General features: G+C 45.9%; 31 non-coding genes and 2 gene segments (V, D, J or C); 16 read left to right on the plus strand and 17 right to left on the minus strand.

The window, feature by feature from the left end:
• Window positions 1-25,702: 25,702 nt before the first annotated feature.
• On the plus strand, window positions 25,703-26,110 carry LOC119959640. The segment is given in 1 exon segment: window positions 25,703-26,110. A coding segment is annotated over 1 exon segment (408 nt).
• Window positions 26,111-26,881: 771 nt separating this feature from the next.
• On the plus strand, window positions 26,882-27,455 carry LOC119959641. The segment is given in 2 exon segments: window positions 26,882-26,990; window positions 27,076-27,455. Coding segments are annotated over 2 exon segments (426 nt in total).
• Window positions 27,456-36,296: 8,841 nt separating this feature from the next.
• On the plus strand, window positions 36,297-36,370 carry trnan-guu. The gene has a single exon. It is a non-coding gene; the product is annotated as a tRNA-Asn (tRNA).
• Window positions 36,371-44,031: 7,661 nt separating this feature from the next.
• On the plus strand, window positions 44,032-44,104 carry trnar-acg. The gene has a single exon. It is a non-coding gene; the product is annotated as a tRNA-Arg (tRNA).
• A 329-nt stretch (window positions 44,105-44,433) lies between these two features.
• trnav-aac lies at window positions 44,434-44,506 on the plus strand. The gene has a single exon. It is a non-coding gene; the product is annotated as a tRNA-Val (tRNA).
• A 2,284-nt stretch (window positions 44,507-46,790) lies between these two features.
• On the plus strand, window positions 46,791-46,863 carry trnar-acg. Its single transcript has one exon. It is a non-coding gene; the product is annotated as a tRNA-Arg (tRNA).
• A 329-nt stretch (window positions 46,864-47,192) lies between these two features.
• Window positions 47,193-47,265, plus strand: trnav-aac. The gene has a single exon. It is a non-coding gene; the product is annotated as a tRNA-Val (tRNA).
• Window positions 47,266-48,162: 897 nt separating this feature from the next.
• trnav-cac lies at window positions 48,163-48,235 on the minus strand. The gene has a single exon. It is a non-coding gene; the product is annotated as a tRNA-Val (tRNA).
• A 2,194-nt stretch (window positions 48,236-50,429) lies between these two features.
• On the minus strand, window positions 50,430-50,502 carry trnav-uac. Its single transcript has one exon. It is a non-coding gene; the product is annotated as a tRNA-Val (tRNA).
• Window positions 50,503-51,494: 992 nt separating this feature from the next.
• Window positions 51,495-51,567, minus strand: trnav-aac. Its single transcript has one exon. It is a non-coding gene; the product is annotated as a tRNA-Val (tRNA).
• A 495-nt stretch (window positions 51,568-52,062) lies between these two features.
• trnav-uac lies at window positions 52,063-52,136 on the minus strand. The gene has a single exon. It is a non-coding gene; the product is annotated as a tRNA-Val (tRNA).
• A 10,868-nt stretch (window positions 52,137-63,004) lies between these two features.
• trnav-cac lies at window positions 63,005-63,077 on the minus strand. The gene has a single exon. It is a non-coding gene; the product is annotated as a tRNA-Val (tRNA).
• A 1,244-nt stretch (window positions 63,078-64,321) lies between these two features.
• On the plus strand, window positions 64,322-64,411 carry trnap-agg. Its single transcript is given in 2 exon segments — window positions 64,322-64,357; window positions 64,376-64,411. It is a non-coding gene; the product is annotated as a tRNA-Pro (tRNA).
• Window positions 64,412-65,468: 1,057 nt separating this feature from the next.
• Window positions 65,469-65,541, minus strand: trnav-cac. Its single transcript has one exon. It is a non-coding gene; the product is annotated as a tRNA-Val (tRNA).
• A 2,398-nt stretch (window positions 65,542-67,939) lies between these two features.
• Window positions 67,940-68,012, minus strand: trnav-cac. The gene has a single exon. It is a non-coding gene; the product is annotated as a tRNA-Val (tRNA).
• A 6,200-nt stretch (window positions 68,013-74,212) lies between these two features.
• On the minus strand, window positions 74,213-74,286 carry trnan-guu. The gene has a single exon. It is a non-coding gene; the product is annotated as a tRNA-Asn (tRNA).
• A 1,089-nt stretch (window positions 74,287-75,375) lies between these two features.
• Window positions 75,376-75,465, plus strand: trnap-ugg. Its single transcript is given in 2 exon segments — window positions 75,376-75,411; window positions 75,430-75,465. It is a non-coding gene; the product is annotated as a tRNA-Pro (tRNA).
• Window positions 75,466-78,834: 3,369 nt separating this feature from the next.
• On the plus strand, window positions 78,835-78,907 carry trnav-uac. Its single transcript has one exon. It is a non-coding gene; the product is annotated as a tRNA-Val (tRNA).
• Window positions 78,908-79,401: 494 nt separating this feature from the next.
• Window positions 79,402-79,474, plus strand: trnav-aac. The gene has a single exon. It is a non-coding gene; the product is annotated as a tRNA-Val (tRNA).
• A 1,618-nt stretch (window positions 79,475-81,092) lies between these two features.
• On the plus strand, window positions 81,093-81,164 carry trnav-gac. The gene has a single exon. It is a non-coding gene; the product is annotated as a tRNA-Val (tRNA).
• Window positions 81,165-81,258: 94 nt separating this feature from the next.
• trnar-acg lies at window positions 81,259-81,331 on the plus strand. The gene has a single exon. It is a non-coding gene; the product is annotated as a tRNA-Arg (tRNA).
• Window positions 81,332-81,660: 329 nt separating this feature from the next.
• trnav-aac lies at window positions 81,661-81,733 on the plus strand. The gene has a single exon. It is a non-coding gene; the product is annotated as a tRNA-Val (tRNA).
• A 16,940-nt stretch (window positions 81,734-98,673) lies between these two features.
• On the minus strand, window positions 98,674-98,746 carry trnav-uac. The gene has a single exon. It is a non-coding gene; the product is annotated as a tRNA-Val (tRNA).
• Window positions 98,747-101,105: 2,359 nt separating this feature from the next.
• trnav-cac lies at window positions 101,106-101,178 on the minus strand. Its single transcript has one exon. It is a non-coding gene; the product is annotated as a tRNA-Val (tRNA).
• Window positions 101,179-102,362: 1,184 nt separating this feature from the next.
• On the plus strand, window positions 102,363-102,452 carry trnap-ugg. Its single transcript is given in 2 exon segments — window positions 102,363-102,398; window positions 102,417-102,452. It is a non-coding gene; the product is annotated as a tRNA-Pro (tRNA).
• A 5,444-nt stretch (window positions 102,453-107,896) lies between these two features.
• Window positions 107,897-107,986, minus strand: trnap-cgg. Its single transcript is given in 2 exon segments — window positions 107,897-107,932; window positions 107,951-107,986. It is a non-coding gene; the product is annotated as a tRNA-Pro (tRNA).
• Window positions 107,987-117,313: 9,327 nt separating this feature from the next.
• On the minus strand, window positions 117,314-117,386 carry trnav-aac. Its single transcript has one exon. It is a non-coding gene; the product is annotated as a tRNA-Val (tRNA).
• A 1,780-nt stretch (window positions 117,387-119,166) lies between these two features.
• On the minus strand, window positions 119,167-119,239 carry trnai-aau. Its single transcript has one exon. It is a non-coding gene; the product is annotated as a tRNA-Ile (tRNA).
• A 482-nt stretch (window positions 119,240-119,721) lies between these two features.
• trnav-uac lies at window positions 119,722-119,794 on the minus strand. The gene has a single exon. It is a non-coding gene; the product is annotated as a tRNA-Val (tRNA).
• Window positions 119,795-120,083: 289 nt separating this feature from the next.
• On the minus strand, window positions 120,084-120,156 carry trnav-aac. The gene has a single exon. It is a non-coding gene; the product is annotated as a tRNA-Val (tRNA).
• Window positions 120,157-121,807: 1,651 nt separating this feature from the next.
• On the minus strand, window positions 121,808-121,880 carry trnar-acg. Its single transcript has one exon. It is a non-coding gene; the product is annotated as a tRNA-Arg (tRNA).
• A 94-nt stretch (window positions 121,881-121,974) lies between these two features.
• On the minus strand, window positions 121,975-122,047 carry trnav-uac. Its single transcript has one exon. It is a non-coding gene; the product is annotated as a tRNA-Val (tRNA).
• A 19,588-nt stretch (window positions 122,048-141,635) lies between these two features.
• trnan-guu lies at window positions 141,636-141,709 on the plus strand. The gene has a single exon. It is a non-coding gene; the product is annotated as a tRNA-Asn (tRNA).
• The last annotated feature ends 2,024 nt before the right edge of the window (window positions 141,710-143,733 follow it).

The raw sequence follows: 143,733 nt of genomic DNA on the forward strand, positions 1-143,733 counted from the left end.
CATTGCTTTAGACCCTGTCATAGAGTCATGGAGTCTGAGAGTTTCACAGTATAGAAAGATGCCTTTCCACCCACCATATCTGTGATGGCAATCAAGCCGTCCATAGATGGTCTTCCTACCATCAAATCATAAGACATAGGAGCGGAAACCAGCCTTTCAGTCCATTGAGTCTGCTCCGCATTCAATCGTGACTTATGTTTCTAATCCCCATTCTCCTGCCTTCTCTCCACAATCCCTGATCCCCTTATTAATCAAGAACCTATCTATCTATATCTTAAAGACACTCAGTGATTTGGCATCCACAACCTTCTGCGGGAATGAGTTCCACAGATTCAAGACCCTCTCGCTGAATAAATTGCTCCTCTTCTCAGTTTTGAAGGATCGTCCCTTAAATCTGAGGCTGTGCCCTCGGGTTCTAGTTTCACCTACTAGGCCTCTCGCTGTTCTGTAAGTTTCAATGTGACCCCCCCCCCCCCCCCCCGCCAATCCCACACTCCGCGTCCCCTCCCCCCACAGCACTTCATCCTTCTAAACACTATCCAGCACAGATACAGAGTCCTCAACCGCTCCTTTTATGAAACGTTTGTCATTCCGAGGGTCAGTCTTGTGAATCTTCTCTGGAGCTTCTCCAAGGCCTTCTTTAGAAAAGGGGACCAAAACTGCTCACAATATTTCAAATGGAGTCTGACCAGAGCCTTATGGAGCCTCAACAGTTGCATCCCTGTTCCTGTAATCTAACCCTCGCAACATGAATGCTAAAATTGCATTTGCCTACCTTGCTGCCAACCGATCCTGCAAGTTAACCTTAAAATAATCCTCAACTAGAATTCCTAAATCCATTTGAGCTTCTGATTTCCTCAGCCCTACTCCAATTAGAAAATACTCTATGTTTCCTCCAAAGTGCGGAACCTCAAACATTTCTACATTGTATTCTATCTGCTACTTCTTTGCCCACTCTCTTGGCCTGACCAGGTCTTTCTACAGCCTCTCTGCTTCCTCAGCACAACCTATTCCTCTACGTATCTTTGCATCGTCTGAAAATGTAGAAGCAGTACCCCCAGTTCAAAAGTAATAATAAAAATCTCTATTAGCTTTTACATTACAGCAGCTTTTAAAGGCTTCCGTATGCTCTGGCATCCCATTAATATTCGCCACATTGTCTGCTTATTCCTTTGCTTTTATGTTGTCCTTGACTTCCCTTGTCAACCATGGATGCCCTGTTCTCCCCTTAGCATGGTTCCTCCTCCTTGGGATTAATTTGTGTAGTGCCTCGCGAATAATCCCCAAAACGTCCTGCCACTGCTGTCCCACTATCTTCCCTGCTTCCCATCAACTCTGGCCAGCTCCTCCTTTATCTTTGTAGTTACCTTTATTCAATTGTAATACCGTTACATTTGACTCCAGATTCTACGTCCAAATTGCAGGATGAATTCTATCATATTGTGGTCACTGCCCCGTGAGGGTTCCTTCACCTTAAGTTCCCTATTCATGTCTAGCTCATTACACATCAGCAAATGCAGAATTGCCTGTTCTCGACTGACCTCGATCACAAGCTGCTCCAAAAAACTTCTCATCGAAATTCCACAAATTCAATTTCTTGGAATCTACTACCAACCTGACGTTTTCTGCCCTCCTGAATATTGAAGTCCCCCATGATTATTGTAATATTGCCTCTCTTATATGCGTTTTTATATCTCCTGATTTATTTTGTGCCCCACATTCTCACTACGGCTAGGGGGCTGTACGTAACTCTCATCAGCGTCTTTTTTCCTTTGCGATTCGTCAACTCTGCCCACAGGGATTCTACGCCTTCTGACCTTAAACTGCTTCTTGCTGTCGAGTTAATTTCATTAACACACAATGCAACCCCGCCCTCTTTTCCCATCTGCCTGTCCTTTCGATAGGGCACATATCCTTAGATATTTAGATTCCAGCCCTGATCCCCTCGCAGCCACGTCTCTGTGATGTCCACAACACCGTACCGGCCAATTACAACGCGCGCAATGAGTTCATTTACCTTGTTCCGTATTCTGCGCACATTCAGGTACAACACCCGCAGCTCTGCGTTGACCACCCCTTCTCATCGTTCTCCACTTTTCTGCTGTGCCTGAAGTTGTATACCTGCCACTTTTCATACTCCCTACTCTAGTACGTGTTCTGTAAACTTTACCAACCTCCCCTGAGCTCTCGGCCCGTTTTACTCGGTCAATATCCTGATAATTAACCTGCACTCTCGCCTTATCTTTTAACATTGGTTTTCTAATTTTTGATACAAACGACCCCCCCCCCCCTCAAAAATTTAGTTTTAATGCATCACTTCTCAGCATTGAATTTTATCTGCCACCTATCTGCCTGTGTACATGAAGCAGTCAGCGATTGTTCTCGCTGGAGTTCAGAAGAATGAGCGGGGATCTAATAGAGACTTATAAAATTCTAACAGGACTAGACAGTGTAGATGCAGGGAAGATGTTACAGATGATGGGTGTGTCCAGAACCAGGCCATAGTCTGAGGATTCAGTATTCATTTCGGACAGAGATGAGGAGTTATTTGTTCACCCAAAGAGTGGTGAGCCTGTGGAATTTATTAGCATAGGAAATAGTTAATCCTAAAACATTGAATATGTTCAAGAGGCGGCTAGATATAGTACGTGGGGAGAATGGGATCAAAGGCTGTGGGAAGAAAGCAGGATTAGGCTATTGAGTTGGATGATCAGCCATGATCGTGATAAATGGCGGAGCAGGCTCGAAGGGCCAAAACGCCTCCTCCTGCTCCTAACTTCTATGTATCTATGTATGTAATCCTCTTCCCTGCTCACCACATTGTCAATTTGGGAGACAAATGCAACTTTTCAATTCATATCCTGTGAACCCGAGTCCCGAGTCCTGTCTATTAATATATAACAGAAAAAGCAGTGCTGCTAATATTACCCACTGGAGAATAACACTCTGCATCCCAACCAATCTCAAACAATTGTTAACATCTACACTGTATTCTGTCCATTAGTCACTGTTGTACACATTCTGCTACTGCCCCTTTAATCACCTGAGCATCAATTTCCCCCAGTTTTCAAATATGACACAGACATTAAGATATTTGTCCCAGGCCTTTCCATTCCTCGTGTCCCATCAGAATTCCAAGGACAGCTTTAGTAACGCTCTGCTTGTCTAAACTATTCCGTCAAATGCTCACAGGTCAGATACAGCACGGGGTTGCAGACAGAGCAAAGCTTCCTGCACTCTGAACCAGCAAACACTCTCAGGCCAAATACATCACAGGTGTCGATAAAGAATAAAACTTCCGAAAACCTGTCCCATTATACACTCCCAGGGCCCCAACAGTAAACATTTAGTTACTGAATAAACTTCGTTTTACAATCTCCCCTCAAATACTCGAAGGACAGGTACAGTACAGAGAAAAGCCCCCTCCACAACATCCGCCATCTAACATGTGCAGGACAGGTAAAGCAGTTGTGAGGAACAGAGTAAAGCTTCCTTTTTGGCGGACCATCAGATACTTGCAGAGCAGGAAAAACGCAGGGTATGCGGAGAGTAAAGTTCCCCATACTCCGTCCCATTAATTGGTGTATAAAACAAAGGAATTATTTGTGCAGGAGTTTGGTGTGAAAATGTCCACACACACACTAACACTCAGAAAAAAACGCACATGTGTCTTAATGTATATAATCTCAAACGTGTAACAGTGAACACCACACTCGGCCCGACATTGATTAACATTAATCTTGGGCCGACCCTGCAATCGAATCTGTCTCGTTTTGTACGAATGTATACCCTGAGTCAGTAATCACTGCATTAGACCTTATCTCAGTGTTCGTTAATCTAGACCCTGCATCAATAATTACGGCACTAGAATCTGTTTTACTTTATATTAATCTCGACGCTCTGTCAGCAATTAGTGCACGAGAACCCTGTCTAAATTCACATTACTGAAGACCCCCCCCCCCCCCGCCCATCAGAAATCACTGCACTCGACCTTGTGTCGGTTTATATTAATCTAGACCCTAGAACATAGAACGATACAGCGCAGTACAGACCCTTCGGCCCTCGATGTTGCACCGACATGGAAAAAAAATCTAAAGGCCATCTAACCTACACTATGCCCTTATCATCCATATGCTTATCCAATAAATTTTTAAATGCCCTCAATGTTGGCGAGTTGCAGGTAGGGCATTCCACGGCCTCACCACTCTTTGCGTAAAAAACTCACCTCTGACCTCTGTCCTATATCTATTACCCCTCAATTTAAGGCTATGTCCCCTCGTGCTAGCCACCTCCATCCGCGGGAGAAGGCTCTCGCTGTCCACCCTATCTAACCCTCTGATCATTTTGTATGCCTCTATTAAGTCACCTCTTAACCTTCTTCTCTCTAACGAAAACAACCTCAAGTCCATCAGCCTTTCCTCATAAGATTTTCCCTCCATACCAGGCAACATCCTGGTAAATCTCCTCTGCACCCGTTCCAAAGCTTCCACGTCCTTCCTATAATGAGGCGACCAGAACTGTACGCAATACTCCAAATGCGGCCGTACTAGAGTTTTGTACAACTGCAACATGACCTCATGGCTCCGGAACTCAATCCCTCTACCAATAAAGGCCAACACACCATAGGCCTTCTTCACAACCCTATCAACCTGGGTGGCAACTTTCAGGGATCTATGTACATGGACACCGAGATCCCTCTGCTCATCCACACTGCCAAGAATTTTACCATTAGCCAAATATTCCACATTTCTGTTATTCTTTCCAAAGTGAATCACCTCACACTTCTCCACATTAAACTCCATTTGACACCTCTCAGCCCAGATCTGCAGCTTATCTATGTCCCTCTGTAACCTGCAACATCCTTCCGCACTGTCTACAACTCCACCGACTTTAGTGTCGTCTGCAAATTTACTCACCCATCCTTCTGCGCCCTCCTCTAGGTCATTTATAAAAATGACAAACAGCAACGGCCCCAGAACAGATCCTTGTGGTACGCCACTCGTAACTGAACTCCATTCTGAACATTTCCCATCAACTACCACTCTCTGTCTTCTTTCAACTAGCCAATTTCTGATCCACATCTCTAAATCACCCTCAATCCCCAGCCTTCGTATTTTTTGCAATAGCCGACCGTGGGGAACCTTATCAAACGCTTTACTGAAATCCATATACACCACATCAACTGCTCTACCCTCGTCTACCTGTTCAGTCACCTTCTCAAAGAACTCGATAAGGTTTGTGAGGCATGACCTACCCTTCACAAAACCATGCTGACTGTCCCTAATCATATTATTCCTATCTAGATGATTATAAATCGTATCTTTTATAATCCTCTCCAAGACTTTACCCACCACAGACGTGAGGCTCACCGGCCTATAGTTACCGGGGTTATCTCTACTCCCCTTCTTGAACAAAGGGACCACATTTGCTATCCTCCAGTCCTCTGGGACTATTCCTGTAGCCAATGATGACCTAAAAATCAAAGCCAAAGGCTCAGCAATCTCTTCCCTGGCTTCCCAGAGAATCCTAGGATAAATCCCATCTGGCCCCGGGGACTTATCTATTTTCACCTTGTCCAGAATTGCCAACACTTCTTCCCTACGCACCTCAATGCCATCTATTCTAATAGCCTGGGTCTCAGCATTCTCCTCCACAATATTATCTTTTTCTTGAGTGAATACTGACGAAAAGTATTCATTTAGTATCTCGCTTATCTCCTCAGCCTCCACACACAACTTCCCACCACTGTCCTTGACTGGCCCTACTCTTACCCTAGTCATTCTTTTATTCCTGACATACCTATAGAAAGCTTTTGGGTTTTCCTTGATCCTACCTGCCAAAGACTTCTCATGTCCCCTCCTTGCTCGTCTCAGCTCTCTCTTTAGATCCTTCCTCGCTTCCTTGTAACTATCAAGCGCCCCAACTGAAACTTCATGCCTCATCTTCACATAGGCCTCCTTCTTCCTCTTAACAAGAGATTCCACTTCTTTGGTAAACCACGGTTCCCTCGCTCGACCCCTTCCTCTCTGCCTGACTGGTACGTACTTATCAAGAACATGCAATAGCTGTTCCTTGAACAAGCTCCACATATCCAGTGTGCCCAACCCTTGCAGCCTACTTCTCCAACCAACACATCCTAAGTCATGTCTAATGGCATCATAATTGCCCTTCCCCCAGCTATAACTCTTGCCCTGCGGGGTATACTTATCCCTTTCCATCACTAACGTAAAGGTCACTGAATTGTGGTCACTGTTTCCAAAGTGCTCACCTACCTCCAGATCTAACACCTGGCCTGGTTCATTACCCAAAACCAAATCCAATGTGGCCTCGCCTCTTGTTGGCCTGTCAACATATTGTGTCAGGAAACCCTCCTGCACACATTGTACAAAGAATGACCCATCTAATGTACTCGAACTATATCTTTTCCAGTCAATATTTGGAAAGTTAAAGTCTCCCATAACAACTACCCTGTTACTTTCGCTCTTTTCCAGAATCATCTTCGCCATCCTTTCCTCTACATCCCTAGAACTATTAGGTGGCCTATAGAAAACTCCCAACAGGGTGACCTCTCCTTTCCTGTTTCTAACCTCAGCCCATACTACCTCGGAAGAAGAGTCCCCATCTAGCATCCTTTCCGCCACCGTAATACTGTCCTTGACTAGCAGCGCCACACCTCCCCCTCTTTTGCCCCCTTCTCTGAGCTTACTAAAACACCTAAACCCCTGTATCAGGAATTACTGTACTAGACCCTGTTTCGGATTATATTTAATTTAGGCTTTTTTACATCGAACAATAGAAGTGTAGACGCATAGACAATATGTGAAGGAATAGGCCGTTCGGCCCCTTGAACTTGCACTTCCATTCATTCTGATCGTGGCTGATCATCCAACTCAGTAAACTGTTCTCGCTTTCCCTCCATATCCTATGATCCCTAAAGCCACAAGAGCTATATATAATTCCTTCCAGTAAACATACAATGCTTTGGCCCCAACTGTGTTGTGTGGTAGAGAATTCCACAGGCTCACCACTCTAGGTCGATAAATTTCTCCTCATCTATATCCTTAGACTGTGTCCCTGATTCTGGACTCCCCTCCATTAATCATTGCTGCACACCCTGTCTCAGTTATTATGAATATTTACCCTGTAACAGTAACCCCTGCATTAGAACCCTGCCCCAGTTATTGTGAATCCTGGTCTTTTCAAAGAATCATAGAATCCTGACAGTGCACAAGGAGGCCAGTCGGCCCATCGAGTCTGCACCGGCCCTCCAAAACGCCACCCCACTGAGAACCCCTCCTCCATCCTATCTCCATAACCCCACCTAACCTTTGCACACTCAGGGAAAATCTTTTAGAATCGCCAATCCACCTAACCTTGATTTGATTCATTTTGGAACGAATGACAGGAAGACAGAGTGCTGGGCGAATGGTAAGATTCTTGGCAGTGAGGACGAGAGAGAGATCTCGGTGTCCATGTCCATAGATCCCTGAACGCTGCCACCCAGGTTGAGATGGTTGTTTAGAAGGCGTACGGTGTGTTAGCTTTTTTTGGTAGAGGAATTGAGTATCGGAGCCATGAGGTCATGTTGCAGTTGTACAAAACTCTGGTGCGGCCGCCTTTGGAGTATTGCATGCAGTCCTGGTCGCCACATTAGAGGAAGGATGTGGAAGCATTGGAAATGGTACAGAGGAGATTTACAAGGATGTTTCCTGGTATGGAGGGAAGATCTTACAAGGAAAGGCTGAAGGACTTGAGGCTGTTTTCGCTAGAGAGAACAAGGTTAAGAGGTGACTAAATTGAGGCATACAAGATGATCAGAGGATTAGATAGGGTGGACATTGAGGTCCCTTTTCCTCGGATGGTGATTTCCAGCACGAGGGGACATAGATTTAAATTGAGGGGAGATAGATATAGGACAGATGTCAGAGGTAGATTCTTTACTCAGAGATGAATAAGGGCGTGGAATGTCCTGCCTGCAACAGTAGTGGACTCGCCAACACTAAACGCATTCAAATGGTCATTGGATAGGCAGATGAACGATAAGGGAATAGTGTAGATGGGCTTTAGAGTGCTTTTACAGGTCGGCGCAACATCGAGGGTCGAAGGGCCTGTACTTCACTGTAATGTTCTATGTCCTATGTAACCTGCGCATCTTTTGACTGTGTGAGGAAATTCGCGGTTTCTACTGCACTGCACTGTCTCCACTTGTATCCTTGTTTTAGTAATTCTGGTACACCGCCGGCTCTGTTTATTTAATGCCAGTTTCTGTACCTATAAATGATGCGCTTCTCTCTGTTTTAATTATTACTGTGTGAGACAATACCAATATTAATCGTGATGTGGAGATGCCGGCGTTGGACTGGGGTGAGCACAGTAAGAAATCTTACAACACAAGATTGAAGTCCAACAGGTTTGCTTCAAACACTAGCGTTCGGAGCACTGCTCCTTCCTCAGGTGAATGAAGAGGTATGTTCCAGAAACATATATATCGACAAAGTCAAAGATGCCAGACAATGCTTCGAATGCGGGCATTTGCAGGTAATTAAGTCTTTACAGATACAGATATAGGGGTAACCCCAGGTTAAAGAGGTGTGAATTGTCTCACGCCAGGACAGTTTTTAGGATTTTGCAAACCCAGGCCAGATGGTGGGGGATGAATGTAATGTGACATGAATCCCAGGCCCTGGTTGAGGCCGCACTCATGTAGGCGGAACTTGGCTATAAGTTTCTGCTCAGCGATTCTGCGTTGTTGCGGGTCACCTCACAATGTTCCACTTCTCCACTTCCACCCTAAATATACTAAAGAATCCATCCCCTATGGACAAGCCCTCCGTATACACAGGATCTGCGCAGACGAGGGGGAGCGTAACAGACATCTACAGATGCTGAGTGATGACCTCGCACGAACGAGATATGGTGCTTGACTCATCGATCGACAGTTCCAACACGCCACAGCAAGAAAACGCACCAACCTCCTCAGAAGACAAACACGGGACACAACCGACAGAGTACCCTTCATCGTCCAGTACTTTCCCAGAGCGGGGAAACTACGATATCTTCTTTGCAGCATTCAACACATCATCGATGAAGATGAACATATTGCCAAGGTCATCCCCACACCCCCACTACTTGCCTTCAAACAACCACGCAACCTCAAACAAACCATTGTTGGCAGCAAACTACCCAACCTTCAGAACAGCGACCACGACACCACACAACTTTGCCATGGCAATCGCTGCAAGATGTGCCAGATCATCGACATGGATACCACCATTACACGTGAGAACACCACCCACTAGGTACATACTAGTGCAGCTCGGCCAATGTTGTCTACCTCATACGCTGCAGGAAAGGATGTCCCGAAGTGTGGTACATTGGCGAGACCATGCAGACGCTGCAACAATGAATGAACGGACATCGCGCGATAATCACCAGGCAGGAATAGTCCCTTCCAGTCGGGGAACACTTCAGCAGTCGAGGGCATTCAGCCTCTGATCTCCGGGTAAGTGTTCTCCAAGGCGGCCTACAGGACACGCGATACTGCAGAATTGCCGAGCAGAAATTTATAGCCAAGTTCCGCACACATGAGTGTGGCCTCAATCGGGACCTGGGATTCATGTTGCATTACATTCATCCCCCCACCATCTGGCTGGGCTTGCAAAATCCTACCAACTGTCCTGGCTTGAGACAATTCACACCTCTTTAACCTGGGGTTACCCCTATCTCTAGATCTGTAAAAATTTAATTACCTGCAAATACTCGCATTCTAAGCATTGTCTTGCATCTTTGAATTGTCTACATATATGTTTCTGGAACATACCTCTTCGTTCACCTGAGGAAGGAGCAGTGCTTCGAAAGTTAGGGTTTGAAAAAAAACTGTTGGACTTTAACCTGGTGTTGTAAGACGTTTTATAATATTAATCGTGCAATGGGTTACATCTCATTTATTACCGCACCCCTCCATACCCCTGTTTAAAATAAAATAGGTCCTTTCTCAGTTCTCTCTAAATTTGACCCTCTCAGTGTTTTTATCTTTCGGTATTATTCTAGTTATTAATACATCAGATCATGCTTTTGTGGCCTGAATAATTTACACTAGTTGAGTTTTTACTTGTAGTTAGACCATGTATTTATTTATATTTTACTGCACATTGTGTTTCATAGTATTACATTCATCCCGGCTTCAGTTATCACTGTACTTAACCCTGTACCAAGTTTTATTATACTTGGTCTTGTCTCTGGAATGATTGTACAGGACCATGTTTCGTTTTACCTTTCCCCCAGCATTGTATCTGTGTATATAATTCTATCTACAGATAAACATTTGAATAAGAAGGACCATGTTTCTGTACATACTACAATTCACCCATTCTCAGTTATGACTGCACGAGACTGTGTTTACTGTTTTAACAAATAGGTGCAGTCACATTCAGAAATGCACTGAGCAACACCTCTCTCTACTGCAATTGACTCTTTTTTAATCATTGCATTAGACCTTATATCTGTTAATATTACATTATGTGCGGATTAATTAATTGATGCATGAATCCGTGCTGCTATATATGTAAGAAGGCACCATTTCGGAGCAGTTGTTCAACTGCAGCAAGTCTCCATTTATATTATGTTGAGCCTACTCTCTGATATTATTTTGGTAGACTCGATTTCATTCACGGCTGAAGTCTTGCCCCACAGAATAATGCGCCAGATTTATTTTCATTGATTACCGCACAATCAACATCCTGGGGGTTGTCATTGACCGGAAACTGAACTGGACAAGCCAGACGAATGCGGTGGCTGCCAGAGCAGTTCAAAGGGTAGAAACCCTGTGGCGAGTAACTCACATCCCGATTGCCCAAAGCCTGACCATCACCTGCTAGGCAAAAGTCTGAAGTGTAATGGAATACAAGCTCCACTTCTCTGGAGTGCAGCTCCAACAAATCTCAAGAAGCTTTCCACAATCATGGACATCGGTAAAGCATTTGATAAAGTTTCCCATGGCAGGTTGATGGAAAAAGTGAAGTCGTATGGGGTTCAGGGTGTACGAGCTCGATGGGTAAAGAACTGGCTGGGCAACAGGAGACAGAGTGCAGTGGTGGAAGGGAGTGTCTCAAAATGGAGAAAGGTGACTAGTGGTGTTCCACAGGGATCCGTGCTCGGACCACTGTTGTTTGTGATATATATAAATGATCTGGACGAAGGTATAAGTGGTCTGATGAGCAAGTTTGCAGATGATACTGAGATTGATGCAGTTGCAGATAGCAAGGCGGCCTGTCAGAGAATACAGTAAAATACAGATAGATTGGAGTGTTGGGCAGAGAAATAGCAGATGGAGTTCAATCCAGGCAAATGCGAGGTGATGCATTTTGGAAGATTTAACTCAGGAGCAGACTGTATGGTCAATAGAAGAGTCCTGGGGAAAATTGATGTCCAGAGAGATCTGGGAGTCCAGGTCCATTGTACCCTGAAGGTGGCAACGCAGGTTGATAGAGTGGTCAAGGAGGCATACAGCATGCTTGCCTTCATCGGATTGGGTATTGAGTACAAGAGTCAGCAGGTCATGTTACAGTTGTATCGGACTTTGGTTAGGCCACATTTGGAATACTGTGTGCAGTTCTGGTCGCCACGTTACCAGAAGGATGTGGATGCCTTGGAGAGGGTGCAGAGAAGGTTCACCAGGATGTTACCTGGTATGGAGGGTGCTAGCTATGAAGAAAGGTTGAGTAGATTAGGATTGTTTTCGTTGGAAAGATGGAGGTTGAGGAGAGACCTGAATGAGGTCTACAAAATTATGAGAGGTATGGACAGGGTGGATAGCAACAAGCTTTTTCCAAGAGTGGGGGTGTCAGTTACAAGGGGTCACGATTTCAAGGTGAGAGGTGAAAAGTTTAAGGGAGATGTGCATGGAAAGTTTTTTACGCAGAGGGTGGTGGGTGCCTGGAATGCTTTGCCAGCAGAGGTGGTAGAGGCGGGTACGATAGCATCATTTAAAATGCATCTGGGCAGATATATGTACAGGTGGGGAACAGAGAGAAGTAGACCTTGGTAAATAGGCAACAGGTTTAGATAAAGGATCTGGATCGGCGGAGGCTGGGAGGGCCGTAGGGCCTGTTCCTGTGCTGTAATTTTCTTTAACTTTGTACCATCCAGGAAAAATCAGTCGCTTGATTGTTGCCATCCACAAGATTTACTGTTGGAACTAATGATGGTTTCATATTCAGCACCTACCAGACCCACGGCTACAACCATCAACAAGGACCAGAACAGCAGATACTTTGGAACACCAACACCTGGAGATTCCTCTCCAAGTCACTCAACACTTTGACTTGGAAATATATCGCCGTTCCTTCACTGTGGCTGGGTGAAAATACTGGATTTCTCTCACTAATACAGTATGGGTGTAACTGCATATCAGGGACGGCAGCGATTCAAGGCGGCAGCTCACCACCACCTTCTGAATGCCAACTTGGAATGGGCCATAATTGCTGACCAATCAGTGGCGCCATATCGCGCAAATGAATGAAAAAAAAGAAAGGTTGTCTAAAAGATAGACAGATAGATAGATAGATAGGTAGATAGATAGATAGATAGATAGATAGATAGATAGATAGATAGATAGATAGATAGATAGATAGATAGACAGACAGACAGACAGATAGATAGATAGATAGATAGATAGATAGATAGATAGATAGATAGATAGATAGATAGATAGATAGATAGACAGACAGATAGATAGATAGACAGATAGATAGATAGATAGATAGATAGACAGATAGATAGATAGATAGATAGACAGATAGATAGATAGATAGATAGATAGATAGATAGATAGATAGATAGATAGATAGATAGATAGATAGATAGACAGATAGATAGATAGATAGACAGATAGATAGATAGATAGACAGATAGATAGACAGACAGATAGATAGATAGATAGATAGATAGATAGATAGATAGATAGATAGATAGATAGATAGATAGATAGATAGATAGACAGATAGATAGATAGATAGACAGATAGATAGATAGATAGATAGATAGATAGATAGATAGATAGATAGATAGACAGATAGATAGATAGATAGATAGACAGATAGATAGATAGATAGATAGACAGATAGATAGATAGATAGATAGATAGACAGATAGATAGATAGATAGATAGATAGATAGATAGATAGATAGATAGATAGATAGATAGATAGATAGATAGATAGATAGATAGACAGATAGATAGATAGATAGATAGATAGATAGATAGATAGATAGATAGATAGATAGATAGATAGATAGATAGATAGACAGACAGATAGATAGATAGATAGATAGATAGATAGATAGATAGATAGACAGATAGATAGATAGATAGATAGATAGATAGATAGATAGATAGACAGACAGATAGATAGATAGATAGATAGATAGATAGATAGATAGATAGATAGATAGATAGATAGATAGACAGATAGATAGATAGATAGATAGAATGATAGATAGATAGATAGATAGATAGATAGATAGATAGATAGATAGATAGATAGATAGATAGATAGATAGATAGATAGACAGATAGATAGATAGATAGACAGATAGATAGATAGATAGACAGATAGATAGATTGATAGATAGATAGATGAAAGAAAGAAAGAAAGAAAGAAAGAAAGAAAGAAAGAAAGAAAGAAAGAAAGAAAGAAAGAAAGAAAGAAAGAAAGAAAGAAAGAAAGAAAGAAAGAAAGAAAGTAAGATGGAATTTTATTTTCAAGATACTAAATACTTTTTATTCGTTCATGGGATGTGGATGTCGCTGGCTGATCGTACCCATCCCTGAGGGCATTTCAGAGTCAATGACATTGCTGTGGGGTCATTTGGAGTCATACGTAGGTCAGACTAGTTACGAAGGACATCAGTGAACAGATGGGTTTTGATTACACACGACAATGGTTTCATGCTTATCATTAGACTTTTAATTGCTACCGTGGGCAGCACGGTAGCATTGTGGATAGCACAATCGCTTCGCAGCTCCAGGGTCCCAGGTTCGATTCCGGCTTGGGTCACTGTCTGTGCGGAGTCTACACGTCCTCTCCGTGTGTGCGTGGGTTTCCTCCTGGTGCTCTGGTTTCCTCCCACAGTCCACAGACATGCAAGTTAGGTGGATTGGACATGATAAATTGCCCTTAGTGTCCAAAATTGCCTTAGTGTTGGGTGAGGTTACTGGGTTATGGGGATAGGGTGGAAGTGTTAACCTTGGGTAGGGTGCTCTTTCCAGGAGCCGGTGCAGACTCGATGGGCTGAATGGCCTCCTTCTGCACTGTAAATTCTATGATCTATGAATTCCAGATCTTTCTTGATTCAAATGTCACCACCTGCCGTGGTGGGAGCCCGGGTCCCCAGAGCTTGACTCTGGATCTCTGGATTACTAGTCCAGCGACAATACCGGAGCACCACTGACTTGTGTGTGGAAAGGGGAACTCACTTGTGTTTAGAACATAGAACAGTACAGCACAGAACAGGCCCTTCGGCCCTCGATGTTGTGCCGAGCCATGATCACCCTACTCAAACCCACGTATCCACCCTATACCCGTAACCCAACAACCCCTCGCTTAACCTTACTTTTTAGGACACTACAGGCAATTTAGCATGGCCAATCCACCTAACCCGCGCATCTTTGGACTGTGGGAGGAAACCGGAGCACCCGGAGGAAACCCACGCACACACGGGGAGGACGTGCAGACTCCGCACAGACAGTGACCCAGCCGGGAATCGAACCTGGGACCCTGGAGCTGTGAAGCATTTATGCTAACCACCATGCTACCATGCTGTTTGGAATAATACATTTTGTCGTGTCAATAAATATTAGCTGTTATGGGTGTTGTTTGCAAAGGCAAATACAACTTTCAAACACCTGCCGATCTGTTCTCATCTCTTTGTTTCAGACTGCACCTAGATTAATTAATGTCTCTGTTCTCTCTCAGCCTTAATTCACTTACAAAAGCATAATGAATAACTATTTGGTGTTGTGTGATTGGTCTGGTAATGGATGTGTAATATTTTGCTGCAAGGTCGGAGCGAATCTTGTGACATTCACTTCATCACAAGGCTGAGGAATAGAAACACATGGGCCATATTGAACGTCACATTGCACAGCACAGTCATAAACTGTTAGATATGACTAATTCAGACTTGTGTTCATCTGTGGCAATTACCCACTGTTTCCATTCATGGTCCGAATTGTCCTTCACCCTTTTTGCTGAATGGATTTCTGTTTGCTTTTGGTGTGGCCGGTGATTGTGAGAGACAGAGTCTGAAACTGTCTATGTGTGTGTGTATGTATGTGTGTGTGTGTGTGTGTGTGTGGATATGTATGCGCCTGGATGTCTATGTGGGCCGGTTAGTCTGGAACACATCATTATTAATTGTTTGCAAAATGGCGTGGCCAATAATTGCAATTATTTTTCAGCACATGACGACATTTTATTGAGATTACCTTCCACATCCTACGCAACACCCAATATGTAATGTATTGTCTTGAGTGATCTAGACAGTAATATCATGCTGTCCATTCCATTGAAAAGGCAAATGTATCTTTCAAATTACTTACATATCGGTTCACCTCGATTTCTCTGTCTGAGACTGCATCTAAATCAGTTGAACCCTCTTCTCTCTCTCAGACTTAACTCACTTTCACAGGCACACAGCAGCCGAGTCTGGAACCTAGTGTTTAAATGGTACCTAGTGTTTGAATCGTTTTTGCTGAAGGCACTTCTGAAAATAATTAATCACCAAAACGTCATCAGAGGAAAATTCTGTGCCAGAAAGGCACCAGCTCATTCACTTAACCGCTCTCCCCCCCCCCCCACCTTCTCTCTCCCCCCCCCCTCTCTCTCGTTCTCAGACACCAAGTGACTTCAAACTTTCTACATTAGTATAACCTCTGTTAACAGATTGTTGCTTTAATTTCCCTTCATATCTCCAGATTATTATTTGTATTATGACCAGTGAAGATCATCTGTGCATCTCCCGATCGGTTACTGTGTTTTTAAACAAATAATATAACTTTTTCAAGGGAATGGGAAGTGAGGTGAATGTAATGCTGAGGCCGGCAGCAATCTGTGTGGGTGTTCTTGATGCTGTCAGAGTGAGTTCACCCTCACAGGCAGGAAGACTGTTCACGGTGATAACATGAAACTGACGCCTGCTGTTTCATTCTCAGGTAACACAACTTCCTGTTTCTCTGCTGCCGGTTCCAAACCGCACATCTCACTTCTGAGCAGAAAATAAATCCCGGGACCACAATCTGGCGAGACCATCTGTTAATGCGGCTTATCGCTGCCCACAGAGTCAGGGCAGAGTCACACAGATCATATTGCGGTGACATTTACAAATGAACCTGTTGTGATCTGTTCAATGCTTCCATTCCAGGACATAACTGGATGGTCAGTGGATCAGTCACTGAGTTTCCCCGGTTCTCTGAAGCCAGGAAATGATATCTTGCTCCATTTCACTATTTTATCATTCTCCCTCTCTGTGTGTAATTTGTTTTTACTGTTTCTCAGTTTTTATCTCAACACAGCGTCTCTCTTTCTCAATTTTTCGCTTAGTTTCTCTCTCTGTGTGTATCTTTCTCCATCTTTATGTGTGTCTATTTGATTGAACTGCGAAAACAAAACCATCAAGGTTTGAATAGAGTAATTAGAGAGACTATTACAACTGGCAGGAGGGTCTATAACCAGGGGGCACAGATTTACTGTATTGAACAGGAGGATTGTGTTTACACAGCCAGTTGTTATAAACTGGAACACACATGGGGAAATTACGATGGAATCAGATTTATCAGCAATTTTGGAAAATGATGGATAAATATTTGAAGGTATTAAGATCTGAAGAATGAGAGGGAATGGGACCAGTTGGATGGTTCATCACTAATCATTGATCCAGCCCTTTTCTGTACCTACCTCTGTCCTTCATTGAGGACGAATAAAATACAATCATTACACAGGTTTGCTCTTGTGCTAGTCCTGTCTTTAGGAAGAACCTGGGTGTATGCAGATAATTGCCACGAATCTTTCAGAGGTTCGTTGCTGTTTACAATCCACTACTTTGGACAAAGTAACAGTGAATAGCACTTGTTTCGAAAAAGAACAATTATCGTTAACATTTGTGGCACTAATTCTTCCTGTGATGAGACGTTGGCTTTTAGTCATTCTGTCCCAATCTGATGGTTTAAACATAAGTGTCCATAAACTGGGACAGCAGTGGTTAGCACTGCTGCCTACGCTTCTGAGGATCCGAGTTCGATTCCGGTCCTGGGTCACTGTCCGTGTGGAGGTTGCCCATTCTCCCCGTGACTGCGTGGGCTTCACTCCCACAACCCAAAGCTGTGAAGGGTAGGTGCATTGGCCATGCTAAATTGTCCCGTAATTGAAAATATAAATAAATGGATACTCTAAGTTTACAAAATAAATATAGTGTTCATATGCTGCCGGAACCGGCTCTCGCGTGTCTGTGTAAATAGAGAACTGTTCGTAAGAATGAGAAGAAACAGATGTTTTTGTTTCCCCCGCCAGATGCACCATAGTAGAGTCTGCCATGATTCTTCTCCCATTGGGTATAAAAGATCCTAGATGGAGTCAATCACACGTACTTCACGCAATTAAGTTTCCAATCCGCTTTTCCCACACACATCCCTGTCACTCAGCATGATAATGAAGCCTGGGCTAGGGCCCGCAGCATCATTGCTTTCTGATAGTTTCAATTCCTTTTAAGATCAGCTGTCCATGAGATCCCCTGCCTCCCTTCACCGAAGATTATCACCAGTCTCTGTTACTGATACACTGGAGCCGGTCTCTGTGATTATTATTATACCAGACGCCAGTCTGGCCCCGGGCCCGGCAGACTCTGTTACTGATACACTGGAGCCGGTCTCTGTGATTATTATTATATCTGGCCCGCCCAGCAGTTGGAAATCCCTTGACAAATCCAATGAGATTGAAGTTGTTTGTTTTTTTCGATGTTGGCAGGAACGTAAACTTTAATGATGTTCCAGGAGAGCGTCAGGGTGGTGCGGTGCTTAGCACTACTGCCTCACCGCGCTGAGGACCCGGGTTCGATCCCGTCCCCGGGTCATGTCTGTGTGGAGTTTGCACATTCAGCCCGAGTCTCATTCCACAACCTAAAGACACGAAGGATGGTGGATTGGCCTGGCCAAATGCCCCTCAATTGGAAAGAGAAATATTGTTATTTTAAAGTAATTAAAGAATGATGTCCCAGGAACCCGTCTTTCGCTGGATGGAGAGATTGTTCAGAGTTGTTCTGTCCTTCACCCAGTAGATTCTGAGGCGGGTAGACGGGGTACATCGAGGGAGGATGTTTCCACTCATGGGATAGTGTAGGACCAGAGGGCAGGGACACAGAATAAGCCGGATTTGAGGAAGGTTTTGTTCTCTGAAAGAGTGGTGAATCTTGTGAATTCGTTACCCCAGGAAGCTGTGGAGACCGAGTCCTTGACCATTTGCAAGGCTGAGATCGAAAGGTTTTAACCAGTAAGGAATAAAGGTTCATGGACTTTATGCTGGAATGCGGATTTAGTGAGTGTGCGATTCGCCATGAATGTGGATCTATTAAATGGTGAAGCGGGCTCGAAGGGCTGAATGGCCGACTTTTGTGCCTATTTCTTCTGGTCTTCTTGTCCCCTCAATGCAGTTGAGTCGACGAAAATAATGGATACAAGTAAACAGAAGGATTTTGATCCAAACTATCACCGTGAGAATTGAGAGTCAGGGGTGAGAGTATCACTAACGATTAATGGCAACAAAACCTGTTTGCATTTCCCATTACATTAGTACAAAGGTAACACACCACACATACGAGAAATCTAAAATGAACACATAAAGTGCTGGAAAGTCTCAACCGGTCAGAAAGCGGATGGAAATCCGTTTGTTTTTCATACATTCATATTATTTCCGCTCTCACAATAAGGTGTAGAGAGGGTGAAGGATTTTGGAGGCTGATTAATAACCCGTTTCAGTTGCACGAACACTCCTTCCATGGTCACCAAACACTGGAGAGGAATTTGAACCCACGTCAAACAGCTCAGAAACAGAAGTTCGACCAAATGTGCTACGCTGGCGGGTCGTATTTTCGGAGAGAAATACAGTGAGTTTCAGGTGGATGAACCTGGTGCTGATATTCTGTCAGTGACATGGAACATGAACTCTGTTTCTCTCCTCAGATTCCGCCTGACATGCAGAGAAATTCCAGCAATTCCAGGTGTTTTTTTTACCATTACACTAACTTCATCCAGTCCATATTGAAATGGTGCTTGATTCTGTAATTAAGCATTTGGGGAAAAATCTGATATATCAATAGGCGCTGAAACATTGGCGACAATGCAATGGGCGCTGTCTGTCTCTCTCTCACACATACACATGGTTATTTTATACCTAACTTTGATTGGCTGTACTTCACCATCAGACCGGGGCCAGTGATGTATTCAATAATGCACTGCAGGTTGCAAATTTTAAAATTGCATCAATCTCTGTATTGTTTGCATTTAAAGCAAGTATGCAATAAGGGTGGACACAAATACACTATCTATGTGATGGTTAAACTAATAGCCTATCTGCCATTCAGGTTTTAATGCTTTGATTCTCTATCATTAGTCCCATTATTATTAACGTCCCCGAAGACGTGTTTGTTAGGTGAATTGGACATTCTGAATTCTCTCTCAGTGTGCCCGAACAGGCGCCATTGTGTTGCGACTAGGGGATTTTCACAGTAACTTAACTGCATTGTTAATTTAAGCCTGCCTTTGACAATAATACAGGGTATTATTATTCTTATTATCATTTCTGTGATCTCTGTCCCTGTCGGTTCTAAGAGGCTGTTTCCTGTATTACTATTTTGACCTATTCCAATTATTATTGTACAAAGTATTTTTACGATTATGGCCACACAAATACACGCTTATTCCAATGCTAGATCAGGTGCCATCTTTCTTATACCTACCTAATCCGTATATCAATAATGTTTATTACTCTCACGACAAGTTCATGTGATCACTACTTTAGCATATATATCTGCCTATAGTGGACCAGATCCTGTATCTGCACTCTATTGTTTAATTCATTGATGGGAGCGTAGCTGGTTAGGTCATCATTGCTTTTCGATCTCTAGTTGCCATTCAGAAGGTGGTGGTGAGTAGCCTCTTAAATCATCGCTGCAGTTCCTAACGTATAGGTACAGCCACAGAACTGTTAGGGAGGGAATTCCAGCCTATTGACCCAGCGAAAGTGACGTAACGGCGGTATATTTCCAAGTCAGGATGGTGAGTGGCTTGAAGGTGATCCCAGGTATCTGCTGCCTTTGTCCTTCCAGGTGGTAGTGGTCATGGGTTTGGAAGGTGCTGCCGAAGGAACCTTGTTGAGTTGCTCTAGTGCATATTTTAGGTGGGACAGAAAGCTGCCATTATTCGTCGGTTGGAGGGATATAACGTTTTTGGAAGGGTAACAATCAAGCGGGCTATTTCCTCCCGGATGGTGTCTTGCTTCTCGAATGTTTTTGGAGCTGCACTCATCCAGACAAGTGGAGGTATTCCATTACACTCCTGACTTGCGCCCTGATGATGTTGGACAGGCTTTGGGGACAGGAAGTGAGTTACTCGCGGCAGGATTCCTCGCCTCTAACCTGTTCAGATGGCAACAGTATTTATATGGCGAGTCCAGTTCAGTTTCCAGGCAACAGCAGCCCCCTGGAGGCTGATAATGGGGATTCTGTGATGGTAATGCCATTGAAGGTCAAGGGGAGATGGTTAGATCTTCTCGTGTTAGAGCGGGACATTGCCGCACTTGCCACTTGCCAAGCCTGAATATAGTCCAGACCGTGTTGCATTCTGACATGGATTGCATCTAATGAATCGCAAAAGGTGTTGAACATTGTGCAGTCATCTGGAAACACGCTCACTTTTGTCCTTGTGATGGACGATAGGCCATTCATGAAGCAGCTGGATATGGTTGGGGCCAGACCACTACCCTGAGGAACGTGGCAGCTTCCGGTAAAGCAATAACTGAACCAATGCCTCAGGTAATACAAAGAGAAACATGTTCTGGTTTAGTATCCGTGGAGATTGAATCTAGTGAAGTAACAATTGAGACATAGACTATGACACTGGTTAGCACTATTCCTTCACAGCGTCAGGGCCCCATGTTCGATTCCTGGCTGGGGTCAATGACTGCCTGGAGTCTGCGTGTTCTCCCCATATCTGCGTGGGTTTCCTCCGGGTGCTCCGGTTTCCTCGCACAGGTCCTGAAAGACGTGCTGTGACATGAATTGGGCATTCTGAATTCTCTCTGTGTGCACTCGAACAGCTGCCAGAGTGTTGCGACTAGGGGCTTTTCACAGTAACTTAATTGTAGTGTTAATGTAAGCCTACTTATGACAATAATGATTATAATTTTAACAATAATTAAGATCATGCTATACTAACTTCCTAAGTATTTAGTGCAATATAAAGTGGCCCTTGGTTCAGCATACTAACAGCTGGGATTGAGTCGAGTACAGTAACAACTGAGACCTGCTGTCATAAAATCAGAAAGCTGACCTAACGTAATAGAATCAGACGGTGTCTGGTTCGATATGAATAGGGAGAGGGTCCTTGGCAGTAACAATGGAGACAATCTGTGCTTCATGTAATGTCAGCAATCACGCTGTTACTGCCATCAACAGGGGGGGGGGGGGGGGGTTGTTGGGTATAGGGTGGATACGTGGGTTTGAGTAGGGTGATCATGGCTCGGCACAACATTGAGGGCCGAAGGGCCTGTTCTGTGCTGTTTATGTTCTATAAACAGGCCCCTCGGGTAAAAGCAAATTACTGCGAATGCTGGAATCTGAAACCAAAAGAGAAAATGCTGGAAAATATCAGCAGGTCTGGCAGCATCTGTAAGGAGAGAAAATAGCTGAACGTTTTGAGTCCAGATGACCCTTTGTAAAAGCTCCCTCTGATCCTACATTGCCTTTTGAATTATTCCCTTTATTTACTTTTGTCTTTTTGCGGTCTGCAAGACATATGAATTATTTCAACCTTTACTGCACTAACTTTAATCTGCCAATTTCCCACCCATTCCACCAACCTGTGTTTGTTGTTTTGAAGTTGTACATTATCCTACCGATTGTTCGAAACATCGTCATATTGTGTATCATTAGCAGATGTTAAAACTCTCCCCATCAAACAAGGTCCAGGTCATTAATGTGTCATATATAAGGCCGCAATATAGATCCCTGGAAACTTCATCACAACGTCCCTTCACTCCGAGAAACAGCTGATCCCTACAGCTAGTTGTTTCCTGGAAATTTCGTGTCCACCTTGCTGCTGTCCATTTTACCTCAGGAGCTCCTTGATTGCTCACAAGGTGGCGCTGCAGCACGTTATCAAATGGCATTTGGAAGTTCATCAACAGCAATACTCAGATCAACCATCTTTGCTATTCAGCAGAAAATTCAAGCAACTTAATTAAACATGATTTTCCCTTAATAAATCCTCGCACGGCTTAATTTATTAACAAAGCCCTGATGTACCAGCTCATAGCCTTCGCTGGTGGTCCCAAAATTTAAATTGTAGATTAATATGAGTTAAGGTCAGCGAAATTGCAAAGTGCCTCAATTGCTGTTAATTTATTTTTTTGATTATCTTATTTGAAAGGAGGAATGTGATGCCATGGGAACCACACGTTGCAATGTGATGATTTGTGCAAGTGAGTGGACCTAACAATCTAAACCTGACGTGAGATTAATCAAACTTACAATGCTGATTAATTATTCCGCTTGCTGAAAAGGAAACAAACATTTACTGCTCTGCAACGTGTTTCACATTCATTTCCGATCCACAATATCCAATCTTAACGCTTTAGCTTCATTTCGTCCCAACGCCATCCAGCCTCATAGAATCATAGCATCTTTATAACGCAGAAGGCCATTCAGTCCATCGAATCATCACCAACCCTCTGATGGAGCAGTAAAAAAGATCCCTGGGTGACATCTGGTGCAGGAATAATAGAGAAGTTGCTGAACATAAAATAAAACGTGTGGTGTTCCTGCGTAATATAAGAAAACCAGAATCTTAGAAATATATAAAGTATGAGCAGGAATCGGATATTCGGTCCTTCGAGCCTGCTTCGCCATTGAATAGTGTATCGGGTGATTCTCTATCTCGATACCAGACTCCAGCTCTGTCCCATACCCCTTGTCGGCTTTAGAGACGAGAACTTCATTCATTTCCTTCAGAAATATATTCGGTAATTTGCCCTCTGCAGCCACCTGTCGTAGGTAATTCTGCATGTTCAAAACCTTTGAGTGAAACCTTTCTCCTCATCTCTGTCCTAAATGGCTCACCCTGAGACCGTGACCTCTTGTTGGCCACTCCCAGAGGAAACGTCTTCCCTGCATCCGGTCTGTACAACCCTGTCAAAATGTTATACTTCAACGAGATCGCCTCTCATTCTTCTAAACTCCAGGGAAATCAGGCCTGGTTCATCCAATCTGTCCTCACACGATAATGGTGCCATTCCAGGCATTATCCTGATGAACAGTCGCTGCACTGCCTCCATGGAAAGCATTTCCGTTCTGAGGTAAGGAGTCGAAATCTGCTCCCTATATTCCAGGTGACGCCCACCAATACCCTACATATCTGCTGTAAGACAGCCTCGCCCCTGTTCGCAGGTCCTCTTGCAATTAAGGGCAACATACCACTTGCCCGCCAAACTGTTTGAAGCACCTGCATTATTGTTTTCAGTGATAGATTCCGCCAAAGATCAAGTTAATTTAAAACATTCTGCAACTTTTGTTTGCAGAATTGCTCATAACAGTGAGCTAAGTTTCTGAACGAAGAAGCTGTGAGACGACGTTCATTGTTACGTCTGAATTGTACCAGTTGTTACTTTGAGAACGCGTCAGTCAGTATTGGTTCCTGCAACGTGACAGGCGGTGGGATGCGCCACCTGGTGGTAGGTTTGAACGAATCTCTCTTCAAATTACGTCACAGACAGGGTGATGGTCCCAGCACGGTAGCATGGTGGTTAGCATAAATGCTTCACAGCTCCAGGGTCCCAGGTCCGATTCCCGGCTGGGTCACTGTCTGTGTGGAGTCTACACGTTCTCCCCGTGTCTGCGTGGGTTTCCTCCGGGTGCTCCGGTTTCCTCCCACAGTCCAAAGATGTGCGGGTTAGGTGGATTGGCCATGCTAAATTGCCCGTAGTGTCCTAATAGTAAGGTTAAGGGGGGGGGGGGGGTTGTTAGGTTACGGGTATAGGGTGGATATGTGGGTTTGAGTAGGGTGATCATTGCTCGGCACAACATCGAGGGCCGAAGGGCCTGTTCTGTGCTGTACTGTTCTATCTATGAATGTTAACCTCTTTCGTTCCATAGAAATGTATATGAAGTACGAACGTGGAAGCATTGTTCTGGGTCTGACAATAAAAGTAGAACAGAAAAGTTCACATTTGGAGGTTGAACAGATACAATATAAACTCAGCGGATTGAGCTTCTGTTACTCACTGCCCGATCTCCAGGAACCACTCCTATTTGTGGTTAACCCACGCAGCAGAATGAAGAATTAATAGAAAGTTGATGGTTGCGTCGATATATTAGATTGATATATCAATCGATTGCTCGATAGATAGATACATAGATAGGCAGACAGATGGAATGAATATTAAAGCTGATAGCATTTTATCATTTTCAAGAACCCATCGGACGGGTGGACTAATGGAGAGACAGGGTGAACCAACTTAATACAACTTATAACGTAATACAAAGGATAGTCGCTTTTATAAATCGATCCTCACGGTTAATGGGAAACAAGTTCCGGGTTGTTCATACTGCTAACATGTGCACTTTGATCGCTATGAATATCCAAAATGATATTACCGCACTGACACAAACTCAGGGATTTCAATCCCAGAAAGCTCGCTCGGACAAGTCCAAGGTTTTTGAAAGTGTCTCTGACGGAATTTCTCTTTTGTGTTTCTATGGCTGTGTTAATCTGGCTGCTTATTTACTTTAATGGTTGTCTGTGTGTCTGTTTGAGAGATCAATTTGTGGGTCGATCACTGTGTTTACCTGTCTCCGTGTCCATGTTTGTGCTGATTCTGTGCTGCAAACGAGGCTGCTGGGAGATGGACATATTCACTTACTTTCATCATTAGCAACTCAGACTAATGTGCACTCAAAATCATGTCAACGAATGTTGGACTTTATTGCAGTGTCTGTGCATGTCTGGATGGATATTTACGTACATGTTGTTGCACGTGGCCGTGTGTGTTTCCAATAGGCGGTTGCGCTGTCCACAGGAGGGCGCTCTCTGATCACGTATCAAACATCACCGACCCGTTCCAGAGAGAGCGACTGCTTTAAGACGTGAAGGTGGGCGGAGCGAAGAAATCGGATTCGAACTCATAACATCTCGCTAATTGTTTCATCTCCGCCAATTACAGGGCTGGTCCAGTCAGTGATACCTGTCTCTGTATCTGGAGTTCAGATTCGAACCATGGGGCTGATACTCTGCCTGTCTCTGGTTATTGTCCTGATGACAGGTTGGTTAAATTGAACCTCTGTACTGAATCCTCCAATTCCCAAATGTGTTCTTATTTCCATCTTCGGGTTCTCATCCTCCTCACGTTTCTCCTTCTAACCAGCTTTTTTATTTTCAGGGATGAGTAAGGGAGACTCAGTGTCTCAGGAAGAACAACGAATCGATGCAGAAGAGGATGAAGATTCAGCCATACCCTGCAGTTACTCGGTATCGAGTTCAGCTACATTATATTATCTGTTTTGGTACCGCCAGTATCGACACCGAGCTCCGCAGTATCTTCTCAGAGCCGATAGTTATGGGTATAACGAGACGGCTCGTGGCTTTGAACACTTCAGCGGGAAACTGAATCCGACACAAAGCACTTTTCACTTGTCCATGAAAGACTTGAAGATGACAGACAGCGCCGTGTATTATTGCGCGCTGAGACCCACAGTGAATGAGGGCCCGGCGGGGCTCATACACAAACTGGCTCAATGTCCGTATCAAGAAAGCACAAGGAGTTGCGTTGCACAGCAAACGTACAGATAATAAACGGGACAATCCAGCTCCATCTGAATGGTTTTCCCTCAATGAGGTCAATGGTTCTCACTGTTGGGCCATTTGACATTTGACGGTCATTATACCCCAGAATCAAATTCCATCATTTCCCGATCTCATTTACATAAACCTGTCGATCCCGGAGAATCATTTCATCAATCTGTATTTGTGAAACTTCTTGATCAGGTGGTAATCTACCATGCAGCACTTTTTAAAAGTGATCAAATTCAGAGTTGTCACTGTTTAAATTTCCTGGGGTACAAGTGATGACTGACTGAAATCAGTACTTTACCGGTACAAGAGACCCCAGTTGAAGCGCATCTTGGTGTAGAGTTGGATGACTATTTATCCCGGGTACCTTTAAAACAGTAATTATTAATTATGTTCGTGCACTGAATGGCCTCGTTAACATCTGTGTGTAAGGCTGATTTTAAAATATTTATTTTATCTTTCACATTTTTGGGGAGAAATATCTACCTCAGGAAAGATGTGAAAGTTGAGGTCGAAGGAAAACGATTTCAACCAAGAAAGTGACAGAATGACGGCAATGTGAGGAAGGGAGCGAGAAAGACAAACACACAGCCAGATATGGAATGTGATTGGAGAGAACCCGCATTAATAAACGCTCACCTGACAGTGATTGGCCCTCAGCTGACGTCAGAGCTGAGAGACCAGCCAATCGTAGTACTGACAAACGCCCCTCAGTTTCCCAAGAATTGATCTGCGTTTACTCTTTGCCACTGATCTGGGTTTGCACTTTGATATGAGACTAGAAGCAACAACATATTTGAAACAGTGTCGCTGTTTACTGTCCAATCAGGAACCATGTGCTCCCTGTGTGCTTTACTGATAATAATGGTCTTGCTGCCCGGTGAGTCTGAACTCAAATCCTCAGTCTGTGTTTCATGGGTTATATTTACTCACAGATTTCTGACACATTCTATATGTTGTTGCAGGAACCAGTGGCCAAGATTCGGTTTCCCAGGATCCGCCTGAATTAACGGTTCAGGAAGGACAGACAGCAATATTGAACTGCAGTTACAAAGCAAAATATACTGGCGAGACTCTCTTCTGGTACATCCAGTATCCAGGGGAAGCTCCGAGATATCTACTGAAGAAATATAGCGCGGGGAAGGGAGAAAGGTCTTCAGATTTCCCTGACCGGTTTTCTGCTGATTTAGACAAGGATAAGAAAACGATTCCTTTAAATATCACCGGGGTTCGTGTCTCTGACTCTGCCGTGTATCTCTGTGCTCTGAGCCCCACACTGTTACAGATGGACTCTCAACCCGTACAAAAACCGGCAAAGCACTCGCACCTCGATTCACTGAATTAGATCTTTCACCTGGATTGTGAACTATTTATGTAAACAAAGCAATATTATAAAGAGCAGCTAGCCCTAATTATTTCTTTCTGTAGTGCTGAACGTGTATCATTGTCTGTTAAATCCCTTTTTATAGTAGTTTCTGTGTTTTGCGAGCAGCTTTCCAAATGCCATCGTCATGGCAACACTAAATAGGATCCATCTGTGCCCTGTCTCAAAGATACTTCAGTAACAGGACCAACGCCCTTTCTGTGTCACAGAGAGCGACGGTTGTTCGTCGTTTAGTTGTTTCGAGACATATGTTGGATTTGGGGATATGCGGGGAAATAAGGGACATGAAGGTGGTGCAGGAAATTAGATTCCAGGTCGAACAACTATGATCTGTACAATTGCAGAGCACCCCCATGTGAAGGGGCAAATCGTCCACTGCAGACCCTGCTCCTCATCATCTGATGTTCTTGTGTTCAGTTCATTGTTCTGAAAACGGGTGCAAGTGGTTCCGGGCTCCTCGCTCTGACGTAACAAAGAAACGGATCTAATTGGATGAAATGTAGGACACAGGAGCTTTGAGCTGATTGGGTGTCTCCTGCTGACTCTGTCGAGAATGAACCAATCGGTAGTGAGGCCGGATATCACATCTTCTGAACTCTGGACTGCAACAATTCAGCTGCAACTCACAGTTCAAATCCACTACCATCTCTGAACATGTTGAGATGCCTGTTACATTTTCATCAGAGCTGCAACTCACTTAACTGGTAAGTTCCCAAGGGGCACAATTTCCAGACAGCTCGCGGTACTTACATTGTGATCCACCCTTAACTGTAATATATACAATTCCATGATTGCATGATTTCTAACAAAGTAATACAAAGTTTAAGCTCGGATTTCTATTTTTTGCAGGTATTATCGGTGCAGATATGGTTTCACAGGAACCTGTTACAGCGACAAAGTTTGAAGGAGAATTGATTACTATTGATTTCAGCTATTCGACCACAGCTGGTACATATTATTTGCAATTGTACCGTCAGGACCGGGACGAAGCCCCCATATTCTTGATGTACATTCCTAATTACGGAGATGTTTCCAGAGCAGTGGGCGTGGGGAGTCGATTTTCTGCATCTTTGGACAGTTCGAGGAGTGAGGGTAATTTCAACATCCGGGAACTGTTGCTGTCTGACAGCGCGGTGTAGTACTGCGGACTGAGAGACAGTGACCGCAACCAGAGGGAGTCTGGTACAAAATCACTGTCGCAGTGTGACACTGTGAATGGAACTGGGTACAGATTGGGAGATAAACCTGCAGATTGGTGTAATTTGAAAATATTGAAATAAGTATGACGCCGAAAGTAATAGTGCTGCATTGGGAAAGTTCTGTTCCATTCCATTCACATTAAATACATTCTAGACAGAATGAAAAGAAATGTTTGGAGCATTTGTATCATTTTGTAATTGAACAATGTCGCGAAAGAAGTGTTGAAAACAATACTTAACGATGTGATGTAGCGGTTACAGGAAGTAACACAACAAGTAAATGCAGCCGCAATAGCAGGCATACAAGCTGGATTCAAAATAGCTTCTTCCCCGCTATTACCAGACTTCTGAATGACCCTCTTATGAACTGAACTGTGCTTGTGTGGCGACATGGGGATTTTCACAGTAACTCCATTGCATTGTTAATGTAAGCCTACTTGTGACACTAATAAAGATTATTAATATTATTATTATACTACACTGCGTATGCTCACCCGATGTCTGTGCCTATAGATTTATATTGTGTATCTATCGTATATCCTGTTTTTCATTAATGCAACGATCTGACTGGACTGTACGCAAAACAATATTTTTCATTCTACCTCGGCACTTGTGACACTAAAATCCAAATCCAAAGCTGCAGAACATGCAGTGAAGAAAATGTGCTGGTTATTCTTCCATTAGCTCGTTTTTCCGACCATTCGGTGACCATTCCGCTACCGAAAACGCACAACGCCTGACCTCACAGTTTACTATATTATTTTCATTGGCTTCTAATCATGTCCTGAAAATATCCATTTATAACTGTTCATGTGACTGTTCATTCTTAGTTTTAATATTCGTTAGTGTATTTAACATTGAGAGGAATTTTATCGGCCTATTCTATTGATTAGTAGTCTCCTCACCATGCTGGATTCGGTTTACATTACAGCCTGATGTCACAAACAGAAAGGTCTTTGCTCTCACTCGGAGCTTTTTTTCCTCATCAGAGGTGCACGGATGTAAATAGTTCCAGACCCACGGGTGGCAGTACTCGCAATGGTAGTGGCGAGTTCTCCGAGACTCGAAATGAACTGCAGCAAGTTCCTTCTTCTCACAGTTAATGCAACAATCAGACTGAATCAGTATTCAATGCGAACCATTTTAGGCGGTGTTGCTATGGATTGTGCTGTAGTTTATGTGCACGAGAATCTATTAACTTGTCAGTAGCCGATCTGCTGTTTAAAAACTCTTCAACAGACAGCAGCTGTGACCCAGAAACTTGCGGCAGTTTTTGCTCGAGACTTTCACTCGCTCCCATCACTGCGACACTCTGTGCACAGTAACAGACCGCGGAGTCAGACAGCCGCAGCTCCGAGATGGGCAATGGGTATAACTTGTCCGACTGTTGCACTAAATCGAAAAATAATTTCGGCGCGAAATCCGCCTTAAGTGAATCCCTGCCGTTCTCGTGCCTCCTGGCAGCAACCCCAGGCTGTCTGTCAGGGAACTGACGGTGACGGAATAAGTAAAATGCATCGTCGGTATAAGTGCAGGTTAAAGTGACATCTTCCCCTGTGTCTGTGCGAGTTAGGATTCCCGCTGAGTCACAGAATCTCCATTGCTAAGAGCTGGAGCACACGGTTATAGAAAGCGGAAATCATTGCTTAAAAATTCAACTGAACTGACAGTAAAAACTCGCAGACTGTTCTATAAAATGAAATGGAATTTATACTCCTGAAAAGAACATCTGACTCAGTACCGAGATGCTCACACTTTCTACCAATATCCTCTAACCAGCTTCATCCAACTCGAAGATAGCCTTCCAAACCCTCCTGCCTCCTTGGCCCCTTAAATGCATCAATTCGCCTCTGTCACTACCTGTAATGGACATTTCCATATTCTAACCTCTACTAGGTGAAGACATTTCTCGGGAATTTCCGGATCTGCAATTCATCCGAGAGGCAGTTTGATTTCTAATTGAGTGTCTCAGAGTTCCGGTGAGTATATTTTGTCTGATGCTTCTGCTCCCTCCTTCCTGGAACACGTGGTTTGGTGAAGTTGTTGACATGGCAGACTGGGAGAAAATGAATGGTCCACACTCTGCACTTCCCTTTGTTTTAATAAATTTAAAGTATACAATTCATTTTGATTTCAATCCAGGGGTAGTTTAGCGTGGCCAATCCACCTACCCTGCACATCTGTGTTCGTGGGGGTGAGATCCACACAGACACGGGGAGAACGCTCAAACTCCACAGTGACCCGAGACCGAGGATCAAACCCGGCTCCCCAGCACCATGAGGTAGCAGTGCTAACCACTGCGCCACCGTGTCGCCCCCATTCTGCGCTTTCCTGACACAGGGTAGAAGGAGAGAGAGGTTCCGAGATACAGAGGAAAGAGATTGGCACACAGACATACTTAACGATTGAAAGAGCCAGACAAACATCGAGAAGAACAAAGGACGCAGAAAAAGACACAGTGCGATCTAGAGAAAGAGTTAGTCACTGAGCTGACACTAAGACTGAGTGTTAGCCAATTGCTGACAGGGAGCACATGTGTTCACTTGCGTGATCAGCAGCAATGAGAAGCCAGCCAATCCTACCATTGGGCCACGCCCCTTAGTTACCCAATAAATGAAATCTGCCTTTGAATTTCCTTTTTCATGTCAGACTATAAGAGTTAACATGTTTTAACAATTCTGTGACTTCTGTGAAATTCTAAAGCAGCAACCATGTTGTCTCGATGTTCTTTTCTAATACTGTTGGTCTTGCTGCCCGGTGAGTCTATGTTCAAATGGTCACTGTCTGTTCCCAGCGTTCGCTCCCAGGTATTTAATAGATTCTGTAATTTGTTGCAGGAACAAATGGCAAAGATGAAGTGTTCCAGGATCCCCCTGAATTAACAGTTCTGGAAGGACGGGCAATAACACTGGGCTGCAGCTACTCGACAACTGGTACTCTAACTCTGTTCTGGTACATCCAGTCTCCCGGGAAAGCTCCGAAATATTTATTCAAGATATATAGCTCAGGAGCTACGTCTCAAGATTTGCCAACCAGGTTCTCGGCTATTTTAAACAAAGAAAACAAAACGGTTCCTTTAAATATCGCCGCGACGCTTCTCTCCGACACCGCCGTGTATTTCTGTGCCTTGGAGCCCACACTGATGCAGAGAAATAGTGGAGCCTGTACAAAAACCCCAGCCTGAGAGTTCCAGTTATTGTCAGCAGAGGGCGCGCTCGCACTGAAAACATAAACAATAACTGAGCCTGTGAGGGTCATGATTAAGATATGAGAACAAAACACAACACCCAACAATAACGTAAGCAGCAGCTGAGGAATGTTATTTGTTAGTTTTTTTAACTTGCAGCTATACTGTAAATTAATTTCAAAAATTAATTTGTGGTGCGTTCACCCACTTTCTGCCTTTTTGTGATCTTGTCCTGTCTTTCGGAATCAATGTGAAATCCTTTCCCCATTCACGCTCTCAGTTTCTGGGTCTCTTCGACCACAGCCGGCACATAGTGTCTATTTGGCTCGACTAATTTGCTGGTAACAAGCCAAAAGCTCAGAATTACCTCAATGTTTATTTACAAATGTTTATTTGAATGTTTTCTGACACAATTCACAGCCTAATTCTTCCGCCTGACAATAACCAGATGACCGGGGCCATTCCTACCCCGTGCCTAACAGTGAAACCTGTATTCTTATAAGGATACTGACTAGATCTCTGTTCGGGTTGTTTAGATTCACTGACAGCCAGTTCCCCAAGTCCAGATGCTAAAGCACCATTGGGCTGCGGTGGAACAGCGGTTAGATCTGCAAAAAGCAGCTGAGACGGACCTACAGTTTGTAACACTGTCGCTGGAAAACGTTCCTTGGTCGCCAGATAAATTAAATCTGTTTCTGATCTGCGTTTAATAACAAGGATTCTTTTTCCGCTGAAGTCTACATTAGACACCGTTTTCTCTCCAGGGCCGTTTCTGATAATGGCGGTGCTGCTTGGGAAGACTATGTTCAAAGGGACATTGTTTGTCCCATGTGTTAGTATCCATCCCAGACTCTGACACAGCCTGTGTTCTTTTGCCGCAACAAGTAACACAGACTCACTACTCCTGGGTCGCCTCTGTTGGAACATCAATATTCAGGGTAGGCTCCGAAATAATTGCTGTGGTGATATAACTCGGATCATGGAGATAAGTCTCAGGGTTTCCTAGACCGGCTTTCTGTTCAGGTGGACAAGGATAAAGACATCAATGCAAATGTGTCTTACATAAACATGTCAGTTTTGTTCACTGCGAGCACGGAAATAGACTTTCGCAGTTAGAGGCATCAAAAACCCTCAGCCGAGAAGAAAGGAGGTCTTTGTACGACTTCTTGTGTTGTATCAGACACTGTGCCTCACTGAACAGTAATAAACCGCTCCGTCTCCACATTCAGGGCGCTTATCTTCAGGTAACCAGACTTTGTAGACTAATCATCAGTCGCCAGATATCGTCCTGAGATTTTATCTTTCTTCAGTATTGCTACTTTGTAAATTATGCAAATTGGAGGATGTGCCTGTTTCTGCCGATACCACTGCATGGTGTTTATACCCTGATCTGTATACTCGCAAATTAACTGCGCCGAACGCTCTTCTAACACAGTTAATGTCACTGGAGACTGAGTCAATGCACATAATCCGCCTGAGAAAGTCGATGAACAAAAGAGCCCGAGATTAAATAGAGTCAAGCGAAACGTGTGTCTATCGAGACGTAAGTGTGTAAACTCTCATTTGCCAAGCTACACATAACATGTATATATCTTATCGTTAACGATATTAATGTTGAGTGCAAACTATTTGCAATCAATATGCTAAACTGTCACGATGAACCTAATCGTATACTGACCGTCCCAGAGCGTCGCCAGTATTATTAGAAACATGTCTCATTAAATTTCTCAGTGAATGGGAATGAAATGAGTCAGAGAATGAGAAAGAGAGAGGGATCCCAGGCTCTGTTCAACTCATTGTTCCAGCCACACACCGCAGGGGGCCAGGCCTATTGTGACATCACTCAGGATACCATCATGATTGGACTTTAACCAGGTTGTTGTCAGACTTCTTACTGCTCGCCCAGTCCGACGCCAGCATCTCACGTCACTATTGGCTTTGGCATTGATCTCACGTGACTTTCTAATTAGCATACTGCTGCCTGCCTCCCTCTGCTGACGGATTCTCTTCAATCCAATGTATAACTACTGAGTGGGTTTATTGAAATACACATCAAAACACAAATGTCAAATATTGTCGAGAAACCTAAATAAAAGGTAACTAAAAGCAATCTTCATTTTACTGCACAAAGAATCAGCTGTCCCACCCACTGTGTTAAAGCGCACACCAAAACTCTGAATTCCGAGCCAGCCAGAAGTGGAACCTGGAATTCGTAGTCAGACGCGTTATCCTTTGCGACACTGGGCCACAGCGGTGCACGTCATTGGTTATTCCTCGTTGATGGAGACCAGTTACGAGATTGAGGTAATATTCAGCAAAATACAAAATTGGAAGCACGAGATGTTTCTGCCTGGTTTTCAAAAGGGGATCTTTCGCGTGTGAGGCGAATGTGATAACCACGACGCTACAGAAACCGCTGGCAATCAATGGACTTGTACAATGTACAACGTCACTGTGTTGCTGCAGATTGTAATAGTGAGGCTGAGAGGCCACGTCACTTATTCCAAGGCGACAGCTGTTTCTTTAAAAAACAGATGTTTCAACATATAAAACCATGAGTTGCAGAAATTATATCGAATTTAACATGAGTTATATTTTACTGAAGCTCCGTCTGAAACTTGTGTTCTTTGGTCCCGAGGTGTGGTTCTCGTTTAGGGATTTTCAATCAATGCCCAAGGGAGCGGTCCTGGGTTAAATCCGGGGCAAGCCCTTTACTCCAGGTCAGACATTATGAATTGTTTGCGATGCTGACGGCGGGGTTGATTTACATTGGCCCACTCTGAAAAAGATTTCTCAGCACTCGCGATGTTTACGTCGTTTCTCTCCCCACAGCTGATGCTCGAGAGAGACAGTGTCTGAGCTGGAGTGAGTTTGGATAAAATTGATGCTCCAGATCTGTGTTAACCACAGGGACGTGACCCATCTAATCCACAGAGCCAAAGTGGAGAATTGAACTGACTGGGGAGCTGGATCTTAACGCTGACCTCCCGGACCTCGGCGTCGTGAAATGTTCCAAAGAAGCTCAACAGACACTCGAGGAACAGCAGCGCATCTTTCCACTGGGCTCAATACAGCTTTCACACTCAGTGTGTGTTCAGTAGTTTCACACTGTAAATGCTGCACCCATTTTGTGTGTCCTTCCATCGCAGATTTGGGTTTCAATCTTGTTTCCACTTGTTCTTTGTGTCCGGGCGGTAGTTGTTGATCTGCCATCGATAGCTGGAGTGCGTTTGGTAAAACTGCATTTGGTGCAGCAGGGTAGCATGGTGGTTAGCATAAATGCTTCACAGCTCCAGGGTCCCAGGTTCGATTCCCGGCTGGATCACTGTCTGTGTAGAGTCTGCACGTCCATACTGTCATTGCCATCGAAAATCAATCTAATATCTGCGGAGAACGCCAAAAGTACTGCAACATTTCAGGTAGTCAGGCGGCATTTGTCGACAGGACAACAAAGTTCGTCTTTCACCATCACCTTTCATTAAAACCGGGACAGGTTAAAAATCAGAAGGGGGTTCAGTGCAGTTAGATTGCGAATATACAGACCGGACCATGTACCACATGCTATGGTATCAGCAAAAGCCGGCACAGCCGCCGAGATTGGTCATCATTAACATATTGACGATGAAGAAAGAGGAGATCTCAGGACGATATCGGCCAACAAGTCCAAAAAGAATGGTTACCTCAATATAAACGCGCTCAGTGTGGAGGATGGAGCGGTCTATTACTGTGCAATGAGCACAGTCTCACAAAGCAGCTACAACCACGTACGAAAGCCTCAGAGAGTATTTTCAATTCCAGTAAATTTGCGTTCCTGCCCTTGTACCGGAGGATGGTTTCATCTGGATTCAGAAAAATATTCAGGTCTATTTCTCCACAATTGCATTGCCGTCTCTGTCCTTGTATAGGTCAATAGAGGAGCCGTTTCGGATTCGTGAGATTAATCAGCATGTCGCGATGCACAGTAAATTTAAGCTTGGAATATCCACTTCCGAGCAGCAGTAATGAAAGTTCTCAGATGTGGGGATAATAAAATCTTCCAGGACCGTTAACTTAGGTCGACCTTATGCCAACGAGTCTGAGCCCCTAGTAGTCTTCAGTAGAACATCGACTTTCCGATCGAAAATACATCAAATCTATGTTGACACTTCCTGCTTTCTGTTATGGAGGTTCCCAGATAAGGGACGTGTTTCAAAGAAAGTGTGGTGCTGTCCAAGTGAGTTCTGTAAAATCCACGGGCCTGTGATGATTCCACGTCTCACAAATGTCCATGCCCGCGGGACCATGTGTACGCTCCTTCCAGATATTTTCCGCACTGCCTCAGGGGACCAATATTGCCAGCATTCTCATTCGGTCCCTGGCAATCAGTGGATTGGCCGTCACTGTTGAAATGCACAGAGTTGTGATCCTGTTGTTGTCGTCTCTGTGGCGCAATCGGTTAGCGCGTTCGGCTGTTAACCGAAAGGTTGGTGGTTCGATCCCACCCAGAGACGGATTGTTGTTCCACTCCTGGATGATATGTTTTTAGGGGCTGTTTTGGACAGGGCTAAATCGCTGGCTTTGAAAGCAGACCAAGCAGGCCAGCAGCACGGTTCGATTCCCGTAACAGCCTCCCCGAGAAGGCGCCGGAATGTGACGACTCGGGGATTTTCAGAGTAACTGAATTTGAAGCCGACTCGTGACAATAAGCGATTTTCCTGTTCTGATAACAGTTACCGTGCACCGGCTGCGGCATGGAGTTGCCTCTATCGCTGTAATATCCTTCATGGCGCCGAGCTGGGGAATAGCTCAACGATGCTGTGTCTCCCTCGATAACTCAGGAGATTGTGACACCTCGTCACAGACCTGCTAACAGACGAATGTTGAGCAGGAGTTGGCTATTCATTCCCTTGAGCCTTCTCCAACATTCAATAAGTTTGTGACAGATGCGAACGTGACCTCAGATTCACATTTCACCTACACCGGATAACCTTTGATTACCTTTTCAGTTGAGAATCCAACCACATCTGTCTTAAAATCTTCAATGGGCCTATCTCAGCGGTCTCTGGAGAAGAATCCCTCAGAAAAGAAGCCCAAAGATCTACATTACCGGGCCGGGTCGAGCAGTATCTCTGGCCATGATGTGGAGATGCCGGCGCTGGACTTGGGTGAGCACAGTAAGAGGTCTTACAACACCAGGTTAAATGATTCTGTTTTGTGATTCACCTGAGGAAGGAGCTGTGCTCCGAAAGCTCGTGTTTGAAACAAACCTGTTGGACTTTAACCTGGTGTTGTAAGACGTCTTACTGTATCTCTGGCAGCAGCGCATCCCTTCCCGATGAACTTAATGCATTCTATGCTCGGTTTGAGCAGGTAACAAACAATCCGTTGTCGAGTGCCCCAGCGGCCCTTTATTCACCCATACCCACCATCACAGTTTCCGAAGTCAGATCGGCCTTCCTGAAAGTGAACCCACGGAAGGCGACGGCCCGGATGGGATCCCTGGTCGTGCACTCAGAGCCTGCGCATACCAGCTGGCAGAGGTATTCACAGACATCTTTAACCTATCCCTACTCCACTCCGAGGTCCCCACCTGCTTCAAGAAGACCACCATCATACCGGTACCAAAGAAGAACGAGGCAACATGCCTCAATGACTACCCTCCGGCGGCCTTGACATCAGTTGTAATGAAGTGCTTCCAGAGGCTGATCATGAAGCGCATCACCTCCATACTCCTAGAGCGCCTTGACCCACTTCAATTCGCATACCGTCACAACCGGTCAACATCAGACGGCATTTCCCTGGCCCTACACTCATCCCTAGAGCATCTCGAAAACAAGGACACCTACATCAGACTCCTATTTATTGACTACAGCTCCGCCTTCAACACCATAATCCCAAAAATCGCGGGTTCGGATCCCGCCCGTGCCTCGGTGCTGATCCATTCAAAGTCCTCTGTAACGTTTCATTGTCTCGCAAACACTTGCAGCATTAAATATCATTCACCTATTTTCTTCATAGGACATTTCACCTTCAGCTAATGAAAATAATTCCAGACAATTTGGTCTCTGAAAAAAGCGATGTTCAGAGCAGTTCCCCTTTTGTACCTTCTTCGTCAGAACCAAAATAAAGAAAACTAGTCTGTTGAGCCCTGCTATTATTCTGAGTTCGAACCTCCGCATGTCCACCAAAGTCTTGGCATTCTTTCGACTTCGTCCTAAGGTGTGAACCGAGAACTCCAGGGATGATTTGCACAGATTAAGCATAGTTTTTTGATTAGAAACACCTATAGTGACAAAGATAGTGTATAAACAGTTGAAATTTAGATTTCTGTCTAGGTTTCCCGCCCTGATATGCATTGCAGTCAACACTGAATCCACTCAACAGCCGAATTCTAACACGGAGTAAACCGAATCCGGCAGCAGAGGGCGCCAAATTCAAGCACGGGCGTCAGAAACTCACCTGATGGTGTCAGCCAAGCCGATAGGATGGGAGGCGAGTGATGTCACAATAGACCCTCTCCCTGCACTGCACTAAGTTCCCTCTCTCCTACACAATCCCTGACTCAGTCCAGTCCAGTTCACTGAGAGAGATTCAGTCAGACATGGTTGTGATAATACTGGCGGCGCTTTGGCACAGTAAGTAGTTATAGTGTTAATTAAACAAGATTAGCATATTAATACACATAGGCTAGAGTATAATTCACGATCGGGAATGTCTATGAAGTGCCTGCATCAGAGGTCCCAGAAAATGCCGCAGATACAAGCAAATTTGTATCAACTCTGTTTAAACTCAGGGCGGCACGGTGGCGCAATGGTTGGCACTGCTGCCTCATTGCACTGAGGACACGGGTTCGATCCCGGTCCCAGATCACTGTCCGTGTGGTGTTTGAACATTCTCACTCCCACAACCTAGATGTACAGGCTCAGTGGAGTGGCCACGCTAAAAAGCACCTCTTAATTGAACAAACTCTAACTTTGTAAAGGAACAACAATCTGTTAATTTCAGTCCTTCGCTTTCGCAGGCCGGCAATGTTCAATCCAGTAGCTCAGTCACCAGTGACAATAACAGTCTCAGAAGGGGCTTCGGTGAAGTTAAATTGCCAATATAAAGGCCCCAACATGTACAAAATGCAATGATATCAGGAGAAACAGGCACAGCCACCGAGATGGATTATCACCAACAACTCAGCAATGAAGAAAGATGTGGGTTCAGGACGATATCTGGCGTTTGCTGACAAATCTAAACAGAACGGTTACCTCAGTATAAGCGCATTCGATGTGGAGGATGGGGAGGTCTATTACTGCGCACTGTGAAACAGCGTTCGAGAAAACCTAAAGCCCCGTACACAACGCTGAGTGAGTGTTTACAGCATCACTGAGGTTCCTTTCCGAGAAGGAATTGATCCCAGGCTCAGGCAAGCAATCATGTCTATTTACCGGACATGTCTCTGTCCTTGTGTAGATCAAGAGAGGAATAGTTTTGGGAAATCTTGAGAGCTATGGTTGAAAATATCAGCCATGATCGAATGGCAGAGCGGACTCGATGGGCCAAGTGACCTAATTCTGCTCCTATGTCTAATAGTCTTATGGTCTTATTATGGTCTATCATACCGCAAATTGTATTGTAACTTTAAAACCAGAATATCTACCTACCGGCAGAGGGTGGCACTCAACTGAGGAGATGGACGAAAATCATGGCCTGCTCTTGCAGAAAGTCCAAGGACAAAGACTCCTCGTTACCTGTTCTTTTAACGCAAAGCAGAATGGATCAATACGTGCTGCGGTACAAAATGTACAAGGTACTTAATGGGCGGCACTGTGGTTCAGTGGGTTGCACTGCTGCTTCATGCTCCTAGGACCCGCGTTCGATTCCCGGCATGGTTCTCTATCCGTGCGGAGTCTGCACGTCCTCCCCGTGTCTGCGTGGGTTTCCTCCGGGTGCTCCGGTTTCCTCCCACAAGTACCGAAAAGACGTGCTGTTAGGTGAATTGGACATTCTGAATTCTCCCTCTGTGTACCTGAACAGGGGTCGGAGTGTGGTGACTCGGGAATTTTCACAGTAACTTCATTGCAGTGTTAATGAATGCCTACTTATGACACTAGTGAAGATTATTATTACGACAATGTCCGCTTAATGTATAATAACCGCCGAGCAACATGAGAATTACTATCAGTTGGGACATGGGAAGCACATGGTGCCAGGTTTAGACTTTAATAGAAATCAATTTTTCGATCGAAAATACCTGAAATTTCTGTTGACACGACATGTCTTTTGTTCGATTCCCACGCAGATCAGGGACATACTTCGCCCATTTATGTTATGAAGAGACGTTGCATAGTTTTGGGTGTACAACATTATGAGGGGCATGGCAGGGTGGATAGGGAGCAGTTGTTCCCCTTAGTTGAAGGGTCAGTTACGGGGGGACACAAGTTCAAGGTGAGGGGCAGGAGGTTATGGTGAATTTGAGGAAAATCTTATTTAGCCAGAGGATGGTGACTGTTTGGAGTAAACTAGGTGGGAGGGTGGTAGAGGCAGTGTGCTTCACATCCATTAAATAGTACCTGGCTGAACACATGGCACGTCTTCACATTCAAGGCTATGGAACACGTGTTGACAAATGAGGTCCTGTAGTTCGTCCTGTATCTTTCACATGTTGGTGCTGACTCGATTGACCGGAAGGCCACATCTGAATTGCTTGGTTCTGTGCATCTGTGATTCTGAGTGCTATAACATTCCTGGCACTATATTAATTCCGCGAGTGACAAACTTCCAGTATTTCTACGTACATATTTATGTCCAGGTATTGGCTGCCCAATTTTACTGGCCTTGTCTTTCACTGGCGTGTCACTGGCAATCAGAGGAATGCATTTCTCTGCTGCAATAAAGCAAGATGTGATAATGTTGTGATAACAAGTACCGTGAGCCGGCTGCAGTATTGGGATCGCTGCACCATTGAAGGACCTCTCGCAAATTCCGACAGCGAGACACCCAAAGCGAGAATCATACCCCGAGACCAACGCCCTTCTAATCCACAGAGCTCAAGTGGAGAATTGAACTGACTGGAGAACTGGATCTCAACGCTGACCTCCCGGACCTCGGACTTTGAATTGTTCCAAAGAAGCTCAACAGACATTTGTTGCTTCCATTGATCTGACAGAGAGCTGGCACAGACACGGCGGGCGGAATGGCCTCAATCTGTGGTGTAATCATTCTCTGATTTGATGCGAACCTCCCCTTGTGGCCAGGAACCCAAAGCCTCTTCTCATTTAATCTTAACCGGGATTTCACTTGGTTAAGACGCCCTACATTTCTAACCTGTCCCGGTTTTAATGAAAGGTGATGGTGAAAGACGAGCTTTATTGTCCTTTCGCCAAATGCCGCCTGACTCCCTGAGTTGTTCCAATATTTTCCGCTTTCTCCGCAGATGCTAGAGTCACAGACAGACTCTCGGCGGTTGTGGCAAGGACTAAACAACATTACGGGCTACAAAGCGAAGCCGAGCAGTATCTCTGGCAGCAGAGCACCCCTCCCCGATGAACTTAATGCATTATATGCTCGGTTTGAGCAGGTAACCAACAATCCGCGGTCGAGTGCCCCAGCAGCCCATAATTCACCCATACCCACCATCAAGTTTCCGAAGTCAGATCGGCCTTCCTGAAAGTGAACCCATGGAAGGCAATGGGCCCGGACAGGATTCCTGGTCGTGCACTCAGAGCCTGCGCATAGCAGGTGGCAGAGGTAGTCACAGACATCTTTAACCTATCCCTACTCCACTCCGAGGTCCCCACCTGCTTCAAGAAGACCACCAACATACCGGTACCAAAGATGAATCAGGCAACATGCCTCATTGACTACCGCCCTGACGTCAGTTGTAATGAAGTGCTTCGAGAGGCTGATCATGAAGCGCATCACCTCCATACTCCCGGAACACCTTGACCCACTTCAATTCGCATACCGTCGCAACCAGTCCACGTCAGACGCCATTTCTCTGGCCCCACACTCATCCCTATAGCATCTCGAAAACAAGTACTCCTACATCAGACTCCTATTTATTGACTACAGCTCCGCCTTCAACACCATAATCCCAGCCAAGCTCATATCAAGCTCCAAAACCTAGGACTTGGCTCTCCACTCTGCAACTGGATCCTTGACTTTCTGACCAACAGACCACAGTCAGTAAGAATGAACACCAACACCTCCTCCACAATAGTCCTCAATACCGGTGCCCCCCAAGGCTGCTTGCTTAGCCCCCTACTCTACTCCCTGTACACACACGACTGCGTGGCAAAACTTGGTTCCAACTCCATCTCCATGTTTGCTGACGATACGACCATAGGGGGCCGGATCTCGAATAACAACGAGTCCGAATACAGGAGGGAGATAGAGAACCTAGTGGAGTGGTGTAACGACAACAATCTCTCCCTCAATGCCAGCAAAACTAAAGAGCTTGTCATCAACTTCAGGAAGCAAAGTACTGTACAATCCCCAGTCAGCATCAACGGAGCCGAGGTGGAGATGGTGAGCAGTTTCAAATTCCTAGGGGTGCACATCACCAAAAATCTATCCTGGTCCACTCACGTCGACGCTATCACCAAGAAAGCACAACAGCGCCTATACTTCCTCAGGAAACTAAGGAAATTCGGCATGCCCACATTAACCCTTACCAACTTTTACAGATGCACTATGGAGAGCATCCTATCAGGCTGCATCACAGCCTGGTATGGCAACTGCTCGGCCCAGGACCGCAAGGAACTTCAGAGAGTCGTGAATACCGCCCAGCCCATCACAGGAACCTGCCTCCCATCCATTGATTTCATCTACACCTCCCACTGCTGGGGGAAAGCGGGCAGCATAATCAAGGATCCCTCCCACCCAGCTTACTCACTTTTCCAACTTCTTCCATCGGGCAGGAGATTCAGAAGTCTGAGAACACGCACGAACAGACTCAAAAACAGCTTCTTCCCCACTGTCACCAGACTCCAAAATCACCCTCTTATTGACTGACCTCATTAACACTACACCCTGTATGCTTCAACCGATGCCAATGCTCATGTAGTTACATTGTATATCTTGTGTTGCCCTATTATGTATTCTCATGTATTTTCTTGAATTCTGTTTAATTCCCTTTTCTTCCATGTACTGAATGATCTGTTGAGCTGCTTGCAGAAAAATAATTTTCACTGTACCTCGGTACATGTGACAATAAACAAATCCAATCCAATCCAGATGTTAGATCGAATTTCGATGCCAATGACAATATGCTTCCATACTTTTCGCGCGGTTCGTTGGTTTAGACTCTAGTTTTGGCGCCCCCTTTAGTTCGATGGAGCGAAGGTGTTTTGCAAAGTGGTCACTCAGTCGGCATTTCGTCTCTCCAATGCAGAGTAGATGGCATAGGGATCAGCAAATGCAACAGGCCAGATTGAAGGATGTCTTATAGTAACGTGTACTCAAAAGGACAGACACAAACGATACTGTAACTGACTTCGAGGAAATGCCAGAGACTTAACTGAACTACCTTTGGGAAAGAAAAAACGGTCTTCCTGATGGAGAAACAGGAAAAGCCAGTGTGGGAATCCAGGCTCAAAGTTGATTTACAATTACCCCTCCTTTCTTCTACATGAACGGTATTTAGGCTGCAGCATTTTACACACCAAAACACAAAGGGGTCAAATATAAGAAACACATAATTGTCAATTCTTAAACTCAACTCAAGCATTGAATAACGAAACAAATATTGTGTAAAGTCGGTTGCTTATTTCTGTAAGATTTAAGAATGCTGCATTAATAATAGAAGAGAGCATTCCGCCGTTAGAGATTCGCTGAACAAATGCTTCAGTTCAATGTAGGTTCTTCTTCTGGCTTGTAAGTTTAGACATCTATTTTAAGGAAACAGACGTGCTCTTGTAAGAAATGACGTGGCCTCTCAGCCGAACCATGCGAAGCTGCAACAAGGCAGTTGAGTTGGAGGTGACACAGGTCCGTTGGCATCTGCTTTGCCAGCTGTTTCTGTAGTGTAGTGGGTATCACATTCGCTTTGTACGCGAAAAGTGGCCGGTTCGAAAACGGGCAGAAACATCTGTTTTTTCCAGTTTAGTCTGTTGCTAAATATTACCTCAACCTCGTAACTGGTCTTCATCATCGAGGAATAACAAAAGCTTGTAACTTCTGTGGGCCAGTGGCTCAATGGATAACGCGTCTGACTACGAATCAGGAGATTCCAGGTTCGACTCCTGGCTGGCTCGGAGTTCCTAGTTTTGGCGTCCCCTTTAGTTCAGTGGGTTGGACAGCTGGTTCCCGATTCAGAGCCAAGTGAGCAGTGCATCATCAATTCTCGTTTCAGCTGTGGTTACTTATGAAAACGCTGCCCTCACAATTGAACTTCAAGCAAAACATAACTTATCTCCAGTTCAGCAAAGTTCAATATCTGATCCTTTGAAAAGTTGAGACATCAGTTTTAAAGAAACGGCTTCTTCCAATAAGTTACATGGCCTCTCAGCGGAACCATGAGAAGCTGCAACAATACATTGAGGTTCAACATTGCACAGGGCCACTGATTGTGACGCTCCCAGCAGTTTCTGTAGTGTAGTGGTTATCACATTCGCCTAACACGCGAAAGGTCCCCGGTTCGAAACCGGGCAGAAACATCGCGTGCTTCTGATTTGGCGTGACGAATGTTTGCACAAAATACGTTTCTTCCTCAATCTCGCACGTTCGAGGAACATGAGATTTGGTCTCGCATGAGATATTAAAATTCCTGCAACAAAGTCAGAAATACTGAATTTTCAAGACGCCGGGGGAAGAAAACCGTTTACTATTTTGCCACAATTCGGATATCAGCAGTTTGTTCATCCACCACAGAATCTATTGGGTTTACGGATGCAGATGAACATATTTAATCACCATTTCAAACATCTCTAAATGTACGAGAAAAGCAACTTACTGCGAATGCGTCAATGGGAAAGAAAAACAGAAAACACAGGACAGTCTCAGCAGGTCTGACAGCCTCTGTGGAGAGAGATGGCAACTGTCGTTTCGAGTCTGGGTGACTCTGTCGAAGCTGGACAACTGGATCTTTGGTCAGGTGTAGACTGGCGGAGTGTGTGGGGGAAGTGGGGGGTGGGTGGGTGGTGGGAGAGGGGAGAGTGAAGCATTGGGCCTCGACAGACGGCCAGCCATGGGTGGAGAATAACAAAAATGTGTTGGGTCGAAAGAAAAAGGGAATGTAAATGTTTCTAATCAGTGTTAAGAACTGTGCTGACAGAGGCGATTAGAAGATTAGAATGTGCTAATGGCAGAGGACAATGAGGAACAAGGGGTGAATTTCCCAAGAGGGATGCGATTGGCTTGGTGAATGGGGAGGGGGAGACAATGGGAGAGGAAGACATATCAATGGAAGCAATGAAAATAAGTTGATAGAAATAAACATGTGGCGAAGTGGGAAGAGTGATTTCACGGTACAAAGTTGTTGAGCGTACTGTGAAACCCGCAAGGCTGTACCGTGCCTATTCGGAGGTTGGGGGCTGTTCCTCGGCGTTGTGCTGAGCTACATGGGAACATTGCAGCAGGCCAAGATCGGACATGTGGACATGAGAGCAGGACAGTGAGTTCAAATAGCAAGCGACAGGAGAGTCTGCCGCCAGGTTGTCGATGGAGCGAAGGTGTTTTGCAAAGTGGTCACCCAGTCGGCATTTAGTCTCTCCAATGCAGAGTAGATGGCGTTGGGATCAGCAAATGCAACAGGCCAGATTGAAGGATGTCTTATAGTAATGTGTACTCAAAAGGACAGACACAAACGATACTGTAACTGACTTAGAGGAAATGCCAGAGACTTAACTGCACCAGCTTTGAGAAAGAAAAGACGGTCTTCCTGATGGAGAAACAGGAAAAGCCAGTGTGGGAATCCAGGCTCAAAGTTGATTTGCAATTACCCCTCCTTTCTTGTACATGAACGGTATTTAGGCTGCAGCATGTTACACACCAAAACACAAAGAGGTCAAATATTTTTAAAAAACATAATTGTCAATTCTTGAACTCTACTCAAGCATTGAATAACGAAACAAATATTGAATAAAGTCGGTTGCTTTTTTCTGTAGGATTTAAGAATGCTGCATTAATAATGGTCTTCAGGACACGCGACAACGAAGAATTGCCGAGCAAAAACTTATATCTAAGTTCCGCACGCATGAGTGTGGCCTAAACAGGGATCTTGGATTCATGTCGCATTACATCCATCACCCCACCATCAGGCCTGGACTTGCAAAATCCTAACAACTGTTCGGGCTTGAGACAATTTACATCTCTTTAACCTGTGATTATCCCTCTCTCTGGATCTGTAATTACCTGCAAATGCCTGCATTCCAAGCATTGTCCAGCATCTCTGACTTTGTCTATATAAATGTTTCTGGAACATACCTCACCATTCACCTGAGGAAGGAGCAGTGCTCCGAAAGCTCGTGTTTGAATCAAACCTGTTGGACTTTAACCTGGTGTTGTAAGACTTCTTACTGTGCTCACCCCAGTCCAACGCCGGCATCTCCACATCATGGCATTAATAATAGAAGAGAGCATTCCGCCGTTAGAGATTTGCTGAACAAATGCTTCAGTTCAATATAGGTTCTTCTTCTGGCTTGCAAGTTTAGACATCTAGTTTAAAGAAACAGACGTGTTCTTGTAAGAAGTGACATGGCCTCTCAGCCGAATCATGCGAAGCTGCAACAAGGCAGTTGAGTTGAAGGTGACACAGGTCCGTTGGCGTTTGCGTTGCCAGCTCTTTCTGTAGTGTAGTGGTTATCACATTCGCTTTACACGCGGTTCGAAACCGGGCAGAAACATTGCTGAGAGATTCCAGTTTAGTCTGTTTCTAAATATTACCTCGATCTCGCAACTGGTCTTCATCATCGAGGAATAGCAAAAGCCTATAACTTCTATGGGCCAGTGGCGCAATGGATAACGTGCCTGACTACGAATCAAGAGAGTCCAGGTTCGACTCCTGGCTGGCTCGCAGTTCCTAGTTTTGGCGTCCCCTTTAGTTCAGTGGGTTGGACAGCTGGTTCCCGATGCAGAGCAAAGTGAGCAGGGCATCATCAATTCTCGTTTCAGCTGTGGTTACTTATGAAAGCCCCGCCCTCACAATTGAACTTCAAGCAAAACATAACTTATCTCCAGTTCAGCAAAGTTCAATATCTGATCCTTTGATAAGTTGAGACATCAGTTTTAAAGAAACGGCTTCTTCCAATAAGTGACATGGCCTCTCAGCGGAACCGTTAGAAGCTGCAACAGTACATTGAGGTTCAACATTGCACAGGGCCACTGATTGTGATGCTCCCAGCACTTTCTGTAGTATAGTGGTTATCACATTCGCCTAACACGCGAAAAGTCCCCGGTTCAAAACCGGGCAGAAACATTTTGCGTCTCATTTTGTGAGACGAATGTTTGCACAAAATACGTTTCTTCCTCAATCTTTCATTTTATCAGTTCAACAACTTCAGACTGTGAACTCTCAGTTCCCCCTCCACCACATGTTTTTTTCCATGAACTTATTATTCCTTCCATTGATATGTTTTACCCTCAGCATTGCCCCCCCCCCCCAGCCCATACCATCCTTCTTGATCAATCAATGTTTGTAATTGTTATCTGACACACTGCTTACCTTTGTTCTGCCATTAACACATTCTGACCACTTGATGCGCCACCAGCACCTTTCTTAGCCTTGATTGGCCTCATTTACATTCCCTTTTTCTTTCTGTCCGAGACATTTTCGACATTTCCCACCTATTGCTAGCCCTCTATCGAGGCCCAATACAGCACGCCACCACCCCCACCCCCCACCCACAATCGTCTGAATCTCCAGTTCCAGTTCTCCAGCTTTGACAAAGAGTCCACTTGACTGGAAACGACAGCTGCCATTTCGCTCCCCAGAGGCTGTCAGACCTGCTGAGATTATCCAGTATTTTCTGTTTTTGTTTCCGTTTGAAGCATCCGCAGTAAGTTGCATTTGTCATACATTTAGACATGTTTGAGATGGTGATTAAATATGTTCATTTGTAAATCGCTGAAATTCTGTTGTGGATGAACTAGCTGCTCATATCCGAGCTGTGCCAAGGTATGAAAATTCTTCACCTCTCATTGCCTGCCGAAAATTCAGTGCTTGGGCCTTAATGTTCAATTCAGTTTAGTGGCTCATGTTCGACGAAATTTCATAGTCCTCGAACACACGAGATTCCGGCAACATTCAGGAACAGAATTATTTTGTGACCAATAATTGTGCAAACTTTTCTCACACAAAATGCTAAATGTTCGATGTTTCTGCCCGGTTTCGAACCGGGGACCTTTCGCGTGTGAGACGAATGTGATAACCACTACACTACATAAACCGCTGGCAATCAATGGACGTGCGGAATGTACAACCTCACTGTGTTGCTGCAGATTCTGATGGTCTATTTGAAAGGCCAGGCCCATTGTTACAGAGGACAGCTGTTTCTTAAATTAATAGATGTCTCAACATATAAAGCCGTGAGATGTGGAAATTATATCGAAATTAACATAAGTTATATTTTGCTTAATGTCGGTCTTAAATTTGTGCTCTTTGGTTTCCAGGTATGGTTCTCGTTTAGGCATTTTCAATCAATGTTTCTGGGAGTGGTCGTGGGTTTAAATCCAGGACAAGTCCTTTACTCCAGGTCAGAGATTATGAATTGTTTGCGACGCTGACGGTGCGGTTGATTTACATTGGCCCACTCTGAAAAAGATTTTCTCTTTAAAATTGATGCTCCAGATCTGTGTTAACCACAGGGACGTGACCCATCTGATCCACAGAGCCAAAGTGGAGAATTGAACTGACTGGAGAGCTGGATCTTAACGCTGCCCTCCAGCACCTCGGCGTCGTGAAATGTTCCAAAGAAGCTCAACAGACACTCGAGGAACAGCAGCGCATCTTTCCACTGGGCTCAATACAGCTTTCACACTCAGTGTGTGCTCAGCAGTTTCACACTGTAAATGCTGCACCCATTTTGTGTGTCCTCATATCGCAGATTTGGGTTTGAATCTTGTTTCCACTTGTTCTTTGTGACTGGGCGGTAGTTGTTTATCAATCTGCCTTCGATAGCTCCTCCAGACATATCTTTTGTTTCTTTGTTTCTTCCATTGCGCTAACAGAGAGCTGGCACAGACACGGCGGCCGGAATGGCCTCATACTGTGGTGTCTTTATTCTCTGATTTGATGCTAAACTAACTCTGTTGCCAGGGACCCAAGGTCTCTTCTCATTTAATCTCTCCTGACTTTCCCCCTATTAGAGCCCTTTCCTGTTGTTCTGTTATCTCCCTCCGGGAGTTCACTTGGTTAAGACGTACTACATTTCTAACCTGTCCCGGTTTTAATGAAAGGTGACGGTGAAAGACGAACTTTGTTGACCTGTCGACAAATGCCGCCTGAGGTGTTGCAGTACCTGAGATGTTGCAGTACTTTTGGCGTTCTCCGCAGATGTTAGATTGATTTTCGATGGCAATGACAGTCTGCTTTGACTCTTTTCGTTGGGCTCGTTGGTCTAGGGGTATGATTCTCGCTTTGGGTGTTTTGCTGTTGGAATTTGCGAGAAGTCCCGAATTCAAATCCTGGATGAGGTCTTCTGTTGGTTAAGCAACAAGATTTCTTTGCGGCGCAAAGCAATCTTCTGTTTTTGTTTGCCATTGACGCATCCGCAGTAAGTTGCTTTTTTCGTACATTTCTACATGTTTGAAATGGTGATTAAATATGTTCATCTGCATCTGTAAACCCAATAGATTCTGTGGTGGTGGAACAAACTGCTAATATCCGAATTGTGGCAAAATAGGGAAGGCTTTTCTTCCCCCCGAGTCTTGAAAATTCAGTATTTCTGACTTTGTTGCAGGAATTTTAATACCTTATGCGAGACCACATTTCATGTTTCTCGAACGTGCGAGATTGAGAAACAAACGTATTTCGTCCAAACATTCGTCACACAAAATGAGAAGCACGCGATTTTCCTGCTCGGTTTCGAACCGGGGACCTTTCACATGTTAGGCGAGTGTGATAACCACTACACTACAGAAACTGCTGGGAGCGCCGCGAACTGTTGACGTGTGTAATGTTCAACCTCAATGTGTTGCTGCAGCTTCTCGTGGTTCAGCTGAGTGGCCATGGAACTTATTGCGGTAAGCCGTTTCTTTAAAACTGATATCTCAACTTATCGAAGAATCAGATATTGAACTTTGCTGAACTGAAGATAAGTTATGTTTTGCTTGGTAAGTTAAATTGAGAGGGCAGGGCTTTCAAAAGTAGCCACAGCTGAAACGAGAATTGATGATGCCCTGCCCACTTTGCTCTGCATCGGGAACCAGCTGTCCAACCCACTGAACTAAAGGGGACGCCAAAACTCGGAAATGCGAACCATTCAGGAGTCGAACCTGGAATCTCCTAGATTTGTAGACAGACGCGTTATCCATTGCGCCACTGGCCCACAGCAGTACCAAGCTTTTACTATTCCTCGATGATGAAGACCAGTTACGAGATTGAGGTAACATTTAACAACAGACTAAACTGGAAGCACCACATGTTTCTGCCCGGTTTCGAACCGGGGACCATTCGCGTGTAAAGCGAATGTGATAACCACTACACTACAGAAACTGCTGGTAACGCAGACTCCAACGGACCTGTGTCACCTTCAAGTCAGCTACCATTTCAATTCACTGTCCTGCTCTCATGTCCACATGTCCGATCTTGGCCTGCTGCAATGTTCCCATGTATCTCAGCACAACGCCGAGGAACATCCCCCATCCTCCGAATAGGCACGGTACAGCCTTGCGGATTTTACAGTCGACTCAACAACTTCGTACCGTGAAATCACTCTTCCCACTTCACCACATGTTTATTTCCATCAACGTATTTTCACTGCTTCCATTGATATGTCTTCCTCTCCCATTGTCTCCCCCTCCCCATTCGACTAGCCAATCCCATCCCTCTTGGGAAATCCGCCCCTTGTTCTTCATTTTCCTCTGCCATTAACACATTCTAATCTTCTAATCGCCTCTGTCAGCACCGTTCTTAACTTTGATTAGAAGCATTTACATTCCCTTTTTCTTTCGGCCCAACACATTTTTGTTATTCTCCACCCATCGCTGGCCGTCTGTCGAGGCCCAATGCTTCACGCTCCCCTCTCCCCCCCACCCACCCTCCACTTCCCCCACACACTCCGCCAGTCTACACCTGACCAAAGATCCAGTTGTCCAGCTTCGACAAAGAGTCACCCAGACTCGAATCGACACTTGCCATCTCTCTCCACAGAGGCTGTCAGACCTGCTGAGACTGTCCTGTGTTTTCTGTTTTTGTTTCCCATTGACGCATCCGCAGTAAGTTGCTTTTATTTAGACATTTTTGAAATGGTGATTAAATATGTTCATCTGCATTTGTAATCCCAATAGATTCTGTGGTGGATGATCAAAATGCTAATATCCGAATTGTGGCAAAATAGAAAAGGCTTTTCTTCCCCTGCCGTCTAGAAAATTCAGCATTTCTGACTTTGTTGCAGGAATTGTAATACCTTAAGCGAGACCTGTGCGAGATTGAGGAAGAAAGGTATTTTGTGTAAACATTCGTCACACGAAATGAGAAGCACGGGACGTTTCTGCCCGGTTTCATACCGGGGACTTTTCGCGTGTTAGGCGAATGTGATAACCACTACACTACAGAAACTGCTGAAAACTTTACATTAGTGGACGTGTGTAATGTTCAACCTCAATGTGGTGTTGCAGCTTCTAACGGTTCCGCTGAGAGGCCATGTAACTTATTGCAAGAAGCCGTTTCTTTAAAACTGATGTCTCAACCTATGAAAGCATCAGATATTGAACTTTGCTGAACTGGAGATAAGTTATGTTTTGCTTGAAGTTACAAAGAGAGGGCAGGGATTTTATAAGTAACCACAGCTGATACGAGAATTGATGATGGCCTGCTGAATTTGCTCTGCATGAAGAACTAGCTGTCCAACCCACTGAACTAAAGAGGACGCCAAAACTCGGAACTCCGAATCAGCCAGGAGTCGAACCTTAAATCTTCTGATTCGTAGTCAGACGCGTTATCCATTGCGCCACTGGTCGACAGCAGTTTCAAGCGTTTGCTATTCGTCGATGATGAAGACCAGTTACGATATTGAGGTAACATTTAGCAACAGACTAAACTGGAAGCACCAGATGTTTCTGCCAGGTTTCGAACCTGGGAACCATTCGCGTGTAAAGCGAATGCGATAACCACTACACTACAGAAACCGCTGGCAACGCAGATTCCAAAGGACCTGTGTCATCTTTAAGTCAGCTGCCTTGTTGCAGCTTCGCATAGTTCGGCTGAGAGGCCATGTCGCTTCTTATAAGAATACGTCTGTTTCTTCAAACCAGATGTCTAAACTTACAAGCCAGAACCTTAAAAGAAGAACCTATATTGAACTGAAGCATTTGTTCAGCAAATCTCTAACGGCGAATTGCTCTCTTCTATTATTAATGCAGCATTCTTAAATCCTACAGAAAAAAGCAACCGACTTTAAACAATATTTGTTTCCTTATTCAATGCTTGAGTTGAGAACATGAGGAATTGCTCTGGTTATTGTCGGAGCCGCAACATCTAAAATATTCTAATGAAGATTCCTATAGAACAGTACAGCACAGAACAGGCCCTTCGGCCCTCGATGTTGTGCCGAACAATGATCACCCTACTTAAACCCACGTAACCCGTATCCCAACAATCCCCCCATTAACCTTACACTACGGGCAATTTAGCATGGCCAATCCACCTAACCCGCACATCTTTGGACTGTGGGAGGAAACCGGAGCACCCGGAGGAAACCCACGCACACACGGGGAGGACGTGCAGACTCCACACAGACAGTGACCCAGCCGGGAATCGAACCTGGGACCCTGGAGCTGTGAAGCATTGATGCTAACCACCATGCTACCGTGCTCCGTGATTCACGGGAAATGTAACGTCCTCATATTTCGGAGCAGTCTAATCGCAAAGAACGTGTTTAAGTTCATTATAGAAGGGACCTGGAAAAAAATCATCGTCGAATAATTGATGATTTAGTGCACACAGTGGAGTAGGAAATTAGGAACCGGGTATGTAGCATTGGTATTTTACCGTCGAGATACTTTGCTGTCTTCCTTGCGCAAAGAAATAAAGTGTAATCACAAATAAGGGCTACAATTGACCAGAGAGTGAATATGTCGGTTTTGTTTCCGGTTCGATGCCTCCAGAAATCTCGTTTTAACTTTTCTTCTGAGCTCACTCTATGGAATACTGCATCAAAAGAAATATGCTCTATAGGTCAATCTCATATTTTGTCAGTTTGCGAAGTCGAGCTGCCCATCCTCTGTCCATCCCGGGAGGGAATGTATTCCTTCAACATCTGCGCAATCAGATGGATAATTGCCAGTCTGAATCTAATAATTAGCTGAAATCTGCTATGCTGAAATGAATCATAATTAGAAGTAAATCGTGGTTATTGCTGGACAAGAGATATTTTATTGAAGTTTTCGTCTTGCGCTGATCAGGATGTTTACAAAATATAATTTAAGTGATATCCAAAAATCAATGGGACATGATATGAGCGTTCTGATTGGCAGGCAAATGGACTCTGATTTTCCCACCGCTATTGCCATCTTTTATCAACACGAATAGACCTGTATTGGAATTATCATTTCTCGAGCTAAAGAAATATCAGAAAAGTAGGAAGAGGGAAACTCAAACTTGCCACTGATCACAAACTTCCCTTAATGCTTTGATGTGACGCTCGATGCTGTGGCAGTTCCGCTCCAGGTTAAAATGCGGCATTCGTCTTTTCATCTTTATTGTATTCAAACTCCTCAAGAGCCACTGGCCCCTGGATGCGGAGAGTTTCATAGTGTACCTCTTTTAATTAGGGGTCCCGGTTCCGAAACTCAAACAACAGCCATGTTTTCCGCCTGACAGAATGAACCTGGCAACATTGTAGTTCTTTAAAATGTGGGATATTCAATTTTTTTCCAATTAAAGGGCAATTTAGTGTAGCCGATCGTACACATCTTTTGACTTGCGTGACCCACGCAGACACGGGGAGAACGTGCAAACTGCACAAAGCCGGGATCGAACCTGGGGCCTCAACGCCGTCAGGTAGCAGCACTAATCAGTAGTCACTGTGCCGCCCAAACGTTGTGCTTGAACACTGTCCTGCTCCCCATCTGCATTGATTAGAAATATAGCGAACTGTGAGCTGATTGGTTGAATTGAAAACAAAGACAGTTTAAGCTGATTGGATGCCATCTGATGATGCTGCCAACAATGACTCAATCAGCAGCGACCCGGATGTTACTTTACCCCTCTTCAAAACAATTTCAGCTTCAGCCACTCTGCTAATATCCACCGCCAGCTCTCTGCAAACATGACATCTGCTACTTCGTTTTTATTCCTCACAGCTGCGGCTCTTTTAACAGGTAGGTTCATAAATTACGAAACTCTGTGTTTCACATCTTCTGCGGGCATTACAGTTAATCAAATAGTTCACTCAACACAACTAAGGAATAAATGGATTCACAATTAGTAATGTCATCATTATTCACGGTATCCCAAAACTCTACGCTGGGAGTAGGCGGGATTCCCCGAGTTACGCTGGGACTCTAGACTCCACTGGTGCCCATGAGGCACTTTGACAGATACAAGAGTTCGAACGAAACGCATCGACCGTTTCCAGTTTCCCCTTCAAATTACAAGAGATGGAGGAGCGAAACTGATCTCCACAGAAGGTGCCGAATATTCAGGAAATAAACGTAGATCTCATTGGTCTAAAAACCTTCCCACTGCAGCCCCTATGCTGTTGGAAATGCATTCATATTTAACTGTGCCGATATATTTCTCAGAATCATGTTTACGATTTAGGGTATTAACATAGTGAAGTGACAGCCTTCCATTCAATGTTGCTTTGGGTTCTTACAGGATATTGTCGAGGAGATTCAGTGTCACAGACACCGGCTGCAATAACAGTGATTGAAGGAGAGAATGTTCAGTTGCTCTGTAATTAAACCACTGCAAGCAACAATATTCCTTATCTGCACTGGTATCATCAGTATCTCGGCAGATCTCTGGAGTTTCCAATGAAGATAAGCAGATACTCCGATAAGACAGATAAACTTCCAGGGGCCCGTTTTTCAGTGAATCTGGATGAATCAATCCACACCGTCTCGCTGGATGTGTCTAAAACAGAGCTGACAGAGTCCGCGGTGTATTTCTGCGCGCTGAGCCCCACAGAGACACAGAGCTGGGCTGAACCAGTACAATAACTATCAAAGTGTCACTCCGCATAACAGCGTTAGGCACACACTGAGATCAGCGGTGTGTCTAAATTGGTTCCTGAAATCGTACCGATATCCATGCTTCTAATTCGAACATATAACTTTGCTCCTAAAACATTTCAATGTAGATAGTTTAGTGAGCGGAAATGTAATATTTAGATGGCGCTTTTCTTTACGTCCCAAGATGCAACACCGTCACTGTGACAAAGAAATTCAGAAAACTCATCAGCCGATTATGGCCGAGTAGATTATTTCAAACAGTGGGGTTTAGTGAGCTGCCTTTTTCAGGGACGTGATTGACCTGGACAACGTTCCTGCTCTTCATGGAAAATATTGCCTTGTGATCCACCACGTTCATCTTAGAGGAAAGCCATGAGGTGGAGATGCCGGCGTTGGACTGGGGTGAGCACAGTAAGAAGTCTTACAACACCAGGTTACCGTGTCGCGTCTTTTCGTCCGACGTCACTTCGTCCAACGACACTTCGTCCACGTCTTTTGGTCCAACGTCTTTTTGTCCGCCCGTCTTTTGGTCCAACGTCACTTCGTCCAATTATCCAATTACAAATTAACTCCGTATAAAACCATTTAATTGATAAAATGCAAGTACAATACAGCAAGTGAATTTAATTGCTAAAATGCAAGTAATTGATAAAATGCAAGTAAAATGCAAGTTGAAAAATGCAGTTAAAAAATTTAAAAATGCAGTGAAAAAATCTAAAAGTTTACAAATTACTTAAAATTCCCGAAATTACTTAAAATTGACGTAAATTGTAAGCAACATTCCTCAAGAAATCAATTTTTGTTGTAGAATCATATTCAACGACCAATCTTTTGAGGCGTTCAGTTATTTTCTTATATCGCGTACATGAAGTCGACTGATCTCCCCGAAGAATTTGAGCCTTTTTGCCTATTATGAACCCTTCCTCGTCCTTCAGAGTTTTGATTAACCTCCAGATATTCAAATGAGCTCCACCCACCGAACGCTTTATCGCAGAACTTCGCGGGACTTCCCTCAGATTGGCCCATGATTATTCTTGACAAAGTGTTGCAGTAGTTTCCATTGCCTCTTGCAGCATGGCTGACCAGGAAACTCTCCAGCTCTTACCACCTATCATTAGCCATATTGGAAGAACTTGAAAGCTGATAATCATCGTGTGTGGCCAGGCAAGGAGCACACCTTCTGCAGCCATAAAGCCCTGGAGTGGTATTGAAACGCAGAACTTCCGGCCCAGAAGACGTGCTTCAGTGCCTGAGAATCCGTAATTCACATTTTTATTCTTGCCCGAAACGTGGTTGTGGTGAAGCGTCACAGATATTTCCTGTAATCCCAGCTGCCACCTGTAACAGCGGTGAACTAATTGGCAGCTCTACAGGCTTAAAACAAAGAGAAGATCTCGGAACGTTAACTAGCGGAATTCTGTCTGTGAAACAACGATTCTCAATGTATTCCCAAATATTGCTGCAGTATATTGGTGGATTATTATCATAGAAGTGTTACTACTGCTTCGGTGTTATAGTTGCTGCATCTGATGCCTCTTTTGTTGTTTTTCTTTTGCTACATTTTTTATTTAATATTGACCCAGATCAGTTGTCTCAGTTTTCTGACGTGCCTTCCTTATTGCCAAAGCCCGTGTTCATTTGCATAAATAGATGAACTGAAAAAACTCATAAAACAACTGATAAGTTTGGACGTTCGTTTGGAAAGAATGGAAGTCTTGAAAGCTCGCTAAACATTAAACAAAATGTAAAATAATGTAAATAAACCACGTATCGAAAAGTGATTGCTATTGTTCTGTGGGTTAATCTGTTAGTTATATCATTGGAAATAACACATTTTTAATTCCAATAAATCACACGGATGAAAAACATTTGTTTCTACATTTTGTTTGGCTCACTCTCATTTCCACTGCACACGGGCTGGTTGGCTCCACAGCCCTCATGTTGAGTACAGGCTCCTCATCTCTTTGTTTCACAGCGCCACACTGTCCTGTAATACACTGCAGCGTCTGACAGCTCAACCGTGTTAACACTGAGAGCGATGCAACCTCTCTCACTGTCCACAGATACTTTAAACCTTCCCTCAAATCTTTCATCTCAGAATGTGGAGACCAGATTCTGGGGAGCCTGATTGGAGAACTGCCGGTACCAGAATACATAGTCATTTGTAGTAAGAGTAACATTGTGATGAAGCGAGATGGTCTGTCTTTGTGTTCCCCCATACATCCATATCTGAAATATCCCCAAGTGACATGGAACAGCTGTTAAAACAAGAATAACATTAACGTTATGACACATACAGGGTCAATTAACTAAAGTGTTTGAGTACATAGGCAGAATAAACTAATCTATCTGTGTATCTACATATATATCCGCCTGCCCGCCTGTCTGTCCGTCCATCTATCCACCTACTGACAATCTGTCTCGCTACATATTTGTTTATCTAACTTTCTCTCCCATATCTGTCTACCTGGCATCTGAGAAAGTTCATTGTTCCGCCTGCCTCTGTGGAACCAACAAAACAAATAAAATGTTACGACATTCTGCATCTGTAATAAAGCTGATGGATATTGTAACTCTATCCAGGTGGAGGTTTAAATATGGGAAAGTAATCATTCTGATAATCATCGGCATTTCTAAAAGTTCTGGTTTGTGCAAATGTAAACGGGGCAACGGAAACCCGGCAGTGAACAAGATATTGTACAGCCGGATCCGCTCTGTGTCTCACTGTGTCTGCTTCGCACAGAGATACATTCCGGAGTCCTGGACCGCGCTGACATCGATACAGATGGTATTTGCCTTCTTTTTTCTGTCAAATGACAGGGTGTAGCGTCCTTTGGTCTCATTCCCCTGGTAAATGGAGGCGATAAATGTGGGAGCCCCTGTCAGTGTCTGTCTGTACCAGGCTACGGTATCGCCTGTACCAATGGAGATCCGACAGTTCAGTTCAGCCCGATCCCCTTCCCGAGCCACCACCTGCTCAGGGTGGGAGCTCTGATCCTCACACTGAACAGCTGGGAACAAAAGAAAATCATCATAACCACACGGTACTATGAGTTTGTTTTTAAAAAATGCATCAGATAAGAAAATAAACTCACCCAATATCAGCAGCATCAGCGCTCCAGCTGGAAACAGCTCTTTCCCACGGTTTCTGGTCATGTTGATGAAAGTGGACAAAAGGCGGATCAATCCGGGTCTGATTTCCAGACTGGGACTTGCTGCCGAGTCCGGGACTCAATGTTGTGCGGCTGAGGAGAGGAGAGAGCTTTACGTTCTCCCCCTGAGTGTGAGACTGATCCTCACCGATTGGACTATTATTGGGTGTCTTTATTTGACGTTACACACGGTGCCATTGAGCGATTGGTTGTTTCTCAATTCATAGAGTGCGTGAACCGTCACTGATCCCCAACCTCTCTGCTTCCTGTGTGTAACAGCAGGTTGGCATGATTCATATAGTCAGCGCTCTGTTGTGTATCCAACTGAACAGAACCATTTATTATCTAAAAATCATAGTGCTTCACAGTCCAAAGAGAGGGAATTCGGCACATTACTTCCGTACTGTCTCGCTGAAAAAAATATCCACTCTTTGTTTCCATACATTTCATTATTTAAAAGTTCCTATTTACTGGTCATATGTTTATCCACTTCTTCCTTAAGCTGACTGATGGATTTCTTGCATCCCTGCTTCATCTTTCCCAATCCCTCCCATACTCTGTCTGTGAAGTTAACAACAAATGAAATAAGAGGCACGGAACCAATCCATGTGTTTGAACAGCATTCCCAACAGTGATATGTACATATTTATACGTGTCTGTATCTGTTCTAATATCTGCATCGCTTTTGATAGAACCCGGAACCTTTAACTCTTTAACGTCATCAGCAACGTGTTGCCAAATTTCTGCATTTAAACCCTGAATACTTTCTTCTCTTTGAATCATTCAAATTATATTTAGCTTCTTCCTCATTCCATCTACTTTATGTGTTTATATGATTTTAAAAAAGCAGACACAACATTTTTGGTTGTACTTTAGATCAGCAGCGTTTTTGCTTCGTGGTTATTCAATGCAGGAAACGATCTGCTGACGCAGACATACAGATTCCTGCACCACTGCATTGTTTATAGAACCAGTGATAGGAAGGGGCCAGAGGCAGCGATGTCTCCACCAGCACAATCAGTTCAGATCGAAGGCAGCAAACGGAAGCTGTGGCCGGGGACACCACAGAGTCTAAACTGATCAAACTGTGCGTCTGTCACCAGCTGCCGTCACAAGTGCTGGAGCGGATATAGCGACGGTTGAACCTGCAGAATCTGAGACCATCCTGCACCTGCTCACTGCTCAAGTGACTGAGAACAAACAGTGTGGGAGTGACATTAATGGCCCAGAATCAGAGATTTAGGGACGGAGTGTAGTGTCCAGTTTAACTGTGCCGATTTGAAAACGCTGTCCCAATCGCCTTTCACACCCTACATTACCCATGCTGCTTTCCCTTCACAATTCCCTTTTCAAAGTTGCCGTTGAATCTTCTTCCTTCGTCATTTCATGCGTCGAACTACGGATGTTAACATACCGCAACAAAATAGCTAAAATTCACCTTTCACGATCCAATTTTCCATGAAATTGGGATGATTTTGTCTGCTGGTTTTGGAAACAATAACTTGTGATCTATACGACCAAAAATACATCATTTTAGCACATCAGTTGAGGTCGCTTCTACTTTCTTTGTTAAAAGCAAATGAAGGCAAGCTTCGCTAGCCTTGTGCAAAGGTTTCCATTAGGCCTGCTATTCTGATATATAACGTCCGCACTTTCTCCGACTTCTTAACAATGTTCATACTTTGTCCTGCACATGATTTGGCCAGAGCCGGCCAACAAAGAGTTCTACAGATTTAGTGTCACTTGACATTTTGTATCATCTCACAGAAACATCAACAGCACCAAAATCTGAATCTGAAAAGCTCCAATTTGCGTTTCTGGTAAACATTCGTACCTTCTAGTGTGGTTCAGTGCTCGCGGAATTCTTTCAATGGCCGCATTCTAACAGCAATGAGATAAATCCGGCAGCAGAGGGCGCCATGTTCAAGCAAGGGCGTGATGACGTCATGCGATGGCACTGTCAAAGCCGATAGGTTTAGGAGACTAGGTGATGTCATAATGGGTTTGGTAGCCTGGGTGATGTCACAATGGGCCTGGCCCCCTGCAATGTGTGGGTGGGAACAATCAACTGAACAGAGCCCGGGTTCCCTCTCTCCTCTCAATCTCTGACTCATCCCATTCCCATTCACTCACAGAGATTCAGCCAGACATGTTTCTGCTAATACTGGCGGCGCTGTTGGGTGGTAAGTACTGGATAATGTTCACCATGCCAGATTAGCTGATAATAGATTGTAATAATTAATGATCAGAAATGACAATCTGGTGGGTAGAGTGGAAGTTCCACAAACTGATACATTTACAAACAAATTCAGGTCACTTATTTTTAAACTCTTGATATTTAATTCCTCCACTATCGCCGGCGGACAATGCGTAGATCCATAACTCATCACCGGTGACAAAACCCGGGTCAGAAGGGGATTTGGTGCAATTACAATGTCAATATTCGGAGCCAGACACTCGCTACAGCCAATAATATCATAAGAAAGCGGCACAGCAACCAGTGTGGATAATTAACAATGTATCAACTCTGAAGAAAGATGCAGTTTCAGGACGATATCTGGCGGCTGCTGACAAGCCTGAACAGAACGGTTACCTCAATATAAGCGCCCTCAGTGTGGAGGACGGAGCGGTCCATCACTGTGCAGTGAGGCATAGCGTTGGGTATAACATAACGCCCCGTAGAAAAACCTCAGCGCGTATTTACTCGACAGACAAGCTTTATTCAGTGTCATTGCTTGCGGGAATAATTTCACGAAGTAGTCAGGTCTATCTATCGCCGTTATATTGCTGTCTCTGTTCTTGTACAAGTCAACATAGAGGCAGTTTAGTAAATCATAAGGCTCATCTCCATGCGGCGATTTCCACAGTAAATTTAAACTTGAAATACCCAGTACAAGCAGAAGTAGTGAAAACTATCTGATGTGGCGCTAATAATACCGAAAATTATGGATATTCTTTCCAAAACTTAACTCAGGTGGGCCCAAGGCCGCCGAGTCTCCGCCATCCCATCCTGTAATGAACCTGAAAATGTGAGAAAGTCTGCAAAGCACAATAACCATTTCAACAGAGCGCCACCGAGCAACACGATTATTATTATCGTGCAGGACCATGTGAGGTTTTGGTGTATGGTTTAGCCTTCAACAAAAATATAACATTTTCGATCGATGTCGACTATTTCTGCCCAAAGTTAAGGCACTATCCAGGTCAGGGGCAGAATTCACCAGCTAAGAGATGGAGAAGCAGGTTGAGTGCGTCCCAGGGGCTACGAAGACTCCAGCAGTTAGAAAACACCGGAGATGTGAATTTGTGCGGCCCACACAGCTACTCACATTCTCACACTTGCTGCACTCTCGCAGTTGTTGATTAATCTGCCATTGACTGCTCCTCCAGACATATCTTTTCTTTATTTGTTTCTTCCATTTCTCTGACAGAGAGGCTGGCACAGACACGGCGGCACGAATGGCCTCATTCTGTGGTGTAATCATTCTCTGATTCGATGCGATCCTCACCCTGTGGCCAGCGAACCCAGGGCCTTTTCTCATTTAATCTCTCCTGACTTGGACGCTATGAGAGGTATCTCCCATTGTTCTGTTTCCTCCCTCTGGGATTTCATTTGGTTAAGACGTCCTACATTTGTAACCTGTCCCGGTTTTAATGAAAGGTGACGGTGAAAGACGAGCATTGTTGTCCTGTCGACAAATGCCGCCTGACTCCCTGAGGTTAATATCTAGAGGTTAGATCGACTTTCTATGGCAATGACAGTATGCTGCGGTCACTTTAAAGTGGCTCGTTGGTCTAGGGGTATGATTCTCGCTTCGGGTTTTTGAGTCTCGGAATTTGCGAAAGGTCCCGGGTTCAAATCCCGGACGGGCTCTTTGATGTGGTTTTCTATTGGTCAAGCAGCATGTTTTCTTCATTTCTTTGCAGCGCAGACGGCGGGATTCATTTACATTGGGGTTGCTTTGAGAAGCTGAGCTCACACTGCATGGATCCAATACGTTCGCAAGAAAACCAAGACATTTTCGAAAGGCTAGTTCTGCCATTAACACATTTTGTTAATGCGCCATCAGCACCTTTCTTAGCCTTGATTAGCCTCATTTACATTCCTTTTTTCTTTCTGCCCGAGACATTTTCGTCATTTCCCACCTATTGCTGCCCTCTATCGAGGCCCAATACAGCACTCCACCACCCCCACCCGCAATCGTCTGAATCCCCAGTTCCAGTTCTCCAGCGTTTACAAAGAGTCCACTTGACTGGAAACGACAGCTGCCATTTCGCTCCCCAGAGGCTGTCAGACCTACTGAGATTATCCAGTATTTTCTGTTTTTGTTTCCGTTTGAAGCATCCGCAGTAAGTTGCATTTGTCATACATTTAGACATGTTTGAGATGGTGATTAAATATGTTCATTTGTAAATCGCTGAAACTCTGTTGTGGATGAACTAGCTGCTAATATCCGAGCTGTGCCAAGATATGAAAATTCTTCACCTCTCATTGCCTGCCCAAAATTCAGTGCTTGGGCCTTAATGTTTAATTCAGTGTAGTGGCTCGTGTGAGACGAAATTTCATAGTCCTGGAACACACGAGATTCCGGCAACATTCAGGAAATAGAATTATTTTGTGCCCAATAATTGTGCAAACTTTTCTCACACGAAATGCTAAATGTTCAATGTTTCTGCCCGGTTTCGAACCGGGGACCTTTCGCGTGTGAGGCGAATGTGATAACCACTACACTACAGAAACCGCTGGCAAACAATGGACGTGCGGAATGCACAACCTCACTGTGTTGCTGCAGATTCTGATGGTCTGTTTGAGAGGCCAGGTCCCTTGTTGCAAACGACAGCTGTTTCTTAAATTAACAGATGTCTCAACATATAAAGCCGTGAGATGTAGAAATTATGTCGAAATTAACATAAGTTATATTTTGCTGAATGTCTGTCTTAAATTTGTGCTCTTTGGTCTCGAGGTCTGGTTCTCGTTTCGGGATTTTCAATCAATGCCTATGGGAGTGGTCGTGGGTTTAAATCCAGGACAGGCTCTTTACTCCAGGTCAGAGATTATGAATTGTTTGCGATGCTGACGGCAGGGTTGATTTACATTGGCCCACTCTGAAAAAGATTTCTCAGGACTCGAAATGTTTACGTCGTTTCTCTCCCCACAGATGATGCTCGAGAGAGAGAGAGAGAGAGAGAGACAGTGTCTGAGCTGGAGTGCGTTTGGATAAAATTGATGCTCCGGATCTGTGTTAACCACAGGGACGTGACCCATCTAATCCACAGAGCCAAAGTGGAGAATTGAACTGACTGGGGAGCTGGATCTTAACGCTGACCTCCCGGACGTCGGCGTCGAGAAATGTTCCAACGAAGCTCAACAGCCACTCGAGGAACAGCAGCGCATCTTTCCACTGGGCTCAATGCAGCTTTCACACTCAGTGTGTGTTCAGTAGTTTCACACTGGAAATGCTGCACCCGTTTTGTGTGTCCTTCCATCGCAGATTTGGGTTTCAATCTTGTTACCGCTTGTTCTTTGTGTCCGGGCGGTAGTTGTTGATCAATCTGCCATCGATAGCTCCTCCAGACATATCATTTGTTTCTTTGTTTCTTCCATTGCGCTAACAGAGAGCTGGCACAGACACGGCGGCCGGAATGGCCTCATACTGTGGTGTCATTTTTCTCTGATTTGATGCTATCCTAACACTGTGGCCAGGGTCCCAAGGCCTCTTCTCATTTAATCTCTCCTGACTTGCCCCCCATTAGAGCCCTTTCCTGTTGTTCTGTTTCCTCCCTCCGGTAATTCACTTGGTTAAGACGTGCCACATTTCTAACCTGTCCCGGTTTTAATGAAAGGTGATGGTGAAAGACGAAATTTGTCGGCCTGTCGACAAATGCCGCCTGACTACCTGAGATGTTGCAGTAATTTTGGCGTTCTCCGCAGATGTTAGATTGATTTTCGATGGCAATGACAGTATGCTTTGACTCTTTTTGTGGGGCTCGTTGGTCTAGGGGTATGATTCTCGCTTAGGGTGTGTCGTTGTCGTAATTTGCGAGAGGTCCCGGGTTCAAATCCCGGATGAGCCCTTCGATGAGGTTTTCCGTTGGCCAAGCCGCATGTTTTCTTCATTTCTTTGCTGCGTAGACGGCGGGATTCATTCACATTGGGTTTACTTTGAGAAGCTGAGCTCAAACTGCATGGAACCAATACGTTCCCGAGAAGTTTGTCTATGTGTGGGCATTCACATTTCTATTGACTAATTCTGGTGGACTCAGACAGCTCTTTGTCCCTTTCATTTTATCAGTTCAACAACTTCAGACTGTGAACTCTCACTTCCCCCTCCACCACATGTTTTTTCCATCAATTTATCATTCCTTCCATTGATGTGTTTTACCCTCAGCATCCCCCCCCCCTCCCAGCCCATCCCAGCCCATCCCATCCTACTTCATCAATCAGATCCCTGTTTGTAATTGTTCTCTGACGCACTGCTTACCTTTGTTCTGCAATTAACACATTCTGACCGCTCGATGCGCCATCAGCACCTTTCATAGCCTTGATTAGCCTCATTTACATTCCTTTTTTCTTTCTGCCCGAGACATTTTCGTCATTTCCCACCTATTGCTGCCCTCTATCGAGGCCCAATACAGCACGCCACCACCCCCACCCCCACCCGCAATCGTCTGAATCCCCAGTTCCAGTTCTCCAGCTTTGACAAAGAGTCCACTTGACTGGAAACGACAGCTGCCATTTCGCTCCCCAGAGGCTGTCAGACCTACTGAGATTATCCAGTATTTTCTGTTTTTGTTTCCGTTTGAAGCATCCGCAGTAAGTTGCATTTGTCATACATTTAGACATGTTTGAGATGGTGATTAAATATGTTCATTTGTAAATCGCTGAAACTCTGTTGTGGATGAACTAGCTGCTAATATCCGAGCTGTGCCAAGATATGAAAATTCTTCACCTCTCATTGCCTGCCCAAAATTCAGTGCTTGGGCCTTAATGTTTAATTCAGTGTAGTGGCTCGTGTGAGACGAAATTTCATAGTCCTGGAACACACGAGATTCCGGCAACATTCAGGAAATAGAATTATTTTGTGCCCAATAATTGTGCAAACTTTTCTCACACGAAATGCTAAATGTTCAATGTTTCTGCCCGGTTTCGAACCGGGGACTTTTCGCGTGTGAGGCGAATGTTATAACCACTACACTACAGAAACCGCTGGCAGTCAATGGACGTGCGGAATGTACAACCTCACTGTGTTGCTGCAGATTCTGATGGTCTGTTTGAGAGGCCAGGTCCCTTGTTGCAAACGACAGCTGTTTCTTAAATTAACAGATGTCTCAACATATAAAGCCGTGAGATGTAGAAATTATGTCGAAATTAACATAAGTTATATTTTGCTGAATGTCGGTCTTAAATTTGTGCTCTTTGGTCTCGAGGTCTGGTTCTCGTTTCGGGATTTTCAATCAATGCCTATGGGAGTGGTCGTGGGTTTAAATCCAGGACAGGCTCTTTACTCCAGGTCAGAGATTACTGAATTGTTTGCGATGCTGACGGCAGGGGTTGATTTACATTGGCCCACTCTGAAAAAGATTTCTCAGGACTCGAAATGTTTACGTCGTTTCTCTCCCCACAGATGATGCTCGAGAGAGAGAGAGAGAGAGAGAGACAGTGTCTGAGCTGGAGTGCGTTTGGATAAAATTGATGCTCCAGATCTGTGTTAACCACAGGGACGTGACCCATTCTAATCCACAGAGCCAAAGTGGAGAATTGAACTGACTGGGGAGCTGGATCTTAACGCTGACCTCCCGGACCTCGGCGTCGTGAAATGTTCCAAAGAAGCTCAACAGCCACTCGAGGAACAGCAGCGCATCTTTCAACTGTGCTCAATACAGCTTTCACACTCAGTGTGTGTTCAGTAGTTTCACACTGTAAATGCTGCACCCATTTTGTGTTTCCTTCCATCGCAGATTTGGGATTCAATCTTGTTTCCACTTGTTCTTTGTGTCCGGGCGGTAGTTGTTGATCAATATGCCATCTATAGCTCCTCCAGACATATCTTTTGTTTCTTTGTTTCTTCCATTGCGCTAACAGAGAGCTGGCACAGACACGGCGGCCGGAATGGCCTCATACTGTGGTGTCATTATTCTCTGATTCGATGCTAACCTAACTCTGTGGCCAGGGTCCCAAGGCCTCTTCTTATTTAATCTCTCCTGGCTTGCCCCCCCCCCCCCCCCATTAGAGCCCTTTCCTGTTGTTCTGTTTCCTCCCTCCGGTAATTCACTTGGTTAAGACGTACCACATTTCTAACCTGTCCCGGTTTTAATAAAAGGTGACGGTGAAAGACGAACTTTGTTGTCCTGTCGACAAATGCCGTCTGACTACCTGAGATGTTGCAGGACTTTTGGCGTTCTCCGCAGATGTTAGATTGATTTTCGATGGCAATGACAGTATGCTTTGACTCTTTTTGCGGGGCTCGTTGGTCTAGGGGTATGATTCTCGCTTTGGGTGTGTCGCTGTCGGAATTTACGAGAGGTCCAGAGTTCAAATCCAGGACGAGCCCTTCGATGCGGTTTTCCCGTTGGTCAAACCGCATGTTTTCTTCATTTCTTTGCGGCGTCGACGGCGGGATTCATTCACATTGTGTTTGCTTTGAGAAGCTGAGCTCAAACTGCATGGAACCAATACGTTCCCGAGAAGTTTGTCTATGTGTGGGCATTCACATTTCTATTGACTAATTCTGGTGGACTCAGACAGCTCTTTGTCCCTTTCATTTTATCAGTTCAACAACTTCAGACTGTGAACTCTCACTTCCCCCTTCACCACATGTTTTTTCCATCAACTTATCATCCCTTCCATTGATATGTTTTACCCTCAGCATTGCCCACCTCCCCCCAGCCCATACCATCCTACTTCAACAATCTGATCCCTGTTTGTAATTGTTCTCTGACGCACTGCTTACCTTTGTTCTGCCATTAACACATTCTGACCGCTTGATGCGCCATCAGCACCTTTCATAGCCTTGATTAGCCTCATTTACATTCCCTTTTTCTTTCTGCCCGTGACATTTTCGTCATTTTCCACCTATTGCTTGCCCTCTATCGAGGCCCAATACAGCACTCCACCACCACCACCCCCCACCCACAATCGTCTGAATCTCCAGTTCCAGTTCTCCAGCTTTGACAAAGAGTCCACTTGACTGGAAACGACAGCTGCCATTTCGCTCCCCAGAGGCTGTCAGACCTGCTGAGATTATCCAGTATTTTCTGTTTTTGTTTCCGTTTGAAGCATCCGCGGTAAATTGCATTTGTCATACATTTAGAAGTGTTTGAGATGGTGATTAAATATGTTCATTTGTAAATCGCTGAAACTCTGTTGTGGATGAACTAGCTGCTAATATCCGAGCTGTGCCAAGATATGAAAATTCTTCACCTCTCATTGTCTGCCGAAAATTCAGTGCTTGGGCCTTAATGTTCAATTCAGTGTAGTGGCTCGTGTGAGACGAAATTTCATAGTCCTGGAACACACGAGATTCCGGCAACATTCAGGAAATAGAATTGTTTTGTGCCCAATAATTGTGCAAACTTTTCTCACACGAAATGCTAAAAGTTCGATGTTTCTGCCCGGTTTCGAACCGGGGACCTTTCGCGTGTGAGGCGAATGTGATAACCACTACACTACAGAAACCGCTGGCAATCGATGGACGTGCGGAATGTACAACCTCACTGTGTTGCTGCAGATTCTGATGGTCTGTTTGAGAGGCCAGGTCAGTTGTTGCAAGCGACTGCTGTGTCTGAAATTAACAGATGTCTTAACATATGAAGCCTTGAGATGTAGAAATTATATCGAAATTAACATAAATTATATTTTGCTGAATGTCGGTCTTAAATTTGTGCTCTTTGGTCTCGAGGTCTGGTTCTCGTTTAAGGATTTTCAATCAATGCCTATGGGAGTGGTCGTGGGTTTAAACCCAGGACAGGCTCTTTACTCCAGGTCAGAGATTACGAATTGTTTGCGATGCTGACGGCGGGGTTGATTTACATTGGTCCACTCTGGAAAAGATTTCTCAGGACTCGGAATGTTTACGTCGTTTCTCTCCCCACAGATGATGCTCGAGAGAGAGAGAGAGAGAGAGAGACAGTGTCTGAGCTGGAGTGCGTTTGGATAAAATTGATGCTCCAGATCTGTGTTAACCACAGGGACGTGACCCATCTAATCCACAGAGCCAAAGTGGAGAATTGAACTGACTGGGGAGCTGGATCTTAACGCTGACCTCCCGGACCTCGGCGTCGTGAAATGTTCCAAAGAAGCTCAACAGCCACTCGATGAACAGCAGCGCATCTTTCCACTGGGCTCAATACAGCTTTCACACTCAGTGTGTGTTCAGTAGTTTCACACTGTAAATGCTGCACCCATTTTGTGTGTCCTTCCATCACAGATTTGGGTTTCTATCTTGTTTCCACTTGCTCTTTGTGTCCGGGCGGTAGTTGTTGATCAATATGCCATCGATGGCTCCTCCAGACATATCTTTTGTTTCATTGTTTCTTCCATTGCGCTAACAGAGAGCTGGCACAGACACGGCGGCCGGAATGGCCTCATACTGTGGTGTCATTATTCTCTGATTCGATGCTAACCTAACTCTGTGGCCAGGGTCCCAAGGCCTCTTCTTATTTAATCTCTCCTGACTTGCCCCCCATTAGAGCCCTTTCCTTTTGTTCTGTTTCCTCCCTCCGGTAATTCACTTGGTTAAGACGTACCACATTTCTAACCTGTCCCGGTTTTAATAAAAGGTGATGGTGAAAGACGAACTTTGTTGTCCTGTTGACAAATGCCGCCTGAGTCCCTGAGATGTTGCAGTACTTTTGGCGTTCTCCGCAGATGTTAGGTTGATTTTCGATGGCAATGACAGTATGCTTTGACTCTTTTTGCGGGGCTCGTTGGTCTAGGGGTATGATTCTCGCTTTGGGTTTGTCGCTGTCGGAATTTGCGAGAGGTCCTGGGTTCATATCCCGGACGAGCCCTTCGATGAGGTTTTCCCGTTGGTTCAACCGCATGTTTTCTTCATTTCTTTGCAGCGTCGACGGCGGGATTCATTCACATTGGGTTTGCTTTGAGAAGCTGAGCTCAAGCTGCATGGAACCAATACGTTCCCGAGAAGTTTGTCTATGGGTGGGCATTCACATTTCTATTGACTAATTCTGGTGGTCCCTTTCATTTTATCAGTTCAACAACTTCAGACTGTGAACTCTCACTTCCCCCTTCACCACATGTTTTTTTCCATCAACTTATCATCCCTTCCATTGATATGTTTTACCCTCAGCATCGCCCACCTCCCACCAGCCCATACCATCCTACTTCAGCAATCTGATCCCTGTTTGTAATTGTTCTCTGACGCACTGCTTACCTTTGTTCTTCCCTTAACACAGTCTGACCGCTTGATGCGCCATCAGCACCTTTCATAGCCGTGATTAGCCTCATTTACATTCCCTTTTTCTTTCTGTCTGAGACAATTTAGTCATTCTCCACCGATGGCTGGCCCTCTATCGAGGACCAATGTGGCACGCCACCCCCGCCCCAGCCACAATAGTCTGACTCTGACCCTATTTCCAGTTCTCCGGCTTTGACAAAGCGTCATTAAGACTCGGAACGACAGCTGCCATTTCGCTCCCAAGAGGGTGACAGACCTGCTGAGATTGTCCAGTATTTTCTGTTTTTGTTTCCGATTGAAGCATCCGCAGTAAGTTGCATTTGTCGTTCATTTAGACATGTTTGAGATGGCGAATAAATATGTTCATCTGCATTTGTAAATCCCTGAAATTCTGTTGTGGATGAACTAGCTGCTAATATCCGAGCTGTGCGAAAATAAGAAATTTATTTTCTTCTCATTGCCGATCGAAATTTCAGCGCTTGTGACTTAGTTTTCAATTTATTTTAGTGGCTCATGTGAGGCGAAGTCTCATATTCCTGGAACACACATGTTTCCGGCAATATTCAGAACCAGAATTATTTTGTGCAAACTTTTCTCATCCGAAATGTTGGATGTTTCTGTCCGGTTTCGGGCCGGAGACCTGTCGCTTTTGAGGCGATGTGATAACCACTACACTGCAGAAACCGCTGGCAATCTTTCATAGAAAGTACAGTGCAGAAGGAGGCCATTCGGCCCATCGAGTCTGCACCGGCTCTTGCAAAGCGCACCCTACTCAAGGTTAACACCTCCACCCTGTCCCCATAAGCCTACCATCACTGAGGGAAATTTTGGACACTAAGGGAAATTTTGGACACTAAGGGAAATTTAACATGTCCAATCCACCTAACTTGCACATCTTTGGACTGTGGGAGGAAACCAGAGCACCCGGAGGAAACCCACGCACACACGGGGAGGATGTGCAGATTCCGCACAGACAGTGATCCAAGCCGGAATCGATCCGTGTCCTCAGTGCAGTGAGGCCCAACCATTGCGCCACCGTGCCGCCCTGAGTTTAAACAGAGTTGATACACATTTGCTTGTATCTGCGGCACTTTTTGCGACCTCTGATGCAGGCACCATAGACATTCCATTTCGTTAATTACACGTAGCCTATGGGTATTAATATGCTAATCTTGTTTAATGAACACTATAACTACTTACTGTGCCAAAGCGCCGCCAGTATTATCACAACCATGTCTGACTGAATCTCTCTCAGTGAACTGGACTGGACTGAGTCAGGGATTGTGGAGGAGAGAGGGAACTTCGTGCAGCGCAGGGAGAGGGTCTATTGTGACATCACTCGCCTCCCATCCTATCGGCTTGGCCGACACCATCAGGTGAGTTTCTGACGCCCGCGCTTGAATTTGGCGCCCTCTGCTGCCGGATTCGGTTTACTCCGTGTTAGAATTCGGCTGTTGAGTGGATTCAGTGTTGGCTGCAATGCATATCAGGGCGAGACACCTAGACAGAAATCTAAATTTCAGCTGTTTATACACTATCTTTGTCACTATAGGTGTTTCTAATCAAAAAATGATGCTTAATCATCCCTGGAGTTCTCGGTTCACACCATGGATACGACGAAGTCGAAAGAATGCCAAGACTTTGGTGGACATGCGGAGGTTAGAACTCAGAATAATAGCAGGGCTCAACAGACTAGTTTTCTTTATTTTGGTTCTGACGAAGAAGGTACAAAAGGGGAACATCGCTTTTTTCAGAGACCAGATTGTCTGGAATTATTTTCATTAGCTGAAGGGTAAATGCCCTATGAAGAGGATAGGTGAATGATATTTCATGCAGCAAGTGTTTGCGAGACAATGAAACGTCATAGAGAACTTAAAATGGATCAGCACCGAGGCACGGGCGGGATTCCAACACGCGATATTTGGTTTACAAGACCAACGCCTTTCCTCTTGGCCACCGCACCTTATGAAAGCAAACGATGTTGATTGCACTGTGAGTTGTTATCATAGAACATAGAACAGTACAGCCCATTCGGCCCTCGATGTTGTGCCGAACAATGATCACCCTACTTAAACCCACGTAACCCGTAACCCAACAATCCCCCCATTAACCTTACACTATGGGCAATTTAGCATGGCCAATCCACCTAACCCGCACATCTTTGGACTGTGGGAGGAAACCGGAGCACCCGGAGGAAACCCACGCACACACGGGGAGGACGTGCAGACTCCACACAGACAGTGACCCAGCCGGGAATCGAACCTGGGACACTGGAGCTGTGAAGCATTGATGCTAACCACCATGCTACCGTGAGGCCCCTCATTTGGAGTCTGGCGCAACAATTGATGAGAGAAGAAGAATCAATAGAACATTTCAAAAGGTATTGTCAGAACTTGAGAATGGAAAACCCCGCGGGATTTATATGCAGGGTGAAAAGAGCAATAGAAAAAGTTATTTCAAATAGGCGCAGGTAGCGTCAGTTCAATCTGCCCCCACCCCTCCGACACGATATTGTTCTCAGTGAGTTGAGCAGGTGCAGGATGGTCACGGGCTGCTGGGTGCTCAACTGTGGCTATTTCCGCTCCATCACCTGTGACTGCAGCTGATAACCGCCGCACAATTTTTCAGCTTTGAGTCTGCGGTGTCCCGGTCACAGCTTCCGTTTGATGGCCTCGCTCCAACACCATTGGGATATTCTAGACATTGCTGCCGCTGCTCGATTCCTGTCATTGGTTGGATCAGCAATGCAGTGGGACCTGAATCTGGATTGCTGCTCTGACAGATAACTCTATCTCCCTCCTGTATTCGGACTCGTCGTTATTCAAGATCCGGCCCACTCTGGTCGTATAGTCAGCCAACTTGTAGATGGAGTTGCAACCAAGTTTTGCCACGCAGTCGTATGTGTACAGGGAGTAGAGTAGGGGGCTAAGTACCCAGCCTTGCGGGGCACCTGTATTGAGGACTATTGTGGAGGAGGTGCTGGTGTTCATTCTTACTGATTGTGGTCTGTTGGTCAGAAAGTCAAGGATCCAGTTGCAGAGTGGAGAGCCAAGTCCTAGGTTTTGGAGCTTTGATATGAGCTTGGCTGGGATTATGGTGTTGAAGGCGGAGCTGTAGTCAATACATAGGAGTCTGATGTAGGAGTCCTTGTTTTCGAGATGCTCTAGGGACGAGTGCAGAGCCAGGGAAATGCCATCTGATGTGGACCGGTTGCGACGGTATGCGAATTGAAGTGGGTCAAGGTGTTCCAGGAGTATGGAGGTGATGCGCTTCATGATCAGCCTCTCGAAGCACTTCATTACAATTGACGTCAGGGCCGCCGGAGGTTAGTCATTGAGGCATGTTGCCTGGTTCTTCTTTGGTACCGGTATGATGGTGGTCTTCTTGAAGTAGGTGGGGACCTCGGAGTGGAATAGGGATAGGTTAAAGATGTCTGTGAATACCTCTGCCAGCTGGTCCGCGCAGGCTCTGAGTGCACGACCAGGGATCCCGCCCGGGCCTGTCGCCTTCCGTGGGTTCACTTTCAGGAAGGCCGATCTGACTTCGGAAACTGTGATGGTGGGTATGGGTGAATTAAGGGCTGCTGGGGCACTCGACAGCGGATTGTTGGTTACCTGCTCAAACCGAGCATAGAATGCATTAAGTTCATCGGGAAGGGGTGCGCTGCTGCCAGAGATACAGCAAGACGTCTTACAACACCAGTTTAAAGTCCAACAGGTTTGTTTCAAACATGAGCTTTCGGAGCGCAGCTCCTTCCTCAGGTGAATCACAAAACAGAATAATTTAACCTGGTCTTGTAAGACTTCTTACTGTGCTCACTCCAGTCCAACGCCGGCCTCTCCACATCATGGCCAGAGATACTGCTCGACCCGGCCCGGTTACGTAGATCTTTGGGCTTTTTTTCTGAGGGATTCTTCTCCGCTGAGATAGGCCCAAAGAAGATTTTAAGACAGATGTGGTTGGATTCTCAACTGAAAAGGTAATCAAAGGTTATCCGGGGTAAGTGAAATGTGATTCTGAGGTCATGTTCGCACCTGTCACAAACTTATTGAATGTTGGAGAAGGCTCAAGGGGATGAATAGCCAACTCCTGCTCAACATTCGTCTGTTAGCAGGTCTGTGACGTGGTGTCACAATCTCCTGAGTTATCGAGGGAGACACAGCATCGTTGAGCTATTCCCCAGCTCGGCGCCATGAAGGATATTACAGCGATAGAGGCAACTCCATGCCGCAGCCAGTGCACGGTACGTGTTATCAGAACAGGAAAATCGCTTATTGTCACGAGTCGGCTTCAAATGAAGTTACTGTGAAAATCCCATAGTCGTCACATTCCGTTCGGGGAGGCTGTTACGGGAATCGAACCGTGCTGCTGGCCTGCTTGGTCTGCTTTCAAAGCCAGCGATTTAGCCCTGTCCTAAACAGCCCCTAAAAACATATCATCCAGGATTGGAACAACAACTCGTCTCTGGGTGGGATCGAACCACCAACCTTTCGGTTAACAGCCGAATGCGCTAACCGATTGCGCCACAGAGACGACAACAGGATCACAACTCTGTGCATTTCAACAGTGACGGCCAATCCTCTGATTGCCAGGGACGGAATGAGAATGCTGGTAATATTGGTCCCCTGAGGCAGTGCGGAAAGTATCTGGAAGGAGCGTACACATGGTCCCGCGGGCATGGACATTTGTGAGACGTGGAATCATCACAGGCCCGTGGATTTTACAGAACTCACTTGGACAGCACCACACTTTCGTTGAAATACGTCCTTTATCTGGGAACCTCCATAACAGAAAGCAGGAAGTGTCAACATAGATTTGATGTATTTTCGATCAGAAAGTCGATGTTCCGCTGAAGACTACTGGGGGCTCAGACTCATTGGCATAAGGTCGACCTAAGTTAACGGTCTCGGAAGATTTTATTATCCCCACATCTGAGAACTTTTGTTACTGCTGCTCGGAAGTGGATATTCCAAGCTTAAATTTACTGTGCATCGCGACATGCTGATTAATCTCACGAATCCGAAACGGCTCCTCTATTGACCTATACAAGGACAGAGACGGCAATGCAATTGTGGAGAAATAGACCTGAGTATTTTTCTGAATCCAGATCAAACCATCCTCCGGTACAAGGGCAGGAACGCAAATTTGCTGGGATTGAAAATACTCTCTGAGGCTTTCGTACGTGGTTGTAGCTGCTTTGTGACACTGTGCTCATTGCACAGTAATAGGCCGCCCCGTCCTCCACACTGAGCGCGTTTATATTGAGGTAACCATTCTTTTTAGACTTGTTGGCAGCCGCCAGATATCGTCCTGAGATCTCCTCTTTCTTCATCGTCAATATGTTCATGATGACCAATCTCGGCGGCTGTGCCGGATTTTGCTGATCCCACAGCATGTGGTACACCGTCCGGTCTGTATATTCGCAATCTGACTGCACTGAACCCCCTTCTGATTTCTAACCTGTCCCGGTTTTAATGAAAGGTGATGGTGAAAGACGAACTTTGTTGTCCTGTCGACAAATGCCGCCTGACTACCTGAGATGTTGCAGTACTTTTGGCGTTCTCCGCAGATGTTAGATTGATTTTCGATGGCAATGACAGTATGCTTTGGCTCTTTTCGCGGGGCTCGTTGGTCTAGGGGTATGATTCTCGCTTTGGGTGTATCGCTGTCGGAATTTGCGAGAGGTCCCGGGTTCGAATCCCGCACGAGCCCTTCGATGAAGTTTTCCGTTGGTCAAACCGCATGTTTTCTTCATTTCTTTGCGGCGGAGACAGCGGGATTCATTCACATTGTGTTTGCTTTGAGAAGCTGAGCTCAAACTGCATGGAACCAATACGTTCCCGAGAAGCTTGTCTATGTGTGGGCATTCACATTTCTATTGACTAATTCTGGTGGACTCAGACAGCTCTTTGTCCCTTTCATTTTATCAGTTCAACAACTTCAGACTGTGAACTCTCACTTCCCCCTCCACCACATGTTTTTTCCATCAACTTATCATTCCTTACATTGATATGTTTTACCCTCAGCATTGCCCACCTCCCCCCAGCCCATACCATCCTACTTCAGCAATCTGATCCCTGTTTGTAATTGTTCTCTGACACACTGCTTCCCTTTGTTCTGCCATTAACACATTCTGACCGCTTGATGCGCCATCAGCACCTTTCATAGCCTTGATTAGCCTCATTTTGGTCTTTTTAGGTCCAATTAGGTCTTTTTGCCCGAGACATTTTCGTAATTTCCCACCTATTGCTAGCCCTCTATCGAGACCCAATACAGCACTCCACCACCCCCACCCCCCACCCACAATCGTCTGAATCTCCAGTTCCAGTTCTCCAGCTTTGACAAAGAGTCCAGTTGACTAGAAACGACAGCTGCCATTTCGCTCCCCAGAGGCTGTCAGACCTGCTGAGTTTATCCAGTATTTTCTGTTTTTGTTTCCGTTTGAAGCATCCGCAGTAAGTTGCATTTGTCACACATTTCGTCATGTTTGAGATGGTGATTAAATATGTTCATTTGTAAATCGCTGAAATTCTGTTGTGGATGAACTAGCTGCTAATAACCGAGCTGTGCGAAGATATGAAAATTCTTCACCTCTCATTGCCTGCCGAAAATTCATTCCTTAGGCCTTAATGTTCAATTCAGTGTCGTTGCTCATGTGAGACGAAATTTCATAGTCCTGGAACACACGAGATTCCGGCAACATTCAGGAAATAGAATTATTTTGTGCCCAATAATTGTGCAAACTTTTCTCACACGTAATGCTAAATGTTTGATGATTCTGCCTGGTTTCGAATCGGGACCTTTCGCGTGTGAGGCGAATGTGATAACCACTACACTACAGAAACCGCTGGCAAACAATGGACGTGCGGAATGTACAACCTCACTGTGTTGCTGCAGATTCTGATGGTCTGTTTGAGAGGGCAGGTCCCTTGTTGCAAGCGACAGCTGTTTCTTAAATTAACAGATGTCTCAACATATAAAGCCGTGAGATGTAGAAATTGTATCGAAATTAACATAAGTTATATTTTGCTGAATGTCGGTCTCAAATTTGTGCTCTTTGGTCTCGAGATCTGGTTCTCGTTTAAGGATTTTCAAGCAATGCCTATGGGAGTGGTCGTGGGTTTAAATCCAGGACAGGCTCTTTACTCCAGGTCAGGGATTACGAATTGTTTGCGATGCTGACGGCAGGGTTGATTTACATTGGCCCACTCTGAAAAAGATTTCTCAGGACTCGGAATGTTTACGTCGTTTCTCTCCCCACAGATGATGCTCGAGAGAGAGAGACAGTGTCTGAGCTGGAGTGCGTTTGGATAAAATTGATGCTCCAGATCTGTGTTAACCACAGGGACGTGACCCATCTAATCCACAGAGACAAAGTGGAGAATTGAACTGACTGGGGAGCTGGATCTTAACGCTGACCTCCCGGACCTCGGCGTCGTGAAATGTTCCAAAGAAGCTCAACAGCCACTCGAGGAACAGCAGCGGGATTCGTTCACATTGTGTTTTCTTTGAGAAGCTGAGCTCAAACTGGATTCCACCACAGAATCTATTTGGTTTACAGATGCAGATGAACATATTTAATCACCATTTCAAACATGTCTAAATGTACGATAAAAGCAACTTACTGCGGATGCGTCAATAGGAAACAAAAACAGAAAACACAGGACAGTCTCATCAGGTCTGACAGCCTCTGTGGAGAGAGATGGCAAGTGTCGTTTCGAGTCTGGGTGACTCTTTGTCGAAGCTGGACAACTGGATCTTTGGTCAGGTGTAGACTGGCGGAGTGTGTGGGGGAAGTGGGGGGGGGGGTGGGGGTGGTGGTGGGGAGGGGGGGGTGGTGGGGGGGGGGTGGGGAGGGGGGGGGGGGGGTGGGGGGGTGGTGGGGGAGGGGTGCGTGAAGCATTGGGCCTCGACAGACGGCCAGCGATGGTTGGAGAATAACAAAATGTGTTGGGTCGAAAGAAAAAGGGAATGTAAATGTTTCTAATCAAAGTTAAGAACTGTGCTGCCAGAGGCGATTAGAAGATTAGAATGTGTTAATGGCAGATGACAATGAGGAACAAGGGGCGGATTTCCCAAGAGGGATGCGATTCGCTAGGGGAATGGGGAGGGGGAGACAATGGGAGAGGAAGACGTATCAATGGAAGCAATGAAAATAAGTTGATGGAAATAAACATGTGGTGAAGTGGGAAGAGTGATTTCACGGTGCGAAGTTGTTGAGCGTACTGTAAAATCCGCAAGGCTGTACCGTGCCTATTCGGAGGTTGGGGTGCTGTTCCTCGGCGTTGTGCTGAGCTACATGGGAACATTGCAGCAGGCCAAGATCGGACATGTGGACATGAGAGCAGGACAGTGAGTTCAAATACCAAGCGACAGCAGAGTCTGCCACCAGCTTGTCGATAAGGCGAAGTTGTTTTGCAAAGTGGTCACCCAGTTGGCATTTAGTCTCTCAGATGGAGAGTAGATGGCATTGGGATCAGCAAATGCAACAGGCCAAATTGAAGCATGTCTGAAAGTAATGTGTACTCAAAAGGACAGACACAATCGATACTGTAACTGACTTAGAGGAGATGCCAGAGACTTAACTGAAGCAGCTTTGGGGAAGAAAAAACGGTCTTCCTGATGGAGAAATGGGAAAAGCCAGTGTGGGAATCCAGACTCAATGTTGATTTGCAATTACCCCTCCTTTCTTATACATGAACGGTATTTAGGCTGCAGCATTTTACACACCAAAACACAATGAGGTCAAATATAAGAAACACATAATTGTCAATTCTTAAACTCAACTCAAGCATTGAATAACGAAACAAATATTGTGTAAAGTCGGTTGCTTTTTTCTGTTGGATTTCAGAATGCTGCATTAATAATAGAAGAGAGCATTTCGCCGTTAGAGATTTGCTGAACAAATTCTTCAGCTCAATATAGGTTCTTCTACTGGCTTGTAAGTTTAGACATCTGTTTTAAAGAAATAGACGTGTTCTTGTAAGAAGTGACATGGCCTCTCAGCCGAACCATGCGAAGCTGCAACAAGGCAGTTGAGTTGAAGGTGACACAGGTCCGTTGGAATCTGCGATGCCAGCTGTTTCTGTAGTGTAGTGGTTATCACATTCGCTTTACACGCGAATGGTCCCCGGTTCGAAACCGGGCAGAAACATCTGGTGCTTCCAGTTTATCTGTTGCTAAATATTACCTCAATCTCGTAACTGATCTTCATCATCGGGGAATAGCAAAAGGCTGGAACAACTGTGGGCCAGTGGCGCAATGGCTAACGTTTCTGACTACGAATCAGGAAAATTCAGGTTCGACTCCGGGCTGGCTCGCAGTTAGCTCCTGGTGTTGGCGTCCCCTTTAGTTCTGTGTGTTGGACAGCTGGTTCCCGATGCAGAGCAAAGTGAGCAGGGCATCATCAGTTCTCGTTTCAGCTGTGGTTACTTTTGAAAGCCCTGCCCTCTCAATTTAACTTCAAGCAAAACATATCTCCAGTTCAGCAAAGTTCAATATATAATCCTTTGATGAGTTGAGACATCAGTTTTAAAGAAACGGCTTCTTCCAATAAGTTACATGGCCTCTCAGCGGAACCGTTAGAAGCTGCAACAATACATTGAAGTTCAACATTGCACAGGGCCACTGATTGTGATACTCACAGCGGTTTCTGTAGTGTAGTGGTTATCACATTCGCCTAACACGCGAAAGGTCCCCGGTTCGAAACCGGGCAGAAACATGGCGTGCTTCAGATTTTGTGTGACGAATGTTTGCACTAAATACGTTTCTTCCTCAATCTTGCACGTTCGAGGAACATGAGATTTGGTCTCGCATGAGATATTAAAATTCCTGCAACAAAGTCAGAAATACTGAATTTTCAAGACGCCTGGGGAAGAAAATTGTTTTGCCACTATTCGGATATCAGCAGTTTGTTCATCCACCACAGAATCTATCGGATGCAGATGAACATATTTAATCACCATTTCAAACATGTCTAAATGTACGATAAAAGCAACTTACTGCGTATGCGTCAATGGGGAACAAAAACAGAAAACACAGGACAGTCTCAGTAGGTCTGACAGCCTCTGTGGAGAGAGATGGCAAGTGTCGTTTCGAGTCTGGGTGACTCTTTGTCGAAGCCGGACAACTGGATCTTTGGTTAGGTTTAGATTGGCGGTGCGTGGGGGGAGAGCGACAGACGGCCAGCGATGGGTGGAGAATAACAAGAATGTGTTGTGCTGAAAGAAAAAGGGAATGTAAATGTTTCTAATCAGTGTTAAGAACGGTGCTGATAGAGGCGATTAGAATCTGTTAATGGCAGAGGACAATGAGGAACAAGGGGCGGATTTTCCAAGACGGATGCGATTGGCTTGGGGAATGGGGAGGGGGAGACAATGGGAGAGAGAAGACATATCAATGGAAGCAATGAAAATAGGTTGATAGAAATAAACATGTGGTGAAGTGGGAAGAGTGATTTCACGGTGCGAAGTTGTTGACCGTACTGTAAAATCCGCAAGGCTGTACCGTGACTATTCGGAGGATGGGGTGCTGCTCCTCGGCGTTGTGCTGAGCTACATGGGAACATAGCAGCAGGCCATGATCGGACATGTGGACATGAGAGCAGGACAGTGAGTTCAAATAGCAAGCGACAGGAGAGTCTCCCACCAGTTTGTCGATGGAACGAAGGTGTTTTGCAAAGCGGTCACCCAGTCGGCATTTAGTCTCTCCAATGCAGAGTAGATGGCATTGGGATCAGCAAATGCAGCGGGCCAGATTGAAGGATGTCTGAAAGTAATGTGTACTCAAAAGGACAGACACAAACGATAGTGTAACTGACTTAGAGGAAATGCCAGAGACTTAACTGAACCAGCTTTGGGAAAGAAAAAACGGTCTTCCTGATGGAGAAACAGGAAAAGCCAGTGTGGGAATCCAGGCTAAAAGTTGATTTACAATTACCCCTCCTTTCTTCTACATGAACGGTATTTAGGCTGCAGCATTTTACACACCAAAACACAAAGAGGTCAAATATAAGAAACACATAATTGTCAATTCTTAAACTCAACTCAAGCATTGAATAACGGAACAAATATTGTGTAAAGTCGGTTGCTTTTTTCTGTAGGATTTCAGAATGCTGCATTAATAATAGAAGAGAGCATTTCGCCTTTAGAGATTTTCTGAACAAATTCTTCAGTTCAATATAGGTTCTTCTACTGGCTTGTAAGTTTAGACATCTGTTTTAAAGAAATAGACGTGTTCTTGTAAGAAGTGACATGGCCTCTCAGCCGAACCATGCGAAGCTGCAACAAGGCAGTTGAGTTGAAGGTGACACAGGTCCGTTGGAGTGTGCGCTGCCAGCTGTTTCTGTAGTGTAGTGGTTATCACATTCGTTGGACACGCGAATGGTCCCGGTTCAAAACCGGGCAGAAACATCTGGTGTTTCCAGTTTAGTCTGTCGCAAAATGTGACCTCAATCTCGTAACTGGTCTTCATCATCGACGAATAGCAAAAGCTTATAACTGCTGTGGGCCAGTGGCGCAATGGATAACGCGTCTGACTACGAATCAGAAGATTCCAGGTGCGACTCCTGGCTGGCTCGCAGTTCCTACTTTTGGCGTCCCCTTTAGTTCAGTGGGTTGGACAGCTGGTTCCCGATGCAGAGCAAAGTGAGCAGGGCATCATCAATTCTCGTTTCAGCTGTGGTTACTTATGAAAGCCCTGCCCTCTCAATTTAACTTCAAGCAAAACATAACTTATCTCCAGTTCAGCAAAGTTCAATATATGATCCTTTGATGATTTGAGACATCAGTTTTAAAGAAACGGCTTCTTCCAATAAGTTACATGGCCTCTCAGCGGAACCGTTAGAAGCTGCAACAATACATTGAAGTTCAACATTGCACAGGGCCACTGATTGTGATACTCACAGCGGTTTCTGTAGTGTAGTGGTTATCACATTCGCCTAACACGCGAAAGGTCCCCGGTTCGAAACCGGGCAGAAACATGGCGTGCTTCTGATTTTGTGTGACAAATGTTTGCACTAAATACGTTTCTTCCTCAATCTTGCACGTTCGAGGAACATGAGATTTGGTCTCGCATGAGATATTAAAATTCCTGCAACAAAGTCAGAAATACTGAATTTTCAAGACGCCTGGGGAAGAAAATTGTTTTGCCCCAATTCGGATATCAGCAGTTTGTTCATCCACCACAGAATCTATCGGATGCAGATGAACATATTTAATCAACATTTCAAACATGTCTAAATGTACGATAAAAGCAACTTACTGCGTATGCGTCAATGGGGAACAAAAACAGAAAACACAGGACAGTCTCAGCAGGTCTGACAGCCTCTGTGGAGAGAGATGGCAAGTGTCGTTTCGAGTCTGGGTGACTCTTTGTCGAAGCCGGACAACTGGATCTTTGGTTAGGTTTAGATTGGCGGTGCGTGGGGGGAGAGCGACAGACGGCCAGCGATGGGTGGAGAATAACAAGAATGTGTTGTGCTGAAAGAAAAAGGGAATGTAAATGTTTCTAATCAGTGTTAAGAGCGGTGCTGATAGAGGCGATTAGAAGATTAGAATGTGTTAATGGCAGAGGACAATGAGGAACAAGGGGCGGATTTCCCAAGACGGATGCGATTGGCTTGGGGAATGGGGAGGGGGAGACAATGGGAGAGGAAGACATATCAATGGAAGCAATGAAAATAGGTTGATGGAAATAAACATGTGGTGAAGTGGGAAGAGTGATTTCATGGTGCGAAGTTGTTGACCGTACTGTAAAATCCGCAAGGCTGTACCGTGCCTATTCGGAGGATGGGGTGCTCTTCCTCGGCGTTGTGCTGAGCTACATGGGAACATAGCAGCAGGCCATGATCGGACATGTGGACATGAGAGCAGGACAGTGAGTTCAAATAGCAAGCGACAGGAGAGTCTGCCACCAGTTTGTCGATGGAGCGAAGGTGTTTTGCAAAGAGGTCACCCAGTCGGCATTTAGTCTCTCCAATGCAGAGTAGATGGCATTGGGATCAGCAAATGCAGCGGGCCAGATTGAAGGATGTCTGAAAGTAATGTGTACTCAAAAGGATAGACACAAACGATACTGTAACTGACTTAGAGGAAATGCCAGAGACTTAACTGAACCAGCTTTGGGAAAGAAAAAACGGTCTTCCTGATGGAGAAACAGGAAAAGCCAGTGTGGGAATCCAGGCTCAAAGTTGATTTACAATTACCCCTCCTTTCTTCTACATGAACGGTATTTAGGCTGCAGCATTTTACACACCAAAACACAAAGTGGTTATCACATTCGCCTAACACGCGAAAAGTCCCCGGTTCGAAACCGTGCAGAAACATCGCGTGCTTCTCATTTTGTGTGACGAATGTTTGCACAAAATACCTTTCTTCCTCAATCTCGCACGTTCGAGGAACATGAGATTTGGTCTCGCATGAGATATTAAAATTCCTGCAACAAAGTCAGAAATGCGGAATATTCAAGACGCCAGGGGAAGAAAGTCGATCTAACATCTGGATTGGATTGGATTGGATTTGTTTATTGTGACATGTACCGAGGTACAGTGTAAAGTATTTTTCTGCAAGCAGCTCAACAGATCATTCAGTACATGGGAAGAAAAGGGAATTAAACAGAATTCAAGAAAATACATAATAGGGCAACACAAGGTACACAATGTAACTACATAAGCACCGGCATCGGATGAAGCATACAGGGTGTAGTGTTAATGAGGTCAGTCAATAAGAGGGTCATTTAGGAGTCTGGTGACAGTGGGGAAGAAGCTGTTTTTGAGTCTGTTCGTGCGTGTTCTCAGACTTCTGAATCTCCTGCCCGATGGAAGAAGTTGAAAAAGTGAGTAAGCCGGGTGGGAGGGATCCTTGATTATGCTGCCCGCTTTCCCCCGGCAGCGGGAGGTGTAGATGGAGTCCATGGATGGGAGGTAGGTTTGTGTGATGGACTGGGCGGTATTCACGACTCTCTGAAGTTCCTTGCGGTCCTGGGCCGAGCAGTTGCCATACCAGGCTGTGATGCAGCCCGATAGGATGCTCTCTATAGTCCATCTGTAAAAGTTGGTAAGGGTTAATGTGGACATGCCGAATTTCTTTAGTTTCCTGAGGAAGTATAGGCGCTGTTGTGCTTTCTTGGTGATAGCGTCGACGTGAGTGGACCAGGATAGATTTTTGGTGATGTGCACCCCTAGGAATTTGAAACTGCCCCCGGCAGGCCGGACGGCGGAAGAGGAGCCGGAGCGCGGCAGCGGAGGAGCCGGAGGACGGCAGCGGAGGAGCCGGAGCGCGGCAGCGGAGGAGCCGGAGCGCGGCAGCGGAGGAGCCGGAGGAGCCGGAGCGCGGCAGCGGAGGAGCCGGAGGACGGCAGCGGAGGAGCCGGAGGAGCCGGAGCGCGGCAGCGGAGGAGCCGGAGCGCAGGAGCCGGAGCGGAGGAGCGGCAGCGGAGCGGCGACGGCAGAGGAGAGGCAGCGACTGGGGGGCCCAACAGCAGCAGGTCCAACCCCTCTCCCTCCCCCCCCCCCCCACGCGGGCCAGGAGCGGTGCGGCGGCGGCGGCCCCTCTTCTCTTCCCCCCCCCCCCCACGCGGGCCAGGAGCGGTGCAGCGGCGGCGGCCCCTCTTCTCTTCCCCCCCCCCCCCACGCGGGCCAGGAGCGGTGCGGCGGCGGCGGCCCCTCTTCTCTCCCTCCCCCCCCCCCCACGCGGGCCAGGAGCGGTGCGGCGGCGGCGGCCCCTCTTCTCTCCCTCCCCCCCCCACCCCACGCGGGCCAGGAGCGGTGCGGCGGCGGCGGCCCCTCTTCTCTCCCCCCCCCCCCACGCGGGCCAGGAGCGGTGCGGCGGCGGCGGCCCCTCTTCTCTCCCCCCCCCCCCCAGCCAGCAGCGGGGACACCCCCCCCCCCCCAGCCAGCAGCGGGGCACCCCCCCCCACAAGAAGAGGGGACACCCCCCCCCCCCGCAAGCAGCGGGGACACCCCCCCCCACAAGCAGCGGGGACACCCCCCCCACAAGCAGCGGGGACAACCCCCCCCACAAGCAGCGGGGACACCCCCCCCCCAAAGCAGCGGGGACACCCCCCCCCCAAGCCAGCAGCGGGGACACCCCCCCCCAACCGGCAGCGACCACCGGCCCACTCGCCCCCCCCCCAACTGCAGTGACCACCACGTGGCAAGGACAAAGGGACTCTCTCTCTCTCTCTCCTGGTTGAGTGGGGAGAGAAGACAAAAGAAAAAAAGAGACTTGTATTTCTGTTGAACCCAAAAGAAAACTGGTAAAGAGAAAAAGGGTAGGGGAAATAAATTTAAAAAAAAAAAATAAAAAAAAAATATATATATATGTATATATATATATATAGATATATAATAATAAATAAAATAAAAATAGGGTGCGGAAAAGGGGGAAAAGAAGAACAAGGAGAGAAGAAAAGATGAAGGGGAAGGGGGAGAAAAAAATGCCAGAAGGGAACCAAGAGAAAGGGGGCACCGGAAGTAGACGGGGCAAAGGGCAAGCCAGCTCGGGCGAACGAGTCAACACGCGAAGCGGCGGGAAGAATGTTTCGCCGCATCCAGAAGAGCTGGACGGGCGGGCAACCTCTCCCCTGGGGTTAGAGTGGGGCGTGAATTGGAAGGAAGCCTTTGCCGAGGTGGTGAGGGAGCAGCTGCAGGCAATCAAGGCAGAGTTAAAAGCAGACGCACAGGCAGCAGTGACCAGGGCCATGTCAGGGGTGCAGCAGGTTCTGACCAGACTGGAGAAGAAAGTGGATGCCCAAGGGAAGATACTGGAAGCCCAGGGGGCAACCATTAAAGAGCTGGAGAAGGCAGCGACTGACGCGAGCGACCGGGGCATATCCCTGGAGAGGGGAATGGTGAAACTGAGGGCAACACAGGGGAGCCTGAAGGGCAGGGTAGACGACCAGGAGATCAGCTCGAGAAGGCAAAATATTAAGATAGTGGGCCTGCCAGAGGGGATAGAGGGTAGAAATCCCACAACATTCGTGGCTGCGATGCTGGGCTCCTTGGTGGGGCGGGAAACTTTTCCCACCCCACCGGAAATGGACAGAGCTCATCGGTCACTGCGCCCGAAGCCCAAGGAAGGGGAAAAACCGAGAGCAGTTATAGCCAGACTGCACCGGTACCGGGATAGGGAGACAATCCTGCGCTGGGCCAAGGAGAATAGAGCCTGCAATTGGGACGGGCACGCCATCCGAATCTACGAGGATTTTGGAGCGGACATAGCTAAGAGACGGGCGGAGTTCAACAGAGCGAAAGCAGCTCTCTATAAGAACAAAGTACGTTTTGGTATGCTGTACCCAGCAAAACTCTGGGTCACATACCAACACAAGGAATATTTCTTTACAGCCCCTGCCGAGGCGAATAGATTCGTCGAGGAGCACGGGCTGGAAAAAATAAATGGGAAGTAGGGACGAGGGGCCCATGGCAAGGAGATACGTCATGCCAACGGGGGGGGGGAGGGGCGAGGCAAAGCCAGCCCCCTCCCCCCTGGCAGGAACACCTAGAACGAAAAACAACCCAATGCCCAAGGGCCCGCTCCAGGTGGGAGGCCAGGCCCCGGCACGAGGGAACGGGAGTACTGGAGAGGGGAGAGGGGAAGCGGGACAGCAACCTCCGAGAGGGGAGCCACCGTGCTAGCAGGAAAGCTAGCGAAGGGGGCGCGCAACAGAGCAGGGCCGCAGCGCACCCCCAACAGGGGGGAAGGCGCCAGGCAGGGGAGGGGGGGGAATCACCCATCAAAGGTGGGAGAGCAAATGGGGACAGGAATGGGGGAGAGAGGGGCAATGGAGGGGTATACAGGGGTATCCCCGAAAGGGATAGAGCGGGGGGGGGGGCACTCGGGGGGCGAGAGACCAGGGAGGGGAAATGCAGGGACGAAGGGACAAAGGAGGCCAGTAAGGGAATAGGGCCACAAAGTGCCACAGACAAGGGCTCGAAACAGGGAACTGCTGCAAGCACCCACCCAGTACGGTCTGTGGGTGAAGGGGCCCCCCGGAGTGCAGGGGACTACCCGCGTGGCGGACACACAGTGGACGGCCATGGCGGGTGTCCCCGGGACAAGGGGGAACCCCGGAGCGCAGGGACCCGACCGCATGGGGAGAGCAGTGATAGTGGACATCCTGGACGGCCCCCTAACAAAGGGAAACCTCAGAGGGCAGGGGCGCGTCCACCGGACAAATATGGTTAACCCCACAGGAGCAAGGGGGCAGAAGCCCCCCACCAGAATAGTCACCTGGAACGTAAGGGGACTTAACGGCCCAGTGAAGAGATCTAGAGTCCTCACCCACCTTAGAAACATGAGGGCCGACATAGTCTTCCTCCAAGAGACGCACTTGAGGGAGCAGGACCAACTGCGGGTAAGAAAGGGCTGGGTGGGACAAACCTATCATTCCTGTTATGGGGCAAGGGCCAGGGGGGTGGCGATCCTGATTGGCAAGAGGACAATGTTTAGGGCGACAAAGACGGTTACGGACCCAGGGGGACGGTATGTCATGGTCAGCGGGGCCCTGGATGGGGCGCCGGTAGTTCTAGTTAACGTGTACGCGCCCAACTGGGACGACACGAGCTTCATCCAAAAGACCATGGCAGAAATCCCGGACATTGCGACGCACCGACTAATCATGGGGGGGGACTTCAACTGTGTACAGGACCCAACGACGGACAGATCAAACCCCAGAACGGGGAGAACCTCAAACATGGCAAGGGAACTCAGCCACTATATGGAGCAGATGGGAGCAGTAGACCCCTGGAGATTCGCCCACCCGGGGGAGAAAGAATTCTCTTTCTTCTCCCCAGTACACAACGTGTACACCAGAATTGACTTCTTTGTGGTGGGGAAAACGGTGCTTCCAGAGATAGACAAGGTGGAATACTCCGCAATTGTGATATCAGACCACGCTCCACACTACATGGATGTGCGGCTAGAGACGGGAAGGGCCCAGCGCCCCAAATGGAGGTTGGACGGTGCCTTACTAGCTGACAAGGCCTTCAGCGAAAGGATAGCGCAGGCCATAGCGGAGTACACTGAGATCAACCAAAACGGGGAGGTCTCACCCTCCACGTTCTGGGAAGCGCTTAAGGCCGTACTAAGAGGGGAAATCATAGCCTACAAAGCGCAAAGAGATAGGGAGGAAAGAGTGGCTAGGCAGAAGCTGGTCGACTCCATACTGGAGGTAGACCATAAATACTCCGAGGCCCCGACTGTAGAACTCCTGGCTGAGAGAAAAGAATTACAAAGGAACTTTGACCTGCTCTCCACCAGGAAAGCAGTACACCAACTCCGCCAGGCACGCGGGGCCCTATACGAACACGGAGACAAAGCCAGCCGCCTGTTGGCCCACCAGCTGAGAAAGCAGGCAGCCAGCAGAGAAATTGCGCAAATCAGAGATACCAGAGGCACGTTGGAAACAGAACCAGAGAGGATTAACAAAACCTTCAAGGCCTTCTACCAAGAGCTGTACACCTCAGAGCCCCCAACGGGGAAGGCTGGGATGAACCGGTTTCTTGACGGACTGAACATACCAGTTGTGGGAGAGGGCAGAAAACGGGATCTGGAAGCACCACTAGCACTGGGAGAGATCATGGAGAGCATTAGCTCCATGCAGGCGGGGAAGGCGCCGGGACCGGACGGATTCCCAGCGGACTTCTACAAAAAATTTGCGGCAGCGCTGGCCCCGCACCTGCGGGAGATGTTCACAGACTCGCTAGCTAGGGGCACGTTGCCACCCACGTTAGCACAGGCCTCAATCTCGCTGATACCTAAGAAAGACAAAGACCCAACGGAATGTGGGTCATACAGACCCATATCTCTGCTGAATGCAGACGCCAAAATACTGGCCAAAATCCTAGCCAAAAGGCTAGAAGACTGTGTACCTGAGGTGGTCACAGAGGACCAGACGGGCTTTGTCAAAGGTAGACAGCTGACCGCGAACATCAGGCGCCTGCTGAACGTGATAATGACCCCCTCCGGGGAGAGAACACAAGAGGTGATCGTCTCCCTGGACGCAGAAAAGGCCTTCGACAGAGTCGAGTGGAAATACCTCATAGAGGTACTGGAGCGGTTCGGGCTTGGAACAGGGTTCACCGCCTAGGTAAAGCTCCTGTACAACGCTCCCATGGCGAGTGTACAGACCAACAATACCAACTCCCAATACTTCCAGCTGCACAGGGGCACCAGACAAGGATGCCCACTGTCCCCGCTGCTGTTCGCACTAGCAATTGAACCGCTAGCAATCGCGCTCAGGGCAGCAAAAAATTGGAGGGGGATCCGAAGGGGAGGTAGAGAGCACAGAGTCTCACTCTATGCGGATGATCTGCTCCTCTATATCTCGGACCCACAAAGCAGCATGGACGGAATCATCGCGCTCCTGAAAGAGTTTGGAGCCTTCTCGGGCTACAAACTCAACATGAGCAAAAGTGAGATCTTCCCAGTACACCCGCAAGGGGGGGGGGGGGGCAGCACTAAAGGGGCTGCCGTTCAAACAAGCCCGACATAAATTCCGCTACCTGGGGATCCAAATAGCCCATGACTGGAAAGGGATCCACAAATGGAACCTCACCAGCCTGACGGAGGAAGTTAAAAAGGACCTGCAAAGATGGAACACACTCCCGCTCTCCCTCGCGGGGAGAGTTCAGACGATCAAAATGAACGTACTGCCCAGGTTCCTCTTCCTGTTTAGATCCATTCCGATCTACATCCCCAAGGCCTTTTTCAAAGCGCTGGACAAACTCATCATGGCGTTCGTATGGGGGGGTAAAAATGCTAGGATCCAAAGAAGGTCTTACAAAAAACAAAAACCAGGGGAGGGTTAGCCCTCCCGAATCTACAATTCTACCACTGGGCAGCAACAGCCGAGCGAGTAAGGGGATGGATCCAGGAGCCAGAAGCTGAGTGGGTGCGTGCGGAGGAGGCCTCCTGCATGGGAACCTCCCTCCGGGCCCTCGCCACGGCAGCACTCCCATCCCCACCCAAAAAACACTCCAGCAGCCCAGTGGTGACAGCCACCCTCCAATCCTGGAACCAACTGCGGCAGCAACTTGGCCTGACCAAAATGTCGAACAGCGCTCCCATCTGCAACAACCATAGGTTCAAACCAGCACTGACCGACGCCACCTTCAAAAGGTGGAGGCAGGACGGGGGGACACTGACAGTCAGGGACCTATACACGGACGACAGGATCGCAACACTGGACGAACTGACAGAGAAATTTCAGCTAGCTGGGGGGAACGAGCTACGGTACCTGCAGCTCAAAAACTTCCTACGAAAGGAGACAAGGACGTACCCACAACCGCCACGACAGACACTACTGGAAGACCTACTGGACGCAAGTATCCTAGAGAAAGGGAACTGTAGTGACATGTATGACCGACTGGTAGATAGGGACGACACCGTACTGGACGCAACAAGGAGGAAATGGGAGGACGACCTGGGGATGGAGATCGGGTGGGGACTCTGGAGCGAAGCACTGCATAGGGTCAACTCCACCTCCACGTGCGCAAGGCTCAGCCTGACGCAACTAAAAGTGGTACATAGAGCCCACTTAACGAGAAACCGTATGAGTAGGTTCTTCCCGGAGGTGGAAGACAGATGTGAACGGTGCCAAAGAGGCCCGGCCAACCACGCCCACATGTTCTGGTCTTGCCCCAGACCCGTGGAGTACTGGACAGCCTTCTTCGAGGTAATGTCCAAAGTGGTGGGAGTGAGGGTGGAGCCATGCCCGATAGTGGCGGTCTTCGGGGTTTCGGAACAGCCAGATCTATTCCTGGGGAGGAGGGCAGACGCCCTTGCCTTTGCCTCCCTGATCGCCCGCCGTAGAATCCTGTTTGGCTGGCGGTCAGCAGGACCGCCCAGAGCTGCGGACTGGCTGTCCGACCTCTCGGAATCTCTCCAAATGGAGAAAATCAAATTTGCCATCCGAAGGTCGGACGACGGCTTCCACAGAACGTGGGAGCCATTCATGCAACTGTTCCGGGACCTGTTTGTGGCCAATGTACAAGAGGAAGAATAGTCGGGGGAAGGTAGCGGGAGGGGGGGGGGGGGGGGGGGGGGCTACAGGTTCGTTACGGGGGTTCGATGGCTAGCTAAGGCCCAAAACCAAACTAAATAAACATGTTGAGGGGGGGGGGGGGCGCAGTTACTACTACGAAGATGCTTACCTGTAAATATGTATGTTAATTTTTGCGTGTTTGTTTTTTTTCTTTTTTCTTTCTCCTAACAATTTGTAATTTGTTCAATATAAAATATGAAAACTGAATAAAAACATTTATAAAAAAAAAAAAAAGGAATTTGAAACTGCTCACCATCTCCACCTCGGCTCCGTTGATGCTGACAGGGGTTTGTACAGTACTTTGCTTCCTGAAGTCGATGACCAGCTCTTTAGTTTTGCTGGCATTGAGGGAGAGATTGTTGGCGTCACACCACTCCACTAGGTTCTCTGTCTCCCTCATGTATTCGGATTCGTCGTTATTCGAGATCCGGCCCACTATGGTCGTATCGTCATCAAACTTGGAGATGGAGTTGGAACCAAGTTTTGCCACGCAGTCGTGTGTGTACAGGGAGTAGAGTAGGGGGCTAAGCACGCAGCCTTGCGGGGCACTGGTATTGAGGACTATTGTGGAGGAGGTGTTGGTGTTCATTCTTACTGACTGTGGTCTGTTGGTGAGAAAGTCAAGGATCAGAGTGGAGAGCCAAGTCCTAGGTTTTGGAGCTTTGATATGAGCTTGGCTGGGATTATGGTGTTGAAGGCGGAGCTGTAGTCAATAAATAGGAGTCTGATGTAGGAGTCTAAACTGAATTATTTTGTGCCCAATAATTGTGCAAACTTTTCTCACACGAAATGCTCAATATTTCTGCCCGGTTTCGAACCGGGAATCTTCACTCGCACACACAGAGGGGAAGATGTAATTTTAACCTGCACTTTCGCGTGTGAAGCGAATGTGATAAGCACTACACTACAGCAACCGCTGACAATCAATGGACGTGCGGAATGTACAACCTCACTGTGTTGCTGCAGATTCTGATGGTCTGTTTGAGAGGCCAGGTCCCTTGTTGCAGACGACAGCCGTTTATTAAATTAACAGATGTCTCAACATATAAAGCCGTGAGATGTAGAAATTATATTGAAATTAACATAAATTATATTTTGCTTAATGTCGGTCTTAAATTTGTGCTCTTTGGTCTCGTTTAGGTATTTTCAATCAATGCCTATGGGAGTGGTCGTGGGTTTAAATCCAGGACAGGCTCTTTACTCAAGGTCAGGGATTATGAATTGTTTGCGATGCTGACAGCGGGGTTGATTTACATTGGCCCACTCTGAAAAAGATTTCTCAGGACTCGGGATGTTTAAGTCGTTTCTCTCCCCACAGATGATGCTCGAGAAAGACAGTGTCTGAGCCGGAGTGCGTTTGGATAAAATTGATGCTCCAGATCTGTGTTAACCACAGGGGCGTGACCCATCTAATCCACAGAGCCAAAGTGGAGAATTGAATTGACTGAAATAAGTACAATACATCGTCGGTATAAGTGCAGGTTAAAATGACATCTTCCCCTCTGTGTGTGCGAGTGAGGATTCCCGCTGAGTAACAGAATCTCCATTGCTTAGAGCTGGAACACACGGGTATTGAAAGCGGAAATCATTGCTTAAAAATTCAACTGAACTGACAGTAAAAACTCGCAGACTGTGTCCTATAAAATGAAATGGAATTTATACCCCTGAAAAGAACATCTGACTCAGTACCTAGATGCTCACACTTTCTACCAATATCCTCTAACCAGCTTCATCCAACTCGAGCATATCCTTCCAACCCCTCCTGCCTCCTTGGCCCCTTGAATGCATCAATTCGCCTCTGTCACTACCTGTAATGGACATTTCCATATTCTAACCTCTACTAGGTGAAGACATTTCTCGTGAATTCCCGGATCTGCAATTGATCCGAGAGGCAGCTTGATTTCTATTTGAGTGTCTCAGAGTTCCGGGGAGTATATTTTGTCTGATACTTCTACTCCCTCCTTCCTGGAACACATTGTTTGGTGAAGTTGTTGACATGGCAGACTGGGAGAAAATGAATGTTCCACATTCTGCACTTTCCTTTGTTTTAATAAATTTCAAGTACACAATTCATTTTGATTTCAATCCAGGGGTAATGTAGCGTGGCCAATCCATCTACCCTGCACATCTTTGTGTTCGTGGGGGTGAGATCCACACAGACACGGGGAGAACGCTCAAACTGCACATGGACAGTGACCGAGACCGAGGATCAAACGCGGCTCCTCAGCACCGTGAGGTAGCAGTGCTAACCACTGCTCCACCGTGTCGTTCCCATTCTGCGCTTTCCTGACACAGGGTAGAAGGAGAGAGAGGTTCCGAGATACAGATGAAAGAGATTGGCACACAGACATACTTAACGATCGAAAGAGCCAGACAAACATCGAGAAAAACAAAGGACGTAGAAAAAGACAGACAGTGCGATATAGAGAAATATTTAGTTCGAGTCACTGAGCTGACACTAATACTGGTCGTTAGCCAATTGCTAACAGGGAGTACATGTGTTCATTTGCGTGATCAGCAGCACTGAGAAGCCAGCCAATCCTACCATTGGGCCACGCCCCTTAGTTACCCAATGAATTAAATCTGCCTTTGAATTTCCTTTTTCAAGTCAGGCTATAAGAGTTAACATGTTTTACCAATTCTGTGACTTCTGTGAAATTCTAAAGCAGCAACCATGTTCTCCCAATGTGTTTTACTAATACTGTTGGTCTTGCTGCCCGGTGAGTCTATGTTCAAATGGTCATTGTCTGTTCCCAGCGTTCGCTCCCAGGTATTTAATAGATTCTGTAATTTGTTGCAGGAACAAATGGCAAAGATGAAGTGTTCCAGGATCCCCCTGAATTAACAGTTCTGGAAGGACGGGCAATAACACTGGGCTGCAGCTACTCGACAACTGGTACTCCAACTCTGTTCTGGTACATCCAGTCTCCCGGGGAAGCTCCGAAATATTTATTCAAGATATATAGCTCAGGAGCTACGTCTCAAGATTTGCCAACCAGGTTCTCGGCTATTTTAAACAAACAAAACAAAACGGTTCTTTAAATATCGCCGCGGCGCTTCTCTCCGACACCGCCGTGTATTTCTGTGCCATGGAGCCCACACTGATGCAGAGAAATAGTGGAGCCTGTATAAAAACCCCAGCGTGAGAGTTCCAGTTATTGTCAGCAGAGGGCGCGCTCGCACTGAAAACATAAACAATAACTGAGCCTGTGAGGGTCATGATTAAGATATGAGAACAAAACACAACACCCAACAACAACGTAAGCAGCAGCTGAGGAATGTTATTAGTTAGTTTTTTAACTTGCAGCTATGCTGTAAATTAATTTCAAAAATCAATTTGTGGTGCGTTCACACACTTTCTGCCTTTTTGTGATCTTGTCCTGTCTTTCGGAATCAATGTGAAATCCTTTCCCCATTCACACTCTCAGTTTCTGGGTCTCTTCGACCACAGCCTGCACATAGTGTCTATTTGGCTCGAGTAATTTGCTGGTAACAAGCCAAAAGCTCAGAATTACCTCAATGTTTATTTACAAATGTTTATTTGAATGTTTTCTGACACAATTCACAGCCTAATTCTTCCGCCTGACAATAACCAGATGACCGGGGCCATTCCTACCCGCGCCTATCAGTGAAACCTGTATTCTTATAAGGATACTGACTAGATCTCTGTTCGGGTTGTTTAGATTCACTGACAGCCTGTTCCCCAAGTCCAGATGCTAAAGCACCATTGGGCTGCGGTGGAACAGCTGTTAGCTCTGCAAAAAGCAGCTGAGACGGACCTACAGTTTGTAACACTGTCGCTGGAAAATGTCCCTCAGTCGCCAGATAAGTGAAATCTGTTTCTGATCTGCGTTTAATAACAAGGATTCTTTTTCCGCTGAAGTCTACATTAGACACCGTGTTCTCTCCAGGGCCGTTTCTGATAATGGCCGTGCTGCTTGGGAAGACTATGTTCAAAGGGACATTGTTTATTCCATGTGTTAGTATCCATCCCAGACTCTGACACAGCCTGTGTTCTTTTGCCGCAACAAGTAACACAGACTCACTACTCCTGGGTCGCCTCTGTTGGAACATCAATATTCAGGGTAAGCTCCGAAATAATTGCTGTGGTGATATAACTCGGATCATGGAGATAAGTCTCAGGGTTTCCGAGACCGGCTTTCTGTTCAGGTGGACAAGGATAAAGACATCAATGCAAATGTGTCTTACATAAACTTGTCAGTTTTGTTCACTGCGAGCACGGAAATAGACTTTCGCAGTTAGAGGCATCAAAAACCCTCAGCCGAGAAGAAAGGAGGTCTTTGTACGACTTCTTGTCTTGTATCAGACACTCTGCTTCACTGAACAGTAATAAACCGCTCCGTCTCCACATTCAGGGCGCTTATATTCAGGTAACAAGACTTTGTGGACTAATCATCAGTCGCCAGATATCGTCCTGAGATTTTATCTTTCTTCAGTCCTGCTACTTTGTAAATTATGCAAATTGGAGGATGTGCCCGTTTCTGCCGATACCATTGCATGGTGTTTATACCCTGATCTGTATACTCGCAAATTAACTGCGCCGAACGCTCTTCTAATACAGTTAATGTCACTGGAGACTGAGTCAATGCACATAATCCCCCTGTGAAAGTAGATGAACAAAAGAGCACGAGATTAAATAGAGTAAAGCGAAACGTGTGTCTATCGAGACGTAAGTGTGTAAACTCTCATTTGCCAAGCTACACATAACATTTATATATCTTATCGTTAACGATATTAATGTTGAGTGCAAACTATTTGCAATCAATATGCTAAACTGTCACGATGAACCTAATCGTATACTGACCGTCCGAGAGCGTCGCCAGTATTATTAGAAACATGTCTGATAAAATTTCTCAGTGAATGGGAATTAAATCAGTCAGAAAATGAGAAAGAGAGAGGGATCCCAGGCTCTGTCAACACTGTTCCAGCCACAGGGGGTCAGGCCTATTGTGACATCACTCAGGATACCATCATGATTGGACTTTAACCAGGTTGTTGTCAGACTTCTTACTGCTCGCCCAGGGCGACGCCGGCATCTCCACGTCCCTATTGGCTTTGGCATTGATCTCTCGTGACTTTATAATTAGCATACTGCTGCCTGCCTCCCTCTGCTGACGGATTCTCTTTAATCCAATGTATAATTACTGAGTGGGTTTATTGAAATACACATCAAAACACAAATGTTAAATATTGTCTCCCAAAAACCTAAATAGATGACGAAACGCAATCTTCATTTTTCTGCACAAAGAATCAGCTGTCCCACCCACTGAGTTAAAGCGCACGCAAAAGCTCTGAACTGTATGCCAGCCAGGAGTGAAACCTGGAATTCATTGTCAGAAGCGTTATCCATTGCGCCACTGGGCCACAGCGATGCACGTCATTGGCTATTCCTCGTTGATTGAGACCAATTACGAGACTGAGGTAATATTCAGCAAAATACAAACTTGGAAGCACGAGATGTTTCTGCCCGGTTTCGAACTGAGGACTTTCCGCATGTGTGTGAAGCGAATATGATAACCACTACAGAAACAGCTGGCAAGCAACGGAAGTGTACAATGTACAACGTCACTGTGTTGCTGCAGATTGCAATAGTGAGGCTGAGAGGCCACGTCACTTATTCCAAGACGACAGCTGTTTCTTTAAAAAAACAGATGTTTCAACATATAAAACCATGAGGTGTAGAAATTATATCGAAATTAACATAAGTTATATTTTGCTTAATGTCGGTCTTAAATTTGTGTTCTTTGGTCTCGAGGTATGGTTCTCGTTTAGGGATTTTTAATCAATGCCTATGGGAGTGGTCGTGGGTTTAAATCCAGGACAGGCTCTTCACTCCAGGTCAGAGATTATGAATTGTTTGCGATGCTGACAACGGGGTTGATTTACATTGGCCCACTCTGAAAAAGATTTCTCAGGACTCGGAATGTTTACGTCGTTTCTCTCCCCACAGATGATGCTCGAGAGAGAGAGACAGTGTCTGAGCTGGAGTGCGTTTGGATAAAATTGATGGTCCAGATCTGTGTTAACCACAGGGACGTGACCCATCTAATCCACAGAGCCAAAGTGGAGAATTGAACTGACTGGGGAGCTGGATCTTAACGCTGACCTCCCGGACCTCGGCGTCGTGAAATGTTCCAAAGAAGCTCAACAGACACTCGAGGAACAGCAGCGCATCTTTCCACTGGGCTCAATACAGCTTTCACACTCAGTGTGTGTTCAGCAGTTTTACACTGTAAATGCTGCACCCATTTTGGGTGTCCTTACATCGCAGATTTGGGTTTGAATCCTGTTTCCACTTGTTCTTTGTGTCCGGGTGGTAGTTGTTGATCAATCTGCCATCGATAGCTCCTCCAGACATATTTTTTGTTTCTTTGTTTCTTCCATTGCTCTGACAGAGAGCTGGCACAGACCCGGCGGCCGGAATGGCCTCATTCTGTAGTGTCATTATTCTCTGATTTGATGCTAACCTAACTCTGTGGCCGGGGACCCAAGGCCTCTTCTCATTTAATCTCTCCTGACTTGCCCCCCATTAGAGCCCTTTCCTGTTGTTCTGTTTCCTCCCTCCGGTAATTCACTTGGTTAAGACGTACCACATTTCTAACCTGTCCCGGTTTTTATGAAAGGTGATGGTGAAAGACGAACTTTGTTGTCCAGTCGACAAATGCCGCCTGACTACCTGAAATGTTGCAGTACTTTTGGCGTTCTCCGCAGATGTTAGATTGATTATCGATGGCAATGACAGTATACTTTGACTCTTTTGCCGGGCTCGTTGGTCTCGGGGTACGATTCTCGCTTTGGGTGTGTCGCTGTCGGAATTTGCGAGAGGTCCCGGGTTCAAATCCCGGACGAGCCCTTCGATGAGGTTTTCCGTTGGTCAAGCCGCATCATTTCTTTGCGGCGGAGACGGCGGGATTCATTCACATTGTGTTTGCTTTGAGAAGCTTGTCTATGTGTGGGCATTCACATTTCTATTGACTCATTCTGGTGGACTCAGACAGCTCTCTGTCACTTTCATTTTATCAGTTCAACAACTTCAGACTGTGAACTCTCACTTCCCCCCTCCACCACATGTTTTTTCCATCAACTTATCATCCCTTCCATTGATATGTTTTACCCTCAGCATTGCCCCCCCTCCCCCCAGCCCATACCATCCTACTTCAGCAATCTGATCCCTGTTTGTAATTGTTCTCTGACGCACTGCTTACCTTTGTTCTGCCGTTAACACATTCTGACCACTTGATGCGCCATCAGCACCTTTCATAGCCTTGATTAGCCTCATTTACATTCCCTTTTTCTTTATGCCCGAGACATTTTCGTCATTTCCCACCTATTGCTAGCCCTCTATCGAGACCCAATACAGCACTCCACCACCCCCACCCCCCACCCACAATCGTCTGAATCTCCAGTTCCAGTTCTCCAGCTTTGACAAAGAGTCCACTTGACTGGAAACGACAGCTGCCATTTCGCTCCCCAGAGGCTGTCAGACCTGCTGAGATTATCCAGCATTTTCTGTTTTTGTTTCCGTTTGAAGCATCCGCAGTAAGTTGCATTTGTCACACATTTAGACATGTTTGAGATGGTGATTAAATATGTTCATTTGTAAATCGCTGAAACTCTGTTGTGGATGAACTAGCTGCTAATATCCGAGGTGTGCCAAGATATGAAAATTCTTCACCTCTCATTGCCTGCCGAAAATTCAGTGCTTGCGCCTTAATGTTCAATTCAGTGTAGTGGCTCGTGTGAGACGAAATTTCATCGTCCTGGAACACACGAGATTCCGGCAACATTCAGGGAATAGAATTATTTTGTGCCCAATAATTGTGCAAACTTTTCTCACACGAAATGCTAAATGTTCGATGTTTCTGCCCGGTTCCGAACCGGGGACCTTTCGCGTGTATGGCGAATGTGATAACCGCTACACTACAGAAACCACTGACAATCAATGGACGTGCGGAATGTACAACCTCACTGTGTTGCTGCAGATTCTGATGGCCTGTTTGAGAGGAGAGGTACCTTGTTGCAAGCGACAGCTGTGTCTGAAATTAACAGATGTCTCAACATATAAAGCCGTGAGATGTAGAAATTATATCGAAATTAACATAAATTATATTTTGCTGAATGTCGGTCTTAAATTTGTGCTCTTTGGTCTCGAGGTCTGGTTCTCGTTTAAGGATTTTCAATCAATGCCTATGGGAGTGGTCGTGGGTTTAAATCCAGGACAGGCTGTTTACTCCAGGTCAGAGATTATGAATTGTTTGCGATGCTGACGGCGGGGTTGATTTATATTGGCCCACTCTGAAAAAGATTTCTCAGGACTCGGAATGTTTACGTCGTTTCTCTCCCCACAGATGATGCTCTAGAGAGAGAGAGAGAGAGACAGTGTCTGAGCTGGAGTGCGTTTGGATAAAATTCATGCTCCAGATCTGTGTTAACCACAGGGACGTGACCCATCTAATCCACAGAGCCAAAGTGGAGAATTGAACTGACTGGGGAGCTGGATTTTAACGCTGACCTCGGCGTCGTGAAATGTTCCAAAGAAGCTCAACAGCCACTCGAGGAACAGCAGCGCATCTTTCCACTGTGCTCAATACAGCTTTCACACTCAGTGTGTGTTCAGTAGTTTCACACTGTAAATGCTGCACCCATTTTGTGTGTCCTTCCATCGCAGATTTGGGATTCAATCTTGTTTCCACTTGTTCTTTGTGTCCGGGCGGTAGTTGTTGATCAATATGCCATCGATAGCTCCTCCAGACATATCTTTTGTTTCTTTGTTTCTTCCATTGCGCTAACAGAGAGCTGGCACAGACACGGCGGCCGGAATGGCCTCATACTGTGGTGTCATTATTCTCTGATTCGATGCTAACCTAACTCTGTGGCCAGGGTCCCAAGACCTCTTCTCATTTAATCTCTCCTGATTTGCCCCCCATTAGAGCCCTTTCCTGTTGTTCTGTTTCCTCCCTCCGGTAATTCACTTGGTTAAGACGTACCACATTTCTAACCTGTCCCGGTTTTAATAAAAGGTGATGGTGAAAGACGAACTTTGTTGTCCTGTCGACAAATGCCGCCTGACTACCTTAGATGTGGCAGTACTTTTGGCGTTCTCCGCAGATGTTCGATTGATTTTCGATGGCAATGACAGTATGCTTTGACTTTTTTTGCGGGGCTCGTTGGTCTAGGGGTATGATTCTCGCTTTGGGTGTATCGCTGTCGGAATTTGCGAGAGATCCCGGACGAGCCCTTCGATGAGGTTTTCCCGTTGGTCAAACCGCATGTTTTCTTCATTTCTTTGCGGCGTCGACGGTGGGATTCATTCACATTGGGTTTGCTTTGAGAAGCTGAGCTCAAGCTGCGTGGAACCAATACGTTCCCGAGAAGTTTGTCTATGTGTGGGCATTCACATTTCTATTGACTAATTCTGGTGGACTCAGACAGCTCTTTGTCCCTTTCATTTTATCAGTTCAACAACTTCAGACTGTGAACTCTCACTTCCCCCTTCACCACATGTTTTTTCCATCAACTTATCATCCCTTCCATTGATATGTTTTACCCTCAGCATCGCCCACCTCCCCCCAGCCCATACCATCCTACTTCAGCAATCTGATCCCTGTTTGTAATTGTTCTCTGACGCACTGCTTACCTTTGTTCTGCCATTAACACATTCTGACCTCTTGATGCGCCATCAGCACCTTTCATAGCCTTGATTAGCCTCATTTACATTCCCTTTTTCTTTCTGCCCGAGACATTTTCGTCATTTCCCACCTATTGCTAGCCCTCTATCGAAACCCAATACAACACTCCACCACCCCCAACCCCCACCCACAATCGTCTGAATCTCCAGTTCCAGTTCTCCAGCTTTGACAAAGAGTCCAGTTGACTGGAAACGACAGCTGCCATTTCGCTCCCCAGAGGATGTCAGACGTGCTGAGATTATCCAGCATTTTCTGTTTTTGTTTCCGTTTGAAGCATCCGCAGTAAATTGCATTTGTCACACATTTAGACATGTTTGAGATGGTGATTAAATATGTTCATTTGTAAATCGCTGAAACTCTGTTGTGGATGAACTAGCTGCTAATATCCGAGGTGTGCCAAGATATGAAAATTCTTCACCTCTCATTGCCTGCCGAAAATTCAGTGCTTGGGCCTTAATGTTCCATTCAGTGTAGTGGCTCGTGTGAGACGAAATTTCATAGTCCTGGAACACACGAGATTCCGGCAACATTCAGGAAACAGAATTATTTTGTGCCCAATAATTGTGCAAACTTTTCTCACACGCAATGCTAAATGTTCGATGTTTCTGCCCGGTTTCAAACCGGGGACCTTTCGCGTGTGAGGCGAATGTAATAACCACTACACGACAGAAACCGCTGGCCCTCAATGGACGTGCGGAATGTACAACCTCACTGTGTTGCTGCAGATTCTGATGGTCTGTTTGAGAGGCCAGGTACCTTGTTGCAAGCGACAGCTGTGTCTGAAATTAACAGATGTCTCAACATATAAAGCCGTGAGATGTAGAAATTATATCGAAATTAACATAAATTATATTTTGCTGAATGTCGGTCTTAAATTTGTGCTCTTTTGTCTCGAGGTCTGGTTCTCGTTTAAGGATTTTCAATCAATGCCTATGGGTGTGGTCGTGGGTTTAAATCCAGGACAGGCTCTTTACTCCAGGTCAGAGATTACGAATTGTTTGCGATGCTGACGGCGGGGTTGATTTATATTGGCTCACTCTGAAAAAGATTTCTCAGGACTCGGAATGTTTACGTCGTTTCTCTCCCCACAGATGATGCTCGAGAGAGAGAGAGAGAGAGAGACAGTGTCTGAGCTGGAGTGCGTTTGGATAAAATTGTTGCTCCAGATCTGTGTTAACCACAGGGACGTGACCCATCTAATCCACAGAGCCAAAGTGGAAAATTGTTCCAAAGAAGCTCAACAGCCACTCGAGGAACAGCAGCGCATCTTTACACTGGGCTCAATACAGCTTTCACACTCAGTGTGTGTTCAGTAGTTTCACACTGTAAATGCTGCACCCATTTTGTGTGTCGTTCCATCGCAGATTTGGGTTTCAATCTTGTTTCCACTTGTTCTTTGTGTCCTGGCGGTAGTTGCTGATCAATCTGCCATCGATAGCTCCTCCAGACATATCTTTTGTTTCATTGTTTCTTCCATTGCGCTAACAGAGAGATGGCACAGACACGGCACCGGAATGGCCTCATACTGTGGTGTGATTATTCTCTGATTTGATGCCATCCTAACTCTGTGGCCAGGGTCCCAAGGCCACTTCTCATTTAATCTCTCCTGACTTGCACCCCCATTAGAGCCCTTACCTGTTGTTCTGTTTCCTCCCTCCGGTAATTCACTTGGTTTAGACGTACCACATTTCTAACCTGCCCCGGTTTTAATGAAAGGTGATGGTGAAAGACGAACTTTGCTGTCCTGTCGACAAATGCCGCCTGAGTCCCTCAGATGTTGCAGTACTTTTGGCGTTCTCCGCAGATGTTAGATTGATTTTTGATGGCAATGACAGTATGCTTTGACTATTTTTGAGGGGCTCGTTGGTCTAGGGGTATGATTCTCGCTTTGGGTGTGTCGCTGTCGGAATTTGCGAGAGGTCCCGGGTTCAAATCCCGGATGAGCCCTTCGATGAGGTTTTACGTTGGTCAAACCGCATGTTCTCTTCATTTCTTTGCGGCGGAGACAGCGGGATTCATTGACATTGGGTTTGCTTTGAGAAGCTGAGCTCAAACTGCATGGACCCAATACGTTCCCGAGAAGTTTGTCTGTGTGTGGGCATTCACATTTCTATTGACTAATTCTGGTGGACTCAGACAGCTCTTTGTCCCTTTCATTTTATCAGTTCAACAACTTCAGACTGAACTCTCAGTTCCCCCTCCACCACATGTTTTTTTCATCAACTTATCATCCCTTCCATTGATATGTTTTACCCTCAGCATTGCCCCCCTCCCCCCAGCCCATACCATCCTACTTGATCAGTCAGATCCCTGTTTGTAATTGTTCTCTGACACACTGCTTACCTTTGTTCTGCCATTAACACATTCTGACCGCTTGATGCGCCATCAGCACCTTTCATAGCCTTGATTAGCCTCATTTACATTCCCTTTTTCTTTCTGCCCGAGACAGTTTCGTCATTTCCCACCTATTGCTAGCCCTCTATCGAGGCCCAATACAGCACTCCACCACCCCCACCCACAATCGTCTGAATCTCCAATTCCAGTTCTCCAGCTTTGACAAAAAGTCCACTTGACTGGAAACGACAGCTGCCATTTCGCTCCCCGGAGGCTGTCAGACCTGCTGAGATTGTCCAGTATTTTCTGTTTTTGTTTCCGTTTGAAGCATCCGCAGTCAGTTGCATTTGTCATACATTTAGACATGTTTGAGATGGTGGTTAAATATGTTCATTTGTAAATCGCTGAAATTCTGTTGTGGATGAACTACCTGCTAATATCCGAGCTGTGCCAAGATATGGAAACTCTTCACCTCTCATCGCCTGCCGAAAATTCAGTGCTTGGGCCTTAAATTTCAAATATTGTGTAAAGTCGGTTGCTTTTTTCTGTACGATTTAAGAAAGCTGCATTAAAAAGCGAAGAGAGCATTCCGCCGTTAGAGATTTGCTGAACAAATGCTTCAGTTCAATATAGGTTCTTCTTCTGGATTGCAAGTTTAGACGTCTATTTTCAAGAAATAGACGTGTTGTTGTAAGAAGTGACATGGCCTCTCAGCCGAACCATGCGAAGCCGAACCAAATGAAGGCAGTTGAGTTGAAGGTGACACAGGTCCGTTGGCGTCTGCATTGCCCGCTGTTTCTGTAGTGTAGTGGTTATCACATTCGCTTTGCACGCAAGCACGAGAAAAGTTTGCACAATTATTGGGCACAAAATAATTCTGTTCACTGAATGTTGCCGGACTCTCGTGTGTTCCAGGACTATGAGATTTAGTCTCACAGCCACTAAACTGAGTTGAACATTAAATCCCAAGCACTGAATTTTCGACAGGCAATGAGCTTAGATGGGTCACGGTTCCATTCCCGTATCAGCTTCCCCGGACAGGCGCCGGAATGTGGCGACTAGGGGCTTTTCACAGTAACTTTATTGAAGCCTACTCGTGACAATAAGCGATTTTCATTTCATTTTCATTTCAATCTCAGCAGGTCTGACAGCCTCTGGGGAGCGAAATAGCAGCTGTCGTTTCCAGTCAAGTGGACTCTTTGTCAAAACTGGAGAACTGGAATTGGAGATTCAGACGATTGTGGGTGGGGGGTGGGGGTGGTGGAGTGCTGTATTGGGCCTCGATAGAGGGCCAGCAATAGGTGGAAAATTACGGAAATGTCTGGGACAGAAAGAAAAAGGGAATGTAAATGAGGCTAATCAAGGCTAAGATGGCGCATCAAGAGGTCAGAATGTGTTAATGGCAGAACAAAGGTAAGCAGTGCGTCAGAGAACAATTACAAACAGGGATCTGATTGATCAAGTAGGATGGTATGGACTGGGGGGAGGGGGCAATGCTGAGGGTAAATCATATCAATGGAAGGAATGGAAATAAGTTGTTGGAAATAAAGAGCTTGTGGAGGGCGAAGTGAGAGGTCACAGTCTGAAGTTGTTGACCTGGTAAAATGAAAGGGACAGAGAGCTGTCTGAGTCCACCAGAATTAGTCAATAGAGATGTGAATGTCCACACATAGACAAGGCTTGCGAAATTTTCTCCATTTTCTCGGGAACGTATTGATTCCCTGCAGCTTGAGCACAGCGTCTCAAAGCAAACCCAATGTGAATGAATCCCGCCGTCAGCGCCCCAAATAAATGAAGAAAACATGTTGCTTGACCATCGGAAAACTTCATCAAAGGGCTCGTACGTGATTCGAACCCGGGACCTCTCACAAATTGCGACAGCGAGACACCCAAAGCGAGAATCATACTCCGAGACCAAGGAGCCCAATGAAAAAAAGCAGAAGCATACTGTCATTGCCATCAAAAGTCGATCTAACATCAGCGGAGAACGCCGCAATTAATGCAACAACTCAGTGAATCAGGCGGCAATTGTCGACAGGAAAACAAAGTTCGTCTTTCACCATCACCTTTCATTAATGTGGAGATGCCGGCGTTGGACTGGGGTGAGCACAGTAAGAAGTCTTACAACACCAGGTTAAAGTCCAACAGGTTTGTTTCAAACACGAGCTTTCGGAGCACGGCTCCTTCTTCAGGTGAATCCTTTCATTAAAACCGGGACCGGTTAGAAATGTCGGACGTCTTAACCAGGTGAAATCCCGGAGGACGCAAACAGAACAACAGGAAAGGGCTCTGATAGGGGGCAAGTCAGGAGAGATTCCTTGGGTCCCTGGCCACAGGGTGAGGTTCGCATCGAATCAGAGAATAATTACACCACACTATGAGGCCATTCTGGCCGCCGTGTCTGGAGGAGCTATCGATGGCAGATTGATCAATAACTGCCGCCCGGACACAAAGAAGAAGTGGAAACAAAATTCTAACCCAAATCTGCGATGTAAGGGCACACAAAATGGGTGCAGCATTTACAGTGTGAAACTGTTGAACACACACTGAGTGTGAAAGCTGTATTGAGCCCAGTGGAAAGATGCGCTGCTGTTCCTCGTGTGTCTGTTGAGCTTCTTTGGAACATTTCACGACGCCGAGGTCCGGGAGGTCAGCGTTAAGATCCAGCTCCCCAGTCAGTTCAATTCTCCACTTTGGCTCTGTGGATTAGATGATTCACGTCCCTGTGGTTAACGAAGATCTGGAGCATTAATTCTTTCCAAACGTGCTCCAGCTCAGACACTGTCTTCCTCGAGCATCATCTGTGGGGAGAGAAACGACGTAAACATCCCGAGCGTTAGAAACATAGGACAGTACAGCACAGAACAGGCCCTTCGGCCCTCGATGTTGTGCCGAGCAATGATCACCCTACTCAAACCCACCTATCCACCCTATACCCGCAGGGACCCTGGAGCTGTGAAGTATTTATGCTAACCACCATGCTACCGTGCCGTCCCTTTTTTTTTCTTTTTTTTGTGCGAAGATTTGAGAAATCTTTTTCAGAGTGGGCCAATGTAAATCATCTCCGCCGTCAGCATCGCAAACAATTCATAATCTCTGACCTGGAGTAAAGGGCTTGTACTGGATTTAAACCCAGGACCGCTCCCATGGGCATTGATTGAAAATCCCTAAACGAGAACCAGACCTCGAGACCAAAGAGCACAAATTTAAGACTGAGCTTAAGCAAAATATAACTTATGTTAAGTTCGATATGATTTCAACATCTCATGGTTTTATATGTTGTAACGTCTATTTAGTTTAAAGAAACAGCTGTCACCTTGTAATAAGTGATGTGGTCTCTCAGCCTCACCATTCGAATCTGCAGCAACACAGTGACGTTGTACATTGTGCAGGTTCGTTGCTTGCTAGCGGTTTCTGTAGTGTAGTGGTTATCACATTCGCCTAACACGCAAAATGTCTCCGTTTCGAATCTATCAGAAACATCTCGTACTTCTAGTTTAGTCTGTTGCTGACTGTTACCTCAATCGCGTAACTGGTCTTCATCAGCGCGCGGTAGCGCAATGGATAACGCGTGTGACTGCGAATCAGGAGATGAAACCCAAATCTGCGATGGAAGGACCCACAAAATGGGTGCAGCATTTACAGTGTGAAACTGCTGAACACACACTGAGTGTGAAAGCTGTATTGAGCCCAGTGGAAAGATGCGCTGCTGTTCCTCGAGTGTTTGTTGAGCTTCTGTGGAACATTTCAGGAGACCGAGCTGAAGCAAAATATAACTTAAGTAAAGTTCGATATAATTTCTACATCTCATGGTTTTATATGTTGAAAAATTTGTTTTTGAAAGAAACAGCTGTCGTCTTGTAATAAGTGGCGAGGCCTTAAAGCCTCACCATTCGAATCTGCATCAACACAGTGATGTTGTACATTGTACACGTCTGTGGAGCGAGATGGCAGCTGATGTTTCCAGTCCAGTGACAAAGTTGACTCTTTGTCAAAGCTGGAGAACGGGAAATAGGGTCAGATTCAGACAATCGTGAATGGGGCGGGGGTGGCGTGCAGTAATGGGCCTCGATCGGGTGGTCAGCAATAGGTGGAAAATGACGAAAATGTCTCGGGCAGAAAGAAAAAGGGAATGTAAATGAGGCTAATCAAGGCTAAGAAAGGTGCTGATGGCGCATTAAGCGGTCAAAATGTGTTAATGGCAGAACAAAGGTAAGCAGTGTGTCAGAGAACAATTACAAACAGGGATCATTTAGCATTTCGTGTGAGAAAAGTTTGCACAAATATTGGGCACAAAATAATTCTGTTCCTGAATGTTGCCGGGATCTCGTGTGTTCCTGGACTATGAGATTTAGTCTCACATGAGCCACTAAACTCAATTGAACATTAAGGCCCAAGCACTGAATTTTCGGCAGGCAATGAGAGGTGAAGAATTTTCATATCTTGTCACACCTCGGATATTAGCAGCTAGTTCATCCACAATAGAATTTCAGCGATTTACAAATGAACATATTTAATCACCATCTCAAACATGTCTAAATGTATGACAAATGCAACTTACTGCGGATGCTTCAAACGGAAACAAAAACAGAAAATACTGGACAATCTCAGCAGGTCTGACAGCCTCTGGGGAGCAATATGGCAGCTGTCGTTTCCAGTCAAGTGGACTCATTGTCAAAGCTGGAGAACTGGAACTGGAGATTCAGACGATTGTGGGTGGGAGGTGGGAGGTGGGGGTGGTGGCGTGCTGTATTGGGCCTCGATAGAGGGCTAGCAATAGGTGGGAAATGACGAAAATGTCTCGGGCAGAAAGAAAAAGGGAATATAAATGAGGCTAATCAACGCTAAGAAAGGTGCTGATGGCGCATTAAGCGGTCAAAATGTGTTAATGGCAGAACAAGCCTTTCGAAAATGTCTTGGTTTTCTTGGGAACGTATTGGATCCATGCAGTGTGAGCTCAGCTTCTCAAAGCAACCCCAATGTGAATGAATCCCGCCGTCTGCGCTGCAAAGAAATAAAGAAAACATGCTGCTTGACCAATAGAAAACCTCATCAAAGGGCCCGTCCGGGATTTGAACCCGGGACCTCTCACAAATTCCGAGACTCAAAAACCCGAAGCGAGAATCATACCCCTAGACCAACGAGCCACTTGAAAGTGACCGCAGCATACTGTCATTGCCATAGAAAGTCGATCTAACCTCTAGATATTAACCTCAGGGAGTCAGGCGGCATTTGTCGACAGGACAACAAAGCTCGTCTTTCACCGTCACCTTTCATTAAAACCAGGACAGGTTAGAAATGTAGGACGTCTTAACCAAATGAAATCCCAGAGGGAGGAAACAGAACAATAGGAGATACCTCTGATAGCGTCCAAGTCAGGAGAGATTAAATGAGAAAAGGCCCTGGGTTCGCTGGCCACAGGGTGAGGTTCGCATCGAATCAGAGAATGATTACACCTCAGAATGAGGCCATTCGTGCTGCCGTGTCTGTGCCAACTCTCTGTCAGAGAAATGGAAGAAACAAATAAAGAAAAGATATGTCTGGAGGAGCAGTCAATGGCAGATTAATCAACAACTGCGAGAGTGCAGCAAGTGTGAGAATGTGAGGAGATGTGTGGGCCGCACAAATTCACATCTCCGGTGTTTTCTAACTGCTGGTGTCTTCATAGCCCCTGGGACGCACTCAACCTGCTTCTCCATCTCTTAGCTGGTGAATTCTGCCCCTGACCTGGATGGTGCCTTAACTTTGGGCAGAAATAGTCGACATCGATCGAAAATGCTATATTTTTGTTGAAGGCTAAACCATACACCAAAACTTCACATGGTCCTCCACAATAATAATAATCGTGTTGCTCGGTGGCGCTCTGTTGAAATGGTCATTGTGCTTTGCAGACTTTCTCATATTTTCAGGTTCATTACCGGATAGGATGGCAGAGACTCGGTGGCCTTGGGTCCACCTGAGTTAAGTTTTGGAAAGAATATCCATAGTTTTCGGTATTATTAGCTCCACATCAGATAGTTTTCACTACCTCTGCTCGTACTGGGTATTTCAAGTTTAAATTTACTGTGGAAATCGCCGCATGGAGATGAGCCTTATGTTTACCAAACTGCCTCTATGTTGACCTGTACAAAAACCGAGACAGCAATATAACTGCGATAGATAGACCTGACTGCTTCGTGAAATTATTCCCGCAAGCAATGACACTGAATAAAGCTTGTCTGTCGAGTAAATACGCGCTGAGGTTTTTCTACGGGGCGTTATGTTATACCCAACGCTATGCCTCACTGCACAGTAATTGACCGCTCCGCCATCCATACTGAGGGCGCTTATATTGAGGTAACCGTTTTGTTCAGACTTGTCAGCAGCCGCCAGATATCGTGCTGAAACTGCATCTTTCTTCAGAGTTGATACATTGCTAATTATCCAGACTGGTTGCTGTGCCGCTTTCTTATGATATCATTGGATGTAGCGAGTGTCTGGCTCTGAATATTGACATTGTAATTGCACCAAATCCCCTTCTGACCCGGGTTTTGTCACCGGTGATGAGTTATGGATCTACGCATTGTCCGTCGGCGATAGTGGAGGAATTAAATATCAAGAGTTTAAAAATAAGTGACCTGAATTTGTTTGTCAATGTGTCAGTTTGTGGAACTTCCTCTCTACCCACCAGATTGACGTTTCTGATCATTAATTATTACAATCTATTATCAGCTAATCTGGCATGGTGAACATTATCAAGTACTTACCGCCGAACAGCGCCTCCAGTATTAGCAGAAACATGTCTGGCTGAATCTCTGTGAGTGAATGGGAATGGGATGAGTCAGAGATTGAGAGGAGAGCGGGAACCCGGGCTCTGTTCAGTTCATTGTTCCACCCACACAATGCAGGGGGCCAGACCCATTGTGACATCACCCAGGCTAACAAACCCATGATGACATCACCTAGTCTCCGAAATCTGTCGGCTTTGACAGTGCCATCGCATGACGTCATCACGCCCTTGCTTGAACATGGCGCCCTCTGCTGCCGGATTTATCTCATTGCTGTTAGAATGCGGCCATTGAAAGAATTCCGCGAGCACTGAACCACACTAGAAGGTACGAATGTTTACCAGAAACGCAAATTGGAGCTTTTCAGAATCAGATTTTGCTGCTGTTGATGTTTCTGTGAGATGATACAAAATGTCAAGTGACACTAAATCTGTAGAACTCTTTGTTGGCCGGCTCTGGCCAAATCATGTGCAGGACAAAGTATGAACATTGTTAAGAAGTCGGAGAAAGTGCGGACGTTATATATCAGACTAGCAGGCATAATGGAAACCTTTGCACAAGGCTAGCGAAGCTTGCCTTCGTTTGCTTTTAACAAAGAAAGTAGAAGCGACCTCAATTGATGTGCTAAAATGATGTATTTTTGGTCGTATAGATCACAAGTTATTGTTTCCAAAATCAGCAGACAAAATCATCCCAACTTCATGGAAAATTGGATCGTGAAAGGTTAATTTTAGCTATTTTGTTGCGATATGTTGACAGCCGTATTTCGACGCATGAAATGACGAATGAAGAAGATTCAACGGCAACTTTGAAAAGGGAATTGTGAAGGGAAAGCAGCATGGGTAATGTAGGGTGTGAATGGCGATTGGGACAGCGATTGGACTGTGAAGCACTATGATTTTTAGATAATAAATGGTTCTGTTCAGTTGGATACACAACAGAGCACTGGCTATATGAATCATGCCAACCTGCTGTTACACACAGGAAGCAGAGAGGTTGGGGATCAGTGACGGTTCACGCACTCTATGAATTGAGAAACAACCAATCGCTCAATGGCACCGTGTGTAACGTCAAATAAAGACACCCAATAATAGTCCAATCGGTGAGGATCAGTCTCACATTCAGGGGGAGAACGTAAAGCTCTCTCCACTCCTCACCCGCACAGCATTGAGTCTCGGACTCGGCAGCAAGTCCCAGTCTGGAAATCAGACCCGGATTAATCCGCCTTTTGTCCACTTTCATCAACATGACCAGAAACCCCAGGAAAGAGCTGTTTCCAGCTGGAGCGCTGATGCTGCTGATATTGGGTGAGTTTATTTTCTTATCTGATGCATTTTTTTAAAACAAACTCATAGTACCGTGTGCTTATGATGATTTTCTTTTGTTCCCAGCTGTTCAGTGTGAGGATCAGAGCTCCCACCCTGAGCAGGTGGTGGCTCGGGAAGGGGATCGGGCTGAACTGAACTGTCGGATCTCCATTGGTACAGGCGATACCGTAGCCTGGTACAGACAGACACTGACAGGGGCTCCCACATTTATCGCCTCCATTTACCAGGGGAATGAGACCAAAGGACGCTACACCCTTTCCTTTGACAGAAAAAAGAAGTCCAATACCATCTGTATAGATGTCAGCGCGGTCCAGGACTCCGGAATGTATCTCTGTGCGAAGCAGACACAGTGAGACACAGAGCGGATCCGGCTGTACAATATCTTGTTCACTGCCGGGTTTCCGTTGCCCCGTTTACATTTGCACAAACCAGAACTTTTAGAAATGCCGATGATTATCAGAATGATTACTTTCCCATATGTAAACCTCCACCTGGATAGAGTTACAATATCCATCAGCTTTATTACAGATGCAGAATGTCGTAACATTTTATTTGTTTTGTTAGTTCCACAGAGGCAGGCGGAACAATGAACTTTCTCAGATGCCAGGTAGACAGATATGGGAGAGAAAGTTAGATAAACAAATATGTAGCTAGACAGATTGTCAGTAGGTGGATAGATGGACGGACAGAGAGGCGGGCAGGCGGATATATATGTAGATACACAGATAGATTAGTTTATTCTGCCTATGTACTCAAACACTTTAGTTAATTGACCCTGTATGTGTCATAACGTTAATGTTATTCTTGTTTTAACAGCTGTTCCTTGTCACTTGGGGATATTTCAGATATGGATGTATGGGGGAACACAAAGACAGACCATCTCGCTTCATCACAATGTTACTCTCACTACAAATGACTGTGTATCCTGGTACCGGCAGTTCTCCAATCAGGCTCCCCAGAATCTGGTCTCCACATTCAGAGATGAAAGACTTGAGGGAAGGTTTAAAGTATATGTGGACAGTGAGAAAGGTTGCATCGCTCTCAGTGTTAACACGGTTGCGCTGTCAGACGCTGCAGTGTATTACAGTACAGTGAGACACTGTGAAACAAAGAGACGAGGAGCCTGTACTCAACATGAGGGCTGTAGAGACAACCAGCCCGTGTGCAGTGGAAATGAGAGTGAGCCAAACAAAATGTAGAAACAAATGTTTTTCATCCGTGTGATTTATTGGAATTAAAAATGTGTTATTTCCAATGATATAACTAACAGATTAACCCACAGAACAATATCAATCACTTTTCGATACGTGGTTTATTTACATTATTTTACATTTTGTTTAATGTTTAGCGAGCTTTCAAGACTTCCATTCTTTCCAAACGAACGTCCAAACTTATCAGTTGTTTTATGAGTTTTTTCAGTTCATCTATTTATGCAAATGAACACGGACTTTGGCAATAAGGAAGGCACGTCAGAAAACTGAGACAACTGATCTGGGTCAATATTAAATAAAAGATGTAGCAAAAGAAAAACAACAAAAGAGGCATCAGCTGCAGCAACTATAACACCGAAGCAGTAAAAACACTTCTATGATAATAATCCACCAATATACTGCAGCAATATTTGGGAATACATTGAGAATCGTTGTTTCACAGACAGAATTCCGCTAGTTAACGTTCCGAGATCTTCTCTTTGTTTTAAGCCTGTCGAGCTGCCAGTTAGTTCACCGCTGTTTACAGGTGGCAGCTGGGATTGCAGGAAATATCTGTGACGCTTCACCACAATCACGTTTCGGGCAAGAATAAAAATGTGAATTACGGATTCTGAGGCACTGAAGCACGTCTTCTGGGTCGGAAGTTCTGCGTTTCAATACCACTCCAGGGCTTTATGGCTGCAGAAGGTGTGCTCCTTGCCTGGCCACACACGATGATTACCAGCTTTCAAGTTCTTCCAATATGGCTAATGATAGGTGGTAAGAGCTGGAGAGTTTCCTGGTCAGCCATGCTGCAAGAGGCAATGGAAACTACTGCAACACTGTCAAGAATAATCATGGGCCAATCTGATGGAAGTCCCGGGTCAACCAGCGCAACCCGAAAGCTAGTGTTTGAAACAAACATGTTGGACTATAACCTGGTGTTGTGAAACTTCTTACTGTGCTCACCCCAGTCCAACGCCGGCATCTCCACATCATGGCTTTCCTCTAAGATGAACGTGGTGGATCACAAGGCAATATTTTCCAAGAAGAGCAGGAACGTTGTCCAGGTCAATCACGTCCCTGAAAAAGGCAGCTCACGAAACCCCACTGTTTGAAATAATCTACTCGGCCATAATCGGTTGATGAGTTTTCTGAATTTCTTTGTCACAGTGACGGTGTCGCATCTTGGGACGTAAAGAAAAGCGCCATCCAAATATTACATTTCCGCTCACTAAACTATCTACATTGAAATGTTTTAATACTTTATGTGCTAGGAGCAAAGTTACATGTTCGAATTAGAAGCATGGATATCGCTACGATTTCAGGAACCAATTCAGACACACCGCTCATCTCAATGTGTGCCTAACGCTCTGTTATGCTGAGTGACACTTTGATAGTTATTGTACTGGTTCAGCCCAGCTCTCTGTCTCTGTGGGGCTCAGCGCGCAGAAATACACCGCGGAGTCTGTCAGCTCTGTTTTAGACACATCCAGCGAGACGGTGTGGATTGATTGATCCAGATTCACTGAAAAACGGTCCCCTGGAAATCTATCTGTCTTATCGGTGTATCTGCTTCTCTTCATTAGAAACTCCAGAGATCTGCCGGGATACTGATAGTACCAGTGCAGATAAGGAATATTGTTGCTTGCAGTGGTGTAATTACAGAACAACTGAACATTCTCTCCTTCAATCACTGCTATTGCAGCCTGTGTCTGTGACACTGAATCTCCTCGACAATATCCTGTAAGAACCCAAAGCAAGTTTAAATAGAAGGCTGTCACTTCACTATGTTAATACCCTAAATCGTAAACATGATTCTGAGAAATATATCGGCACAGTTAAATATGAATGCATTTCCAACAGCATAGGGGCTGCAGTGGGAAGGTTTTTAGACCAATGAGATCAAAGTTAATTTCCTGAACATTCAGCACCTTCTGTGGAGATCAGTTTCGCTCCTCCATCTCTTGTAATTTGAAGGGGAAACTGGAAACGGTCGATGCGTTTCGTTCGAACTCTTGTATCTGTCAAAGTGCTTCATGCGCACCACTGGAGTCTAGAGTCCCAGCGTAACTCGGGGAATCCCGCCTACTCCCAGCGTAGAGTTTTGGGATACGGTGAATAATGATGACATTTCTAATTGTGAATCCATTTATTCCTTAGTTGTGTTGAGTGAACTATTTGATTAACTGTCATGCCCGCAGAAGATGTGAAACACAGAGCTTCGTAATTTATGAACCTACCTGTTAAAAGAGCCGCAGCTGTGAGGAATAAAAACAAAGTAGCAGATGGCATGTTTGCAGAGAGCTGGCGGTGGATATTAGCAGAGTGGCTGAAGCTGAAATTGTTTTGAAGAGGGGTAAAGTAACATCCGGGTCTCTGCTGATTGAGTCATTATTGGCAGCATCATCAGATGGCATCCAATCAGCTTAAACTGTCTTTGTTTTCTATTCAACCAATCAGCTCACAGTTCGTTTTATTTCTGCTCAATGCAGATGGGGAGTAGGGCAGCGTTCAAATGCAACGTTTGGGCGGCACAGTGACTACTGATTAGTGCTGCTACCTGACCGCGCTGAGGCCCCAGGTTCGATCCCGGCCCTGGGTCTTTGTGCAGTTTGCACATTCTCCCCGTGTCTGCGTGGGTCACACAAGTCAAAAGATGTGTACGATCGGCGGATTGGCTACACTAAATTGCTCTTTAATTGGAAAAAAAATGAATACCCCACATTTTAAAGAAGCACAATGTTGCCAGGTTCATTCTGTCAGGCGGAAAACATGGATGTTGTTTGAGTTTCGGAACCGGGACCCCTAACTATGAAACTCTCCGCATCCAGGAGCCAGTGGTTCTTGAGGAGTTTGAATACAATAAAGATGAAAAGACGAATGCCGCATTTTAACCTGGAGCGGAACTGCCACAGCATCGAGCGTCACATCAAAGCATTAAGGGAAGTTTGTGATCAGTGGCAAGTTTGAGTTTCCCTCTTCCTACTTTTCTGGTATTTCTTTAGCTCGAGAAACGATAATTCCAATACAGGTCTATTCGTGTTGATAAAAGATGGCAATAGCGGTGGGAAAATCAGAGTCCATTTGCCTGCCAATCAGAACGCTCTTATCATGTCCCATTGATTTTTGGATTTCACTTAAATTATATTTTGTAAACATCCTGATCAGCGTAAGACGAAAACTTCAATAAAACATCTCTTCTCCAGCAATAACCACGATTTACTTCGAATTGTGATTCATTTCAGCACAGCAGATTTCGGCCAATTGTTAGATTCAGACTGGCAGTAATCCATCTGATTGTGCAGATGTTGAAGGAACACATTCCCCCCGGGATGGACAGAGGATGGGCAGCTCGACTTCGCAAACTGACAAAATATGAGGTTGACCTACAGAACATACTATTTTGATGCAGTATTCCATAGAGTGAGCTCAAGATTGAGGATTGAGCTCAAGATTGTTTTGTTGAGTTCCTTTGGAATATTTCAGCAGGCCGAGGTCCGGGAGGTCAGCGTTAAGATCCAGCTCTTCAGTCAGTTCAATTTTACACTTGGGCTCTGTGGATTAGAAGGGTCACGTCTCTGTTAAGTTAACGCAGATCAGGAGCATCAATTCTACCCAAACGCACTCCAGCTCAGACACTATCTCTCTGAACAAATATCCACTCCGACATCAACTCACCAAAGATTCTGGTACTTAGATACTCGCTGCCCAGCAATTTGGTTTCATTCAACCTGGATCGAATATAAAGCCAAATACTGCCGAAGCTGGACATATAAAATAAAAACAGAAACTGCTGAATAAACTCGACCATCATCTGTGGGGAGAGAAACGACGGAAACATCCCGAGCGCTGGGAAATCTTTTTCAGAGTGGGCCAATGTAAATCGACCTCGCCGTCAGAATCAAAACAATTCATACTCTATTGTTGCAGCTTCTCATGGTTCGGCTGAGAGGCCATGTCACTTCTTACAACAACAAGTCTCTTTCTTTAAAACAAATGTCTAAACTTACAAGCCAGAAGAAGAACCTATATTGAACTGAAGCATTTGTTCCGCAAATCTCTAACGGCGGAATGCTCTCTTATATTATTAATGCAGCATTCTGAAATCCTACAGAAAAAAGCAACCGACTTTACACAATATTTGTTTCGTTATTCAATGCTTGAGTTGAGTTTAAGAATTGACAATTATGTGTTTTTAATATTTGACCTCTTTGTATTTTGGTGAGTAACATGATGCAGCCTAAATACCCTTCATTTATAAGAAAGGAGGGGTAATTGCAAATCAACTTTGAGCCTGGATTCCCACACTGGCTTTTCCTGTTGCTCCATCAGGAAGACCGTTTTTTCTTTACCAAAGCTGGTTTAGTTAAGTCTCTGGCATTTCATCTAAGTCAGTTACAGTATCGTTTGTGTCTGTCCTTTTGAGTACACGTTACTATAAGACATCCTTCAATCTGGTCTGTTGCATCTGCTGATCCCAATGCTATCTACTCTGCATTGGAGAGACTAAATGCCGACTGTGTGACCGCTTTGTAAAACATCCACCTTGCGGATTTTACAGTACGCTCAACAACTTTGCACAGTTCTTCACACTGATTAGAAACATTTACGCTCCCTTTTTCTTTCGATCCAACACATTTTTGTTATCTCCACCCATCGCTGGCCGTCTGTCGAGGCCCAATGCTTCACGCTCCCCTCTCCCCCCACCCCCACCCCCACATCCCCCACACACTCCGCCAGTCTACACCTGACCAAAGATCCAGTTGTCCAGCTAAGACAAAGAGTCACCCAGACTCGAAACGACACTTGCCATCTCTCTCCACAGAGGCTGTCAGACCTGCTGAGACTGTCCTGTGTTTTCTGTTTTTCTTTCCCATTGACGCATACGCAGTAAGTTGCTTTTATCGTACATTTAGACATGTTTGAAATGGTGATGAGATATGTTCATCTGCATCTGTAAACCCAAAAGATTCTGTGGTGGATGAACAAACTGCTAATATCCGAATCGTGGCAAAATAGGGAAGGCTTTTCTTCCCCTGGCGTCTTGAATATTCCGTATTTTTGACTTTGTTGCAGGAATTTTAATATCTCATGAGAGACCAAATCTCATGTTCCTCGAACGTGCGAGATTGAGGAAGAAAGGTATTTTGTGCAAACATTCGTCACACAAAATGAGAAGCACGCGATGTTTCTGCCCGCTTTCGAACCGGGGACTTTTCGCGTGTTAGGCGAATGTGATAACCACTACACTACAGAAACTGCTGGGAGCATCGCAATCAGTGGCCCTGTGCAATGTGGAACCTCAATGTACTGTTGCAGCTTCTAACGGTTCCGCTGAGACGCCATGTAACTTATTGGAAGGAGCCGTTTCTTTAAAACTGATGTCTCAACTTATCAAAGGATCAGATATTGAACTTTGCTGAACTGGAGATAAGTTATGTTTTGCTTGAAGTTAAATTGAGAGGGCAGGGCTTTCATAAGTAACCACAGCTGAAACGAGAATTGATGATGCCCTGCTCAATTTGCTCTGCATCGGGATTTTGTTCAGCAAATCTCTAACGGCGAAATGCTCTCTTCTATTATTAATGCAGCATTCTGAAATCCTACAGAAAAAAAGCAACCGACTTTACACAATATTTGTTTCGTTATTCAATGCTTGAGTTCAGTTTAAGAATTGACAATTATGTGTTTCTTATATTTGACCTCTTTGTGTTTTGGTGTGTACAATGCTGCAGACTAAATACCGTTCATGTATAAGAAAGGAGGGGTAATTCGAAATCAACTTTGAGCCTGGATTCCCACACTGGCTTTTCCTGTTTCTCCATCAGGAAAACCGTTTTTCTTTCCCAAAGCTGGTTCAGTTAAGTCTCTGGCATTTCCTCTAAGTCAGTTACAGTATCGTTTGTGTCTGTCCTTTTGAGTACACATTACTATAAGACATCCTTCAATCTGGCCTGTTGCATTTGCTGATCCCAATGCCATCTTCTCTGCATTGGAGTGACTAAGTGCTGACTGGGTGACCACTTTGCAAAACACATTCGCTCCATCGACAAGCTGGTGGCAGACTCTCCTGTCGCTTGCTATTTGAACTCACTGTCCTGCTCTCATGTCCACATGTCCGATCTTGGCCTGCTGCAATGTTCCCATGTAGCTCAGCACAACGCCGAGGAAGAGCACCCCGACCTCCGAATAGGCACGGTTCAGCCTTGCGGATTTTACAGTAGGCTCAACAACTTCGCACCGTGAAATCACTCTTCCCACTTCACCACATGTTTATTTCCATCAACTTATTTTTATTGCTTCCATTGATATGTCTTCCTCTCCCATTGTCTCCCCCTCCCCATTCCCCTAGCCAATCGCACCCTCTTGGGAAATCCGCCCCTTGTTCCTCATTTTCATCTGCCATTAACACATTCTAATCTTCTAATCGCCTCTGTCAGCACAGTTCTTAACACTGATTAGAAACATTTATATTCCATTTTTCTTTCGACCCAACACATTTTTGTTATTCTCCACCCATCGCTGGCCGTCTGTCGAGGCCCAATGCTTCACGCTCCCCTCTCCACCCACCCACCCCCCACATACTCCGCCAGTCTACACCTGACCAAAGATCCAGTTGTCCAGCTTCGACAAAGAGTCACCCAGACTCGAAACGACACTTGCCATCTCTCTCCACAGAGGCTGTCAGACCTGCTGAGGCTGTCCTGTGTTTTCTGTTTTTCTTTCCCATTGACGCAAAAGCAGTAAGTTGCTTTTATCGTACATTCAGACATGTTTGAAATGGTGATTAAATATGTTCATCTGCATCTGTAAACCCAAAAGATTCTGTGGTGGATGAACAAACTGCTAATATCCGAATCGTGGCAAAATCGGGAAGGCTTTTCTTCCCCTGGCGTCTTGAATATTCCCTATTTCTGACTTTGTTGCAGGAATTTTAATATCTCATGAGAGACCAAATCTCATGTTCTTCGAACGAGCGAGATTGAAGAAGAAAGGTATTTTGTGCAAGCAGTCGTCTCACAAAATGCGAAGCACGCGATGTTTCTGCCCGGTTTCGAACCGGGGACTTTTCGCGTATTAGGCGAATGTGATAACCACTACACTACAGAAACAGCTGGGAGCATCGCAATCAGTGGCCCTGTGCAATGTTGAACCTCAATGTACTGTTGCAGCTTCTAACGGTTCCGCTGAGAGGCCATGTAACTTATTGGAAGAAGCCGTTTCTTTAAAACTGATGTTTCAACTTATCAAAGGATCAGATATTGAACTTTGCTGAACTGGAGATAAGTTATGTTTTGCTTGAAGTTAAATTGAGAGGGCGGGGCTTTCATAAGTAACCACAGCTGAAACGAGAATTGATGATGCCCTGCTCACTTTGCTCTGCATCGGGAAACAGCTGTCCAACCCACTGAACTAAAGGGGACGCCAAAACTAGGAACTATGAGCCAGCCAGGACTCGAACATGGAAGTCAGACGCGTTATCCATTGCGCCACTGGCGCACAGCAGTAATAGACATTTGCTTTTCCTCGATGATGAAGACCAGTTACGAGATTGAGGTAATATTTAGCGATAGACTAAACTGTAAACACAACATGTTTCTGCCCGGTTTCGAACCGGGGACCATTCGCGTGTAAAGCGAATGTGATAACCACTACACTACAGAAACAGCTGGCAGCGCAGATTCCAACGGACCTGTGTCACCTTCAACTCAACTGCCTTGTTGCAGCTTCGCATGGTTCGGCTGAGAGGCCATGTCACTTCTTACAAGAACACGTCTATTTCTTTAAAACAGATGTCTAAACTTACAAGCCAGTAGAAGAACCTATATTGAACTGACTTTGTTGCAGGAATTTTAATATCTCATGAGAGGCCAAATCAGATGTTCCTCGAACGTGCGAGATTGAGGAAGAAACGTATTTTGTGCAAACATTCGTCTCACAAAATGAGAAGCAAATTGTTTCTGCCCGGTTTTGAACCGGGGACCTTTCGCGTGTTAGGCGAATGTGATAACCACTACACTACAGAAACCGCTGGGCGTATCACAGTCAGTGGCCCTGTGCAATGTTGAACCTCAATGTATTGTTGCAGCTTCTCACGGTTCCGCTGAGAGGCCATGTCACTTATTGGAAGGAGCCGTTTCTTTAAAACTGATGTCTCAACTTATCAAAGGATCAGATATTGAACTTTGCTGAACTGGAGATAAGTTATGTTTTGCTTGAAGTTAAATTGAGAGGGCAGGACTTTCATAAGTAACCATAAGATACGATTTCTAATCATCTAGATAGGAATAATATGATTAGGGATAGTCAGCATGGTTTTGTGAAGGGTAGGTCATGCCTCACAAACCTTATCGAGTTCTTTGAGAAGGTGACTGAACAGGTGGACGAGGGTAAAGCAGTTGATGTGGTGTATATGGATTTCAGTAAAGCGTTTGATAAGGTTCCCCACGGTCGGCTATTGCAGAAAATATGGAGGCTGGGGATTGAGGGTGAGTTAGAGATGTGGATCAGAAATTGGCTAGTTGAAAGAAGACAGAGAGTGGTGGTTGATGGGAAATGTTCAGAATGGAGTTCAGTTACGAGTGGCGTACCACAAGGATCTGTTCTGGGGCCGTTGCTGTTTGTCATTTTTATAAATGACCTAGAGGAGGGAGCAGAAGGATGGGTAAGTAAATTTGCAGACGACACTAAAGTCGGTGGAGTTGTAGACAGTGCGGAAGGATGTTGCAGGTTACAGAGGGACATAGATAAGCTGCAGAGCTGGGCTGAGAGGTGGCAAATGGAGTTTAATGTGGAGAAGTGTGAGGTGATTCACTTTGGAAAGAATAACAGGAATGCAGAATATTTGGCTAATGGTAAAATTCTTGGTAGTGTGGATGAGCAGAGGGATCTCGGTGTCCATGTACATAGATCCCTGAAAGTTGCCACCCAGGTTGATAGGGTTGTGAAGAAGGCCTATGGTGTGATGGCCTTTATTGGTAGAGGGATTGAGTTCCGGAGCCATGAGGTCATGTTGCAGTTGTACAAAACTCTAGTACGGCCGCATTTGGAGTATTGCGGACAGTTCTGGTCGCCTCATTATAGGAAGGACGTGGAACCTTTGGAACGGGTGCAGAGGAGATTTACCAGGATGTTGCCTGGTATGGAGGGAACATCTTATGAGGAAAGGCTGATGGACTTGAGGTTGTTTTCGTTAGAGAGAAGGTTAAGAGGTGACCTAATAGAGGCATACAAAATGATCAGAGGGTTAGATAGGGTGGACAGCGAGAGCCTTCTCCCGCGGTTGGAGGTGGCTATCACGAGGGGACATAGCCTTAAATTGAGGGGTAATAGATATAGGACAGAGGTCAGAGGTGGGTTTTTTACGCAAAGAGTGGTGAGGCCGTGGAATGCCCTACCTGCAACAGTAGTGAACTCGCCAACATTGAGGGCATTTAAAAGTTTATTGGATAAGCATATGGATGATAAGGGCATAGTGTAGGTTAGATGGCCTTTAGCTTTTTTCCATGTCGGTGCAACATTGAGGGCCGAAGGGCCTGTACTGCGCTGTATCGTTCTATGTTCTATGTTCTATAACCACAGCTGAAACGAGAATTGATGATGCCCTGCTCACTTTGCTCTGCATCGGGAACCAGCTGTCCAACTCACTGAACTAAAGTGGACGCCAAAACTGGGAACTGCGAGCCAGCCAGGAGTCGAACCTGGAATCTCCTGATTCGTCGTCAGACGCGTTATCCATTGCGCCACTGGCTCACAGCAGTTATCGACTTTTGTTATTCCTCGATGATGAAGACCAGTTACGAGATTGAGGTAATATTTAGCAACAGACTTAACTGGAAACATCAGATGTCTCTGCCCGGTTTCGAACCGGGGACCATTCGCGTGTAAAGCGAATGTGATAACCACTGCACTACAGAAACCGCTGGCAGCGCACACTCCAACGGACCTGTGTCACCTTCAACTCAACTGCCTTGCTGCAGCTTCGCATGGTTCGGCTGAGAGGCCATGTCACTTCTCACAAGAACACGTCTATTTCTTTAAAACAGATGTCTAAACTTACAAGCCAGTAGAAGAACCTATATTGAACTGAAGAATTTGTTCAGCAAATCTCTAACGGCGAAATGCTCTCTTCTATTATTAATGCAGCATTCTTAAATCGTACTGAAAAAAGCAACCGACTTTACACAATATTTGTTTCGTTATTCAATGCTTGAGTTGAGTTTAAGAATTAACAATTATGTGTTTCTTATATTTGACCACTTTGTGTTTTGGTGTGTAACATGCTGCAGACTAAATACCGTTCATGTAGAAGAAAGGAGGGGTACTTCTAAATCAACATTGAGCCTGGATTCCCACACTGGCTTTTCCTGTTTCTCCATCAGGAAAACCGTTTTTTCCTTACCAAAGCTGGTTCAGTTAAGTCTCTGGCATTTCCTCTAAGTCAGTTACAGTATCGTTTGTGTCTGTCCTTTTGAGTACACATTACTTTCAGACAGCCTTCAATCTGGCCTGTTGAATTTGCTGATCCCAATGCCATCTACTCTGCATTGGAGAGACTAAATGCCGACTGGGTGACCACTTTGCAAAACACCTTCATCGACAAACTGGTGGCACACTCTCCTGTCGCTTGCTATTTGAACTCACTGTCCTGCTCTCATGTCCACATGTCCGATCTTGGCCTGCTGCAATGTTCCCGTGTAGCTCAGCACAACGCCGAGGAACAGCACCCCATCCTCTGAATAGGCACGGTACAGCCTTGCGGATTTTACAGTAGGCTCAACAACTTCGCACCGTGAAATCACTCTTCCCACTTCACCACATGTTTATTTCCATCAACTTATTTTCATTGCTTCCATTGATATGTCTTCCTCTCCCATTGTTTCCCCCTCCCCATTCCCCTAGCCAATCGCATCCCTCTTGGGAAATCCGCCCCTTGTTCCTCATTGTCATCTGCCATTAATACATTCTAATCTTCTAATCGTCTCTGTCAGCACCGTTCTTAACACTGATTAGAAACATTTACATTCCCTTTTTCTTTCGACCCAACACATTTTGGGACACAGTGGAGCAGCCGGATGCTGAAATAAAGATCGAAGAGGAAAGTAATGTCACACTAACCTGCAACTTGAAGACAAGCACTTCTAACCCGTATGTGTACTGGTACAGTCAGAGTCCCGGGAAGTCTCCACAATACATTCTTCATGTTCCGGGAAAGAACATTTACAGACACCCTGACATCCCCGATCGCGTTTCAGCTACCTTAAATCAAACTGCGAAGCTTAGCAAGCTAATGATAGGCAACACGCTGATGTCGGACAGTGCACTGTATCTTTGTGCCTTGCAGCCCATACTGCTACAGGTATAGCGGGTCCCGTACAAAAACCCAACAGTCAGGGTTCCAGTTAGGGCTCAGCAAAGAAACAATAATCCAGCCTCCATAGTGACAGTCACAGTAGGAGACCATTAGGGAATTTGCAACAAATCGCGCCCTACTACACGGTATCCCAGATGTGATCCCACTCATACCCTCTATAACTGAAGCATAACCTTCATGTTTTTGTGATGAATTCACCTCACAATGAACAACAATATTCTCATTATTTGCTACACCTATAAACTGGCGTTTGTGATTCACGCACTCGGACACCCAGATCCCTCTGAATCTCAGTCCACTGCAATTCCCCAGATAATCAGCTTCTCTGTGTGTCTACCTCCCAAAATTAATAATTTCATATTTTCCACATTATATTCTGTTTGCCAGATCTTTGTCCATTCACTTACCCTTTCCATGCCCTTTTATAGGCCCCTAAGGTCCTCTTCAACATTTACTTTCCTACATCTCTCTCTGTGGTCAGCAGGTTGAGCAACTATACCGTCCAAATTATTTATCTAAATTGTAAACGTTCGAAGGCCCAGCACTAACCACATCCTGACAAACAGAAAAATATCCAGTTTGATGTTCGTTGTGGATTTCAGGAAAAGGTTACAGAAATACAGTCCCGGGACCCCTGCTGAGGCAGCAATAACAAACTGGGAAAGATCTCCACTATCACAGGGGACAAAATGTGTATCAGAGTTTGAACAAGCTGTCGTCAGGACGGCAGCTCACAGCGTTACCGTGAGTCCTTTGTCGATAGTTTGACGTTGATAACAGGAAATACTTTGGGACCTGCTCGCCCTTTGGCGGGGTTCCCAGTGGGAGGATTTACAAGGGCAGAATGGTGGAAAGGGTGTACATTTACTTATAGAGCAATATCCAATGTCACTTCTTCAGAAGCTGCTTATCAAACCATAAAATGTCGAATTATCAAGGAAGATTGAATGATTTTAAGGCCGTTTTACATTATTTCTGAGTCATTTCATTTATGATTTTAACTGACCGTTAACTCTATGCATCACACTCGTTATTTTTCACTTTTTCAACTTCTCTTTTCATTGTTACAGAATGTTCTGTGCTGTTCTTTCACTCATTCCGTTAATATGTTAACACTTTCCCTTTCTTCGACTATATTTCCAACTCTCTTCATATTTCTCCCTCTTTAAATCTTCCGCTTCTATATACGTTTTGTTCCCATTCCCGCTTCCCATGGAATACAACACCCCGCTTCATGAAACGCCGATATTGCAGCCACAGCAAAGCGGCTTTGTAAGACGGTGCAGGTTTTTGTATGGGGTCTCCCTCTGTTAGTTACACTGTGCCTCACAGCACAGAGATAGGCGGCAGCGTCTGTAACGTGCGCCTCTCTCACAGTCAGGATACTGAGCTTGTTGTCTCCACCGATTGAAGCTGTAATCCTCCCGTGTTGATCGGTTCCTCTTGTGGCCATCACCAGATGCTGGGGTGACTGATTCGGGTACTGTTTGTACCAGAATACGATGTTAAATGCAATGCTGATGGTGCAGTTCATGGACACATTACCCGCTTCACTAACAACCATCCACCCAGGGAGCTGCTGCACCTCATCTTCTCCGGTCACCACCGTGCAGATCAGCGTGAAACACAGCACAATGCCTGTGTGAACCCGAAGCATTATCAGTTCACACGCAATACCGAGCTCGGCTCAGAACCGGGAGGTGAAAACTATATTCTGAAAAATTAACCGGGAACCAAACACTAACTTCGGTTTCACCTCGTGACGTGTTGCTGTTGATCTAACTAAACAAGCTGAGTATCCCTTAAGGTTTAACAACCCATTCTCCACGTTTCACACTGACACCAGCTTGCACTGTGAGCACACACCTGACCATCACCTTAAATACTTTTCATACATCACACTGCCCTCTGGCGGTGTGAACTGGTAAGCGCAAAGTGGAATTATTCACTTCAAATGCCAACAAGTTGCAGTTCACGATATAGTAACGAATGAGGACATGTATTCCCACCTTCCTGCTTTAGCTATTTTATTGAGGGAGAGACTAAATCTCACCTTCATGTCTGCTGTCCAACGATTGCGGTGCCTTTTGCTCACTCACTCTTCCTGCAAATCTGACCAGTCGGTTTGACAAGACGAAGATCCTGATGAAGGTCCTTATATCATTTTCCAATTTGAACCCGTCAAATGCGAACTCGTCTATCTATCGGACATTTGTAACATTCCAACAGTAACAGCAGCAGTGAAAACACATGATAATAAATAACTTTTTAAAAAATTCAAGTTTCATATCAGTGTTAAAATAATGTTTCTGTTCCCGCATTGGCTCCCTCCATCACATTTTCTTCACTAAAGATACTCACCCAGTCTCTCACTGCCCTCTGGCGGCAGCTACAATCACTACAATGTGCGCTTAAAAATACCTGTCCCATTTCTGGAACCAAAGGCCATAAGACATAGGGGCAGAATGAGGCCATTTGGCCCATCACGTTTGCTCCGCCGGTCAATCACAGCTGGTGTGCTTCTCATCTCCATTCTCCTGCCTTCTCTGCATTACCCTGATCCCCTTATTAATCAAGAAGCTATCTATCACTGTCCGGTGCGGGGCAGCTGAGGCTCAGTGAGGTAAGAAACACTCATTTTTTGCAGCACGAGCTGGCGTAAGCGAAGTGTTTAAAGGGACGATTAAAAAGGTAAGTGGGACAGACAAGGCGGGGTATGGGACGGGGGACGGGGGGGGGGTGATACAATTGTGTGGGGGGGGGCGCCGTGATCGAACAGCAAGGGAGGGGGTCTGCTCAGACCGGACGTGCGTCGGATCACAAGGTGGGGCCGGGTCAGACCAGGGGGCTCCGAAGGAACAAAGAAGAGGGAATGGGAGGCTCAGGATCCGAGTGGGATCGGACGGAGAGGGGTCAGGCTGGAATGGAATGGGAGGGTCAGGCGGGACTGGAGTGGGAGGATCAGGCTGGACTGGAGTGAGGGGGTCAGGCTGGGCTGGAGCGGAGGGTCAGGCGGACTGGAGTGGGAGGGTCAGGCTGGACTGGAGTGGGAAGGTCAGGCTGGATTGGAGTGGGAGGGTCAGGCTGGACTGGAGTGGGAAGGTCAGGCTGGATTGGAGTGGGAAGGTCAGGCTGGACTGGAGTGAGAAGGTCAGGCTGGATTGGAGTGGGAAGGTCAGGCTGGACTGGAGTGGGAAGGTCAGACTGGACTGGAGTGGGAGGGTCAGGCTGGACTGGAGTGGGGGGGGGGGGGTTCAGGCTGGACTGGAGTGGGAGGGTCAGGCTGGACTGGAGTGGGAAGGTCAGGCTGGGTTGGAGTGGGATGATCAGGCTGGACTGGAGTGGGGAGAGGGGCTAGGCTGGGCTGGAGTGGGGGTGTCAGGCTGGACTGGAGTGGGAGGATCAGGCCGGACTGGAGTGGGAGGGTCAGGGTGGACTGGAGTGGGAGGGTCAGGCAGGACTGGAGTGGGAGGGTCAATGTGGAATGGAGTACGAGGGACAGGACTAGAGTGGGAGGGTCCGGCTGGACTGGAGTGGGAGGGTCAGGCTGGACTGGAGTGGGAGAGTGAGGCTGGACTGGAGAGGGAGGGTCAGGCTGGACTGGAGTGGGAAGGACAGGCTGGATTGGAGTGGGAAGTTCAGGCTGGATTGGAGTGGGAAGGTCAGGCTGCCCTGGAGTGGGACGGTCAGGCTGGATTGGAGTGGGAAGGTCAGGCTGGACTGGAGAGGGAGGGTCAGGCTGGACTGGAGTTGGAGGGTCAGGCTGCACTGGATTGGGAGGGTCTGGCTGGTCTGGAGTGGGAGGGTCTGGCTGGACTGGAGTGGGAGGGTCAGGCTGGGTTGGAGTGGGAGGGACAGGCTGGACTGGAGTAGGAGGATCAGGCCGGAGTGGGTGTCAGACTGGACTGGAGTGGGAGGGTCAGGCTGGAGTGGAGTGGGAGGGTTAGGTTGGACTGGAGAGGGAAAGTCAGGCTGGGTTGGAGTGGGGGAGGGGCTAGGCTGGGCTGGAGTGGGGGTGTCAGGCTGGACTGGAGTGGGAGGATCAGGCCGGACTGGAGTGGGAGGGTCAGGGTGGACTGGAGTGGGAGGGTCAGGCAGGACTGGAGTGGGAGGGTCAATGTGGAATGGAGTGCGAGGGACAGGACTAGAGTGGGAGGGTCCGGCTGGACTGGAGTGGGAGGGTCTGGCTGGACTGGAGTGGGAGGGTCAGGCTGTACTGGAGTGGGAGGATCAGGCCGGAGTGGGAGTGTCAGGCTGGACTGGAGTGGGAGGATCAGGCCGGACTGGAGTGGGAGGGTCAGGGTGGACTGGAGTGGGAGGATCAGGCCGGACTGGAGTGGGAGGGTCAGGGTGGACTGGAGTGGGAGGGTCAGGCTGGACTGGAGTGGGAGAGTGAGGCTGGACTGGAGAGGGAGGGTCAGGCTGGACTGGAGTGGGAAGGACAGGCTGGATTGGAGTGGGAAGTTCAGGCCTGATTGGAGTGGGAAGGTCAGGCTGGCCTGGAGTGGGAAGGTCAGGCTGGATTGGAGTGGGAAGGTCAGGCTGGACTGGAGAGGGAGGGTCAGGCTGGACTGGAGTTGGAGGGTCTGGCTGGTCTGGAGTGGGAGGGTCTGGCTGGACTGGAGTGGGAGGGTCAGGCTGTACTGGAGTGGGAGGATCAGGCCGGAGTGGGAGTGTCAGGCTGGACTGGAGTGGGAGGGTCAGGCTGGACTGGAGTGGGAGGGTCAGGCTGGACTGGAGTGGGAGGGTCAGGCTGGACTGGAGTGGGAGGGTCAGGCTGGACTGGAGTGGGAGGGACAGGCTGGACTGGGAGGGCAGGCTGGACTGGAGTGGGAGGGTCAGGCTGGAGTGGAGTGGGAGTGTCAGGCTGGACTGGAGTGGGAGGGTCAGGCTGGACTGGAGTGGGAGGGTCAGGCTGGACTGGAGTGGGAGGGTCAGGCTGGACTGGAGTGGGAGGGTCAGGCTGGGTTGGAGTGGGAGGGTGAGGTTGGATTGGAGTGGGAGGGTCAGATTGGACTGGACTGGGAGGGTCAGGTTGGACATTTAGTGGGAGGGTCAGGATGGACTGGAGTGGGAGGGTCAGGCTGGACTGGAGTGGGGTGTCAGGTTGGACTGGAGTGGGAGGGTCAGGCTGGACTGGAGAGGGAGGGTCAGGCTGGACTGGAGTGGGAGGGTCAGGTTGGACTGGAGAGGGAGGGTCAGGCTGGACTCGAACGCGGAGGGTCAGGCTGGACTGCAGTGGGAGGGTCAGGCTGGACTGGAGTGGGGGGTCAGGCATTTTGTCCATCCAGTCTGCACCGACACTCTGAATGAGCACCCGACCTCGGCCCAGACCCAGCCTTCATCCTGCAACTCCACTTAACCTGCACGGTAGCATTGCGGATAGCACAATCGCTTCACAGCTCCTGGGTCAGAGGATTGATTCCGGCTTGGGTCACTGTCTGTGCGGGGTCTGCACATCCTCCCCGTGTGTGCGTGGGTTTCCTCTGGGTGCTCCGGTTTCCTCCCACAGTCCAAAGATGCGCAAGTTAGGTGGATTGGACATTATAAATTGTTTTAGTGTCCCAGAATTGCCCTTAGTGTTGGGTGCGGTTACTGGGTTATGGGGATAGGGTGGAGGTGTTAACCTTGGGTAGGGTGCTCTTTCCAGGAGCCGGTGCAGACTCGATGGGCCGAATGGCCTCCTTCTGCACTGTAAATTCTATGATATATGAACCTGCACATCTTTGGACACTAAGGGACAATTTTCGCATGGCTAATCCAGTTAGCCTGCACATTTATGCTGCTGACGGCTCAGTATATCATGATATTCGCAAGGCCTAACGTTGACGCAAAATACAGAGTTCTCATCCAAACGCCATTGTTTACAACAATGCCCACCAAATTCATTCGAATGTCCTATGTCCAGCTCTGGGCGAAACAACTGCCCACCTCAGATTATAAATAAGCCTATTCCTGTTAATCTATTTAAGGATTAGCATGGAGATTAATAAATTTGATTTGTTGCTTTCGATCTGCGCCAATTGGATGAATTGGAGATCCAATGCCCTGTGAGAACATTGGTTGAATTGAAGAGAAAAATAGCTTACAGGCAATTGGATGTGACCCGATGACGTTGTCAGCAATGTACCAATCACCAGGCACTCGGATGTGACTCAACCTCTTCTCAACGATTGACGAAAACAATTTCAGCCTCAACCATTTCTGTTCAAAGCTGCCACGATCTGAAATGAAATGAAATGAAATGAAAATCGCTTATTATCACGAGTAGGCTTCAATGAAGTTACTGTGAAAAGCCCCTAGTCGCCACATTCCGGCGCCTGTTCGGGGAGGCTGGTACGGGAATTGAACCGTGCTGCTGGCCTGCCTTGGTCTACTTTCAAAGCCAGCGATTTAGCCCAGTGTGCTAAACCAACAAACATGTCGCCTGTTACTGTGTATTTATTCCTCACAGCGGCCGCTCATTTAACCGGTAAGTTCACAAGTTGCACAACTCTTTATGTCACAGCTTTTCCATACATGACATTCTGTCAGACAGGTCGCTCAATACAAGGGGGTGGGTGTGGGTGGTCGGACATATAGATTGACCCCAACTTCGAAAAGTCACCCGGATCTTGTTGGTCTCAGCACAGAACACTGTTTGCTGGAAGTCGGCACATTTCCCAAGGGAATGAGAGCGGGAGAGTTGGGCTGAGATTGAAGCTTCTCTGCTGCTAGTGAATGACATTGACAAACAGCGGACTGTCAAACCCACAGATCGTTGGTACTTTCCGCTTCCAGTTATAGTGACTGAAGCTGAGGACCGGACCTCGTTAGAAAGACCGGATTTAAAAGATTTACAATTTCCAAACGTTTTCCCTGACAGCCACTAAGCTGTGCGATATATATTTCTGTTCTGCTGTCTGTTCACTCTCTGAGGCTGTTGTTCAGGATTTAAAATTTAAAATCACTCTGGGTTCTTACAGGACATTGTCGAGGAGATTCCGTTTCTCAGACACCGGCTGCTGTCACAGTGAGTGAAGGAGAAGATGTTCAGTTATTCTGCAATTATACAGCTACAAGCTCGAGCAATCCTTACCTATTGTGGTACCGTCAGTATCCCAGCGGGTCCATGGAGTACCTGCTGCAGATTAGTAAATACACGGGGAACACAGAGAGATCCTCAGGGGGCCGTTTTTCCGCGGAGCTCAATGATACAATCCGCACAGTCCTGCTGAATGTGTCTAAAACAGAGCTGACAGACTCCGCGGTGTATTACTGCGCACTGAGACCCACAGAGACATAGAGCTGGGCTGAACCTGTACAAAAACTGTCAAAGTGCCATTCAGCATAACAGAGCGTTAGGCAAACGCTGTGATCCGCGGCGAGTCTGAAATGGCGCCAGAAATCGAGGTGATATCTCAAATTTTCAATTCGAACATACACTTTTAGCACTAATAAATTTATTGCCAAAATAAAGCAATGGAAGGGGCCAGTTTCGAGAATGAACATTAGAATATTTATAGAGCTTCAGGTTGCAAAGTGTTTCACCGACACTGTTATAATACAATGTGGAAAACCTTGCAGCCAATTGGACCCAGCATATCATTCCATACAGTAATATTTAATAGTCTCGCTGTTACAGTCATTGTGATTGGTGGATGGATATTGGACAGGGCATTTCTCCTGTTCTTTTTTTTGGAAATGGCTGCCGTGAGATATAAATGCCTCCATTGTTATATGTCTCACTGTGTCTGCTTCGCACAGAGATACATTCCGGAGGAAGGCAGTGTCCTCAATTTAACATATTATCCCGAGGCCAGGAACTCTGACAGTGCAGCATTCCTTGAGGGGTGCACCGTCTCCTCGGTAAATTCCAGGATTCTTGTTCCTGAGACGGACTGCCGGTGCCCTGTTGAGAGGAAGGAACCTCTGAACAGACTGGAGATAGAATCCTGGAAAATGCCAGGACGTGGTGACCACTCATTAATCCAATCCGGGAAAAGGAGACTGGAATAAAGAAAAGGGAATTAATAACAAATTAATGATCTTCATGGAAAAAGGAGGACAATTATTTTAACCCCTGGAGTAAATTATTCCTCGGTAAGCCAAAGAAGGACTTTTACTGATGTCGCGCCTTTTACTGACTCCGGATGTCCGAAAGCACTTTTCAACCTCAGGACGTTCATTCCCACTGCAGTCGGTGTTGTGATGTCGGAGATGTTATTAACACGGAGGTCATTGGGAATGTTTAATTCTCCGACAGGAAGTGTTGTCATCCTAATGCTTGAGCATAGGGATTCGAGAGCCTAGGTATTTTCCTGGCACTTTGACCTTGTTGCAAATAGTAACAGAGCATTCTGTGACGAATTGGTGGACATCCCGTTCTCTTCTCTTTCTCTATGATATATTGAGGAATCACATTGATTTGAAACCTGTTAAATCTCTTAGTCAGACCACCCAGTGATATTGGAATAAAACAATTTATTATGTTCACTGTCTAAGTCTCCACTGTCATCCTCCTCATCCTCCAGGTACCATCAACTCAGCTGGTTGACCATTGGCTTCCATTACATTGGCCCATGATTATGTTTGACTGCAGTGCTTTCAATTGTCTCCTGCAGTTTGGTTGACCAGAAAAGTCTCCAGCTCTTACGACCTGTCAATGGGCATCTTAGAAGAATTTACAAGCATCAATCGGTTTAACCAGACTGCGAACCAGAAAGTCCTGAAGTGGGGCTGGATTCCAGAGCCTCAGGCCCAGAAACGTGCTCTGTACCAGAGCTTCTGTAATTCATGCATAGGCTCTTGCCCTAAATACATATCGTTTACCGGGAAATGACACGAAGCATAGACATTTCCTGTACCCCTCAGCTGTCAGCTGTTACGGCGGTGAACTGACGCCTCTGTAAATTTTGGACACAGATAATGTCCTAGCGCACCATCTAGTGGAATATTCTCTGTCAAGCAGCGATTCTCGATTTATCCTCGAATATTGGGGAGATTTTATTGTGGCAACTTATTACGAGGTTTATTACTTTGATGTTTTTATTACCGCATCTGAGGCATTTTTCATCACATTGCTTTTGCTACACTTGCTATTTCGGATTGACGCGAGCTCATTTGCCTCAATCTTCTGGCGTGCCTACGTCATTTGCAAAGTACTTGTTATTTGCATAAATAGCTTAACGAAATAAACTGATATATCCACAACTGATAAATTTGGAATGTTAATTTCGGAAGAATGGAAGGCTTGAAGGTTCCCTAAACATCAAACAACGATGGTAACCAAATTCCAGTAAGCCAATGTATCACCCAATGATTTACGTGTTTCTACTGAGGATTATCTGCAAATTAGATTATTAGGAACAATAAAGCATATGTTTTAAGTCCATAAGGAAGAACCTTTTAATCGATTTTGCTTGTATCACACTCACTTTTAAAGCCCATTCGCTACATGTCTCTGCAGTCCCCATATCGAGTGAGCAGGGTACAGGGTTCTCAACTCTTTGTTTCACAGTGTCTCACTGCATTGTAATACACCGCACAGTCTGTCAGCTCAACCGTGTTAACACTCAGAGTGGTGGAGCCTTTCTCAAGGTCCAGGGATACTTTAAACCTTCCCTGAACTCTTTAACCTCCGAGTGTGGAGACCAGATACTCGGGAGCTTGATTGGAGAACTGCCGGCACCAGTCATTTGTAGTGAAAGTAGCATTGTGATGAAGCGAGATAGTCTGACATTGTGTTACCCGAGATATCGATATCTGAAATGTCTCTGAATGACAAGGAACAGCTGTTAAAACAGAAATAAAATTAACATCACGATATGTCCAAGGAGAAATAGATAAAGTGCTTGAGTATATAGGCAGAATAGGCTAATCTAACAGTCTATCTATCATGATGTGAAGATGCCGGACTGGGATGGGAGAGTAAGAAGTTTTACCACAGGAGGTTGAAGTCCAACAGCTTTGTTTCGGAACTTCTTACTGAATTTATCTACCATTCTATTTGTCTGTCTGTGTTCCCATGACTATCTAACCATCTATATACCGACAATCAATTTTTCTATCTATCTGCATCATTCATTATCTATCTTTCTCTTGCACGTCAAGCTAAGTATTTGAAAGAGAAAGAAGAGTCAGATTTTCTGCCTGTGTCTTAACTTTTTAGTTTGGGACAATTAAATAGAGAACTTTACTTAACCTGCCCTGTTCCTCTATATCTCCTGTAACAGCTATAACAGACGTTATTCCTAAGCCCCGAGTTCCCAACCTTGTCCCTCGACAGAGGGTGTGATGATCATCCGATTAAATCACCACCAGTCAGCATTCCACTCAAAGTGGAGAGCAGCCTCTGCTGATTTGGGTCTATGGCGGCTTTACTTTACTAGTAACAGCTAAAATGTTTTATCATAGAATTTACAGTGCAGAAGGAGGCCATTCGGCCCATCGAGTCTGCACCGGCTCTTGGAAAGAGCACACTACCCAAGGTCAACACCTCCCAATAACCCAGTAACCCCACCCAACACTAAGTGCAATTTTGGACACTAAGGGCAATTTATCATGGCCAATCCACCTGACCTGCACACACGGGGAGGATGTGCAGACTCCGTACAGGCAGTGACCCAAGCCGGAATCGAACCTGGGACCCTGAAGCTGTGAAGCCATTGTGCTATCCACAATGCTACCGTGCTGCCCTTGTGTTGGAAGATTGTCCAGATAGAAGTTTGAACATGGGAAAGTAACATTTATGACCATCACCGGCAACTCTAAAGGTTCTGGTTTGGGGAAAGGTTAACGGGGCAGCGGAGACACGACAGAGAACAAGATATTATCCAGCCGGATCCGCTCTGTGCGTCACTGTGGCTGCTTTGCACAGAGATACATTCCGGAGTCCTGGACCGCGCTGACATCTATACGGATGGAAATGGACATCTTTGTTCTCTCCAAGGACAGGGTGTAGCGTCCTTTGGTCTCAGTCCCCTGGTAAATGCAGGCGATAAATGTGGGAGCCCCTGTCAGTGTCTGTCTGTACCAGACTACGAAATAGCCAGAACCAATGGAGAGCCAGCAGTTCAGTTCAGCCCGATACCCTTCCCGGGACACCGCCTGCTCAGGGTGGGAGCTCTGATCCTCACACTGAACAGCTGGGAACAAAATAAAATCCTCATAACCACACGGTGTTATGTGATTGTTAAAACAATGCATCAGATAAGAAAATAAACTCACCCAATATCAGCAGCTTCACAGTTCCAGCTGGAAACAGCTCTTTCCTGGGATTCCTGGTCACGATGATGAAAGTGGACAAAAGGCGGATCAATCCGGGTCTGATTTCCAGACTGGGACTTGCTCCCCCTCAATGTGAGACTGAGGGGGCCACATTGTCACCGATTGGACTATTATGGGATGTCGTTACCTGGCGTTACTCACGGTGCCACTGAGCGATTGGCTGTTTCTCAATCCATAGACCACTTGAACCGTCACTGATTCCAAACCTCTCTGCTTCCTGTGTGTAACACCAGGTTACAATGATTCAGATAGTCAGTGCTCTGTTTCCTGTCTGACTGAGCAGAGCCATTGATTATCTTACAATCATAGTGTTTTACAGCCCAAAGAGAGGAAATTCGGTCCATTATTTTGTATTGTCTCGCTTAAGGATTTATCCACTGATTAATTATCTGCTTGTTCCATAGATTTCAGCATTTTAAAATTTCTAGTTACTGGTCCGATATTTATCCACTTCTTTCTTAAGCTGATTGATGGATTCTGTTCCCGGCAACGTTTCTCGTGCACTTGCTCCAGTTGCTGAAGTCTCTGTTCAGGATTATTGTATTTCATCCCTGCTTCATCTTTCCCAATCCCTCCCACACTCTGTCTGTGAGGTTAATACCAAATGAAAGAAGAGTAACGGAACCTTCCATGTGTTTGAACAGCATTCCCAACAGCGATATGTACATATTTACACTTGCTGTATCTTTTCTAATGCCTGCGTCGTTGTTGATAAATCCTGGATCCTTTAACTCTGTAACATCATCAGCATCGTGTTCCCAAATTTTCGATCCCTGAGATCTTTGTCCTCTTTGACTCATGTAAATTATATTTACTTCTGAGTTCCTGCCTCATTCCATCTACTTTATATGTTTATATGATAGAATCAGACACAGCATTTGTGGTTGCACTTCAGAGCAACAACAATTGGGCAGCAGGGTAGCATGGTGGTTAGCATAAATGCTTCACAGCTCCAGGGTCCCAGGTTCGATTCCTGGCTGGGTCACTGTTTGTGCGGCGTCTGCACGTCCTCTCCGTGTGTGCGTGGGTTTCCTCCGGGTGCTCCGGTTTCCTCCCACAGTCCAAAGATGTGCAGGTTAGGTGGATTGGCCATGCTAAATTGCCCGTAGTGTCCTAAAAAGTAAGGTTAAAGGGGGGGTTTTGAGTTATGGGTATAGGGTGAATACGTAGGTTTGAGTAGAGTGATCATTGCTCGGCACAACATCGAGGGCCTGTTCTGTGCTGTACTGTTTTATTCTATTCTAATGCAGGAAATGATCTGCTGACGCAGCCATACAGATTCCTGCACCACTGCATTGTTTACAGAAGTAATGATAGGAAGGGGCCAGAGGCAGCGATGTACCCACCAGCACAATCGGTTCGTATCGAGAGCAGCAAACGGAAGCTGTGGTCGTGGACACCGCAGACTCTAAACTGATCAAACTGTGCGGCGGATCAACTGCTGGAGTGGAAATAGCGATGGTTCAATCTCCAGAGGCCTGTGACCATCCTGCACCTGCTCACTGCTCAAGTGACTGAGAACAAACAGTGAGGGAGTGACATGAACGCTCATGAATCATAGAGATTTAGGGAACGGAATGAGGATTCAGTTTTCCTGTGTCTATTTGAAAACGCTGTCGCAATCGCCTTTCACACCTCACATTAGCCATAAGAACATAAGAACATAAGAACTAGGAGCAGGAGTAGGCCATCTGGCCCCTCGAGCCTGCTCCGCCATTCAATGAGATCATGGCTGATCTTTTGTGGACTCAGCTCCACTTTCCGGCCCGAACACCATAACCCTTAATCCCTTTATTCTTCAAAAAACTATCTATCTTTACCTTAAAAACATGTAATGAAGGAGCCTCAACTGCTTCACTGGGCAAGGAATTCCATAGATTCACAACCCTTTGGGTGAAGAAGTTCCTCCTAAACTCAGTTCTAAATCTACTTCCCCTTATTTTGAGGCTATGCCCCCTAGTTCTGCTGTCACCCGCCAGTGGAAACAACCTGCCCGCATCTATCCTATCTATTCCCTTCATAATTTTAAATGTTTCTATAAGATCCCCCCTCATCCTTCTAAATTCCAACGAGTACAGTCCCAGTCTACTCAACCTCTCCTCATAATCCAACCCCTTCAGCTCTGGGATTAACCTAGTGAATCTCCTCTGCACACCCTCCAGCGCCAGTACGTCCTTTCTCAAGTAAGGAGACCAAAACTGAACACAATACTCCAGGTGTGGCCGCACTAACACCTTATACAATTGCAACATAACCTCCCTAGTCTTAAACTCCATCCCTCTAGCAATGAAGGACAAAATTCCATTTGCCTTCTTAATCACCTGTTGCACTTGTAAACCAACCTTCTGTGACTCATGCACTAGCACACCCAAGTCTCTCTGAACAGCGGCATGCTTTAATATTTTATCGTTTAGATAATAGTCCCGTTTGCTGTTATTCCTACCAAAATGGATAACCTCACATTTGTCAACATTGTATTCCATCTGCCAGACCCGAGCCCATTCACTTAACCTATCCAAATCCCTCTGCAGACTTCCAGTATCCTCTGCACTTTTCGCTTTACCACTCATCTTAGTGTCATCTGCAAACTTGGACACATTGCCCTTGGTCCCCAACTCCAAATCATCAATGTAAATTGTGAACAATTGTGGGCCCAACACGGATCCCTGAGGGACACCACTAGCTACTGATTGCCAACCAGAGAAACACCCATTTATCCCAACTCTTTGCTTTCTATTAATTAACCAATCCTCTATCCATGCTACTACTTTACCCTTAATGCCATGCATCTTTATCTTATGCAGCAACCTTTTGTGTGGCACCTTGTCAAAGGCTTTCTGGAAATCCAGATATACCACATCCATCGGCTCCCCGTTATCTACTGCACTGGTAATGTCCTCAAACAATTCCACTAAATTAGTTAGGCACGACCTGCCTTTTACGAACCCATGCTGCGTCTGCCCAATGGGACAATTTCTATCCAGATGCCTCGCAATTTCTTCCTTGATGATAGATTCCAGCATCTTCCCTATTACCGAAGTTAAACTCACTGGCCTATAATTTCCTGCTTTCTGCCTACCTCCTTTTTTAAACAGTGGCGTCACGTTTGCTAATTTCCAATCCACCGGGACCACCCCAGAGTCTAGTGAATTTCGGTAAATTATCACTAGTGCATCTGCAATTTCCCTAGCCATCTCTTTTAGCACTCTGGGATGCATTCCATCAGGGCCAGGAGACTTGTCTACCTTTAGCCCCATTAGCTTGCCCATCACTCCCTCCTTAGTGATAACAATCGTCTCAAGGTCCTCACCTGTCATAGCCTCATTTCTATCAGTCACTGGCATGTTATTTGTGTCTTCCACTGTGAAGACCGACCCAAAAAACCTGTACAGTTCCTCAGCCATTTCCTCATTTCCCATTATTAAAACTCCCTTCTCATCCTCTAAAGGACCAATATTTACCTTAGCCACTCTTTTTTGTCTTATATATTTGTAAAAACTTTTACTGTCTGTTTTTATATTCTGAGCAAGTTTACTCTCATACTCTATCTTACTCTTCTTTATAGCTTTTTTAGTAGCTTTCTGTTGCCCCCTAAAGATTTCCCAGTCCTCTAATCTCCCAGCAATCTTTGCCACTTTATATGCTTTTTCCTTCAATTTGATACTCTCCCTTATTTCCTTAGATATCCACGGTCGATTTTCCCTCTTTCTTCCGTCCTTCCTTTTTGTTGGTATAAACCTTTGCTGAGCACTGTGAAAAATCGCTTGGAAGGTTCTCCACTGTTCCTCAACTGTTCCACCATAAAGTCTTAGCTCCCAGTCTACCTTAGCTAGTTCTTCTCTCATCCCCTTGTAATCTCCTTTGTTTAAACACAAAACACTAGTATTTGATTTTACTTTCTCACCCTCCATCTGTATTTTAAATTCCACCATATCGTGATCGCTCCTTCCGAGAGGATCCCTAACTATGAGATCATGAATCAATCCTGTCTCATTACACAGGACAAGATCTAGGACCGCTTGTTCCCTCGTAGGTTCCATTACATACTGTTCTAGGAAACTATCGCGGATACATTCTATAAACTCCTCCTCACGGTTGCCTTGACCGACCTGGTTAAACCAATCGACATGTAGATTAAAATCCCCCATGATAACTGCCGTGATGCTTTCCTTCACAATTCTCCTTTGAAAGTTTCCGTTGAATCTTGGTGGAAGTACAGATGTTAACATATCGCAACACAGTAAATAAAATTCATCATAATAAATAAAATCCATCTCTCACTGTCTATTTTTTCATGTAATCGGGAAGATTTTGTTTGCTGCTTTTAGAAACAAGACCATAAGACATAGGACCATAAGACATAGGAGTGGAAGTAAGGCCATTCGGCCCATCGAGTCCACTCCACCATTCAATCATGGTTGATTTCAACTCCATTTACCCGCTCTCTCCCCATAGCCCTTAATTCAAGTGATATATACCACCAAAATCAATATGTTTTAGCACATCAATTGAGTGTCCCTTCTAATCATTCTCTGATTCGATGCGGACCTCACTCTGTGGACAGGGAAGCCAAGGCCTTTTCCCATTTAATCTCTCCTGACCTGCCCCCTTTCAGGGCCCTTTCCTGTTGTTCTGTTTGCTCCCTCCGGGAGTTCACTTGGTTAAGACGTACGACATTTCTAACCTGTCCCGGTTTTAATGAAAGGTGATGGTGAAAGACAAACTTTGTTGTCCTGTCGACAAATGCCGCCTGACTCCCTGAGTCGTTCCAGTATTTTCCGCTTTCTCCGCAGATGTTAGATCGGCTTTCGATGGAAATGACAGTATGCTGCGGTTACTTTCGAGGGGTTCGTTAGTCTAGGGGTATGATTCTCGCTTTGGGTGTCTCGCTGTAGGAATTTGCGAGAGGTCTCGGGTTCAAATCTCGGATGAGCCCTTAGATGAGGGTTTCCTTTGGGCAAGCAGCATGTTTTCTTCATTTCTTTGCGGCGTCGACGGCGGGATTCATTCACATTGGGTTTGCTTTGAGAAGCTGAGCTCAAACTGCAGGGAACCAATACGTTCCCGAGAAAATCGAAACATTTTCGAAAAGCTTGTCTATGGGTTGACATTCACTTATCTCTATTGACTAATTCTGGTGGATTCAGGCAGCTCTCTGTTCCATTTCATTCATTCGGGGATGTGAACACCCCTGGCTGCTCCAGCATTTATTGCCCACAGCTATTTGCTATTGGGACGGTGATGGTGAATTGCCTTCTTGAATCGCTAGTCTATTTTTACCCAATATTTATTTTGACGGTGAAATATTCCCAATTCCCCATTTACATTCACGTATTTATTTATTATGTATGTCTTCATTCGACCCTGGCCTGCTGCAATGTTCCACAGAAACCCAGCAGAAACTGGGGGACTAGCTCCTCATCCTCTGATTAGGCATGTTCCAGCCTTCCCGACTTAACATTCAGTTCAACAACCTCAGACTGTGAACTCTCTCTACCCCCTTAACCACCTGTTTATTTCCATCAACTTATTTTCATTAATTCCAACGATATGTTTTGCCCTCACCATTGCCCCCTCCATCCAGCCCATCCGATCCCACTTGAGCAATCTGATCTCTATTGCAGGGGCTGGATTAGCACAGTGCGAAATCGCTGGCTTTGAAAGCGGACCACGATAGGCCAGTACCAACCTCCCCCAACAGGCGCCGGAATGTGGCGACAGTAACTTCATTTGAAGCCCACTAGTGACAATAAGCGATTTTAATCTCATTTTCCTCTGCCTCGCTGCCCCGCCGGAATGTGGCGACTAGGGGCTTTTCACAGTAACTTCATTGAAGCCTACTCGTGACAATAAGGGATTTTCATTTTCATTTCATTTCATTTGTCGACGGGACAACAAAATTCGTCTTTCACCATCACCTTTCATAAAAACCGGGACAGGTTAGAAATCAGAAGGGTGTTCAGTGCAGTTAGATTGCGAATGTACAGACCGGACCATGTGCCACATGCTATGGTGTCAGCAAAACCCGGCACAGCCGCCGAGATTGAGCATCATTAACATATTGACGATGAAGAAAGAGGAGATCTCAGGACGATATCTGGCGGCTGCCAACAAGTTTAAAAAGAATGGTTATCTCAATATAAACGCGCTCAGTGTGGAGGACGGGGCGGTCTATTACTGTGCAATGAGCACAGTGTCACAAAGCAGCTACAACCACGTACGAAAGCCTCAGAGAGTATTTTCAATTCCAGTAAATTTGCGTTCCTGCCCTTGTACCGGAGGATGGTTTGATCTGGATTCAGAAAAATATTCAGGTCTATTTCTCCATAATTGCATTGCCGTCTCTGTCCTTGTATAGGTCAATAGAGGAGCCGTTTCGGATTCGTGAGATTAATCAGCATGTCGCGATGCACAATAAATTTAAGCTTGGAATATCCACTTCCGAGCAGCAGTAATGAAAGTTCTCAGATGTGGGGATAATAAAGTCTTCCAGGACCGTTAACTTAGGTCGACCTTATGCCAACGAGTCTGAGCCCCCAGTCGTCTTCAGAGGAACATCGAATTTCTGATCGAAAATACATCAAATCTATGTTGACATTTCCTGCTTTCTGTTCTGGAGGTTCCCAGATAAGGGACGTGTTTCAACGAAAGTGTGGTGCCGTCCAAGTGAGTTCTGTAAAATCCACGGGCCTGTGATGATTCCACGTCTCACAAATGTCCATGCCCGCGGGACCATGTGTACGCTCCTTCCAGATATTTTCCGCACTGCCTCAGGGGACCAATATTACCAGCATTCTCATTCGGTCCCTGGCAATCAGAGGATTGGCCGTCACTGTTGAAATGCACAGAGTTGTGATCCTGTTGTCGTCGCCGTGGCGCAATCGGTTAGCGCGTTCGGCTGTTAACCGAAAGGTTGGTGGTTCGATCCCACCCAGAGACGAGTTGTTGTTCAACTCCTGGATGATATGTTTTTAGGGGCTGTTTAGGACAGGGCTAAATCGCTGGCTTTGAAAGCAGACCAAGCAGGCCAGCAGCACGGCTCGATTCCCGTAACAGCCTCCCCGAACAGGCGCCGGAATGTGACTACTAGGGGATTTTCAGAGTAACTTCATTTGAAGCCCACTCGTGAAAATAAGCGATTTTCTTGTTCTGATAACACGTACCGTGCACCGGCTGTGGCATGGAGTTGCCTCTATCGCTGTAATATCCTTCATGGCGCCGAGCTGATGAATAGCTCAACGATGCTGTGTCTCCCTCGATAACTCAGAAGATTGTGACGCCTCCTCACGGACCTGCTAACAGACGAATGTTGAGCAGGAGTTGGCTATTCATCCGCTTGAGCCTTCTTCAACAATTCTAGACAATTTGGTCTCTGAAAAAAGCGATGTTCAGAGCAGTTCCCCTTTTGTACCTTCTTCGTCAGAACCAAAATAAACAAAACTAGTCTGTTGAGCCCTGCTATTATTCTGAGTTCTAACCTCCGCCTGTCCACCAAAGTCTTGGCATTCTTTCGACTTCGTCCTAAGGTGTGAAACGAGAACTCCAGGGATGATTTGCACAGATTAAGCATAGTTTTTGATTAGAAACACCTATAGTGACAAAGATAGTGTATAAACAGCTGAAATTTAGATTTCTGTCTAGGTTTCCCGTCCTGATATGCATTGCAGTCAACACTGAATCCACTCAACAGCCGAATTGTAACACGGAGTAAACCGAATCCGGCAGCCGAGGGCGCCAAATTCAAGCACGGGCGTCAGAAACTCACCTGATGGTGTCGGCCAAGCCGATAGGATGGGAGGCGAGTGATGTCACAATAGACCCTCTCCCTGCAGTGCACTAAGTTCCCTCTCTCCTACACAATCCCTGTCTCAGTCCAGTCCAGTTCACTGAGAGAGATTCAGTCAGACATGGTTGTGATAATACTGGCGGCGCTTTGGCACAGTAAGTAGTTATAGTGTTAATTAAACCAGATTAGCATATTAATACACATAGGCTAGAGTATAATTAACGATCGGGAATGTCTAAGAAGTGCCTGCATCAGAGGTCCCAGAAAATGCCGCAAATACAAACAAATTTGTATCAACTCTGTTTAAACTCAGGGCGGGACGGTGGCGCAATGGTTGGCACTGCTGCCTCATTGCACTGAGGACACGGGTTCGATCCCGGTCCCAGATCACTGTCCGTGTGGTGTTTGAACATTCTCACTCCCACAACCTAGATGTACAGGCTCAGTGGAGTGGCCACGCTAAAAAGCACCTCTTAATTGAACAAACTCTAACTTTATAAAGGAACAACAATCTGTTCATTTCAGTCCTTCCCTTTCGCAGGCCGGCAATGTGCAATCCAGTAGCTCAGTCACCAGTGACAATAACAGTCTCAGAAGGGGCTTCGGTGAAGTTAAATTGCCAATATAAAGGCCCCAACATGTACAAAATGCAATGATATCAGGAGAAACCGGCACAGCCACTGAGATGGATTATCACCAACAACTCAGCAATGAAGAAAGATGTGGGTTCAGGACGATATCTGGCGTTTGCTGACAAATCTAAACAGAACGGTTACCTCAGTATAAGCGCATTCGATGTGGAGGATGGGGAGGTCTATTACTGCGCACTGAGAAACAGCGTTCGAGAAAACCTAAAGCCCCGTACACAACCCTGAGTGAGTGTTTACAGCATCACTGAGGTTCCTTTCCGAGAAGGAATTGATCCCAGGCACAGGCAAGCAATCATGTCTATTTACCGGACATGTCTCTGTCCTTGTGTAGATCAAGAGAGGAATAGTTTGGGAAATCATGAGAGCTATGGTTGAAAACATCAGCCATGATTGAATGGCAGAGCGGACTCGATGGGCCAAGTGACCTAATTCTGCTCCTATGTCTAATAGTCTTATGGTCTTATTATTGTCTATCATACCGCAAATTGTATTGTAACTTTAAAACCAGAATATCTACCGACCGGCAGA

This window comes from Scyliorhinus canicula, unplaced genomic scaffold (assembly GCF_902713615.1).
Source record: "Scyliorhinus canicula unplaced genomic scaffold, sScyCan1.1, whole genome shotgun sequence".
Classification (NCBI taxonomy): domain Eukaryota; kingdom Metazoa; phylum Chordata; class Chondrichthyes; order Carcharhiniformes; family Scyliorhinidae; genus Scyliorhinus; species Scyliorhinus canicula.